Source organism: the organism of the source record quoted next, unplaced genomic scaffold, assembly GCF_019419815.1.
Source record: "Pyrus x bretschneideri cultivar Hongxiangsu unplaced genomic scaffold, Pyrus_bretschneideri_v1 Contig7, whole genome shotgun sequence".
Classification (NCBI taxonomy): domain Eukaryota; kingdom Viridiplantae; phylum Streptophyta; class Magnoliopsida; order Rosales; family Rosaceae; genus Pyrus; species Pyrus x bretschneideri.
In genome coordinates this window covers 2,740,509-2,870,395 of record NW_025999809.1, presented here as the reverse complement: position 1 = coordinate 2,870,395, position 129,887 = coordinate 2,740,509, and the positions used below count along the sequence as shown (strand labels likewise).

At 37.9% G+C, this 129,887-nt stretch overlaps 19 protein-coding genes across 28 annotated transcripts; 12 read left to right on the top strand and 7 right to left on the bottom strand.

Moving 5' to 3' along the window:
• Positions 1-1,504: 1,504 nt before the first annotated feature.
• On the bottom strand, positions 1,505-5,208 carry LOC103932872 (CMP-sialic acid transporter 2). Its single transcript, XM_009342519.3, has 14 exons — positions 5,043-5,208; positions 4,878-4,957; positions 4,666-4,777; positions 4,478-4,557; positions 4,232-4,307; positions 4,035-4,135; positions 3,856-3,927; positions 3,426-3,474; positions 3,290-3,331; positions 3,000-3,121; positions 2,826-2,885; positions 2,670-2,718; positions 2,249-2,343; positions 1,505-1,937 (listed from the first exon to the last, which is right to left on the bottom strand). The coding sequence occupies exons 1-14, from the start codon at positions 5,067-5,069 to the stop codon at positions 1,889-1,891; spliced, it is 1,014 nt and encodes a 337-aa protein (XP_009340794.2). The 5' UTR covers positions 5,070-5,208; the 3' UTR covers positions 1,505-1,888.
• Positions 5,209-8,175: 2,967 nt separating this feature from the next.
• Positions 8,176-9,272, top strand: LOC103932873. Its single transcript, XM_048573591.1, has one exon. The coding sequence runs from the start codon at positions 8,305-8,307 to the stop codon at positions 8,731-8,733; it is 429 nt and encodes a 142-aa protein (XP_048429548.1). The 5' UTR covers positions 8,176-8,304; the 3' UTR covers positions 8,734-9,272.
• A 6,212-nt stretch (positions 9,273-15,484) lies between these two features.
• Positions 15,485-18,282, top strand: LOC103932875. The gene is made up of 4 exons (XM_009342522.3): positions 15,485-15,873; positions 16,385-17,025; positions 17,402-17,602; positions 17,992-18,282. Exons 1-4 carry the CDS (start codon positions 15,630-15,632, stop codon positions 18,022-18,024), a joined length of 1,119 nt encoding a protein of 372 aa, XP_009340797.2. The 5' UTR covers positions 15,485-15,629; the 3' UTR covers positions 18,025-18,282.
• A 222-nt stretch (positions 18,283-18,504) lies between these two features.
• Positions 18,505-22,895, bottom strand: LOC103932874 (calcium-dependent protein kinase 26). Its single transcript, XM_009342521.3, has 9 exons — positions 22,615-22,895; positions 21,336-22,180; positions 20,891-21,034; positions 20,647-20,799; positions 19,988-20,103; positions 19,661-19,828; positions 19,305-19,529; positions 18,940-19,107; positions 18,505-18,805 (listed from the first exon to the last, which is right to left on the bottom strand). The coding sequence occupies exons 2-8, from the start codon at positions 22,105-22,107 to the stop codon at positions 18,973-18,975; spliced, it is 1,713 nt and encodes a 570-aa protein (XP_009340796.2). The 5' UTR covers positions 22,108-22,180; positions 22,615-22,895; the 3' UTR covers positions 18,505-18,805; positions 18,940-18,972.
• An 11,268-nt stretch (positions 22,896-34,163) lies between these two features.
• On the top strand, positions 34,164-37,646 carry LOC108865995. 9 transcript variants are annotated; one of them, XR_007254248.1, is made up of 6 exons: positions 34,164-34,301; positions 34,401-34,971; positions 35,062-35,175; positions 35,269-35,320; positions 35,445-35,548; positions 36,903-37,646. XR_007254248.1 is itself a non-coding variant. In XM_048573626.1 (5 exons), exons 2-5 carry the CDS (start codon positions 34,968-34,970, stop codon positions 37,539-37,541), a joined length of 498 nt encoding a protein of 165 aa, XP_048429583.1. In that variant the 5' UTR covers positions 34,164-34,301; positions 34,401-34,967; the 3' UTR covers positions 37,542-37,646. The 9 variants fall into 9 exon arrangements, 1 of the variants encoding a protein (XP_048429583.1); XR_007254247.1 differs by having other exon boundaries at positions 35,269-35,548; positions 36,903-37,002; positions 37,219-37,646; XR_007254249.1 differs by lacking the exon at positions 35,445-35,548.
• A 741-nt stretch (positions 37,647-38,387) lies between these two features.
• On the bottom strand, positions 38,388-42,213 carry LOC103932877 (mitochondrial phosphate carrier protein 1, mitochondrial). The gene is made up of 6 exons (XM_009342523.3): positions 41,734-42,213; positions 40,235-40,584; positions 40,117-40,160; positions 39,060-39,274; positions 38,841-38,965; positions 38,388-38,754 (listed from the first exon to the last, which is right to left on the bottom strand). Exons 1-6 carry the CDS (start codon positions 41,869-41,871, stop codon positions 38,697-38,699), a joined length of 930 nt encoding a protein of 309 aa, XP_009340798.2. The 5' UTR covers positions 41,872-42,213; the 3' UTR covers positions 38,388-38,696.
• Positions 42,214-48,241: 6,028 nt separating this feature from the next.
• LOC103932878 (monosaccharide-sensing protein 2) lies at positions 48,242-52,471 on the top strand. The gene is made up of 6 exons (XM_009342525.3): positions 48,242-48,701; positions 48,810-49,027; positions 49,307-49,873; positions 50,312-51,243; positions 51,337-51,524; positions 51,735-52,471. Exons 2-6 carry the CDS (start codon positions 48,949-48,951, stop codon positions 52,177-52,179), a joined length of 2,211 nt encoding a protein of 736 aa, XP_009340800.2. The 5' UTR covers positions 48,242-48,701; positions 48,810-48,948; the 3' UTR covers positions 52,180-52,471.
• A 427-nt stretch (positions 52,472-52,898) lies between these two features.
• On the bottom strand, positions 52,899-54,321 carry LOC103932880 (homoserine kinase-like). The gene has a single exon (XM_009342526.3). It carries the CDS (start codon positions 54,248-54,250, stop codon positions 53,141-53,143), a length of 1,110 nt encoding a protein of 369 aa, XP_009340801.2. The 5' UTR covers positions 54,251-54,321; the 3' UTR covers positions 52,899-53,140.
• Positions 54,322-60,211: 5,890 nt separating this feature from the next.
• LOC103932890 (glutamate receptor 3.2-like) lies at positions 60,212-64,730 on the bottom strand. The gene is given in 10 exon segments (XM_048573918.1): positions 60,212-60,459; positions 60,461-60,826; positions 61,085-61,236; positions 61,239-61,463; positions 61,544-61,575; positions 61,702-61,938; positions 61,940-61,968; positions 62,150-63,489; positions 63,607-63,886; positions 64,701-64,730. Coding segments are annotated over 10 exon segments (2,853 nt in total). The 3' UTR covers positions 60,212-60,297.
• A 5,169-nt stretch (positions 64,731-69,899) lies between these two features.
• Positions 69,900-72,362, top strand: LOC103932881 (probable protein phosphatase 2C 27). The gene is made up of 4 exons (XM_048573757.1): positions 69,900-70,316; positions 70,415-70,609; positions 70,741-70,946; positions 71,591-72,362. Exons 1-4 carry the CDS (start codon positions 70,101-70,103, stop codon positions 72,147-72,149), a joined length of 1,176 nt encoding a protein of 391 aa, XP_048429714.1. The 5' UTR covers positions 69,900-70,100; the 3' UTR covers positions 72,150-72,362.
• A 589-nt stretch (positions 72,363-72,951) lies between these two features.
• LOC125472450 lies at positions 72,952-73,801 on the top strand. Its single transcript, XM_048573917.1, has 2 exons — positions 72,952-73,251; positions 73,412-73,801. The coding sequence occupies exons 1-2, from the start codon at positions 72,952-72,954 to the stop codon at positions 73,799-73,801; spliced, it is 690 nt and encodes a 229-aa protein (XP_048429874.1).
• A 78-nt stretch (positions 73,802-73,879) lies between these two features.
• On the bottom strand, positions 73,880-79,131 carry LOC103932882 (protein NUCLEOLAR COMPLEX ASSOCIATED 4). Its single transcript, XM_048573758.1, is given in 16 exon segments — positions 73,880-74,287; positions 74,493-74,598; positions 74,686-74,743; positions 74,829-74,991; positions 75,118-75,294; positions 75,414-75,585; positions 75,718-75,776; positions 76,492-76,577; positions 76,580-76,592; positions 76,715-76,788; positions 77,414-77,514; positions 77,977-78,028; positions 78,143-78,204; positions 78,303-78,376; positions 78,480-78,572; positions 78,682-79,131. Coding segments are annotated over 16 exon segments (1,860 nt in total). The 5' UTR covers positions 79,048-79,131; the 3' UTR covers positions 73,880-74,083.
• A 2,339-nt stretch (positions 79,132-81,470) lies between these two features.
• On the bottom strand, positions 81,471-87,198 carry LOC103932883 (alpha-1,3-mannosyl-glycoprotein 2-beta-N-acetylglucosaminyltransferase). Of its 2 annotated transcripts, none has more exons than XM_009342531.2 (18): positions 86,910-87,198; positions 86,727-86,777; positions 86,258-86,345; positions 85,662-85,724; positions 85,094-85,205; positions 84,941-84,986; positions 84,764-84,826; positions 84,608-84,674; positions 84,466-84,534; positions 84,297-84,366; positions 84,101-84,162; positions 83,525-83,615; positions 83,330-83,423; positions 82,746-82,808; positions 82,600-82,638; positions 82,350-82,520; positions 82,003-82,131; positions 81,471-81,904 (listed from the first exon to the last, which is right to left on the bottom strand). In XM_009342531.2, exons 1-17 carry the CDS (start codon positions 86,976-86,978, stop codon positions 82,015-82,017), a joined length of 1,335 nt encoding a protein of 444 aa, XP_009340806.2. In that variant the 5' UTR covers positions 86,979-87,198; the 3' UTR covers positions 81,471-81,904; positions 82,003-82,014. The 2 variants fall into 2 exon arrangements, with proteins under 2 accessions (XP_009340806.2, XP_009340807.2); XM_009342532.2 differs by having other exon boundaries at positions 81,471-81,908; positions 86,910-87,196.
• Positions 87,199-89,675: 2,477 nt separating this feature from the next.
• On the top strand, positions 89,676-91,315 carry LOC103932888 (amino acid transporter AVT3B). Its single transcript, XM_009342538.3, has one exon. The coding sequence runs from the start codon at positions 89,851-89,853 to the stop codon at positions 91,132-91,134; it is 1,284 nt and encodes a 427-aa protein (XP_009340813.2). The 5' UTR covers positions 89,676-89,850; the 3' UTR covers positions 91,135-91,315.
• A 2,118-nt stretch (positions 91,316-93,433) lies between these two features.
• LOC103932886 (disease resistance protein RPV1) lies at positions 93,434-98,946 on the top strand. The gene is made up of 5 exons (XM_048573916.1): positions 93,434-94,524; positions 94,644-95,855; positions 96,006-96,296; positions 96,394-97,884; positions 98,052-98,946. Exons 1-5 carry the CDS (start codon positions 94,039-94,041, stop codon positions 98,259-98,261), a joined length of 3,690 nt encoding a protein of 1,229 aa, XP_048429873.1. The 5' UTR covers positions 93,434-94,038; the 3' UTR covers positions 98,262-98,946.
• A 956-nt stretch (positions 98,947-99,902) lies between these two features.
• On the top strand, positions 99,903-100,797 carry LOC125472467 (amino acid transporter AVT3B-like). The gene has a single exon (XM_048573971.1). The coding sequence runs from the start codon at positions 100,036-100,038 to the stop codon at positions 100,771-100,773; it is 738 nt and encodes a 245-aa protein (XP_048429928.1). The 5' UTR covers positions 99,903-100,035; the 3' UTR covers positions 100,774-100,797.
• Positions 100,798-114,690: 13,893 nt separating this feature from the next.
• On the top strand, positions 114,691-116,728 carry LOC103937879 (disease resistance protein RUN1-like). The gene is made up of 2 exons (XM_048573969.1): positions 114,691-115,438; positions 115,568-116,728. Exon 2 carries the CDS (start codon positions 115,740-115,742, stop codon positions 116,679-116,681), a length of 942 nt encoding a protein of 313 aa, XP_048429926.1. The 5' UTR covers positions 114,691-115,438; positions 115,568-115,739; the 3' UTR covers positions 116,682-116,728.
• Positions 114,863-115,442, top strand: LOC125472449 (disease resistance protein Roq1-like). Its single transcript, XM_048573915.1, has 2 exons — positions 114,863-114,956; positions 115,015-115,442. Exons 1-2 carry the CDS (start codon positions 114,863-114,865, stop codon positions 115,440-115,442), a joined length of 522 nt encoding a protein of 173 aa, XP_048429872.1.
• A 206-nt stretch (positions 116,729-116,934) lies between the features above and the next one.
• Positions 116,935-119,321, top strand: LOC103937873 (protein SUPPRESSOR OF npr1-1, CONSTITUTIVE 1-like). Its single transcript, XM_018645132.2, has 2 exons — positions 116,935-117,147; positions 117,237-119,321. The coding sequence occupies exons 1-2, from the start codon at positions 116,935-116,937 to the stop codon at positions 119,319-119,321; spliced, it is 2,298 nt and encodes a 765-aa protein (XP_018500648.2).
• Positions 119,322-129,887: the final 10,566 nt, after the last annotated feature.

The following is a 129,887-nucleotide window of genomic DNA, read 5'->3' as shown; positions in this document are numbered from 1 at the left end:
AAAATTAATTTGTTTTCCTATAAATACCTAAGACATTCCTATACCATTTCTCACATACTTTTCACCTTTCCATACTATCCGAAAAATTATTGAGATTATATAAAGATAAGAAATTTGAAGGCTTATTCATTTAGCAACTAGTGGCACTCAAAATATGTCCGAAAACCTTATTTTAATATGGTAGTTTAATTTAATTAACCATATTAATTCAATTAAAATAATAAATTATTGAGGGGGTTATGTTTAGCCTATGGTCCTTTGGCCCCCTGGGTTGGAGATAAGTTTTTCATCAAGGGGCTATGTTTGGCCTATAACCCTTTGGCCCCCTCAGTTGGAGATGGTATAAAATATGGTTTGGCACTTTTTATTAAAATATAATTTCTTGCAAGAATATAGGGTTGAACATGGCCCTTTGCCCCTCCTTCGGTTAAAAATGATACTGATGAAAATTTGAGGCAAAGTCACGGTTTTAATAATCGCGGTAGAATGTAGATACAAACCTTCTGTCAAGTTTGTTAGTTAATGTGCTTCCCTTCATTCAATTTCAAATCTTATCTATATGGTTTAGATGTGTTCGGTGTATATTATTTTATCGTTTGTATAGAAGTAAAATCATAACAGATTGACATAAATTTGAGTTTTGTGATACTTTTCGGTTCGTCTTACGGTAAAAGTTCACATTGTATAAAATCATGTCCCGAAGCTTGTTACAAATGCTCCCTTTTTTGTGTAGTGTCATAGAGTCGCATTGAAAATTCAAAGCAGTCTACCTTACTGTACGAGACTTGATTTTGGTGGGTAACTTCCAAACTAGGAAAATTCGAAGCAGAATCCTACCACTGTACAATTTGATTTTCTTTTTTCGACAAAATAAATTCATCGCCAACACAGCAAATTTATACAAAAAGAGCGCAACTACAAGATAAACACAAAAGTGAAGGAAACGAAAACTACAAACGCATGAGATCGGTCCAACCAAAGCCCCAAAAGTGAAGGAAAAGAAAACTCCAACATCCTCCACAGAGTACCACAAAGATTGCATCTAGATGGATGTGGGACCGAGGAAGAACGGAGCCAAGTGGGTTGATGGACAGCAGGGAGTGGAAGAAATGGGAGATCGGAATTGAGGGCTGAGGATTGTGAAATCTAAGGCAAGAAGGGGTGGAGGACAGGGAAGATCGGGATGGACAGCAGGGGGAAATGCAAGCTAAGGGAAAACGAAAGAGGAAAAGCAGGGGATTGCCACCTGACCCTGGCCGCAGGTAGGGTCATTGGCGTCAAGGTTGAAGAAACGGTAAACACTCCACGACGGCAAGAAGAACTCTCACAGAGAGAGAGAGAGAGAGAGAGAGAGAGAGAGAGAGAGAGAGAGCAAACGGGACAGAACTGTAATCCATACAATTTGGTTGTTTTGATGGTAAGTTCCAACCTAGTGGCTGTCGAAAGTAATTAGAACAAGTGATTTCACAGATATTTACACCAGAACATGAGTAGATTGAAGATCTCTTATAACCTTATTTTTGTTGAAATATTAATTTAAATGTCGATCGATGAAACTCTACAAGAAATTCAATAGATGAAATGTCAATTGGTTATGTTTTACAAATGGAACTCATCAACAATCACAACTAAGGCAAATGTCGGTCGATGAAATTCTACAAGAAATTTGAAGTATCTATGGAAAACTAACCTTGAACCCACTAATATTGAATGAATTGAACACAAATTACAGGAGACAAGTATGTTACTTGTCAATCTAATCTGAATTTTGAATAAGTATTCATGACATATATGGAGAATTTGAATGGAGCAAGACAAAAATATCTGAGTAACCTAATCCTTTACACTGACTGTAGAACTAGGCGGAGAAGGCGAAATGAAGTCGTCATTACCTAACCTTCCCAATTGAATGCAGATAAACCGCCACTGAGACAACGCTGGAAACAAGAAAGAAACATAGATCAGCTATTGTATTTCTCATGATGGCTAAACAGATGTTTCCCTTACTTTTATTGTGAAAAATGGTAACTATTTGCGATCAGTGACGGTTTCAAGAATATAAATCAAAATACAAACACCTACTACCAAATTGTCAAAAATATATTTTGACAAGTTGATTATGGCCAAGCCACTCCCAACCCAATACATATGGCATGGCACATGACAGAATTGAATGGGTCTGTAGGACTCAACTATCTGACGATAAAGTATAGAACATAGATGTTTCATGTGAGCAGAGGAAACTTACGTCGAGCCAAGGAAAAAGGCGAGCGATAGATGAAAGCCAAATAGAAACACAGAAACAACTGCTGTAAGAAGCATTGCAACTGAAGTAGAATACACCTGCAGAAAGTAGCTAAATTAAGATCGAATTTTCGTAGAAGGCCAGGAAATATTCAAGGTGTGATTCCAACAAATGTCTCATAATTTTAAAACCCACAATATATGAAATGCATATTGTTAACACAAGTAGGCCATTTACAATGATTTAAAAGACAGCAGCCCCGTAAACCCCTCCACTTTCCATAATTTCACGTATGTAAATCAAATTAAATGTAAGACTTTTGTAATAGGATGCCTAAGCATAATTATAGGCCATTATAAAGAAGCATGTAAAAGTACTTCAGTGAATGCTTCCCTAAAATTAAAGTTGTAATTCCGTGTCTTACCTTCACAATATTATCAGCATACTTCATAACCATAGACACAGCGATACCACTGCAAAGGAAACAAATATAAGTAATCAAATAGAACACGATAGGGAATATGCATAACAAGCAAACAGCATTGATAATTTAATAAGAAAAAGAGGATACATAATCGACCTGAGTGCATGGTTGAAAATCATGAGAACTGTAATAAAAGAGTATCCGTGGAAGAATCCCCTGAAAACGCATTTTCAAAGGCAGGATATTTTAGCAATGAAGACAAAAATAACCGGTAAAGCAATAGACCCAACAAAGAGAATAATCAGAAATGGAAAACAGAGATTAAATTACTTGTTCATCACTGCATCAAAATCTTGAACCAGTATAGCAACAGCATTGAAGGCCATGCCAAACACGTACATCCAGAAGTTCTGCACATTTATATTCCTTGCAGGACGCTTTTTCATTATGGCCTGCCAATATTATATAGAATATTTAGTCAACCATAATGTTTTAAAAGCCATTAGTGACAAATCTAAACCCAAATTTTGATAAAATTGAGTAGGCTGGGTAAGCTATTTGCACATTTTGTGATGCTTTAAACATGAAGCAGAGAACAAGCTGTTTACTTAAAAAGTCACCTCGGTGTATACTCCAGCAAAACCACTTAAAAGTGCCATCACCTGTTACAAAAACAAACATGGCAAGCTATAAAAGGGGGGAAATAACAAAAATAAACAAATCAGATTAAGACTTTCAAAATGTTTGAGAACTCACAATGGCCATCACCCAGCCTTGGAATGGAGTTTGGAGAACACTGTCAGATCTGCAAACAGAATGCCATTTTAACAAACTTATTGAACTAACTCAAGCAGAAACTTTTATAAAATAACAATTAAAAAGCGGTGAACAGTGTTCTCTACGCTCTGATTTTCATATATAACTAAGGAATCACAATATCGGCAGACGAGTTTAACTTTTTAACCTAGAGAAAATATGAAGGATATTTATGACTTGAGTTCCTCCATGAATTCAATAAAATTAACTCCCTATCATCCACATGAGATGCACCATGGATCAATCACATGATAGGATTTATTGAGATTGAAAAGCCAACTAACCAGTAACAGCAGTCTGCTGAGAGACAAACTCATCATAAATTAAATCAGATTACTGCATGGAAAAATATGGCAGTTAAGACACTTACTTTGGGTTCAGTTGTGCAGTAGTGCACCCTGCACATAGTATAATGAAAGCGGCCCATTGAATCTCACTTAACCTGCAGTAAATACAGGTAGAAACAAAAGCTCATAAGAACTGTATCTTCAGCCAACAGTATATAGCAGCACACAAACTAGGCAGCTTAGCTTAGTCATATTTACTTACTTTCTCTTGAGTATGATTCTGTATAAAATTCCAGTACTGATAATGTTGAAGTTCTTCAGTATTTGATAACCCGGAGCATCCACGTATGCAAAGATATAATACTGCCACATACAAATGAGCGCTGGATGAAATCACACTTCAGAAAGTAAAAAGACCTAACACACTGATGCAAAAGAAAACATACTACCGCAACCAACCTGAAGCAAATTCTTGATTAGGTAAAGAAATGCCGGAATGGGGTATACAATAACTTCATCCAGCTTTGCACTCAACCTAATTCAAAGACAGAATACAATCATGTAACTTTGGGTTTAAATCCCTTTACGCCGCCTATTACAGTCATTCATCAATACCCAAAACATTATACAATGAACAGAATCGAGTTCTCCCGTAACATCACTATAACTCAGCAACAATGCACAAGTTATACAAAAAGAAAAAACCTGTTATCTTCAGTAACACCTTCATTGCTCCAGATTCGTGCCAAAGCAGCAAGCGATATTGCACACTTCAAAGCCTCCACCTAATTCCCAAAACACAACCCATTTCAAGTCAAGCGAAAAGCCACATTACAAAGCATAAATTCCTAAACTTTAATGTAAATTGTAGCTTCATCTGCCTCAGTACTCACCGAGAAATTTGCAGTGGTGACACTGTATTCATACTTCCCAGCCCGCTTCGACCACACAATCAATATTGCTTGTGAACTCGTGAAAACGGTCAGAGCTATCGTAACAGCCGACCTATTCCAATCAACCCAATACCACTTATCAAATTAAATTAAATTAAATTAAAATACCAAAGATTTGAGTTAATTGGAAGAAATAGAAAGATTGGGCACACTTGAGCTTCCACTTGGTGAGATCCACTGGCTTGACCCGCAAGCTTTCGAGGTCTTGGGGGGCTGAAGATCCATCTTGATCCTGCAATTAGATCAAATTGGTAATGAAAAAAGGTTGAAAATTTGAGGATTATAGGAAGATATCTGGTCATTTATATGGAAATTACCTGATCTTTGAGCTTCCTGTACTCCATTGCTACGCTCTGTTTGGTTTTCTTTGTGTAAATTTTGGTGGTTTTCAGATCCCCACAGCCATTGGAGGACACTACAGACTGAGCCACAAGGAAGAAGAAAATCGACCGAGACGACGTCGTTTGAAGCTGTTCTTTCCTTTTTGGTCTGAACTCGCTAATGGACCACTTTTTCCTCTGGCCTGTTATTACTAGGTTATGCTAAAATCCATAATCTGAAAGAGCAAATGAAATGACCCAAGCCCAATAAGAAACAGAAATCGGTTATTTGGTTTCCGCGCACTCCTGTTAATTTATGAATTTTGATAATTCATAAATAAAGAAGAGTGCGTGAAGTGAAAATATGGGTGCGGAAATCGCTTACCTTTATCTAAGGAGGCTTCTATATGCATTCAGAACATGCTTGATGTTTTTAGAGTACATTTACCACATATTTGTACCATCATTTGTATCATTTCTTTAATAAAGATAGGGTCCACCGACATGTGCGGGTCTCATCTCTATTAGAGAGATGGTACTAATATGTGGTAAGAGTTGCACTTTTTATGTTATAATTGACTTGAATATGATAACTTAATATAGTCTCGTCTGGTAGAGGGTTGGACTGGAATGAATAATCTTCCAAATGAAGGATAACTATATTTGGATGAACTCTAAGTACTCATGAATCTTACAATAGGAAAAAGATTGATGCTAGTGAATCTTCTCCTAGGGGCCGGCCTACATAGAGAGAAAGATAAATGTTAATAACCTTAAAGTTTACCTTTTCGGTTCTTATTTTCATCTTACAATGCTGAATGATGATCTAAATCATCTATTTTGTAAAATTAAACAATTTCAATCATCGCGCAATTGTATAACGAAAATGAGAGTCGAAAAGGTAGAGCAGAAGGTAAGTAGCATCCCCTTTGAAAGTCCCATTTATTAAAGTATACTAAACAAATGTCAAATTGCACGCTAATTAGAAAATAGCAATTCGGTGTGAACATAAAGATTTCTTTTGGGGACCCGAAAGAGAGAGGTGAGAGATACTCAGAGACATAGGACATAGCAGAAATTAGGGAGGAAGAAGAAAACTTATAGCTCATTGTTTAATTTTCACATAGTTTTCAGTAGTTTAAAGGGCTCTTTTAAAATGTGTTAATGTTTGTTGAAATTTACTTGTCACTTATCAAGAAACCAAAATGTGCATAAAACACGTGTTTTGTATCCTTTTCAATTTCTACAATTTGTGATCACAAAACAAAATCTTATATGTTACATCTTTTAATTTCTTCATTTACATTTCACTCTCATCCAACAATTAACAACACAAATTCTACACTTTCATTATTCTTTGTCTCATATGTATGTATTAAATTTTTCAATCGACTTTCATGTTACCAAAATGTTAATGTAATAGTATATCAGGTTTATTATATATTGGTAACAATACGTGATTGACTTGAAATACTGATACAATGAAATTCTCAATGTACGTAAATGCATGTAACTATATGAAATTTGACTATGTAAATAGAAGGTCAGACTAAGAACTAAAGGAAAGACATTTAACATTATAAATTTATAAGTTTTCATTTACTTGACACAATGATTAATTTGAAAATCAAACGATTACAAAAGGGTTTACTTGAACACAACACGATTATAAATGAGTCAGTCAACTACAAAACCTATTAACACAAACTATCAACCGTAATTTAGATATAAACTTTGAATACATGCAATCTTTCTTAAATCACAATGTCAACCTTTGTCATGTTTTTATACCATGTGTCGTGTTAGTAAGACGCGTTACTACTTATTAAATAAATAGGTTTAAGTTCATGTGGTCCAATGTCTTAGTGGATATGATGTTGAGTTTTTATTCATATATCCCGGGTTTGAAACATTCCTCATTATTGTAATAGTTTTGAATCGTACCCCTCCCCTTAATAATAATAAAATTAAAAAAAAATTAAATAAACATGTTTAAATCAGTAACTAAACAACATTGCAAGCAATGTTAAAATACAGAGGGAATTAATGGGAGAATGACTCATGTAATTTGCAAGCAGCAGATCCAGACTTTACAACCGACAACTCAAAGGTGGTCCCTCCTCCTCCTCCCCACGTTTTAGGGACGAAAGTAATAAATTGCTAAAAACTGTGCCTTTTGCTACTGTAACTCCTAAGTTATTGTTTTATTCTCCTTTTTTTATTCTTTTTTTTTTTTTTTCTGTTTGTTTTTATGTCAACCAACCATTGCATGCCAAAATATTGGGTTATATTCTTTGTTCTAGTAACTTAAGATGTCGATGTATATTATGATATTTACAATGATGACTGCATCCTCATCACAATGATTGGGTAAGCAACAACCCATCCATCCTTTTTAACCCTAAAGCAACAAGAATTTTGACCTATAAAAAAAAAATCAAGAAATTGAAAGATGAAAAATGGTTGCTTAGTCATGCATGGTAAGAATGTGAGGATGGAAATTTAAGTAGAGTTGTTTGATAAAGACAATTCATGAGGTAGGATGAGATTAAAATACAAGAATCTGATCATTTTGTAACAGTTGTTGTAGAGATGATGTGATCCATTCTCGAACACAAAACATGTGACATGGCAAAACTTGGTATTACGAATTCACTTGAATTATATCACACGTTGGACTTATTGTGACTTAAGTAGACTTATGTAGTGGATTCTCACTTTTAATAGTGTGATCAAAAGATACAGATACTTTAATTAGGAATCGAATATAAATACGAGTAGTTGGTTGCTCCTAATTCTTGACAACCTGTAAACAAAATGTTTACTATATTTGCCAAAAACAAGTCTAAATTAAAGGAACAAGGCATGATTTCACCCTATTTAAGAACATTATTTTGGACTTAAACCCTAAATTAAGTCCTTAAATTATCAAGAAAAAAATATTAATAAATCTCCCAACAATGCTGAGAAACTCCCCCACACACCCTGTCCCCCATCACAGGGGGAGAAAGAAAAGGCTGTAAAATGCAGAGAGAAGAGAAGAAATCCAAATTGAAAAGAAACTCCATGGACCCACCACCCCCACCGTGGCCCCACACATCACGAATAAGAACAGCCTGTGAGATGGAGCTGTGAACGCTATATTTCACCACCCCACACACACCACCTTCAAAATAACACACAAACAAAACCCCCCACAGACCACATTTCCTCCTCCTCTGGTTTTCTCCATTTTCTCAGAGCTCGAATTCTCAGAAAAATGCCCCCAAATCATTCACTTCCAGTTTCTCAGGAACAATTAACAGAGCAGCCCGGGCTGCGCAGGCGGCTGTCGTCTCTGTCCCTGAAGCTCCAGCCCATCTCTTCTCCTGCAACCTCATGGGCACTAAGCCGGTCGAAATCTGTTTCAGCCATGGGAGAGTACGCCGGAGGATCCATTAGAAAATGGTGGGTCCAGAGCTGGACATGGATCATGTCTAGAAAACCCATTTTTGCCCAGGATCTGGAGATGAACGAGGAAGAAACCAAAGTGCTTGGATCCGACAACAGAGGAAGCTGGAGGCATGTGTTCTACAAAGTCCGGTCGGAGCTCAAGAAACTCGTGGGCTCTGATGTCGGAAGCCTGCCACAAACTTACAGGTACAATTTTGACGATGGGAGGACCAAAACCAAGAAAGTTTACGGCTGAGATTTCATGGGTAAGTGTTGGTTTTTGAAATTAATCAAGAAAGTTGGGTCCTTTGTGGAATTAATAAGAGATTCGACGGTGCAAAAATTCGATAGCAGATCATCAAAAAGTACTACTTGCTAATGTTAATCTTTGTTGTTGTTCCAAACACGAAGATCATTTGTACCAATGTAATTAGACTATGTTGTTGTTTTTTGATGTTCTTATCTTTGTGTCATGTGGGATTGTTGTTATAGAGGGGTCGGGTTGAAAAATTAATGGTGGTCTGAGGGTTCTCTGCAATTTGTGGAAAGTTGAAGGAGTGGTTGGCAAAGGCAGAAGTGGTTTGATCCAACAATGGAGATTGCAGAGGTTGCTGCTTATCATCATAAAATTAGAGAGCATTTTATTGATTAGTAAATGCTAAATATCATGTTATTATTTTATTTATTTTTATTTACGAAGCAATTATTTTTGCGGATTCTCTCCTATTATTTGTAAGTGTTAATTTATGTGCTAGTTAATTTATAGTAAATGAATTATTCATAAATTAGCTGTTCCTTCTTCTTCTTCCTCCTTGAGATCTTGCTTAATTCAATCATTATCTCTTAATCTTGTGTATTAAGAAAGTTAGGATCTTGTGTGATGAAAAGTCAATTCCAATATTGGTAGATCTAAGACGTGGGATGCGTGCCTTTGGACTCAAGTTTGCTCTTTTTTTTTTTTTTTTTTTTTTTTAATGTAGAGAATCTCTACAGTCCAGTCCTTCATAGGATACAATATCTTAAAATAAATTCGAAACCACTCATATTACAGATGTCTCTGCATTTGTAATGATCGAAATTTAAAACGTCTAAGTTTACACCTTGTTTCTGTTTCTTTTATCAATGGACCACCTTTTTTAAGATTCTCTTTTGTTTCTTTGGTAACTGGTCAGAATAAATTCCGAAAACAAAGCAATATGGCCAGGATGGGCACTGCCAATGGACGATTAGGTAATGAAACAAACGTACGCGTTTTATAAAAGAACCAAATGTCGTTATATGCTCATATAATTGTTGCTAGCAGAACGTACTGACAAATTATAAAGCATTCTTAAAATGTTGAACCGACGCGGTGCATTATTTGGTATGAATGCAAGCGAGCGTGATGGAAACCAAGTTTTCCAGACAAAGATTACCCCATGAAGACTCGCCTCCTGTCCTGGAATTCGTATCTGATTTTGCATGGTGGGGTTCGCATGTTTTGTAAGAATTAAATTCCTTTGGATTTTTGAGAAAAATAACAATAATTGAAGACAAGCCAGTTCCCACAACCGAGTAGGAAAGTGTCGGTGTATGTTCTGTTGCTTATTCTTTTTTTATAACACGTAAAAAAAGTAAGAAACTACTGATTAGTTATTAGTGTAAATAAACTTATTAATTATTTAATTTTGGAATTTTGAGTTTGTGACCAAATCCTGGATCACCGACTAAATAGTTGACAATTATTGGAGGGTCAATTGGTAATGGCTGAGCTGCCAAATGCTAATTAATCATCAATTTTCAACCCTTTTACTACCAACTTTATTCTGACAATTAAGTTAATATTAGAAGCAAACCACAATTTCACCCACCCCTTTGGACACCCCCCCCCTCTCTCTCTCTCTCTCTCTCTCTCTCTCTCTCTCTCTCCCCGTTCAACTGCAATTTCATGCTCCTCTCTCTCAAGTTCCTTCAAATATATCCATGGCCGGCCTTAAAGCATCTACAAATTGAAAAGAGAACCGGTGGGAGAAGTTGGGAAGGAGGACGCCAAGCCGCCCAAGCGAAAGGGTGGTCATGGTGTTAACCCTAAAAATTACCAAGCATATGTAGCACGCAGACTGAGTAACTAAGAGCTAATTACGTTCTTTTTGCAGTTGGTGCGGAAGTGTCAACTCGTCACCGAGTTGAAATAGGCAAGTAATATGTATATAGTGATGATGTCGAATCGTGCTATTGACTTTTGGGTTGAGGGACTACGACTAAAGAAGGAACATTCCCGGCCTAGGGTTCTTAGAACTTAAAGATAAGGTTGCTAGTCTCACTATGAAGTTCAAAATCCTTTGCACCCGGTTTGTTGGCTTCAACTATATTCATGAAAATATAAGTGTGTCAAACCGAATTAGATTGTAGGACAAAGGTACCCAAAAAAATGAGTGACTTTAAGATGAAAGTCGTTTAGCCTAATGAATGCCGAATCTTGAAATACCTCGGAGTAACCAATCATAGAACAACTCACTTCACTGGGAAGTTGATAAGGTGACCTCTTTTGGTGAGAAAAATTAGAAATTCTTCGCTAGCTGAGACTTGGATAGATAACAAACGAAGATAAGATAGTGTTGTTTAACCAAACTAAAGGTCTCCTATGCTAGGCAAGTTCTACAGTTCCATTGTTGTTTAAGCCAAACTAAAGGTGTCGCTGGGTGTTGAGTATAGTGATGTTTAACCAAACTGAATATATGTTAACGGGAAGAGGTTAGTGAGCAGTTAGTGTTTTCTCAAGGTGCAAGAGGGTTTTAATCATAAGGATCCCTTCGAAGTCCCTCGATCATAAGGACTAGATTTGGGCTGCCCCTGAACACCATATGCTTATGGAACTAACGTTGAATCGAGAATCAAAATTTCTCCAGTTCAGATTACCCATTCCCAGGCCTAACTTATATTTTGGGCCCAAATGCATGGTTTGTGGTTGTTAGGTTTATTTTCACTATTTGCTTCTTTTTTTTCTTTTCTTTTTTTTTTGGTGGGTGCACCGGATTTGTACGAGGCTAAAATAAAAACTTTATTTATAGGGTAAGCTTAGATGTGTAGTGGAGTTTAAGTAGAAAAATTCCAATTAATATTAGAAAAATTCAACTAATCTTAATTAAAATTAACTTAATTGCCAGGATAATTTTGACTTGAACCTTATATAATATATACCAGAAATACCAATAAACCATGGTAATAGAGTCACAAGATAAGTAAGGGTATGCTTGTAACAAATTTTAGAATGAATAATTTGTTACAATAAAACGCTTCTTATTACACCATAAAATTGCCAATGAGTTTTAAAAACACTTGTTATGTAGAAAGCAAAGCACTTCCAACTGCAACTCTCATAAAAATTTTACTAAAAGTTTCTACTTAATTATTGTAAAGACACATCTTAGTAGAAGCATCTTTCTCTTATTGGAATGACCGAATGAGGTGAGCACTTCTATTAGAAGGTGCGAATAATGGAAAAGAAGAACTTGAGAAAAACAAAATTACTAAATCAGCGGAGACAAAAAGATGGTTGATAGGCAAACAGCTCGTTAAATTTTGCAGTGCGTACGTACGGTGGCATTTGATGTGTCTCACGAGGAGACGAGTTTTTCCACGTTAGGCATGTACACCATCGAGATCAGATCTTCTGCACCTAAATGGGTGTGACTTCTCATTATCTTGAATTATTGTTTGACATATATTAAGTTTATGATAATAAAATTAAGAAAAATTAAGTTTAAGTTTATAAATACGTATTAGTCAATGATTAAGGCTACAGAGAGGTCACATTTATTTTAAGTGCAAAAGATTTGATCTATCACCCCCTCAACAAAACAAACAAAGCATGCACTTCAGTATGCACTACATAATCCAAGTAGCAAATTAAAATAATAATTATTAGCACTCTATAGATTTAGTTAGTACGCTTTTTATAAAAATATTTTTCCTTCTAAATAGAAAAAATTTGAAGAACACGATTAAATTTTTAGAATGTTTATAAAAATTTCCTACGTTAATTTGCGCATTTTTTTTTATCATTTAGAAAGGAAATTGTTATAAGTTATAACACTTTAAAAATCTTATTGGACACTCCTTACAAGTGCATTTTTTTTAAATATATAATTTTTAGAGTGCCAATAATAAATTTATTTTAAGAAAATTCTGTTAAATCATATGACACATCCCGACCGGAATCAAGGCATGATGGCCGTCATGTGAAGGTGACATAACCACAAGTGCAAGTGATGAAAGAAAATTGTGGATAAATTAAAACCGAAACTAGAATTTAATTAACAAATAAAGTAAATGCATAGTAGTGGTTACAATCCATAACTACAAAGATTCAGAGCATAGATAACATAAGGGTAAAGCAGTCGAATGAGAGAAGTACTTATAACACAACTAGAGATAAGTTCCTATGTTAAGATAGAGATATGTCAAAATTACCAGTTATTCATCGTACGCCACAGAGATAAATCAGCTAACTAGAACTTGAAGGGGCGAAAAACAGAAGCATAAGTGGGTACAAAAATAAAGGTTTATAAAATCCATTTAGTTGTCAATCATACTAACCCCTCACTGTAAAACAAGTATAGTTTTCAGAAAATCATACTACGTATAAGTATGAAATCAAATGCATGCCAACAATAAATTCAGAAAGATGCCACAGTAGGATATCTCAACGACAATATGAATATAATCATGTACTCAACAAGTTATACTAGCACGCAAGTTGGAGTCACCTAATGTGACTTGTACGACTGCACCTATTGCTCATCCATCTAGGCTAACACACAAGTCGAAGTCACCTACATGACCTGTAAGACAAGACTAGGTGTAATAATATACGCTCTGGTGCTACAATCACGTGAAGACTAGCGCTATGCATGTCACCTACAAGTTGAAGTTGCCTAATGCGACATGTACAACAGGACTAGCACCTACTTGGATCTAAGGTAAGCGTGGGGTGTGAGGCGAACATCATGTGAAGGACTAGCCCTGGCCCGAGGCGAGCACTAACACCTGTGCAGCAATGATGAGCGAACTATATGAATATGAGCATGCCATAACTCAAACATTCTAAACAACATAACAAATTCACATGTACTTACCTGTGCGTCCCATAGAATTACATAGCATTATACAATAGCATAATATTTACCAGTATGTAAAATGCATATGAATATGCCATGATCAAATATATAAATCTCAACCACATAACAGCATTTTTTAAAATTATATAACTCATGACATAATATGCATAAAACAATTTAAAAGCAATTGTGGAAACTTTTAAGTTTATACACACACACACACACACACACGAAAACAAAATGCCCACTCATTGGTATGTCGTAGGATTGTAGCCCACTAGTCTTGCTTGTCCACTTACGTCCTCAGGGTATGTTTCCCCTATATGCGAAACAACTACTTATAATTAATTGATATGACATATATGGAAAAACTAGGAAAAACATCCCATAACTTGCTCAAACGGAAGGTTGAATATATGAAAATGTTCTACTCGAAGTCATGGACATGCACGTAAAAACCACTCGTCGGTCGGAGGCCGAAAGCGACCTCACGAGCTGTCCAACCCACGGCCATACACGCGACTATGTGCAGGCACGCGTCTGATAACGACAATTAGGAATATTCCGCTAAACTGACGGAATATTCCATTAAAATTTAACGGCATTACCTGATGCCGTTAGAATATTTCATCAACTTTGACGGAATATTCCTTGTCTTCTCGGGTGAGCCTCACTGTCTGGTTTCGCTGGAAACTAGAAAAACTCCCCGTTTTCTGAAAAATTTTCAAAACTTCATATCGTCTTCATTTCTCAACCTATTTTTTACGCACTTTATATGGAAATGAAGGGAATGTAGAGGAGAACAAGTTTGTACCTTCAAAAGGTCTAAAAAGTGGACGGAAATTGTCTGAAATTAGCTCGAAGCTCTCGAACCTTATTTCAACTCCTTGAAACTATGTGTTCTCGCCTTAACTTCACTCCAAACTTAGTCTAGGGTCTCCCTGGAGTTATGTGGAAGTTTCCCCGACCTTCAAAACCTTGGAACGCAGTTGAGATCACGTTGATGTAGAACTCACCAAGTCGGAGCTTCCGAGTTGCTCCACGTTGACCACTCAAAACTAAACTAACTCGTGATCTGAGGGTTGGTTGAGTTCGTCGTGACGAGAGGAGTGTGATGGTATGGTTTTTAGAGTCGATCTACAAGGTTTTGACGTTGGTCTTCCTTGTTGCAAAGAAAGAGAGCTTCGGTGTGGGAGAGAAAAGAGAGAGAGAGAGAGAGAGAGAGAGAGACTTTTCTGATTGGATGACAGGAAATGGGAGTGGGTTTTTGATTGGGGGAGAGGTGTGAGGGACATATTTGATTGGTGTGTGAAAAAGGAAGGCACGGTTCCAATTTAAAAAGAACAAAGGATAGGCTTTTACAAATTTCCTATTGTAAAAGCAAACCAGAAAATCTAATCGAAACAGTGTTTCTATCACTGATAAATTAACACACGCTCGTGTACAATTTTACCCGTCAATTACGTACTTTAACGTAACAAAACTTTTTCTGTACGAATCCAATTCGGGTCCAACTCGCGCTCACGCGATTGTATCAACGAATACTAATTAATTACAATAGCGAGAAAAATAATTTAAGAGCAAATCAACATGTCCACGTCACATGCCAACAAGGGCAAAAATGCTAATTCATATACTCAGGGAGAAATTACATAGAAAATTAGGGATGGTTCATCACATCATATCTCTTTTTTTTTATGGAATTAAATCACTTCTCTAGTAAACTAAACCAATCGTTGACATGGTTGTTGATGAAACTTGTTGTACGAGGCCGTATTTCCAGCACACCGAAAACTATAACCCTAAATAGGAGAAACACATTAAACCACTACGACATCGTTTTTCTGAAGGCCTGTGTAAGTAATTATCCCCATGGGCTCACTTCCTGCCAAGCGATTCGAAAGAATATTCCATCATGTTGTTGATGCAACCACGAACAAGGCCACAACGGCACCTGTGTGCTTTCCCACCTCATGCCCGCTGCTGAGGAATAAAAGCAGAGAAACGGAAGGCCACCACAACCCACCCCATATATCCGAAAGAAACAACTCACATGGCACTGGCTCTAAACAGCATAATCCCCCACGCCACAGCTTTACGCCTTAGCACTTCTCTGCCCTCTTCCAGAAAGCCCTCGAGCCCTCAATTCCAACTGCCTCACAACCGCCGCCAGAGAGGTCAGATTGTCCAGAGCGCTGCCTCTTCCTCCGCCAACACCACTGTGTCAGATGTTAAGCTGCAGCTCCAGGAGGAGGATCCCAGCAATGGCTTCAATCCCATTTCCACTTTTGCTTCTGGTGAGTGTATTTTAAGCGCTTTTGCCAAAAATCTGCTTATTTACTTGGTTTTTGTGGGTTTTATTAAAATCGTATGATTGTTGTTGTAGCGTCAAAAAGTTTACATCTTTGCATTGATATTTGGAGCAACAGACGGTATTTGGATTTGGGGCTGTATAGAAATTGAGTAATTGAAATTTACTAGATATCCAATGGAAAATTTCCAGTTATTCGATATCCAGTTTGATATTTGGCGGGTAAATTTCCAATCTTTGGATTAGGGTACACAACAGTTGATAAGAGGATAAGTCAGAAATTAACTTTTATGACTAATTTCCAAAGAAATGGCAATCTGCAAATCTAAAAGGGTCAGTTATTTAATATCCGGTTTCATTTATAGTAGAAAAGGCAATGGATAAGAGAGATGATGGTTAAATTTGTATTTGTTATGTTAACTATTTGAAGTCTAGAATCTATAAGTTAATATATTTAACGTGCTGCTATAATTCAATTTCTATTTTATGTGTTCGAGCGTGGTCCGAATTTGCCAGTAATGTGTCCGGTGAATGGGATGGCTATGGAGCAGACTTCACAAGGGAAGGGTGCCCAATAGAACTTCCCGAGAATGTTGTACCTGCAGCTTACAGGGAGTGGGAGGTTAAGGTTTTCGATTGGCAAACTCAATGCCCCACTCTTGCTAACCCAGATGAGCACATTCTTTTATACAAGAATATAGAGCTACTTCCTACTGTTGGATGTGAAGCTGATGCCGCCACTCGATATAGAATCATTGAGAAGAATATTGGTGGTCAGAGTAACGAAGTTTCTGCCTTTGCATATCAGTCTAGTGGATGTTATGTGTCTGTCTTGCCAATTCAGGATAAGGGTACGTATAAGTTACTGGAGTTAGAGTATTGCTTGATCAATCCTCAAGATAAAGAGTCTCGGGTGAGAATAATTCAGGTCATCCGCATAGAGAATAAGAAGATGCTGCTGGAGAATATTAGAGTTTACTGTGAGAATTGGTATGGGCCATTCAGAGATGGGGATCAGTTAGGTGGATGTGCTATCCGTGATTCTGCCTTTGCTTCTACGGCTGCATTGGAAGCTTCAGAAGTTATTGGAACTTGGCGAGGTCCCAGAGCTGTTGCCAGTTTCAGTGGTACTCAAATTGTGAGTTATGGTCCTCCTCTTTTTGGTTTGGTGTGTATATTTTGTATGATATGCTTAACCGAAGCTCATGTCCTTGAATATCATTAAGTCTGCTTCATATGTTCAAATAATTCTTTTGTTTGGTTAAAAGTTAGGCAATTTGGTCGCTCCAGAGGTTCACTTCATTCTTTGTTTTTATCACCGTGGGAATCACAAAACATCTACATATTCTCTCATTCAATCTTGATTGATCTTTTTGTGTCACTTTTTATATCTTTCTTCAATATCTTCTGAAGTTATGGCCTCCTATCCATCCATTCGGTAAAGAATTATTTATTTGTTGGATTTCTTGTAATTCCATGGTCTAATTAGTATATAATGTGAACTTGATAAACAGAATGCTCTTCAAGAACTCTTAGACAACAGCGAGCAGAGCTCCGTAAGAGATGAAAGTGGTCTCGTATTGCTTCCCAAGCAGCTGTGGTGTTCAGTGAAAGAAACTAAAGATGGTGATACATACAGCGAGGTAGGATGGCTGTTAGATCATGGACGTGCCATCACATCAAAATGCACCTTCTCAAGCACAGCAACGCCAAAGGCAAGTTAGCATGTATAGACTAGTTTACTATTGGTTTTGAATTTTTAGTGTAGCATGTTAGCAAGCATCCAATGACGAGGACAAACCAGCTAAGGATTCAGTACCGACATATAAATTGATCATCGTATATAGGTTTTGAAAGATGGTTTCGTCTATTCATCTTTGGTTACTTACTGCTCCCATATTCATAGCTTCTCTGGTGAAAGTTGAAATTCATCTGTGTCAATCGAATTATTTTGCTCCAAATAAGTTTCAGTCTGCATAATCCCTTTTGTTTTTAGTCTAGTCAGTTAAATCAATTTGCAATTCAGATCACTCAGTGTCTCATGGACATTAATAAAGCAGTGTATACGCTTAATTTGACATCATTTTTCATCTCCTTTTCACAGGAAATCTCGGTAGCAAATGAAACTGCAGTTTGAAGGGTACATAGACATTTCGGATTAACTCCGACGCGCAATACGCAAGCTGACGCAAACACAAATCTAGGACTCATATGAAATGCATCTCAAGTTTTTCTCTCCTTTTTTTTTTTTTTTTTTTTTTTTTTTTTTTTTGGTGATATATTTGATTAAATGTATAGCAATAAGCCATCCACATGAAGCGGCCAATAATGTATGTATAAAAATTGTGTCATTTTCTTCAAATTCAGTAGTATTATTATACCACATGCCCTGGAATCTGAAATCTGTCCACTTGTCTTTATAAATCTTGAAAGCTTCACCAAAACGAGACAATTTGCACGTGGTGCCATTGACTAAAACAAGCGTCCTACTCCGCCTGTTAATTTTCTCGAAGGATCATTATCTAGATACCAAATCCACTGACCAAAAGAAAATCATCTAGATATAATCACTGTAAAAGATTAGCAACTTTAAAAAACTGATACGTCACACTCGAGATCAATCAATCAGAGGAACAATATCCTTGCTCCAAATTTCTTCATCTTTCTTTTCAATGTTGCAATCTGGTAGCCTGTAGTGACTTACCTTCTTCGCTATAATTATATGAGAGCAAGAAATTAATATTTAAAGGAAAACACCCACACACAAAAGCAATACAAAAGGCATCACTAGACAAAAACAAGAACAACAGAAATCTCCCACAACAGAAATCTCCTATTCAAATCTCTTCTATTTAGAGTTGCGGAATTAAGATTTGCTTCTCAAACTTCCACCACCACAAGCGACCTTGCTGTACAACCTGCCAATAGGATCGCACGATTAATCACAGATGCTAGCATTAAGGGTAATGGAGGGAGGCATAGCATCTGTTTCGAATAATATTCCGTGTAAAAATGGAGTTATCTGGATATATTGAAACGCGGAGAAGGATACCTTTACATGACGCTGGCATGCTTTAGTTGGAAGCTAATGAGCTCCCGGTGCATCTCTCATGCTTACATTTAGACTATTCCTCATAGTCCGTCTTCCAACCGGCATGTTTCCCTTCACATTGCCCTTTTGCATCATGGCGACAAACTCACCATAGTCAATCCTTCCATCCTACATGCAGGGCAGAATTGAGTTTTTGAGTAAAACTAATAACAAGCGTAAATCTACAAAGACGATAGTACAATATATGATTCTCCACCAAACTATTTCCGGTGAGATATTCAGATGCAAATCAAACCCTCTTTATCTAATGCATGGCCATAAGAGTCATAAATATATTTGGCTGCTCATGAATTTTATTGACTTACATTATCCTGATCAACTTCTTTTATAATATCATCAAGAAGAACGTCAGTCATGTTATGTTCTGTACAAGCTTGCTGGAGCTCATCAACTGTAATATAACCACTTCCATCCTTATCAAAGTATTGGAAGGCTGCAACCAGATGTTCTTCACGTTCTAGTTTGTTAAGATGAACTGTTGCAGCTATAAATTCACCATAATCAATTGTTCCACTGTTGTCCACATCAGCCTGGGAAAGAACGAAAAATGCTTAGCTTTGTGAAACATAAACAAAGTTGAAGATAAATAACCACAATATTGAGAATTAGACGAGTAAACAAGCCAACTACAAATGATTCTGTTTGGAAACAAGCATCTTACCGCATCCATAAGATCACGTATCTCTGTATCCTTCATGGTAGAGCCGTATCTCCGCAAACCAGCTTTAAGTTCGTCAAATGTGATTGCACCACTATTATCAGTATCCATTGCCTGGAACATCTCTCTGAGCCCAGCAATCTCCTCCTCAGATAGGCTTTCAGCTATTACCTGGTAAAATGTAAAGCCAAAAAAACCTTCAGAACAAGTTCTAGCATTCTAGTAAAGTGTCATGCCAAAAGTCAACATCAAGTATAAATTCTCTTTATAAGAAATACTAAGATTGACAGAAAATTCTAAACAAAGTGTTCCAGTCTCCCATGCACTTACCCGTAAAGCCATCTTCTTTAACTTGTTCATAGCAGAAAACGTTTTGAGACGAGAAAGTACGGCTGGATCTAGGGCTCTGTCAGGAGCAACCCCATTCTCGCAAATCCAAGGGTGGCCTAAAATTGGAAATCCATCAGTTAAAACCTTGAGTAGCAAAATTATGCAATATGTAACAGACAATCATGATTAATTCCACTTCAACAGAATCTTTCTGGTTGTCCATTTCCTAAAATTTGAAAACCCTCACATTAAAAAGGAAAGCTAAGCAATTGGTGTGAGTTGAAATGGAAGCAAAATTTCCCACGTCATATGCTTCAAGTTGATAATTCAAAGCAGACTTTGAAAGTTTATTCCTTTTTGGCATGAAAATTAGCCGTTTCTCTTTAAAAAAAAAGAGAAATGGTGGTTTGGAGCTTAGAAAACTAAACTTAAAAGGCCCGGAGCTTAGAAAACCGTGGTTTGGAGTCTAAGCCACTAAAAAAGTTTCCGCATGACCTCTCATAACATGCTTGTGCATGTGGTAATAATGACATGATCCATCCATAGAAAAGAAATGGAGTACAACCATTAACTAAAAACTACCTAATTTTTTGTTGCATTAATTCATGTGCATTATTTCACTAAAATAACTTAAAATGCTAAGAAAAGGTTAAACATACATAGCACTTCATGAGCAGTCAAACGATCTGAAGGCCTAGAACATAACATCTTCCGGATTAGGTCTTTTGCACTGTCAGATATTAAGGGCCATGGCTCTGATTCGAAGTCAATATATCCCTTCAAGACCGCATCAAAGATCCCCTGCTGGGTTTCTGTGTAACAAACACAAAACAGGTAAACTTTTCAATAAAAGAAAACATGGAGTAATCGCTGTTTCTTGAAAATATGAAGCCACCATTTTACCTGCCCAAAATGGTGGCACGCCACTGAGCAGAATATACAGTATAACTCCAGCAGTCCACACATCTGCTTCAGGTCCATAATGCTTGAGGAGTACCTCCGGAGCAACATAATATGGGCTTCCGACCACATCAGTGAAAACTTGACCTGGAAAGGACTTAATAGAGTTAAACAGGCTTACAATTAAAGATAACATTGGTTTCTAAATGACAAAGGACACTGCATGCATTCCAGTTCTTCAATAATTATCTAGAGGCAGTGCCAATAAATGCAGAACAGGAATTATTCAAATTTATTACTATATACGCGAAACGCAAGTCTAGCTACTCAAATCCACGTGAACACGATATAAGATATTCCATACTACTATTTGATCAATATTAAGTGAAGTAAACTCACATCATAGCTATTATTAACAAACAAAATGATATTATTTTTGTTTGTTTACCTGGTTTGAAGAAAACTGAGAGTCCAAAATCAATGGCCTTGAGAGAGAAATCATCATCCTTGTTGACCAACAAGAAGTTTTCAGGTTTTAGATCCCTATGCATGACACCAAGTGAATGGCAAGCTTCAACAACCCCAACAATAATCCTTGTTAGCTCAGCTGCCTTTCTCTCACTGTAATGTCCTCTCTGGATGATGCGGTCAAACAACTCACCCCCAGAACAAAGCTCCATTACAATATGAACATACAGTGAATCCTCGTAAGCACCCTTGATTGTCACAATATTCTTGTGACCAGCCAAATGGTGCATTATCTGAATCTCCCTCCTAACATCGTCCACATCCTCCTTTGAGATCAACTTCCTTTTGGAGATAGACTTGCATGCATACTGGCCGCCAGTAGCAATCTCAGTGCATAAATACGTAGTCCCAAATTGTCCCTGTCCTAATTTATGACCCAACGTGTAGAGATCACGAATGTTGGCGGTCTTGTGACCCAAAACATAATAACTTTGGTTATCAGCACTTCTCCTCATGGTGTTATCTTTCCTGGGACTAATGAGGGGTGGATGACTATTGTTGGTTTTGGTGTTGGGGCTGTCTTTGGATTCTTGGTGACCGTGGTGCTGCGATTTCAAGCTGGACTGGGAGTGGTCAGAATTCGAATGGTCAGACGCGGTGTGGCACTTGGAACTGGAAGCAGATTGCACTTCGGGCTGGTTGTAGCCCTGAAAATATTTCCCCCTGAAAGATCCACGGCATGTGTTGCCCATGAAACAATTACAAATCCCCTCAGGACTTTTTCACAGACTTTCCCTCACCGAATTGATTTCTCATCAATTCACACTGCCACCATACAAGAAGTGCATAAAACATTCAGCCAAAGCTAAAACAATGAACAATCATGGCTGAACCAAAAGAAAATCACATCTTCATAATACAGATCAGAAACATAGGCCCCACAGGTTCATACGAATCTATAATCACAAACCAAGAAAGCCAGCAAAAGTACAGAAACTGATATTTTCATGCACCCAAAATAAAAATAAAAAAAACCTTTCAATTTTCTTCACTTTTTCTATCATACAAATCAATAACACAAGATTATGCAAATCAATCAACAAGATATTACAAACTAACCACACAGATCAAATCTTTAAGCACAAACAAAACAACCCATTAACCAGAAAAGAAAAAAAACCAAGATTCAGAAACAAAAAGTCTGATTAAAGCAAGCAGATACATTTTTAGAGAGAGAAAGAGAAAGATGGGGACTTTACCAGTTGAAAAGACGAAAGGAATGGAGGGTTGAATGAATCAAAGCACAAGGGGAGGAGAAGAGGAAGAAAATGAAGTAAACAACTCTCCAAAACGATAGAATACGGTGATTAGGAAGATTGGGATTTGATGATCTAAAAAAATCAATCAAAAAGCCAAAAGCTTTTGGGAATAATAATCTTTACAGCTAATGATTTTGATAAAATAAATATGTGGTTTTCCAAAATTGTATATATTTTCGGTTATTTTAGGATGGTGCTGCTGGGAAACATCGGATCGGCGGTCAGTACTGACCAGCTATTTAAGTTTCTAACCTCCCCTCTCATTCTTCGCTCTCTATCTTCTCTTTTTTTTTTTTTTTTTGTAATTAATTAATTAAATAAAAAAATAAACAGCATTTTAAGAAAATTTTTGCTACAAGCACTAAATAATCTGAATTGAGTTAGACTATTACATTCTAATTCGAGAGACATTTTGGCATTTAAGATGTTGACTTTTATATATAAATTATCTCTTATTAATTCAGATTATTTAATGCTCATAATGTTTATTGAGATCTCTTTAATAGTTTCTTTTTATTTGCTAATGGTAAGCAGATTAAATTTTAAATTATATTTGCAAATCAAATTATATGTTATAAATGCTATGTTTGGATGAAGAAATTTAAGATCACTAAGGAATTTTAAAATGAAAAAAATGAATTGACGAGATTTTATTTTCTATAATTTATAAATTTTCTTGTTTGATTAGCCTAAAAGAAAAATGGAATTGAATACGAAATTTGTTATTTTTAATCTCTCAATCATATAAATTGGGAAATGACACATATTTACATAGAATTTAAATTTAGGAATTAGAGATCCAAAATTTCAAGTTTTTTCCACACGAAAATTCTAAATTCATATGTTTATGAATTCAAATAAAGAAATTTGTGCATATCAATTTACAAATTTTGACTTTTATCCAAATTCAAAGCTTATTTTCCTCATCAAATATAGTGAAATAGAAAGTAAACTCGTTAATCAACGCTTAAATAATAATTTAATTATTAACAATCATATTATTTAATTTAAAAATTTTAATCTTCTTAGTATTATCCTTTTGATTTCAAAAATCTATTTATTCATTTATTTTTGTCTGAATAGTAAGTAAGCGGTTTCCAGGAACAGGGAGAGGGAGGGTTAAAAAAGGAAAAGTAGCCATGTTGACTTGCCGGTGGAAATGGTGAGTTCTCAGGTGATGCGTGGGCATTGGTTCCGAGAAAGCGAGTCTGATTGGTGAGTGCGGAACACGCGGTTGGTGTGAGGAGAGGTTTTTGTGTTGGTCAAAATGTCCGAGCTGGTTTTTTTGGGTAAATACACACTTGAATGAGGATCCACTCCGGATTTTATTTTGGAATTCTGAGAATTTTTCAATTACATATGTTCATGAACTCTCTGTCTACTAAAATTAAAAAATTGTTATTGACATTTCAAAATTTTCATTATTTAAAGAAAAAATAGAATTATAACCCAAAAAAAATGCTAACAAGACTCTGTCAAAGCGGAACTCTTCCTGAACTCTCTGTCTACTCATATATTAATACTAATTTTCGTGCCAAAATTTTTAAACTGTGCTAAACCACAAACTCTCTTCATGATTTATGGAAAACTCACTCAGGCACAAGCCTTTGCAATTGTTGAAGAGGCTGCCTCCAACCCAATTGTCTCCCATGTTGTGAACCAGTAGAAGAATCTTTTGGGGTGAAAAGCAACTCAACCCAATTGCCCTTGCAATCGAGTGATGAGTAGAGATGATCTAATCTAATGGTCATATGATTTTAGATTTGGATGTTTTTCGGTAGACATAATATTGAGAGAAGACTTAAAAGATAGACGGTTCAAATTGTTAAAATACATTACAGAGTAAATCCATAAAAATATGTTTCTAAAATTAAGTAAGAAAGTGATGTCACGGATCCATACATACACACACATTGAAAATAGGATGAAGTTCTATATATGAAAGGGTGGTTAGCTAAATATGATAAGAAACAATAAAAATTTAAATGGATTATTTTTTTGGTGTGATGGGGACCAAAGTCCCTTTCACTATAAATGAAGAGCATTCTTTTCTTTTTTCAAACACGTGAAATTATTTTATTAAAGTTAGATTAAAAAGCTTCTATATTGATAGATAAAAAAATATAGAAAATATTGCCATACAAACGAAACTGGTGAAACCATTCATCAATGGTCAATTTTCTAACCCTAAAAAGGCAAACTTGCATATAACCAAGTCAATTTTATAAATGGAATAATTTTATTATTTTCTAATAATTTTTATTTATTTTCTATTGGCTCGCTCGTAAGCGAGGAAATCTAAAATCAGTGAGTAAGGCCCACAATAATCCAGCCAAATGGTTAAATAGTGCAAAGCTTATCATTTAGTATTCTAATATAATAGTATTCTTCTTCACTTTTAAGTGATAGTTTTTAGGTTTAATTTTTGCTGAATGCGAAGTTGAATCACATTATTATAGCAAGCTTATTGTAAAGCTTAACGTACTTCTAAACTTCCTTCATTTAGATTCTATCGTTTGTTTAATAATAATAATAAAAAAGAGAAGGAAAAAAAGTTGTGCAAAGCTGAAATACTTGACCTAAAATTCTAGAAGTTTGCAGTCAACTCACTACATCCTAAAACTAAAAAGATTTTTTTTTTATGAAAATCGATATATATATATATATATATATATATTTCACAAGAGCCAGGAATAGGCTAAGAAGTACAAGGAGTGGAGTTGTCCTTCTCAATTAAATCACTATTCAAAGAGAAAGTTTCTTCATCCCATGTACTATCTCCTCCAGAATGGAGGGCAAAACGTGCTAGCCTATGGGCTACGGAATTGACTTGGCGACGAATGTGGGACGAAAAAGATGAAAAGGGCAAATGGGGACACTGTGCCGATTAAAGCTTAGCAGCCATATAACCCTATGACTTGACTTAATAGATGCATAGGTCCAATGACATAAAATCTTAAGTTCTTCTGAGACGTAAGGACTTTATGGCTTGAATATACTGTTGTCATTTATGTGTTAATAATATATAACAATGTAGGAAATTTTTTTTTTTTACATAAGCGTTATATATTCATGCGAATTGTTACAATTATAATATATGTACCGTATAAGTTGTTCTTAATGTGAGGAGAGGTTTTTGTGTTGGTCAAAATGTTCGAGCTGGTTTTTCTGGGTCTATACACTTGAATGAGGATCATTTCCGATCCTTTTTAAGGATTTTGAGAATCTTTCAATCACGTTTGTTCATCGTATATCATACGGTTAGAAATGTCAAAACTAGAAAATTATTATTGACATTTCAAAAACTTCATTATTTAAAGAAAAAATAGAATTATAACCCCCAAAAAATGCTAACAAGACTCTGTTAAAGCGAAACTCTTCCTAAACTCGCTGTCACCTTATATTTTAATACTAATTTTTGTGCCAAAATTTTTACATTGTGCTAAACCACAAACTCTCTTCATGATTTATGGAAAACTCACTCAGGAACAAGCCCTTGCAATTGTTGAAGGGGCTGCCTCCAACCCAATTGCCTCCCATTTTGTGAACCGGTGGAGGAGTTTTTTGGGGTGAAGAGCAACTCAACCCAATTGCCCTTGCAATCAGGTGATGAGTAGAGATGATCTAATTTAACAGTCATATGATTTCAGATTTTGGTGTTTTTCGTTAAACATAATCTTGATGGAAGACTTAAAAGATAGACAGTTTGAATCGTTAAAATACATTACAGAGTAAATCCACAAAAATGTGTGTCTAAAATTAAGTAAAAAAATGGTGTCACATATTCATATATATATATATATGAGTTAAACTCTGTTTACTACCCTCATGTTTCGTGGTTTTCAACATTTGGTACATCAAGTTTTTTTCGTCCTAAAATGTTAATTTTGGGACAGTCTCATACATTCGTTTGTCAAACTGTTAAGTCTCCCGTTAAATGATGACCTGACGCCTATGTGGACAATGATTGGACGCCACGTGTCATTAAGGGGTCCACGTGGATTTTTTTTCCCTCTTTTCTTCTTCTTCTTCTTCCTCATCCCCTAATCCTCCCTTCTTCTCTACAACCCGCACCCTCCCCCAGCTTTTTTTTTTTTCCTCTCTTTCTTCTTCTTCTTCTTCTTCTTCTTCCTCCTTTCTTCCTCCCCTAACCCTCCCTTCCTTCTTCCCTGCAACCCGCACCCTCCCCCAGCTTCTTATTTTTTTATTTTCCTCTCTTCTCCTTCTTCTTCCTTTCTTCCTCCCCCAACCCTCCCTTCCTTCTTCCCTGCAACCCGCTCCCTCCCCCAACTTTTTTTTTTCCTCTCTTTCTTCTTTTTCTTCTTCCTCCTTTCTTCCTCCCCCAACCCTCCCTTCCTTCCTTCTTCCCTGCAACCTGCATCCTCCCCTAGCTTTTTTTTTTCCCTCTCTCTTCTTCTTCTTCTTCTTCTTCCCTTCTTCCTCCCCCAACCCTCCCTTCTTTCTTCCCTGCAAACCGCACCCTCCCCCAGCTTTTTTTATTTTTTATTCCTCTCTTTCTTCTTCTTCTTCCTCTTCTTCTTCTTCTTCTTTTCTTCCTCCCCCAACCCTCCCTTTCTTCTTCCCTGCAACCAGCACATTCCCCCAGCTTTTTTTTTTCCTCTCTCTCTTCTCCTTCCTCCGCCAACCTCCCTTCCTTCTTCCCTACAACCTGCACCCTCCCCCAACTTTTTGTTTTCCTCTCTCTTCTTCTTCTTCCTTTCTTCCTTCCCCAACCCTCCCTTCCTTCTTCCCTGCAACTTGTACCCTCCCCCAACCTTCCTTCACCACCAATCTCCCCCAACCTTCCCCCACCTTCCTTCTTCCCTTTGTAATTTCTTCCCCATCCCTTTCTCTCTCTAAAATCACTATAAGCCTAACCCATATGGATATTTCTCTTCCTACCACAATTTCTTCCTTATTCCCCTCTTTAAAATCCCTTTCTGCAACCTGCAACTTGCAATCTTCCATCTCCGCTGCGACAATGACAATGACCAGCCAGGGTTTTTCGGGTCCGAATCCACTGTGTACCGATTGGAGAAGGTTTTTCCAGTTTATGCATTGGGGATTTCGAAGAGTGGGGGATGTGGAAGAAATTATAGAGGGAAGAAGGAAGGTGGGGGAAGGTTGGGGAGACTGGTGGTGAAGGAAGGCTGGGGGGAGGGTGCGGATTGCAGGGAAGAAGGAATGGAGGGTTGGGGGAGGAAGAAAGGAAGAAGAAGAAGAGAGTGGGAAAAAAAAATCCACGTGGACCCCTTAATAACACGTGACGTCCAGTTATTGTCCACATGGGTGCCACATCATCATTTAACGGGAGACTTAACAGTTTGACTAACGGATGTATGAGACTGTCCCAAAATTAACACTTTAGGTATGACTCTGGGACGAAAAAAACTTGATGTACCAAATGTTGAAAACTACGAAACATGAAAATAGTAAACATAGTTTAACCCTATATATATATATATATATATATATATATATATATATATATATTGAAAATTGGATGAAGTTCTATGTATATGAAAGGGTGGTTAGCTAAATATGCTAAGAAACAATAAAAATTTAAATGGATCATTCTTTTTGGTGTGATGGGGACCAAAGTCCCTTTCACTAGTTTTCAAAATAAATAAATAAATAAAAGAGTCTCTTTCACTATAAATGAAGAGCTTCTAGATTAAAGAGATAAAAAAAAAATATAGAAAATATTGCCATACAAACGAAACTGGTGAAACCATTCATCAATGGTCAATTTTCTAACCCTAAAAAGGCAAACATGCATATAACCAAGTCAATTTTATAAATGGAATAATTTTATTATTTTCTAATAATTTTTATTTATTTTCTGTTGGCTAGCCCGTAAGTGAGGAAATCTAAAGCCAATAAGTAAGGCAATTTCCAACCGAATGAGGGTCAAATGACTTGTTTTAGCCCTATAGCCCTCTAAGAAATTAATATTTTAATGAACAGTACAATATCATATTTCTTACCATCTCCAACCGAGGGGCCAGAGGGCCATGAGCCAAACATAGCATTGTGACAAAAAACCATCTCCAACCGAGGGCCAGAGGGCCATGAGCCAAACATAGCAGTGTGACAAAAAACCATCTCCAACAGAGGGGGCCAAAAGGCCATAGGGCCAAACATAATTTATTATTTAAATTTAAAAACTACAACTACAACAAATTAAATGTAATATAATTAAATATTTAAAATAAATTGTGAAAACACTTATTTCGTCGTAGTAATTGACGCCACACTCATGTCTATTTGCGGTGGTTAATAGTTGTATGTTAAATTAATTTATTAATTTAAGTGTCAAATTACTAGTACAACTTAGTTTGAGATAGTCCCACATCAACCATGGGAGAGAATTGAGCAAGAAAACAGACCTATAAAAGGATCATCCCAACATTGAACTAATCATACCTTTCTCGGCCTATAAATATATATATATATTTTTTAATTTTGGCCCCAAAAAAAAAAAATCAAATCCAATAGTAATTGATGTCAGCTAACCGTTGCTAACTGGTGTTACGCTAATGTCAGCTAGCCGTTGGTTTCAAATTTATGGTCTGGCCCGGGGCTAGCTGGCTGGCCCATTTTATAGCCAGCCAGTTGGCCCTTTTCTTCTTTTTGGCCCGGTGGGGCCTACGAGCCCTTTGGACTGGCCCTCGGTTGAAGGCTGTTTTCGTGTCATTTCGAATTATTTTTGACCCTCTGGCTGGATCAGTTGGAGATGGCCTAAGATCCACAATAATCCAGCCAAATGGTTAAGTAGTGCAAAGCTGGTCATTTAGTACTCCGATCTAGTAATATTTCTCTTTATTTATAATTAAGAGGTTTTATCGAATGTGAAGTTGAATAATTTTATTATAACAAGTTTATTATAAGACTTAGCCTACTTTTTTATTTTTTATTTAAATATTATTGTTTGTTTAAAAATAATAATAATAATAAAGAAAAGGAAAAAAATGTAGTGCAAAGCTGAAATACCTGACCCAAAATTCTGGTAGAAGTTTGCAGGTCAACTCACTGCAGCCTAAAACTGAAAATTGAAAAGGGCAAATGGGACACTGTCTATTAAAGCATAGCAGCCACCTATAGATGCATAGGTCCAATGACATAAAATCTAAGTTTCTGAGACGCATGGACTTTATGGCCTGAATATACTGTTGTGTTTTATGTTCAATAATATGACATGGGTAATTTTTTTTCATACATAAACAGCGTCATATGTTAACATGAAATGTTACGATTATAGTATATGTACCATATAAGTTGTTTTTAATGTGACGAGTTTAAATACAACTAAGGCAAATGAAGTGGTTAATTTGTTTACGTGCAGCGAATCACACATCAAAATAAATTAGCATCAAATTAAACCAAATTGAACAAGAAAATTAACGTCATAAAACACCAAGGCCAAATTGATTAGATTAATATTTTCCTAAGTACAACACAAGGATCCTAATCAATCAATTAGTGGCAGCCCAATGGTGACATTGACGAACTTTTCAAGGATTAGAACAACTTCCATAACATTAACACCCATTATGTTTCTTTTTCATATGCATTCAACAAAAAAAATATATTAGTAAAAGTTGTATAAACAGTCTCAGTTATAGATTTCTATATCCATATATTGATTAAAAAAATGAAGTTGATATTAAAGGGGGGCCTAACTAAATAAGATCACCATTTTATTCTTGCTTAGAGCATTCTGAGACTCTATATGGAACTGTGGAAGCCTACTTTAGAGCTCAAACAAATTTTTGGGCCTCTAGAATAGAATCTCTTCCGATGGGATCCCGGGCACTATATAAGTCATAAGGTTATATATTTATTTATGTAGTAATTCGATTACACGATTATTTCATTTTTTGTGTTAGCTTTTCTTAAGTTACATTTTTTTCAACAAACGATATTATCTACACTAAAGGGGTAGAGAAGTGGACTAAGTCTCATAATGGGCTATTAATAAATGTGGTTTAAATTTGTATTTGACGAAAATTGAACCTAAGACCTCTTATGCTATTTTAATGTTTTTTTATAAACATTTCAACAATGTTAGATTTGCTTATAAGAATAGGGAAATAATATGTTGCAAAACATGCGTTATGGCCTAAAAATGTCACTACAAGCCCAATCATTTCTCAAAACCCAATTGTTGTCGAAGCGGAGCTTAAATCCATGCATAAAGTACGAAACAAGAATATGCCAATTTACGATCATGCCATGCTAATAGAATAATAATTTATTAGATGTCAAACCCATACAATCACGCATATCTACCATGCCAAGCTATATTATGATATTAATACATTAATATTATAGTTCAAGTCACACAAAGCATGCGACACGCTTAAATGAGCTCAAGCCACTTAACAGGGCTTGCTGAGCTGTTCGTAGTGTGTATGATTACATAGATTCATTGGCCTATGTGGAATTAGAATTGTGGATGACTTTTGGGTTGCCTGAGAGCACTAAAAGTCCAAGCATATGATTTTGGCTTCACATGAGAATGTTTAGAGTTAACAGCTTTCCTTTTCAAGCTCACATAGGAAAAAGATGAGAGAAAGCAGGAAGGAGCGTTACCAAAGATAGAGTCATGCAGTGGGACTTAGTCCAGTAAAAGTGTTGTGGGGCTTAGTTCGGGAAAGGAGAAATTTTGGGCAGTGTGCTCAAACAAGCTTCACAGAGTTTCTAGCCTCTACAACATTATACCAAAAGAGAAACATGTAGCTGCAGCCATGGAAAGACGAAAAGAAGACTCATCTAATTTGGAAGAGGAGAAAGGACCAAGAGATCCCTTAGTTGAAGCCTACAAAAGTCTTTGCTTCTATAAATACAAGGCATCAGTACCTTATAAAGGGGAAGACACACAAACACACAAGGGGAAGAAGAACGACAAAGGCAAGAATGCACCACGCAGAGCAAACTTAATCTAAGTGTAGGAAGCCCTAGTTTCTAAAGGATAAGTTTTTCTTTCATCCTGAGTCTTTCAATAAGTCTCCTTAACCCCTGCAAAACCATTAAAAACTCTAGATTAGCTACTTCAATACCATACAGCCAAGAACAACCTCTCTCTTATGCCAAAGTAGTGGGCTTTTAGCTTTCACACCATACATCATTCGTGTAAGTCATAACTTATTGTGGTACTAAGTCGTTTTCAATGTTTGTTAGTTTAACAAATACTCCTCAAAGCTGTTGCAATCAATGAGAGAAACATTCTATCAGCGCCTAGGGAATCCACCATCAATGCTTAGGGAAACGCTCTGTCAACTCCTAGAGAAACATTCCATCAGTGCCAAGGGAAAGGTCCTATCAGCATTGGAAGCACTTCAGTGCCTAAGCACTCAACATAATACCAAACCAAGCATCCAAAAATTGCTTGTAAGAAGAACAAAGCATTCCCTAGGACTTGTTTTTCCTCTGGGATGCTTTGAGCCTAGTCATCACTAACTCAAAAACGGGGGACATGAAGGTTTTGGCTTGTTTCTTTACAATATAAGCCCTTAGGAAAACTAATGAAAATGACATGAAAACTTTGAGTTTTAACGATAAGGACAAATTAAAGGGTAAAATGAATAGTACTAGGTGTTGAGGAAAAATTGTACACAATATGTAAACAAATAATTCACTCGACACAATTTCACCCTCATTCATTTTTTGAAGAGGGGTTTATTAATTTGAGTTCGACCCATTCTAGGCTACACGCCTATTAATTACAACCTTTCTTTTGGGAAAGGAATACCCTTTGATTCTAATATGAATAAATTGTAACTTTGGGGATTTAGGTGTTTATTTGATTTTGTGACTGCATCTAGGTAGAGCCTTAGATTGCCTACGTACCCTCGTTGAGGGATCAAGTCACTCGTAGTTCCTTAGTATTTGTTACTTGTTTAGATTTGATGCCTTGTGCAGTTTTAGCTCGTGCAGATGAGGATTTTGAACCATTAGAGCTTTTGATGCCTTGTGCAATTTTAGCTCTTGCAGGTAGCGATTGATGCCTTGTGCAGTTTTAGCTCGTGCGGGCGAGGACAAGTCATTGGAGTGATTTATACCTTGTGCAGTTTTAGCTTGTGCGAGCAAGGACTTAAGTCATTAGAGCGATTTTGCCATGTGTAGTTTTAACTCATGCGGGCGTACGTGCGGGCAAGGACTTTAAGCCGTTGAAGCGATTGATGCCTTGTGCAGTTTTAGCTCGTGCAGGCGAGGATTTAAACCATTGGAGCGATTGATGCCTTCTGCAGTTTTAGCTTGTGCGGGCGAGGACTTTAAGCCATTGGAGCGTTTAACGTAGCTTCGTGATATTTGAGCTCGTGCGGGCGAGGACTTTAAGCCGTTGGAGCGTTTAACGTAGCTTCGCGAGGACTTTAAGCCGTTAAAGTGTTTAACGTAGCTTCATGATTTTTGAGCTCGTGCGGGTGAGGACTTTAAGCCGTTGGAGCGTTTAACGTAGCTTTGCAAGGACTTTAAGCCGTTGGAGCATTTAATGTAGCTTCAGTGATTTTTGAGCTCGTGCGGGCGAGGACTTTAAGCCATTTGAGCGTTTAACGTAACTTCGTGATTTTTGAGACTCGTTGCGGTTTTGTACCATTTGATATTTGATACGGCTTCATGCCATTTGAGATTTTCTTTCGGCTTCGTGCCATTTGGGATTTGATACAGCTTCGTGCCATTTGAAACTTGACGTGACTTCGTGCCACTTGAATTTGGAGGGCGGCTTTGTGCCATTTGAGATTTTTCTTCGACTTCGTGCCATTTGATATTTAATTTTTCATTTGACATTTGTCGTGGCTTCGCGCCATTTAAGTCTTGTTATGGCTTTGTGCTTTTTGATACTTGATATGGCTTCATGCCATTTGAGATTTTGTCACAGAGTACCATCGATCTTTGTGTTACAAGATGGTTAGCATCACGATATTTGAAGTGATGCGTGTCTACCAACTTGATGCCGACATTATCTTTATAAGAGCAATTCCATTCCTAAAGACTTTGCGCTAGCACCCAGCGCATTTATCCACTCAGTGAACAGTGATAGACTCCAATGAACAGTAATAGACCAAGAGCATCTCCATTCCTAAAAAAAAATAGCCTAGTCAATTTTATTAAAATATTATTATTATTTATTATAAAATAATAATTGTATTATAAAAAAAAAAAAGAAGATAAAGTCATCTTTCCACTAACCCTCTATACTCTTCCTATAATGCCCAACCGGTTCTCTCCCTCTCTCTCTTTATTTTCTCTCCCTCTCTCTGTTTTGTAGCTCACTCCCGTGAGCTCTTCTTCTCATTCCTCTTCAAAACCTTCAACAAATCAAACACAAAATATTATTTTTGTAATCCCTGGAGCTCAAGAAACCCAACCATGGCCTTGCATGTGGCATCGGTGCATGGTGCAAGATCCCACCATTGAAGCCGAGAGCTTGAGCTACTCAATCTCTAACCCAGGTGATGTTTCTATCATTGTATCGTGTTCTTGAGCTTTAAATCCTGTTATGTTGCAATTTTTGTGGTTAATTTGAGGGCTTAATTCCCTGCATGTGATTCCGACAAAGGAAAACGGACAACTCCGACGAGTTCAAGGTCCAATCTCGGTGAAATCTCTTGCATTTCACCTGGGTAAGTTATCAATCCTATTCTTATGGTTTCTAACATATAAATCGTGTTGGAAACCTTTGTGTTGATGCAAACTTGCTGTCAATGCATTTTTTTTTTCAGATTTTCCGTCGAACTCGGGCCATCATTTTCAGGCTATTTGCCTTCTCCCTCTGTCGCTCCATCCATCGCAGACATCACCATGGCATCATATGAGCCTGTCCCAAGGTCTGTCAATTTTGGGTTGGCCTGGAGACTAGCTTGGGCTGGGTGCCAGGCAATCCTGTGGGCTGGAGAGACTTCCATAGGTGCCGGGCCATTTTTTTGGCTGTGTGCCGGCCTATCCCACCCCCGGTGGAAGTGCTCTAATGTTGATATTGTCTTTATATTTCTTTTCGTCTTGGAATGCACCATCCTCTCGCCATTTAATACTTGGTCAGAATTCAAATTCATGGGGTTACTCACATACAGAGCCCATATAAATTTAGATGGGGAGCTATGACTTCGTGCCACTTGAATTTGGAGATTTTTCCCCCCCCGCGAAATGGGTTCAGAGATTTTTCCCCCTTTTTCTTGGCTCTTATACCAGTGGTCTTCCTCCAGAAATAATTCCGATATTCTGGGCTTCCACGGATTTCGTATATTTCGAACTTCTATTTGGATTGGGTAACTGTTGATTTCCAAGTGAGGATGGGTAAGGTTTGTTAGAGCTCAGATCGTTTTCAAATTTCTTCAATTTACCGTCATTTCCCCCCTTAAATCATAAAGGCTTCCTCTTGTGCAGGTCATAAACTCTTTCATTTTTCTACTGCATTGTTCTCTTGCTCTTACTACCCGGCTTGTGATTCTTTTGTGGAGCAAAAATTCAAAGCAAAAAGGAGGAGAAAATAACCAGCAGGTCACTCCATTTTCGTTTTTTTAATGTTCTGGGTTTGATTTGGAGTGGGTTGAAACTCTGAACTGTAACGAACTTATCAATTATTTCGTGCAGGTGTCTCGGGCAATGACATCTCTTCGATTTGGTTTGTTGCTGTGTCCTTCAGGTAATGAACTTGATTGGGTTGACAAAACAAAAACCCTTCTTTTTTGTAATGGTAGATGATAAGCCTAATTTGATGTTGGTAACTTATGTAGTCTAAATTTATATAACTTTTCCTTTATCATCAGTAGCTTTCAGTACCATTTTGACTTGGTTTTTGACATGGTCGTTGGACAAACCATTTTGCATTACCGAATTTATTGAAGACAATTGTTGATTCATGGCTCCAAAGGTGAGAATTACACCCTGAAATTTGTAGTGACGTACTCATAGTATCTGTCGTATTTTGAATGGGTTTTAATGTTTCAGTGTGTAATAATCGCTCTCTGGCATTTCTGTTGCATTGAGAATTATTTGGCTGGTCTTGATAGTGGGCATTTGGACACCCTTTTTGTGCTCCCATCCATGTGTTGTCTTTGATACGTGCCATCTTTTCTCATTAACACTTGTACAAAGTGATGCTTTTCCCAAAATCTTTTGTAATTTTGATTTGTCTTCTAGTTCTTTGGGTGTTAATACAAAGGTTGCCATGTGAACGAGTTTCCCAATTAATTTGGGAAGTTTGATAGTAAGCTTTTCCTTCTTTGTAAACTTGGGACAGCTTTGAACTCTTTCAAATCCAACTTCACGTGGCAGAGAAGCAAATCCCCTTTAGCTGTTTATTTAGAGATTGGCAAGTTTCCTTTCTTTCCCTTTGTTTTGTAGCATCTGTCAGTCTTACTTCAATGCTTTTGGTCAATATTTTTGACCCATACTTTAACTTTCTTCTTTGGTAAAGTCCCATGCTTTGACTTTGGTCCATCTTTGAAATATGCAAACATCATCCCAATATATTTTGCTGGAACTTTATGAAGGGAGACATCATCTTTTCCAATTTCTCCTTTTCCTTGGACTCTTATCCCAAGTCAGTTTTCATAGGATTTTATGCAAAAGCCTTCTCCTCGTCTTGTACTCGTGAGTAGCAAAGAAAACAGAACAATTTCTTTCCTTTTGAGTTGCATTTTGTTATATGTTGATCCCTTGTTGTTTTTCTTCATAGAGACCAAGCATGGGTCGGTTTAAGGGGAACAAAAGTTGCATTTGACTTCTTTTCCTTTGTTCATTTGTCCATAAGTGCACCTATTTTCTCATTGGACCGTAAAGAATGACCTTGCATATAAGACTTGACTTTCTATATCTGCTTCCTTGGCTTGATTTTTGACCGATAGCAATTGGAATGATCCTTTGTTGTCTTTCAAGTCTCCTTAACTTTGCCCAACATGATAACCATAAGAATGGCATTCATGTTACCTAGAAGACTCGCCGTCAATGTTGAGAGTCGAATGAAACTTTGCTCTTTCTTTATCCAAAACCTTTGCTTGCCGTAACACCAATTGCTCCTTTCCTTCTTGGCACGGACGGCAAGCATAGGTTACTTAGACTTGACTGGAACTTCACGGGATGGTCTAGGCCACCCCGAAGAAATTCATGGGAATGACGGCAGTGGCGAGGAGCGAAACTCTTGTGTACTTTTGCTCTCTTCAGATTTAGGCAGAAAGAAAACATGTGGCTGCTTTTCTTTGGATCGCTTTGTGTTGTTGTTGCAGGTATAGAAGAGTAGTCGGGCTACCATTTAAGAAACCCTCCTTGCACAGAAACCTTTTATGGTGGCTTGTTGGCAATTTTCTTGATGATTACAGGTTCAAGGTAGTTGATTATGCCCCATTTTTTCACTTTTGTCTGCAACACAACATTAAACAAGAGAGATAAATAAATTAACAGAACTTGTTTCATACCTGGTGATGAATGTTCTTCTTTGGATCTTGATTCGAAAGCACGAATGGTTGAACTCCTTGTTCACTTTTCTAGCAGCACTTCATTGTTTTTGATATTTTCTCTCAAAGTTTTTCTTATTTTCTGCAGAGTATCCCCTCTCTTTTTCTGTCTCCTTCTTGCTGCAGCTGATGCCTATTCATAGGCACCCTGGGAAGGCTCTAGAGTTTTTTACGTGGGGGAGATGGAGGCCATGTTTTCTACCACTTTCTTTTAACCTCTTCCACATTCTTTTGTTGCAGAAAAGTGGGGAGCCCCCGTCTTGCACGTTTCTTTCTTTTGTTGCAGAAATGTGGGGAGCCCCCTTGTCTTGCACGTTTCTTCCTTTTGTAGGAAGGGATTCACATCCTGTTTACTTTTATTATTATATTTATTTTTTAAAATTTATTTATGGATGTTTGACTTGTATGTAAAGCCCATCCTCGTCTTTTGGGCTAAATTACATTTTTGTTTTGCCTTGTAGTTTGACCCAATTTGTATGGACTCAATATTTTTTTTATATGTTATATATTTTTAAATGTGATTTTTCGTTAAAATGAACAATACCGGAAGCTTTTCGTTAAAGTTCTTTACAATCTTTGACACGAAAACTCCCCAACATGATGTCCCACAAGGGCATTTTTGATATTTTACTGTTTAGGTGAGGAGCATTAAACATGGGCAAAACCGTCAAAACACAATTGAATGAACAATATTTTTAGCGCTCATAATACAATTTGGGCATTTTAGTATAAATGGTCTTTGAGATTGACATAACTCCTTACTTTGGTCCTTGATATTTAAAATCGATAAAAATGGCCATTGTGTTTTTCCACCATCAATCATTCTGGTCATTCTGTGAAAAAATCTTTGTTAAATAAAGACCAAAACGACAAAAATACCCCCAATTTACTAAACAATATGCCAAAATGATTTGACAAAATTTTTGTTATTTTTTCCTTATTGAACGAAGGTTTTTCATTAAATAACTAAAATGATTGACAATGTACAAACTAAAGGGCCAGTTCTATTGATTTTAAATCTCAGAGACCAAAGTAAGGAGTTATGACAATCTTAAGAACCATTCAAGGTAAAAAAAAAAGGTACAATTTTTAATAAAGGATATCTAACCATGAGTGACATGCCACTTGCACCACGATGTAGTGATATTTTTATTTGCATGTAAGTTATCTCAAGTTCAAAATCGATCCCATTGTACAGAGCGCGTGCCCTGCACTGAAAAGGCTCCTCAAAGTGTATAGCTTAGCTTTCCATAGGACTCATGAAACCCCTACTAACATAACATTTGAAGTATACAAAATGTCTTCCAAGGCAAAGCTCATACTTTATAATTGCTGCTGCACGTTAACATAAAAGCATGCAGCACAATCTATTTACATCTTATATACCCAAAATCATAACGTTCCACGAAGCTAGACTGCCGATCAACGACTATATTTACCGTAGCCTAACGAAGGATCAAAGCCGAAAAGCCAGAGACAAACGATAGTATTTTCTGGCCCTAAGGGTGACTTCCCCTCATCCTCAAAGAAATTGATCCGATTCAACTGTTCTTTATCTAATCTATGTTATTCAGATGATATGTTAGCTTCTTCAAGACGCCTGGAAAGCCCTCCACTAGATGGCCTGAAATTTTCAAACTGGAACTTGTCATTAGATGAAACAAGAGAGAATATGTCGGGTTGTGTGTGAATCAAGTAACAGGCGCTTACAGTCCACAAAGAACTTTGATGCTGTCATAGAAAAACCACTGCAAGGTAACAACAGGGCCGACAAGTGTAATTCGCACAGGAAGACTTCGAGTAAATAGATTAACAAGGCCAATGTTCTTCACAGCCTGAAGATAAGATATAAAACCAATGCATTAATTGATGCCTTAACCTTGAAATGCAAAAAAAAGAACCAATGAAAAGCTTAATTTGAAGGGCTACCTGCATCACATTGGCAGCCTTTTTATTGTAAAGAGTGGAAACAATGTTATCTGCGGGGTTGGAGACCACAGTACCAACAGCTCCTGCTGCATAGGCCGCTAAACATGTCACACCAAGCTGTTGGGCTCTTGAACAATCCTCTTTTCTCCTTTGCATAATGTTGCGATAAATCAGATCCACTGAGTGCTCAAACGTCGTGAACATTATCACCGTGACTGAAGAAAATGAATACAACAGGAAATTTAATAAAAATAGTTACTGCAATGTGACATTGCATAATCTCTAGTCACTACTGAATGCTTGATCACAATAAATAAGAAAAGATAGTAACTTTGTCATGCTAAATGCCAGAAAGAAAGCTAGCCGATTGCTTGGGTCAGGCTGACATAAGCCAACAGGCTACGATTTAGTCTCGAAGGTTTAATGTAATATTTCCTGTCAGAATAGATTTAAGACTATTTTCTTGTTTAAAATTTTCAATAAAACTTCTCAACCAAAAGCATTACTGGAGAAGTAGAACGGCTTTGTCAGAAATCATGTATAGGACTGTGTACATAAAAATTTGAACGATAACTAGCAGACGCAGACAGCCAAAAGAAGTTTATTTCTACTTGAAAACAACCACACTAGCAACAACGCAGCTCTTGTAATGACATATAGCCGACTACCATCATGATTTCATACTGCTATTTAACAGAAATCATGTATGCTATTCTGTACTGAATACTAATATATTATTTAAAAGGGAATTGTTATTGGCACTCGAAAAATCTCTTTCTACACTCCAGACTTTCTATATTTGGAAAGAAAAATACACTCGTGAGGAGTGTAGAATGAGATTTTTGGAGCGCCAATAACACTTCCCATTTAAAATTGCAAGATGGCATGAACTTCAAAACTGCATTAGCTGCCCATTATACTGGATAAATCAGGACAACACACACCCTTGAAATTTCTACTGTGACAAACCCTCCAAAAAGTATATTTTTAATTCAAAAGCAGGAATCCCACTAAACAAGCAAATGAAACTTTTACAATGCAGAGATAGAGATATTACATGGAAGATTTCGACCCCAAAGTGGTAAAATTCCTCTGTAAAAGCTGCAGTGTAGATAAGCTGATAAGGATAACTGAGAAACTATGAGAAGGAAAAGGACTAGTTTTTGGTAACTTACCCAGATATCCCTTCCGTTGAGTATAGCTTTGGAAACCCATCAACTAAGCCCTTTGCAAAGTAGGGCTGTGTTTGAACTCGGACTTTGACGGCTTCAAAAGGACAGAGAGCCACATCAGCAAATACTTGAGCAGATGCACTGCTGAGGAAGAAGATGGTACTCTTGTTTTGATCTATCAATGCATCCGAGTAAAGCTTCTTAAAGTATTCGTAGAGACCAAATCTGCAGCCACCCTGAAAACCATATCCAAAAAGCTTTCCAGACCAACCTCTCCAAAGAGAAGAAGGGCCTTGTTCTTTCCAAAGAGTGGAAAACCCTGTACCCATCCTGTTATATTTAATTGGATTTACCTGAATTGGACAAGTTAAATTATCAGCATCCGTTTTAGAGAATAATAATGTTCTCGACTGTCAAAAGAGTAACGAATTTAAAGACAAATAAAAATAAGGGAGATCAATCCTTGAAACATTAATTTGCATCCCCCAGAAATGGAAATGGAAACTGAAATGAATATATGGTAACCAATGGAACCACATGAAATTTCACTACTGGAAAGAACAGAGATGTACATCTGGTAAGTCACTTGAAGATACAAGCTAAAGCACCAGAAGAATTATGTGCAAGGGAAGCGATGTAGTTGGTTATACTGACCTGAGACCCATGCCATTCAATGTATTAAATTTGTCAAGAAAAACCATCAGCACCAAGATCAATTTGCGAGGTTTTGGTCAAGGAGAAACATACCAACATACCTACATACCAACCGCACATAACCCCTATTCCTTATTTGGGAACTTCTATTCTTTAGAGAAGGAACAACTTTTTCTATAAGGGCAAGGACTAGCCTACTATGTTTAAACTCACCAAATGAAAACTTCAAACTTGGTATCTTATTATCCCACAGTTTCCTGATTTCTCATGCCAAATCCTTGCACATTATATTAATTCATCTCTAACAACAACTAAAATCATCAGTAAGTAAACAAAGGATACAGCCACCTCTGCAGCCAGTCTATTTACTAATAAAAATTGGTAAGACATACAGTGGCACTCAACTGTACTAATCGGTAACATAAACACGCAAATGCAAAACTATAAAATCAGATTTGAGGGAACACGAAAAACCAGTATCGAACTATTGCAAAGTAAACTAAGCATGGATCTTTTATTCAAAAGTAAAACTTGAATGATCACAGTGACGAACATGAAAACAACTACAATTCCCTATAAAACAAATCCATGAAACACAATACTCGAAAATAGCTCGAAATATTGTCACACAGAGCTGAAGATTAACTGTTTAATTGCTTAAGATTCTTCAGCTTCCAAGAACAAAAACACCAATGCCAGACAATACAAAGCAACAAAAACCCACCAAACATTTTGTCACCAAAAGGCAAAGTTCTCAACTTCAACACACAAAACATCCAAGAAAATTGGAGAGGAAGCTAAAAAGGTTGATTAAAAACAAAACGCAGAAAAAATAATGGAAAACTGACCTGCATATTAACTTTCAAGACATCGAGAGGCGTGATTGCGAGATGGGTAGCGCCAGCACTGAGCATTCCCCCAACAGTGCAGAGCCCATAATATGCAGGTGAAAATTCCTCACACAACCTTCCTTCAACCCCTGCCATGATCTCGACAATCTCAACACTCTCTCACTTCCAATCTCACATCCCTTAAGTTCCAACCCCAAGAGGAGCAAAACCCATCTGATAGATTCTTGGGTTGGAGGGCCGGAGCTCCGCCAAATGTCGAACAGCGGCGGTGCAAACAGATGCAGGGAAAATGAAGAGAGAGAGAGAGAGAGAGAGAGAGAAGAGGAGCTTACTTGGTAGTAGTTGCAAACTCGCTACAAACTAGCTTTAGGGCGGTTGGGGGAATAAAAAAAAGGGTAAAAGGAGGTTCCAGGATCACGTGGCAGCGGGGATTTGTGCAAAAAATTTCGATGCCATGGACGACTTCTCTAGCTACGTATACGTCCACGTTTACGATCCAAATACATGGCTTTGCCATTCTCAACTAAACCAAACTGTATTGCTCTTTATGCGTGGGCCATAAGCTGGCCGTGAACGTATTCAATTTGAGTTTAGTTGTTGGACTTTTTAGAGTGACTATTCGTGACTATTCTTTTATGCATAGTAGAGAGAAATTTCGGCATCATGGTTTATAACTAGAACAATTCTCGTATCAAGTGAATTTAGTGTAAAGTCTAATGAAATTGAAAAGTAAGAGGCCCTTCCTTGGCCATGACGGTTTAACTAGAAATTTTGACACTGCTCTTATCTTGCTAGATCTGTTGCCGTTTCGTTTTTGTTGGATTCTAGCAACAGTGGATTTTACATAAACGGTATCATCTCAGATAGAGAGGACCCGACCCGTGGAGATGAGTTGACAGTGGACTTCGTTCTTGTATTAGTTATGTTTTGTACGTGCCGTGTCTAGCGGGTAATGTCTCGCCTGGCGAGTGATGTGGTCTCGCTTGTTAGTGATAATTTTTGTGGTCTCGTTTGCTAGTGACAACATTGTGTGTGCCTTGATATAGGTTCGCAGCGTATGTTGTATTTGTGGTGAATTTATACCGGGGCACTTGTGTTGGTACAAAGGTGCTTACTTATGGTAGCGGCTAGTAGTTTACTTTTATGCATATTTGTGCAAATTATCTCTAGACCAATGCATTGGTCATGGAAATATTTATTCATACGTCAACCTTTATATTTGTGTACTAATGTGTTAATGAAAGAGGCCCATTTTTTGTGAAAGGGCCCACATTTAAGGAATTTTTTTTTAGCTCGGTAAAGAGACTACGCAAAATAAGTCACGAAATGAAGCGAAATATTAAGATGAGGCTAAGCCAACTTGACCTTGTCGTATTTGTGTGTTTGAATAGCAAAAAGAAAAACTTTTTCACATGATGTTGGGTGAGCATTTCTCAACGCACAGAAAATATGTGTTGAGTTCGAATTTCTTATCCAATAGATCCAAAAAAACATTTCTTCACATGCTAGTTACATGACTATTCATTGATTATGTGATCATCTCCTCCTCATATGTTGGTCACATGACCAAAATGGCGGGATTACATGTGGGTTGCAGTGCATGGAGTTCTTTGTCGCAGCCAATTTTGAACAATGCATAGCTTTAATTAGGGTTTTACCGCAACTTACTATCGGATTCTGGAAAGTTTTTATTCAAGTAAAATACCAAACAAGCATCATCTTCATCCATGTCCGATTGAGCCAATTATCTCAGTCTATCCAACTCTAAACCACATCGCTTCTTGTTTATGTGTCAATTCCTTTTGTTCTACATGTGTTAGTAACACATAGAGGAAATAAAAAATAAAACATGAATTTAAGATTTAAATAAATTCAATAGACATTTTAGAGTCTCGTACACCATCTAGTAAAAGGTATCAAATCCTTGATTACCAGGTGACAAAGTGAACATTTCTGAGTCATTTCGTGCACGCAAAGATGTCATTGTAGTATGCAAGAACTTTTTGTTCGTTTCCATGTTAGGGTTATCAGACCATAAAACAAATTTGGAAGAATTTATCTACAATGTTATTTGGGCTTAGCCCAATGGGCTTAACATTATATCTTCTAATTTACAAAGGAAGGTCCAAGTTTTATCTCAGGCCTGCATCATAACCCTATAATTCGACAGATTTGAATAGAAAGGAACAGAATCAAGATCAGTCACAAGGCGCTAGTTTGCTAGTTTCCAAGTTTCAAGTTTTCTACCAAAATCAACGGTTCTTAATTATTTGCTAATTACACAAATGATATATTGAGAAGTATAGATTTCCCTTCGTTCTCTCCATTCAATTAGGTAGCTAGCTGTAAGGCATTGATAAATGGTGATAGATGTCAAATTCAACGTACTTGTTTGGAAGAGAAATTTCGTAAATGATAAATTTGTTGGAACTGGTTTGAATTTGAGTTTTGACGATTATTTGTTTGAGATTCCTCCTGCTATTGTGGGACGTCTAGTTCAAGAAGATATTATGGGGGTATTTTATTTAGACTCGTGCTTGTTATTGTTTATGGTCTTTCTTGGGCTGTAACTTGTCTATTGAAATATTTTATTTTATTTTATTTTATTAACAAGATCACTTTTGTTCACTTTGATATTTATTAACCATCTATGATGCTAAGATAAAGATTTATAGTTAAAATAATATAGAGAATTAGTAATCACATATTTACATGTTCAATTTATTAAAGAAAATTTATGATGTGAAGGGTGACTTACATGACAAGCAAAAGCTTATAGAATCTCTTTTTTTTTTTTCTTTTTTTTTCAACAAACGATATACCTAGACTAAGGGGTGAGGAACTGGACTTAGTCTCATTATATGCTAGTAATAATATAATTCAAATTCATCTTCCAAATTCACCTTTCAAATTAAATAATTGAAACCCACAAGTACCATATCGCATGGAATTACTTGACCCACACAAAGCTGGCTTTCAAATTGTTGGTAACTTTGACATGCCAACCATGGAATAGACCCTATACTTGTTGGCTTCAATTATGCAAATCCCTAACTTGTTGAATTGATGCCCCCAACCATTGATATAATTGTAAATAATACTAACCAAATACAAATAAAAAAATCAACCCAATTAAAAAAATAAAAAATAAAAGAAAAAAAGCTCATTTCTTACAAATTACGAGTCATTATAATGACTTGCAAATTATAGTCTCATTCGTGCACAAATCACTTACAAAAACACACACAAAAAAGAAAAGAATATATGCACTTGCTAAACTGTAATTTGTAGCACAAATTATAGTCTCATTCGTGCACAAATCACTTATAAAAACACACACAAAAAAGAAAAGAATATATGCACTTGCTAAACTATAATTTGTAGCCATTTAGTACTGCAGTATAATGGTATACCTCTTCACTTGTAAGTGAGAGGTCTTAAGTTCAATTCTCGCCAAAGGTGAATTGGAACCTCATTATTGCTAGCCCATTATGTGACTTAGCCCACTTCCACAACCTTTTAGTATAGATAATATCGTTTGTTAAAAAAAAAAAAAAAACTGTAGTTTGTATAACCAATGCTAATTTTGGTCAAGCCTGTCTCTGGGAATTTGGGGCCCTAGGCAAGCATTTGAAGTGGGGCATTAGAGCTATCTGACCCGCATCCTTTGTACATTGATATCTATAAAAAGTATTCGCTAAACACATGAAATGTCTATTTCTACATCAATATCAAATAAATTAACGTAAAAAAAAAAAGAAAAAAAAGGAAGTGTTATTGGGCACTTCAAAAATCTCATTTTACACTCCTCACAAGTGTATTTTTCTTTCTAAAGATAGAAAGTTTGGAGTGTAGAATGAGAATTTTGAAGTGTCAATAACAATTCCCAAAAAAAAAAAGAGAAAGATATACAAACATTACTTAAATATTATACATCTCGCCTTTTTAAATGCAAATGTGCTAATTTTGAGTACATAATCTAAGTTTTCAACCAATTCTTTCAATTGATAAAATAGCTAACACATCCAATCTTTCTTGTAACATAGTTGATCGAAGCTAAGATTTCATCAACTTCAATTTTTGAAAAACTTCTTTTTGCAGAAGCAACTATAACTTGTATGGCTAACAAAATTCTACACACAAGACTCAATGACTCAAAAGTTTGTAAACTTCTTATTTGAACAAACACAAAGTTTGTAATATTAATTTTTATATAAACACTTATACAATAAAAAAATGAAGCCCCTCAAAAGTGGAGGCCTTAAGTGACCCGTCTACCTTGGCTACCCTAAAAGGGGAATCCTATCAACTTATTCCGACCTAGGATAATAAGCTCATGAGCTTAGTCTTACTTCACCGTCAAGAAACAAAAGAAGATTTTCATCTCCAAATTTAACTCAGATGTAGCTCGTTTCTTTTTGAATGTAAGTAGAATCAAACCAAAATACCTAACAAACATTAGCTTTTCCTAAAAAATAGGTGATCCAGCTGCACTTTCTATTACGACTACTTTGATGATGGTGGGCCCTGATTTTGATATTTATAACAGGTAGAAGGTAAGAGTAAAATATTTTCTGTTTAGAAAAGCAAAAATATAAAACAAAATTAAAATAAAGGAGCTCAAAGAAAGGGAAGAAAAAAGGCAAGCTGAAAGCCCTACCGTTGGATTGTGGATTGAGAAATTTTATTTGAATCCTTGTAACTTCTTTCTACACCTAACTTATTCTTTACATTCATGTTATTTTTAATTAAAGAATTAATATCTTTTTAAACTCAAATTTATTACCTAGACTAACCTCCCAAACCCATTTCAAATGTGAATTTATCTTTGCACCCATTTAAAAAACAAAATCCCAAACTGAAATTTTATTGAAGTTTGTATTTGTGCACCAGGGGAGACAGATCTCCAATGTGTTCATGAGAAGTTTGAATCTGTTGAGGAGTATGTTAGAATATTTGAACCGCTTTTGTTTAAAGAATGTCGGCACAACTTTACAGCACCTAGAAGAAATTAACATAGGGTGTGTTCTAAAGATGCTCATATAATTGTTCGTGTAAGAAGCATTGAAAGGAGAAGGAGAGAGAGAGAGAGAGAGAGAGATGTTCCACGTCCAATTTGTTTCCTCCTACTTTAGTCTAGTGTTACATCTGGGTACAGATTTTAGAAATAATGAAAATAAAAAAGGCTAACCATGTATTTAGGGTTGGTCGATGGCCAGTATAGCTTATAGTACCTGTGTTTTTTTCGTGGCTCTATGATTATGTGAATTGACTAAAGTGTAACTTTTGGTGGTTAGGGTGGTATGATGTAATAGTCCTTCAAGTTGGTGAATGCAAGTAGGACATTGAAAGAGGGGATGTGGCGACTCTCTCAACTCCACAACCTAGATCAGGTCTGATAGTCTCTGAGAATCATTTTCTATATATCCATGTCAAGGGTCAATAAATTCAAGAAGCTTATAATTACCATCATGATAATCCATGTCATTGAAGGATTAAAACTTCAAAATCATCATCCATCGATAAAAAAAAAACTTGTCTTTCTCTACAAGCGTTATTAGGATTTTAGCTAGAACGAACGTATGATAAAAAGGAGTGATAGTAGAGTTTAATTTTAGTATGTGGGTTTATTGAGAAATTTTTAGTTTTATTATTAATTTCATTTTATACTGGATTGTAATTGTACAAAAAGATAAAAAAGACAATTAACATTTAAAATACAAGTTAGATGTGAAAAAAAAGGTACATAAGTTCAAATACAACTTCTCTTGTGGATTTCCTTGTCCTCTACTTGTGTTCCGTTACCAGACAATCCAATTCGATTCGATTCACATCATCTCTCAAATCAATCATTGCTTTAGTGTTGTCATTTATTTTTGTTACAAATAATATTTTTTTAACAAATAATATTATTTATATTAAGAGAGTGAAAAAGTAAACAAAGACTGATAATGACTAATAATAATGTGATTCAAATTTATCTTTAACGAAAATTAAATTTAAGACCACTCGAACTTACAAGTAAAGATAAATACCATAAGATCGTAGTAATAATTTGCCTATCATTGCTTTAGTTTAAGGCTTCTTCTTTTCTTAATACAAGATTGATTTGAGCTAATACACGTCCTACACGCTTACAGGGACAGGGACTCTGATATTTACACAAACAAATCCCAGTTAAATTATTAAAAAATTCTGCTAAACATGCTTTTGATTTGATTTACCTTTTTATTGGTCTTGTCCATTACGTAATAATGGCATTAATTGAAGATTTGAAAGTGGGAAATATTCAAGAGCTGAGCTGGGTTGGTGCTGTTGTGCTGTCCTCTGCTGAGACTGCAGGCCAATCGTTATGAAGTTCTTTTAATTTTTTACCAAATCTTTATTTTTAGCAAATTCTTTAAGTTTTTTTCTTTATATTTCTTTTGGTTTGTTAAACTTAAACCTACACGGCCTTGGTTCAGCTGGTTCTCTCCCCTCAAAACCCCACTGGTTCTTCTCACATGCTCTTCTCTAAGAAAACAGAGCATCGTGCTCATTGGCTTTCTTTCATTTTCATTCGAACGATATTCCAATCTAATCAGTATTATAAATTGATAGTTCATACATGAGGAATATTGTTCTAATCAACTTAGTTACGTAAAACACGCGTTTAGAGGATGATGGAACATGTAGCAGAAAGCTGAGCAGGGAGGGGGTGACGTGCAGGGCGAGGAGAGAGGGAAGGGGGCAGGTGTCCAACAGCCACCGCTCTGTCCCGAAGGCTGCTTTACGAATTAGAATTGCTTTATTTTTTATTTTTGCAATAACCCTGCGTTTCGTTTTCGTGGAAATTATAAAAAAAAAAAAGTGAAAATATCATCTGCAAAGAGTCAAAGTCTCGAACTCCTGACGGTGTCGTGTCATTCGAAGACGGACGCACACAACAGTACAGACCCACTATCAATCAAACGCCTATATTTCAGGTAAAAACCTTAATCACCTATTGTTGTTGTCTTTTGGTTTTTGCTCATGTTCTTCCTTTGTGTCTGATTTTTGTCTTGTTTTCTGCAATGGGATCACTTTGTCGCTAGGATTGCTGAACTGGGTGATCAAAAACTGGTTCGATTCGTTGATATTTGATCTGGTTTTTTGTTTTTTGATTGGATTGGTTGGTTTTTCCTGAGATTTTGTGAAAAGGGTTGCAATTGGTTTTTATTTTTGAGTGGAAAAATGAGTGGAGCTGTTCTTGTTGCCGTTGCTGCTGCAATTGGTAACCTGTTGCAGGGATGGGACAACGCTACTATCGCAGGTAAATCTCTCTTTGAGTATCTACAACTTATGCCTGTCTTTTTTCAACATTTGAAAGTTGATGCTTTTAAGATTGGGAGAAATAGTCGCTTAGATGCTTCAAAGATTGGCCTTTTTAGCTTTGTTTTGATTGCTAATCGAGTTCAGTTCATCGGTCTATCCCCGAAATTTACTTCAACGGCAGTCCTTGATTCGTTTTTTCTTCCAGTAGTATTGGTTTTAAGTTAAGCTTATGCGATTTCGGAGCTTGATTGAGTGAACGTTTTGGTTTTTCTTGCAGGTTCTGTTTTGTACATAAAGAGGGAATTCAACTTGGAAAGCGAACCAGCTATGGAAGGGCTGATCGTGGCCATGTCGCTTATAGGGGCAACTGTGGTTACATTTTGTTCTGGAGCTGTAGCAGACTGGCTAGGCCGCCGTCCTACGCTGATAGTCTCTTCTGTCCTTTACTTTCTTAGTGGTCTTGTAATGCTGTGGTCTCCCAATGTTTATATCCTTCTCTTGGCACGGCTTTTAGATGGATTTGGAATCGGTTTGGCGGTTACCTTGGTTCCGCTTTATATATCTGAGACAGCCCCGCCTGAAATAAGGGGATCGTTGAATACCCTTCCGCAGTTTCTTGGCTCGGGTGGGATGTTCTTGTCATATTGCATGGTTTTTGGGATGTCGTTGACAGAGTCCGCAAGTTGGAGGTTGATGCTTGGGATTCTCTCTTTTCCTTCTCTTGTTTATTTTATATTGACTGTGTTCTTCTTGCCCGAGTCTCCACGATGGCTTGTGAGTAAGGGACGGATGCTTGAGGCTAAGCAAGTTTTGCTGAGGCTACGTGGCAGAGAAGATGTCGCTGGTTAGTCATTTTGTTCTGATTATCTTCGATTATTTGTTGTGATACTTTGTTTCTAATTAATTTGCATTGATAGTAAGTTTTCAGCAATTCATTTCTAGATCAACATAGAAAGATAGCTTTCTGAAACTAAATTGGAGAACCGGTTTCAAAGGCAAGTTTTGGGTAATTGGAGCCGTCATACTTAAAACCCTACCTTGTCACTTTGTGTATTTTTGTGAAGCAGAAGTCCTTTCTGCTTTCTTTTTTAGCTCTTAACACTGTGAAACCCTTTTCGAGTTGGCATAAAGGTGGTACTTTTTCTTTCTTACTTCAGATTGCACAATCTGGTGTGGTAGCCATTACAGTAGGAAAGTACATGCTATTTGCTTCTGCTATATAACTATTCCATATGCAATGCTGCATTGTTTGAATGGTATTTGATCCTTCTTTGGCCAACAGGTGAGATGGCTTTACTTGTTGAGGGTCTTGGAGTTGGGGGTGAAACGTATTTTGAGGAGTACATAATTGGCCCAGCAGACGACTCCGCTGATGACCACGATTTATCTCCTGAAAAGGATGAAATCAGATTGTATGGGCCTGAACAAGGACAATCCTGGGTTGCCAAACCTGTCACCAGGCAAAGCACTCTTGGACTTGTGTCTCGACATGCAAGCATGGTAAATCAAAGTGGGCTTGTTGATCCTCTGGTCTCGCTCTTTGGCAGTATACATGAGAAGCTCCCCGACACAGGAAGCAAGGGAAGTATGCTTTTTCCGCACTTTGGCAGCATGTTCAGCGTGGGAGGGAATCAGCCTAGACATGAAGAGTGGGACGAGGAGAGTGTTGCCAGAGAAGGAGAGGGTTATGCATCTGATGCAGCCGGTGGTGATTCTGATGACAATTTGCACAGTCCATTGATCTCGCGTCAGACAACAAGCATTGAAAAGAACGTGGGCCCACCTCCCCAGGGAAGCCTTGCTGGCATGAGAAACGGCAGTCTCACTGGTGGAGAGGGAGCTAGTAGCACCGATATTGGTGGCGGTTGGCAGCTGGCGTGGAAATGGTCTGAGAGAGAAGGCCAAGATGGACACAAGGAAGGAGGGTTTAAAAGAATTTATTTGCACCAGGAGGGTGTCCCTGCATCTCGCCATGGATCTATTGTTTCGATACCTGGTGGCGATGTACCGAATGACAGTGAGTTCATCCAGGCTGCTGCTTTGGTGAGCAAATCGGCTCTGTACTCACGTGAACTTATGAATCAGCATCCAGTTGGACCGGCAATGGTTAACCCAGCTGCAACTTCTGCAAAAGGGCCAAGTTGGAGTGATCTTTTTGAACCCGGAGTGAAGCATGCCTTGGCTGTTGGGGTGGGAATGCAGATACTTCAGCAGGTATTGAAAATTCGTTTACTGAGAAGTCTCTAATAATTTGCTCGTGTAACCTCAACTGGACCAGTGATGTTTGTTTTTTTCTTTTCCATGCAGTTTTCCGGTATAAGTGGGGTTCTCTACTACACGCCTCAAATTCTTGAGCAGGCGGGCGTTGGCATCCTTCTTTCGAACTTGGGCATTAGTTCAGCTTCTTCGTCTCTGCTTATCAGTGCAGTGACAACCTTGCTGATGCTTCCTAGTATAGCAATTGCCATGAGGCTCATGGATATAGCTGGCAGAAGGTAAATATATATTTTTTGGTTATATCTTGACATCTTTCTTGAATGGCTAACTGAACACGTACTGGTTTGTATTTGTTGTTTGAAGGATACGATTTCGTGATCCTCAAAATAAGATGTTGAACATCAGTTATGTTTCAGTTTTGTTATGTCAATGTTAAATTTATGTATCACGTTTTCTCATGTAACAATTTGGAACCATTCTTAATTCAGGAGCTTGCTGCTCGGCACAATCCCTGTCTTGATAGTGTCTCTTGTCATCCTAGTCCTCGGAAGCCTTGTGAATATGGGCAGTGTTGTAAATGCATCAGTTTCGACTGTCAGCGTTGTGCTCTACTTCTGTTTCTTTGTTATGGGGTTTGGTCCAATCCCCAACATACTCTGTGCAGAAATCTTCCCCACCAGAGTTCGAGGCCTCTGCATTGCCATCTGCGCCCTCACGTTTTGGATTGGCGACATCATTGTCACCTACTCACTTCCAGTGATGCTCAAATCTGTTGGCCTTGCTGGTGTCTTTGGCATGTATGCAGTTGTGTCCGTCATAGCGTTTATCTTCATTTTCTTGAAAGTTCCGGAGACCAAAGGTATGCCCCTTGAAGTGATTACCGAGTTTTTCTCTGTTGGTGCGAAGCAGGCTTCAGCTGCCAAGAACAATTAACTTGATCCATGTTGGGTTAAAAGTTTTGACGGCTGTTTTATCTTGCTACTTTTGCGTCGAATCTACATTTTCTTTACTTGTTTCGGAATTGGTACGGTTGATCCTTGTAGAAAGGATCATTGTATAATTATCCCTCATTTGTTATACTAGATAAAAATGATAGGAGTTGTGTTTACAATTTGTTCCGAACGAAAATTGTGCTTTAACCTTCATATGAAAGGTGATTGCTTTACTATTTTACTTGTCGAAATTTTACGTGTGCTTCGAATTGAATGAAAATTGTGCTTTTCTACATCTTCCTCTCCCTATTGGAGCTCCAAAATCTGGAATCCATGAGTTCGAAACCAACTTCATTTGCGACGCCTCTCTTCCACAACCACAATGCACGACTAGACGGGCACGAAGAGTTGCACTGCAGCGACCTATCAACACAACTCACATGGAATCCGTGACAACAATATGGCAACACCCCTGTGACATCTCCGTCCACAAATTCCATCAAGCAGATCGCACATTCTGCGAGTCTTGCATCAACTGCCGCTTCGAGTGGAGACGATCGGAGGTTTTCCGGTGAAAAGCATTTAACAACCAGCTAGAACCTTTAATCACCAACTGTGAGTTCAAACATCCAAATCCAACTCTGTAGTATCCAACTTTAGAGCATTACTCAAGAAACGGTGTTTTCCATGCTCGTTTATTTTAGAGCAAAAAAAGAAAAGTGCGGAAATCACTTCGCTTCTGAAGCCATGCATTAAAGATGTCACAAGAGAGGCTAACTACACTGATATATGTAGGGCAGGCAACACATGTGCTGAAAACACGTCGTTACGCAGTTCTCAATTTTTATGTGAATACAAAATGCAACACAAACACAACAAACACCTCCTTCCTCCTACTACATTTGTATACAAAACCACCTAATCTTTTTGGTACCGGGCCGCTCTTAGTCTAGAGATATTTCTTATCTTGGAATGGTGCTGACAAGTCTGGCACCAACCCGGTCGAGTCTACTCACACTCGCTGCGGCCTTCAACTTTCCCTCCTTTAGAAAGGCCGCCACCATTTTTTCTCCGATCACCTTTCCCTTCTCGGGATCATCCGTGACCGCCACGGCAGTGGGACCTGCCCCGCTAATGGTACACCCGAATGCCCCGGCCTCGATTGCTGCCTTTTTTACAGCGTCCATACCGGGAATCAGCGGGGCTCGCCGCGGCTCCACGATCTTATCGCTCGACAAAGCCCTGCCGAGCCCGGGCAAGTCCCCCTGCAACACTGCCGCAACAAGGGCCCCGGCCTGGCTCGAATTCCAGACATGATGGGCCATCCCCACCTCCGCAGGCAGCGCCGCCCTCATCTTCTTCGTCGGAGCTTCAAACTCCGGCGTAGCCAACACAAAAAACAATTCTTTACCATCTGGAAAGATCAGCGGAATCAAATCCAACGGTTCATAGCTCCGAATCAATACGAACCCGCCCATAATAGCCGGAGCTATGTTATCAGCGTGGTAACCGGAAACCTTCTCCTCCGATTTCAGCCCCGCGATCACCAATTCCTCTATACCCAATTTCCCGCCAAAAATCTCGTTGACCGCAACAGCCGCGGCGGCCGCGCTCGCCGCACTGGATCCGAGCCCCGAGCCTAAAGGCAAGCCCTTTTCCAGAGTGAGCGAAAGACCCACCGATCGGACTCCGAGCATCTTCATGACTTCGATGGCGGCGATTCCGGCGCAGTTCCAGAGAGGGTTCTTGCTGAGCTTCTTGGAGTTGTGGTCACCGGAGATCTCGGAAATGGAGATCTCGCCCGGCGATACCTGGGGGTCGAGGGTGAGAGAGACGAAGTCGCCGAGGCCGTCGACTGCGCAGCCCAAGAAGTCGAATCCGGGGCCGAGATTGGCGACGGTGGCGGGAGCGAAGGCCTTGACGGAGGTGAAGACGGGTTCGGGCTCGGTGGAGGTGAGGGGGGGTCTGGAGGGGAGGGAGAGGTTGCAGCGGAGGTGGAGGGGTTTGGGCTTCGATGATGGTGATGGGATTGCGGCGAAGAGCTTGAACGGAGATTGGTGGCAGATCGCCATTGGTGGACGGACTGAGCAGCTGAGGCCTGAGGGTCTGTGAGGGGTTTTAGGATGGAGAAAAATGCTTGTTTGGCAATGGTGGGGACTTTTGGGGTTTTTGAAGAAATGTTAGAGCAACTCCACCCCTATCTACTTTGCGCCAGCACCCAGCCTATTTATCCACTTAATTGAACAGTAATAGACCCAATGAACAGTAATAGGCCAAAGCATCTCCATCCAAAAAAAAAATGTGCTGGCACCCAGTCTAAAAGTGCGCTGGCACAAACGATCTCCACCCTTACAAAATGCGCTGGCACCCAGTACATTTAAAATATTAAATAATTTTTTTATAAAATAATAAAAAAAAATAGTTTTAATTTCGGATAGGATTTTTAACCAATCTCGTCACGCCACGTGTCATTATCCGAACGTACTATTTTTTGAATAGATTTCCGCTAAGATTTTCAACCAATCCCGACAACCCACGTGTCACTTCCTGTTTACAATAATTTAAGCAAGATTTCGATAAGATTTTTAACCAATCTCGTCACGCCACGTGTCATTATCCGAACATACTATTTTTTGAATAGATTTCTGCTAAGATTTTCAACCAATCACGTAGTGCCACGTGGCATTGTCCAGAACCTCATCTTTTCTTTTTTTTTGTCCGTATAAACCCTACATCCCTACATCCATCCTCACACTAAACTCAATCCTTTTTTTTAGCTCAGAATTCTTCTTTATCGTTTTCAAATCTTGAGTTCTTACACTGTCTTCTTCAAGGAGAGCGTATAAACAGTTGCAAGAGCAGCAAAAAAGGTTGTTGGCACAACAGGAAGAATTGGTCAATCTTGACCAAGGTGGAGGTGGAGATGAGGCCTTCGCAATGGAGGAGGATAAGGATGATCACCATACAAGGCGGAGGGCCTCACATTCCCGCTGTATCGTGGAAGCTATGGGTCAGATAGCCAAACCCGAACGTGCGGCAAACATCGATAGAAGAAGGGAAAGACGAGGTAAAGATCTCTTCGAAGATTATTTTATTCCCAACAACGTTTTCCCTGATCATGTTTTTAGACGTCGTTTTAGAATGCAACGAAGTTTGTTCGCTAAAATCATGAGTGATGTTTGCAACCATGATCCATATTTTGTGCAAAAAGAGGATATTTTTCATGTTCTAGGTCTTCTTCCTGAGCAAAAAATTACGGCTGCCTTGCGAATGCTTGCATATGGAGCATCTGCAGATCAAGTGGATGAGATCGCAAGGGTGGGAAAAACAACAGTTCTGGAGTCCCTGATGCAGTTTTGCTCTGCAATTGAAGCCCTCTACACCAATGAGTACCTTTGGCAACCCACAACAAGGGACATGCGAAGGCTTCTGAGGAAGGGTGAGATGCGAGGCTTCCCTGACATGATTGGAAGCATCGACTGCATGCACTGGACATGGAAAAACTGTCCAAGTGCATGACAATGAGCTTATGGCGACAGAAAAAGAGCCAAAAGTATCATTCTGGAAGCGGTGGCTTCTTTTGATACATGGATTTGACATGCTTTTTTTGGTGTTCCAGGAGCTCAGAATGACCTAAATGTCCTTACCCAATCTCCAGTGTTTGACGAACTGCTACAAGGGCGTGGGCCGAGATGCACATATTGGGTTAATGGTAATAAATACGAGGGACCATACTACCTTGCAGATGGTATTTACCCAAGATGGTCAACATTTGTCAAAACAGTGCCACACCCGCAGAGTGAAAAAGAGAAACACTTCGCAAAGTGTCAAGAAGGGTGTAGGAAGGATGTCGAGCGTTGTTTTGGTATCCTGCAAGCTCGTTGGGCCATTGTCAGGGCTGCAGCTAGAATGTTTGATGTCGAGGCTCTTCGATCCATCATGATGACGTGTATTATTCTCCACAACATGATTGTTGAAGACGAGTATGATTATGATGCCGTCGATGAATACGAACCGGATTTGATGAACAACTCAAGAACACAAATCTACTATGCTCGTGATCGGACCGAAGATCCCGTGCAACACGAGCCGTTGGAACGGGATGGACATTACAATGAATTGATCGTTCAACGATACACTTCATTGCAAGAGCCATACTGGCACATAGCCCGCCAGAATGACTTGATTGACCATCAGTGGAGATTGCACGAAGGCGAAGATAATTAAAATAAGGCTTGTGGTTGAAGAATAAAGTGTATTGTTTTTTAAGTAATCTTATTTAGTGTGTTTGTTTTTTTTTTTTTAAGTTTAAATGGTGAGGTTATGTAATTTTATTTGGTGTTTTAAGTTTAAATGGTGAGGTTATGTAATTTTAAGTTTAAATGGTGTTTTATGTAATTTTATTTGGTGTTTTAAGTTTAAATGGTTTTTTTTTTTTAAGTTTAAAAGGTGAGGTTATGTAATTTTAAGTTTAAATTAAATAAAGTTTTAAAAGTAAATAAGAAATTACATAAGAAATTAAATAAAGTTCTAAAAGTAAATAAGAAATTACATATGAAATTAAATAAAGTTTTAAAAGTAAATAAGAAATTACATAAGAAATTAAATAAAGTAGTACAAATAAATGCGAAATTATACAAAGTCTGTGGAGTTAGGATATGTGGTGCTAGGATCTTGGTTGCTAGGATTTCTGTAGCTGGAACCCCCTTGACTTGTTTCGGCATCTCTTGCACGCCTCCTTCGCACGACATCTCTTTTTTCTGATGTCCAAAAATATTTTGAATTCAGAGACAGTCCTACTAGAGACTTGTTCATAGTGTCACGATCTGTTTGAGCCATCCTTTCTTCTCTAAGCATCTCATTCTCTCGATGAAGTGCTTCTCTAATCATCTCGTTCTTTCGATTAACTATTTCTCTTTGTCTCTCAGCCGCCGCATCACGAGCCTCAGTAGCTGCAATAATTGCTACCATAGCAGCAGCTTTTTCCTCATCTCTAGTCTTTTCCCATGCCATGTTCAGTTCACATTGACGAGTAAGTTCCTCCATATATTTAGTGTAGTCATTTTTGGAAGAACTACTTTTTTTCTTTGATGCCTTTTTACCTTAAGGCCTGAGGGATTGACGAGTCGGTTGGGTCTCTGGCACTTGTTCAGGCGTCCCTTCCGTGTCTTCAAATGTGTTGGCTTCTTGTTCGGCTATGTCTACTTCTGGCGAACTGTGTAGACCCATACCGTGCATGACAACTTCTGGACCGGTTGCCACAATTTTGTATCTAGGGCAATCTTTGACAATTTGCCAACATTCCCATTTGTTGAATGATTTGTTATGGTTCTTTGCATTGTAGAATGCTTGTGCTTGTAGTGTCTATAAAAATGTGGGATAAGATAGTATTAAAAAATACGGGTATAACACAAATAAATAAATTAAAATATTGATGGACGTGGAATGCATATAAATTACATAAGAAATTACATAAAATATTGATGGGCGTGGAATGCATATTACATAAAAATTACATAAGAAATTAAATAAATTAAAATATTGATGTGGGTGGAATGCATATAAATAAATAAAAATATTGTTACCTCATCCGCTAAACTTGTCCCACTACGCAGATTACCAGAAGCATGAGAGAGAGCGTTTTTCCAACAAGTAAAGGATGCGTTGAGTTTTTTCCAACGACCTTGAAGACCTTGACTAGATCTGGCATTTTTTCCATGTACATCTTTTCCATGTACATCGCAAAACGATTTCGTAATTTTACTCCACATTTCTCGCTTATCCATCTCATTACCCGTAATCGGGTCATGAGTAGTGCGAACCCAACATTCACACAACGTAACATCTTCACTGAGCTTCCACAAAGTCATTTTTTTCTCTCAAAGTGTACAAAATATTCAAATGTAGAAAGTGTAGAAAGTGTAGAAAATATTGAAATGTGGTGTAAGGTGGAAGATGAGGGTTAATAATTTATAGAAAAAAAATTAATTTTTTAAAATTTTTCTGTATTTTTAAAAATTTTTTTGGCAATTTTTAATTAATTTTTAATAAATTTTAATGTTGTAATTAATCTGGACTGTTGGATTTGAAAAATAATCAAATCCAACAGCCAACACGCTGCCACGTGGCCAACGGTCAAATTTCTGACCGTTGGGCCTTTTTTTTTTAAATTTTTGGTAAAAAAACGTGGACCGTTGATCTGTGATCGGACGGTCCAATTTAAAATTTAAATTTAAAATTTTTTTACCGTTGGAAATCCAACGGCCTACAAAAACTAGCCGTTGGAAATCCAACGGCTCTGAGGAGGGCCACGTAGCCCTCAGCCGGATGAATGCAAGTTGCCCTGCACGCGTGCCCCACCGCCTGCAAAGCCTATCGGCTACTCGCCTGGACTCCCGCGTGTTGTGCACGCGCCAGCAAATGGACTGGCTTCTGGGTCCGTCCGAAATAGGCTGGGCTGCTGCCTGGCTTGGGCTGGGTGCCAGCCTGTTTCTTGGGCTGGAGGTGATGGACAGAGTCCCGGTCCATTTGCTTCACTTGGTGCCGGTCATTTTCCTTGGGCTGGAACTGCTCTTAATGGGCTGGGCCGGGGGTTTTTGGTATTGGCATAACCACTGTCAAGAGAAATTGAAAAGGTAACTTCATTTATTAATTTTTTTTCGTACTTAAACATTAATCATTTTACCACTTTTATATTTTGGAAATATTTTTATTCACGATCATAATTATGATGTATATTCACCATATATCTAATTATTTTTTAATGTGTTCTTTTAATTAACTCTAGTTAACTTTTACATTAAATATTACTTTTTTAATTTTGAAAAAAATTAACCAAGATAAAGTGAAAAGAGACGTAACAGATAATTGACACATACTATGACTGTTCACTTTTATTTTAATTGATGACGTGGTAGGGTGTCTAGTAAAGAAAAACTGTACAAATATTATCGTAAATGCATTAATGTCACGTATGTACATTGTTTGTGACAATATAATATCGAGGTAGGCTTATTAATTGATTTGCCCTTTAAAACTATCATTTAGTCTCACTTTAACCTTTAAAGTTGGTTTTTTATCTTACTTTGTCCTATGAAACTGTAATTCTCGTCTTATTTAATCTCAGTTTACCCTACTTTTGTTCATTTTGTCAAATAAATGTTGAATTAAAGGGTAGTTCAGAAATTTTATTTTTGACACAACTCTTTGCCTAAAATTTGCCAGCTAAAACAATCCCAATTCCATCTCTGATAACTCTAATTCAGCCTCTGTCTGTCTCTCTTACAGATTGATTCAGAGCTGTTGCAATCATTAGATTCAATGAGGGGCTTGAATTAGATTTTGAAACACAACTCATTATTTGTTTTTGAAACACAACCCATTATTTGTTTTTGCAACAGCTGTAGCTACAGTTCCACACCAATTCACAAGAAAGACAGACAAGGCTTTGAATTAGGGTTCGACAATGGAATTGGGATTGTTAGCAACCAAGTTGGAGGCAAAGAGTTGTATTAAAAACAAAATGTCCATACTACCCCTTAATTTAACGTTGATTTGACGGAATGGACGGAAATGAGATAAACTGAGACTAAATGAGACGATTATCACTTTCATGGGGCAAAATGAGACAAAAACTGTTTCAGGAGGTAAAGTGAGACTAAATGATAAATTTAGGAGGTAAATCAATTAATAAACCTATCAATATATACATTTTTTTCAATAATGAACATCGATATGTATATGGCATGTTGTTTAATATCTTAGTGGATCAGGTGTTTGGTTCATGATATATAACTATCCATGCATCCTGGGTTCAAAACTTCCCCTTCCCTAAATTATTGTAATAATTTCGAACCCCTCCCCTCCCCCTTCCCATGATAATAAGAAAAAAAAAATATGTATATGTAAATTAACAATAGCATATCGACTATCCATTTCATAACCAGATACACCAAATAAATGATAGCAATATATATAACTCTCGAAAAATTGAAATGACAGTTCATTACCAAACAAAATGAGATGACATATTAATACAAGGGATTAAAAGACAAAGCATGAATATGATTCTTTTTTGGTCAGAAAAATATGAAATGATTCACTTCTTAATCATGTTTAATTAACGAATTAGCCAAGTGTCATTGTCAATCCTACGCATCTCTTGAGAGTTGTTGATTTGTATTCTCTTGGAAGCACTCCTTACCGATCGATCACCTTCCTTTTCAATCACATTTGGTACCACGCTTTCGTTGCGTTTCCTTTTCGATTTACTTCTCTTTGATTTCGTGTCTCTTTTCGTCGATGAAAGACAAGAACGTGAGGAGATGTGTTAAGGTAGAACGAGAGTTGATGTTTCCGTGGCTCGAAGGCTCAGACTGATCTTCAGCTTTCGGGGTATGGCGTTTGAACTGGCGTAACATGGAGAACAAGTGAATGAGTAGAGCAATAAAACATACAGCGCCGGCGATAAGGAATAGCCCCCAAAAGCTTTGTAGTTGAAGCTGGTCGGATACAATGTCGGAGGTCTCTGAAGCACAAATCTTTCTGGAGAGCCATTTGTTATAAATTCTCTGGAGATCACCATTCTCAGAGAGAGTGAGTATGGCAGTTGACATGTCAATTGCCAAAGGAGAGTATCTTGGAAATGCCTACAAAAAAAAACATGTAGGATGTAGTCGAAACAGTTAAATGATGGTTCTCAGATATTTGACATGTTATCTTGTCACACTGCAAATATGAACTAAACACGCAAACAAGATTTCACTTCGTTGAGTGGTCTAGATCGAAGTTTGATAACGTAAAGCATGTCAGACTGCTCGGCAAGAGAAAAATTTGAAACGGAAAGTATTGGTCTCCGGGCGGATTAAGCAATTTAAGACCAAAAGTAGTTAAGTTGAGGTACTCACAAATCCCCATCCACTTTTGGTGAACTCCGACCCCCTAATTGAGAAATTGCAATTTTCTGAGAGGAAGAGTTCTATGTATGCTCCTTCATCAACCACAGCAGCAACAGTTTTGTCCTTAAGCGCGGTTGCATAAGCTTCTGGTGAGCCGAGTTTGGGATGTTGAGCTGTTCAACCAAATAGCTCTGAGCAAAAGATCCGATTTGGAATCCTATAGGTTCTGTGCTAGTTATCAAGGTATCGATGCCGGTGATGGGGGATGATAATTGTTGTACTGTGAGCATTGATGTCAGGCTAGCTGTGTAGCTTGAGTTGATCACTAGAACTACAAAAAGCCAGATGATCAGCACCGTGCGGCCTAGCGTGCTCACGATGTTTTCTCCTGAAAGTTCGAAATAGATCTTTTAAACTTGCATCGAGTTCTTGGTAAGGACACAACATTTGGGGCAAAATTGAACTTACTATGAGCAAAAAACATGGTAGAGAAGCTAAACCTGAAAAACAAGTGAATGAAGGCGGATGAGTCAACAATTTTTCGTGCCACCACGGATCCCAGTCTCTGTAAATTAGTATCTATATGCAAAATCTGTGTCGGAATGTTAAATGTACAAAGTACTTACCATAAAATTGTGACAACCTGTTTCCTAGGAGGGCCTCGGAACTCATCGTTTTTTCTATGTTCAAGAATCCATATTACCAATCCAATGACTAGGAAGAAAAATACTGTGACACCCCACATAAATGAAGAAAATGGCTTTAAGAATGTCCAAGCGGAATTTGAACCCCTAACTGGAGCCACCACAACTAGCCCTGACTCTATATACGGCTGAGTGAAATCCAGAGTCTTTGTTCGATTTCGCAATGTCACCTACAGCAGCATCAAACTTCTGAAAAAACAAAGGTCTAAATCAGATGAAAATTTGGAAACTTTGTGCTTCCCAATTTTATTGTGACAAAATAAGTTCCGGATACCCCTGTTTGTTTGCCTTTATTCTCTCTTGATTTATTCAAACAAGGGTGTTCAGGAAGATAAAAATAGTGTGAAAAAATTGGTGAATTTTTACTTACGCCTGAAGCAACCATGTTTACAAGCTCATTGTAACTAGGGTTCTTGAGGCCATCACCAAACAGAACAAACTTATATGGAACTGCATAAGGAAGCAACTTTATGGCTGCAACGAATATCTCAATGCAGTATCCTTCAACTACATCAGTACCACTTGTTCGTGACACAAAGTCTCGAAGGCTGACACGATTTGGTACTCCAATTCTCAATCTCTCTCCATTGTTTGGAAAAACCCACCCCTGAGGCTTAACTGTTGTCCCTCCGGGCCATAAAACTGTGTCCAAACTATGGTTCGCCTTAGACAGGTTGAATAATTTCTCAGGGGGCACAAGAGATGTACCAGAGTAGTTAGACCAGTATCCTGTTCTTTGATATCCATTTTCGTTTGTGTTAATGATTTCATAAGAAGGATTCAACAGCGACCTATCTGGATGAAATGCCACCGGACCAGTCAGACCAGTTGTATTTGTGCGCAAAATATTGTCCAGCAACTGCTTCCCACCTCGAAAAATGCTCAATGCACCCAGATTCAAAGTCCCTCCTTTAAGACCACCAATAGGTCCTATACCAGTAATGTTGGAAAAGGCAATGCTGCCCCCTTGTTCCAAAAGCAAATCTATAGCATGAGCAAGCATCCAAACTGTGTCATAGGCATATAGACCGTAAGGATTCAACCCGATAGAGCCATTACTCAACTCGTTCCACCTTGATATGAAATCTCTTTTTCGCTTAGAATCCGGCGTGTGTGGACGAAGAGTCAGAGCGCCTTGGATGGAGCTAGCGGTTTTCGAAGAAAGAGGTGAAGTTGAATCCAAAACAATGGACAGCCAAGTTGTGGCTATCCAAACATATCCACTCTCCATCATCCCAAGTTCTTTAGCCACATCAAAAACCAGGAGACCAGATTTGGAGAATGTGTGTAGAATAATCACTCGAGACTCCATCATTCGAACCTTTATCAACAATTTTTTTACATCCTCTCGAGTTGGTGTCGGGTCAGGTGGAAGCACTGCCTTGTATGAAATCTTGTGACGTTTTTCGGCAAGTTTGTCACCGAGTGCAGCAACACCATTTCGGCTGTTATCATCATCGGTGAAAATCGCAACCGCCTCTGACCAACCGAAATAGCTAACAATATCTGCAATAGCAGCCATCTGGAATTGACCATTGGGTGCGGTTTGAACAAAGTAAGGGTACTGCAGACTTGCTTGGGTGGGGTCCAGCGCTGTGACTGACAGTAAAGGGACACGTAGCTCATTGGCAAGATGTGCAAGTATGTGAGCCATCACAGAATTTTGTGGACCAAGTATAGCGAAGGTATCAGACTCCATGTACCTTAATGTATGATCAACAAAGAAACAAGAAGTACAAATTCAAGTACATGTTATTGATGCATTTTCGACAATATTAGAATTTCTGTTGTAAAAAGAGGCGTACACAAAGCGAAAAAGAATATTACCTCCAATGAGTCCAAGAAATCCGCTGTAGTTGGAATCATGAAAAGATATGGACAATTTAGTTTTACCAAGAATGCTTGGATCAGCATTCACATCATTCCCTGCAGCCTCAATGGCAATCTTCAAGACTTTTCCGTTGATGCTGCCAGCTGCGAACATTGCACCAACATTCATGACAGGAGGTCTTGAGGCTGCTTCTGCGGAGCCTTGTATGCAGACAACTAGTATCGACAAAGTTTCGTATATCGAAACAAGGTGGACAAATGAAACAATCGAATTCAGCTTCGAAATCACATTCAATGTAAGAGTTAATTACAAGAAGCTTGGCATTCAAGGACCTTTTCATTCAGAAAGCATAATGAAGAAGATAAAACAATTGGAAATCAGACAGACAGACAATTAGGGTATACCAAAAGCAGAAATATGTCTCCCTAAAGCAATATTTTTAGATATATAAGGAATGCCCACCAAACTCGAAGCATGAATAAAAGTGAAAAGTTCAGGTGGGAGGCAGGCAGAGAGGAATATTACCAGAGGCAGAGTAATACCCACCAAGTTTCACACTCCCGTTTTCTCCTTCCGCACTTCTCTCTTTCTTCTAGCTTTTGGATTGCTGATGGAAAAGCAGTGAAAGAAAAAACAAAGAGTATGGTAGTCACTACTGATGGATTAATTAAAAGAAACATTAGTTGAAAGAACAGTTCCATAGAGAAAAGGAAAATTATATATATATATAAAGGAAAAAAGAAAAATGAGCACCCAGTAAAGTAAAGCTAGCAAGAAATTCAAAACTCAAAAGAAAGAATGGAGCCGAGGCAAGTTCCATTAATTAATTAATTAATTCTTATGATGAGATGACTTCAAACAACGTAAAGAGGGCAATTTGGCACGAGTATGCTTCTCTTTTGTATCAGTGACACTTTAGAAAAATGGCATGATTGAATTGTTTAAAGCGAGTGGGAGGGAGTGGTAAGTGAGGTACAACGTTAGTCTATAGGCCAGAAGGTGTAAGACAATCACTAGCCCTAAAAGCTTAAGATCGCGTGGAGAGGTAGACCAATAGGGGACACAGACAAACATATAGATGTCGCTGCACCTGCCTACACTCGGAATTCTCTGATACCATGTTAGACAACCACTAGCCTCAAAAGCTTAAGTTACCAGAGAAGGGCTTAACGATGTATATCAACTTTGAGTGGGGAAAATAACCAAAGGAGATTTTCTTCTCCTTTTGTTGGAAAAAAAGCAAGAAGTTGAAGAAGAACAAGGTTTAAGCTCGGTACTTGTCCCATTGATCATACCATGACATGGTGAAGAGATCATTTGAAGATATGATGTCTCTCTGAGTTACTTTGCCAAAAGTGCTGTGGGTTTTCAACTTTCACTTGGAGTGAAGGATCTTGCTGCGACTGCAACCCGGAAACGCTTTTAGGCCACGGCAACAATATTCTTCATCTCAAACTTAAGTTTGTAGAACTTACGTGAACTTACGTTGGGGTAGTGATTTGTTCTTTTAACTGTTACCCTTGCTCCATGTTATGCAGGGATTGTGATGGGAGGGTCTAACACGCCGGCCGGCATAACGATCTCAAAATTAAGCTTCTTGAAGCTGCTAAATCTGCTTACATTCGGATCTTTCAAATCCAAAGAGTTGGAACGGGGTTCACGATGATTTTCTGCTCCCTAGGGTTTTTAGTCCTCTCCACTGGGGAGATGATATTTATGAGTTTTTGCTTAAGATTTCTGATGGAGAATTGGATTTGGAAGAATTCGCATTCCATGTGATGATATGTAAATGAAATGGACATATAAAAGTTAAACCTCATTGACTCATTAATCTTTAACATTAATTTTTAAGCACATTTACATACTGCAAATAAAATTGGATTACCGTTTTTCTTATACAAACGGGGTAAATGCTGTGTGTCTTGTCAGAGTTTATGCATCTACTCGCGGATACTCTTCTATATTTTGCATCCTTGTGTTCTGCGCAACTCTCATTTCTCTTCGCTTCTCATATGCCGTTGAAGCATACAGATAAATAATAATGATGCCAGAATAAAGGGTTGGCCTTAGAGGATTTACAACATGCCGAATGTAGCAAACATAAGGAACCGTCGAGCAAATGAGCGTGCAGGTGCAACTAAGTACCGGAAAATATATGTCAATTTCAGTAACAAAAGGCATGCGAGAGGGGCGTGAATAATACAACCAGTGAACCACCACATCCTAAATTCAACTCTCTCCATTCTACCTTTGCAAATGAGCGCGAAAATGTAGGCGAGTAGAGCCAGAAAAGCCAACAACATACTAAACAGTGCATGCTGGGGCTTTACTGGGGATGGAGCCTGAACACAAGCCACTGAAAAGATATCTAGGAAGGCGGTCATGGCTAAAAAAAGTCCATAGGGAAGTTAAGATTTGGAATTTATTTATTTATTTTAAATTTATTGGTTTTATATATTTTTATGTAAACTTCATGAGACAAAACAGAAAAAATAAAGGATCATAAATAGATTCTGGAACTTACAACAATTGGAGATGGAGTTAGTGGTCATGTGTTGGGATGAAAAAAAAACTTAGAGTACACAACTCTAGCACAAATGTTGGAGAGACAATACAAGTAAACAAATTACTTGTATTACACAAACAAAATATTACAACACAAACTATCAAAGACACTCTTGAGAAGCTATGACACTCACTTTCTAGAGACAAACTCTAGAACACTCACACTCTTACATGACTATTCTTTCTTCTCACTCTCGCTTGCTTGCTTACAAGCTTGCTTGTTGATTTGTTGATTTGTTGATATAAATGGTGTGGATGCCTTCTCCTTTTATAGGCATGGATGAAACATTGGAGAAGCATGGACACACAACGCTAGAGATATCTAGATAATTCCACTAACTTCCTAAGCTAGAATTATCTACACTAATCTTGCATGTTGGTGGAAACCTCACCATTCTTCTAGACTCTTCCACCAACTTAAGAGACAACATTCTAGCCATTTCTACAAAGTACTACTTTAACTTGGATAATCTAGCTAACCAACCTTAGTGAATGTTCTAGAATTCTTTATTCTAGATTTGTGTAAGTCCTTTAATGAGATGGGGTTGATTTCTTTAACATCATGCACTAGCGAGAAGAAGTTAAAGAAGAAGCGTGCTCGCGAGAAGAAGCTCGAGAAGCAGTCGTGTGCTAGCAAGAGGAGGGCCTTTTGCGGTACATTGCTGGGAACGCCTCCGAGCGACCTTCAGCCGCCATCCTACCAGCCACCTCAATAGCCAAACCAATAGTTGTAGTTAGTTGAGTATTTTTTACATATAATTGTACAAAGATTTTATTGTACATATACTTAAATAAATTTATTTAATGTTGTGATTTAACATAGCTTTTTAGATTAATATAATTAGAATTAATTAATTTATTTAAATGAAATATTGTTTAAATTATGAATTTTCAAAAAATATATACGCTTTGCTTGAGGAATATATTCGTTGAGCACGTATTTCTTATTTGAATATTTTTTCTTTAAATTAACTGCCCGACGAATATTTATTTAGGCTAATTATTTTTGTTTTTAAAATCTTGACAAAATGGCATTAGGCAAGTTTCATTCGTCGTTATTTTTTTTCTTTGATTGCATGGAACATTCACAATGATGCATGAACTCAACTTTTATGTATTCCGAACTATAGTTTCTGCTTAAATTGTGTTCAGATTATTTTATATGCATACTATTTTGTGAATTGATGATTGTGAAAGGAAAATAGTAGAAAAAAAGCAAGAAAAATTAGGGGTTTTCTATCCTAAACTTGCATGAGCCACAACTTCTTGCCATTTGAGATGTGTCGTCAACAAGCCACGGCTTGCAGTCCGCGCCGTTCTACTGAGCTGTCGAGTCTCTAAAGCCAACCTGTTGCACTTTGCCTGACGAATTTTATTATTCGTCGGCCAAACGTTTGAGCGACGGATTTTGTGTGACAAATTTTGTCCGACAGAATCTTATTGGGCAAAATTATAGGTGACGAAAATGTATTTGGTCTGACAAAATTATTTCGCGTGAAAAGGGTCTTTTTTTTTTTCTTTGGTTGTAGTGTCATTATTCATTTCAACCTGCAAGTTGTAAATACATATGAATCAAAACCCATGTTTTACTTACTAAAAAGAAGTTGAGAAAAGGTATGGAGACATAACTCTATCGTGAATGCAATTGAAGTGATCAAGTTTGAGTAAATGACATATATTACCCATACATAATTTTTAGACAATTTCAAATGTAGAGATGCAATCATAACGAGCTGGAATCGCGTAGGGTAGCCAGACCTAAATCTCCTTCATCAAATCAAACACACGACATGTTGTGAAAATGCATTTTAATTTTTTGGGCTGATTAATGTGAAAATAAAATTGTGAAAGGTCTTTCTCTTTAATGTTTCTACCGTGTTTGATAACTTATGTGAGAATTCGATATTTTGTATAATTTTTTGCCTGCTCCTCCTATATGTTAAATAATATTATCAATTTATAAACTTTTTTTTATTTCTTTACAGAGTCAAATTATTGAGACAACAAATCAAATACTTGAAGCACACAACAACGTTTATTATATATTGCATCTCATATATTGAAACGTCATTAAATGATTTTGACAGCAAAATGCCTTGTCTTTAAATGATTCAACGCCATGTAAAAAATTGAAGACTCGGTTGGAAAGAGTTTGTTGCTATTTTTTTATTATTGTTTTATGTTTATGTGACAATTTTTGTCACTTCCCGAATCCCCGTCTGGGACGGATCACTTTCCGAGCCTGCTCCACTACCGTAGCACGATATTGTTGGCTTTGGGCTTACCATTCTCTCACGGTTTTGTTTTTGGGAACTCATGAGCAACTTCCTAGTGGGTCATCCTATCATAGGATTGCTCTAGCCCCCTTCTCGCTTAACTTCGGAGTTCCAAAGGAACCCGAAGCCAGTGAGCTCCCAAAAGGTCTCGTGCTAGGTAGGGATGAGAATATATCACTATCTTGAGCGATGTGGGATGTTACAATTTTGACAACTCAGACTTTATGGTATCGATGAAAAAATAAATTTAAAATAATGTGATGTGTGTGAATGGATGGCATTGGTTTGGAATAATAATATATTTAGGATTTAGAATCTCCACTTTTTGCAAAAACCTATTTCCAATTTTACCGCTTTGAAAACATGAACTAAAGATCGGCGCCGTCAACGACCGTCAACTACCGGTTTCCCCACTTTTGGTGAGAACCGTCCACAACTGTTATAATCCAACGGCTGCAAAAATACCCCAGCCGCAATTGTTGATCTCCCACACCTGAACTCCCACAGCCTCCTTTCCCATCATCCGGTTACCAACCCAAAAATATCAAACACCATCCCCGCCACGTGTCAATCTCCCATCTGTCCGTATTTACGACTCCAACCGGGCGACCCGCGATGACCGGTTGAAAATACACACGTAGCCGGTTGCCCTCTGTTTTCTTCATCCATCAGAACTCTTTTTCAACGTCAAATCGTGCACACATCAAACCAAAAGAATTCAATTAAAATAGAAAATAAAAGCAATTTTCCTAGTTTTTGAGTTGAAAGCCTTGTGGGTTTTGTGGGCTTATTTGTTCCCATCAATTTCCAATTTCTCTTTCAGGGATCTTTGAAGGTTTCGTTTAGCTAACCAAAACAGTAAGGCAAGTATTTTCCATCTCATAATCTCATCGCCCACCTACTATTTTCTTCAAATCTTATCTTTTTTATGTGTAAAGTTTGAATCTTTATGGCGGAGGAGTTGCCATCTTTTGTGTGTGATCTTATTAGGGTTTTTAAGTAATTAATTTTGTGAATTTGGGTTTTCTCTGCTTAAGTTTTTTGCTTGGTCTGTGATGGTTTCTGTATTTGGATTTGGTTTCTGTAGTTCTAAATCTGTGAATTATATGATTTGTATTCTACAAATAATAGCTATGGACTTTATGCTTTACCAAAAATAGAATAGAGTCGTGATTATTATGGGTTTTTCTGTTTTGTTCCCTGAAATTTGATATGGTTGTGGCTGATTTGATGGTTTGGATTGTGATATGGATTTGTGGGTAGTCCTGGAAATTTCAAAGTTCTTTGCTTTTTAGGGAGTTTATATTTTCAGTACAGTTTAGGCTTGTAGCTTGTGGTTCAATAGGTTAACTGCGCTGTTTGATCTTTAACTTTTAGTTTAACAAGTTATTGAGAAGTGAGTTGAGAATTTTCGGGTACTTTTCTGCTCAGATATCTGAAGGAACAACACAAAAGGTAGACGCGTAACTGGAGCTGTTGTGTGGTATCTGCTCCTGATATCGAAATTTGTTTGCTTGAGAATAGTACGAAGCTCTTGAAGTTTGAACTACCTGTATGTGGAAAGAGTCCTTGTCCTTGAAAGGGTATACTTGAAGTCCAGTTGGAAAGGGTATACTTGAAGTCCAGTTTTTTTAATCCAGGAGTGGATTATGTTTTGGAAAAAAATGGCTGCAGGCACTGATTATCCACATCCACTTTCCATGTTGGATGGCAGTTTGAGAAAGGAGAATGTTATTGTTACAAGAGACGAGAAATCAAGTACTTTTGAGAACTTAAAGCAACCGAGCGTTGGCAAACCTCCTCGGCACCTCGCAGCTATTAGGTATTGTGTTAGCACTGCCCAGTTGGCTCCTGCACCTGAAGTGGTGAGATTGATTTCTATCAGCTATAACAATTGCATTTTATTATTCATTTCATATTAAATGGCATGAAATTTGATGTTGCCTTGTCACTCCTTGCTTAGGAGTTGGATATTGAGATTGTTAATTCAAAGTCCCCATCAAATGGTAACTCAGCTTTTGTACCTGTTTTTCGCTCTGGAAGCTGCGCTGAGATTGGATCAAAACCATTTATGGAGGATGAGCATGTCCGTATAGACAATATACTTGATCATCTAGGTGCAACTGAGAACTTCACTTCTCCAGGAGCATTCTACGGGGTCTGTATTTCAATCATCGAACTATGTGTAAAATTGTAATCAGAAAGATTAATGCTACTTTCATGTGATTTTTCTGAGTATAGAACAACCCTGACATGCCATTATGTGTCAATCATTTTGTTCTATTGCAGGTTTTTGATGGCCATGGTGGTACTGATGCAGCTTCTTTTGTTAGAGAGAACATTTTAAGGTTTATAGTTGAGGACCCGGATTTTCCCTTCTGTACTAAGAAGGCTATTAAGAGCGCTTTCCTAAACGCTGACCTTGCTTTTGCTGATACCGGTAGTCTTGATAGTTCTTCTGGTACCACTGTACTTACTGCCCTCATTTCTGGAAGGTGAGAGTTATTATTATTCTATTGTGTCTTTTCTCATCTTTTGTTCATAAAGTGATTTTAAATTGTATCGGTTCTGCTAGCAGCTGTATGTTAGTTTTCATATTTGCAATGTGCTTTATCTGCTCCCTCGATGAAAACTTTCTGTTTTGGGGTTGTTAGAAACAATTTTTGAACAATTGCCAACAGATCAATTTTGAAGCTTATGGAGGAGCTATATGCTGGAGAATTGTTAGTAGGAAAATTTGAATTCTATTGAGATCATTGTACATTATAAGCTATCTTATTGCGCCACGTCCACAAGTAATATTTCATCTTTGCCAACCACATTTCTTGCTGTTACAATGTCATCCATGGTGCTTTCGTCCAGGAATGCTCTCATGGCTTTATATCTCATGGCATCAATATAGAGCTTGTAACATGGTAATAAACGTTTTAGTGGAAGGCAGGGGGTCACATTTTAAACACTTCCATTGTGCGATAGATGTCCGGCTATAAAATATAAAGTCATACCGAGGTAAACTTGATAAGTTTTTTTCTGTATGAAGAATGTACTGGAGGCTTGTAGGATTTTGACCACAAAGTTCAATTACTTGTGTCTTTATAATTGGTATGATTGTGATGTGCATATGATTTCTCCTTTTCAGGACGATGTTAATTGCGAATGCTGGGGATTGCCGAGCTGTGCTGGGAAGAAGAGGTAGGGCAGTGGAGCTTTCCAAAGACCATAAACCCAATTGCGCCTCAGAAAGAATAAGAATTGAGAAACTGGGAGGTGTGGTGTACGATGGCTACCTCAATGGTCAATTATCGGTTGCACGAGCTCTTGGGGACTGGCACATGAAAGGCTCTAAAGGATCCTTGTGTCCCTTGAGCGCAGAGCCGGAGCTTGAGGAGACGATTCTAAGCGAGGAAGACGAATTCTTGATCCTAGGCTGTGACGGGCTGTGGGATGTGATGAGCAGCCAGTGTGCAGTCACAATCGCAAGGAAAGAACTAATGATTCACAATGATCCCGAGAGATGCTCAAGAGAGCTGGTTCGGGAGGCACTCAAGCGCAACACGTGCGATAACCTGACGGTGGTTGTGGTATGCTTCTCGCCAGATCCACCCCCGTTGCTTGAGATCCCAAAGTTAAAATTCAAGAGGAGTATATCGACGGAAGGCCTGAACCTTCTGCAGGAGGAACTAGATGGTAAATCATGATTAGATTAGATGTTCGATCAATCACAGTTTGAGGATGATATTGAATGATCAGTTTTCTTTTTTCTCTTTTATTTATTTATCCAGAATTGCCATCAAACAGCCAACCATTTCTTGTTTTGATCCGTCTTACGATCCAAACATTTCTGTTGGCTTTTGATTGAAATTTGTTGTACATAATAATATAGCAATAAATCAGGTTTTTTTTTTTTTTTTTTTTTTTTTTCCTGGTAACTAATCCAACCCATCTTCTCAAATCATAAAAACCTAAATTCAATTGCATTAGTTTTAATTTAGAAGGGGAAAAAAGGGAAACAAAGGCATCATAAAACAAGCAATATCTGTTTGGAGGAATTTGGATGCGGTTGTGGGAACAACCGGATTTATTGTTTAATAAATAAATTAATTTTCTTCAGTGCTAATTATTTCAAGATAAATTGGATTAATTTTGTTAGGAAAATCCTATGACGCGGATTCCAATTCCTATTAGGATTAAGAAATTCCTAAAACATATGAATAGAGACTTTCCCATTCCATTACGACCTACATCACTCTGTGGACTACTAGTTGCTTTTCATACAAGTTAGGGTTTCGACTTCGGGATCGGAAAATATGGCTCCTCTACTAAGGCAGAGCAACTGGACTTCCTTTACCTGAGGCAGCAACTGAAAGATCGCATTCGCATGAAGAAATCAGGAGGCTCTGCTGCCGCTCACTTCTGCTCGGTTAGTAGTACTACAGATGATAACAAGAAGAAATTGCCTTCGACAACTTCGGATCCTTCTTCGGCCCATCGGAACGTGTTATGACGAAGAGAGTGTGCGAGGAGAAGAAGGATTTCATGCCGGAGTTGAAGAAGTTGGCTTCTAGGGTTTTGAATTCCGGCGACAAGGCTAAAGCCAGCGGAAAGAGTCCCGCCCCCTTGAGCACGGCATTGAAGTGTAAAATCATCGAGTCCCGGGTTACTCCTTTTTGCAATCGGACGGTGCAGAAATTCCAAAGCCTTCAAAAGGAGGAGAGCCTGAAGAAGTTGGCAAAACCAAACCCTCCTCGGCGAAGTCTGAATCTTCTTCAACAATGCAAGGCTTGGAGCAAACAAAGCAATGTAGCCTAAAGCCAAAGCCGGAACAGAAAAAAATCCGTCTCAAAAAATCCGATCAAATATCGCGTGGAGGAGCGTTCAGAGGATGTGATCGGCAAATCCAAACCCTCCTCGGCAAAGCCAGAATCTTGTGCAATAAAGCAAGGCTCGAAGCAACACAAAGCAATCTGTTGAGCCGAAAAGCACAGCGAAACCGAAGAAATCCGTCTCAAAGAACCAGGCCAAAGACCGTGTGAAGGGGGAGCAATCAGTTGATGTTTCTTCTGTGATCCAGGAGATATTCGGACGCATTCGCAAGCTCCCTAGGCCAGATGATGACGGTGATGACCTTGCGATGGTGTCCACATTTGACGACATTCTGAAGGAAGAGAGGAAGAGTGCAAGAATCGTGAGGGGCGAAGACGAAAGAGAGCGATTGCCGCTCGAACAAGAGGAGAAGCAAGAAGAAAGGTTCAGAGCAGCAAAGAAGCTCAAGATTAAGATCAAAGTTTCCAAAATTGATGTTGCATTTCTTATTGGAGATTTAATTAGGTTTAAGATACTTGGATTCTAATTAATGAAAGTACTAGTTTCTTACGACGAAATTCCCATATATATTCGACTGTTTGAAATTAACAGGAAGAACTTCAAATACTAAAAAAATGTCTAAAATTTACTAATTATGCCAAACTTGTAGACCACGTCATTACGGGGTATTTTAAGGTATCAAGGATACACAAAGAAAAATACACGTACAATGATAAATTGTCATAGACCTATAACTCTATCGTTGTTGCTCAAAATCTTATGATTCACGAGCATATTCCAGCCCCCTTGAGTGAGTACATTTCGGTTATCAGCACTTGACGCGTTGTCGTTTGACCGGACTATGGTCACGTTCTTTATCTATTTTCCCGTTCTCATCAGCGCTGTCGTTCCTTCGCTTACTGTCTTCACACGTGAAAGTCCAACCGGGAAACTGAGACTCGGAGTCTGAGAACAAAGAGGTCGGAGCTGCTTTGTAGTATGCTAGTGGAGCCGACTTTATCCTTCGTCTCACCTGCAATATAGTCAGTGCAGTGAACTAAGATGCCTGGAGATGAAACCATCAAATTAATTGCACAAGGCATATACTAACAGTAGCTTTCTACAATTTATGTTCTTGGGCTACAAGTACCGGTTTCCACTACTTTTTCCTTGTGAGTATAAATTCCCAGAATGCATAAAGTCTAATATACTCGAGGAATTCCGAGACAAGACAATACCTGCTCTCCAAATATTGTCGCATATGAACCTGAGCTAAAATCTTCAACAGATATTTCAGTAGTTTTGGCTCTGACTGTCAAATCATTCTCGAGTGACAAAACAAACCTAAGAGCAAAGGAAAATATATAAGGAAAAGTTGAAAGATATAAAGGACTGTACAGTAATCGCGCGATCAGGACTCGAGCATGAAACCTTGAAACAGCAGGGCAGTAGTGGTGACGGAGGGTATCAATCTCCCAAAGTGAGCTTCCTGTTTAAAAAGATATCTCATGAATACGTAAAAGCTACATGAAACGCAAAAGATTTGGAGATTAGTGGGGAAGTAAAGTACTTACTCATGGCATTTGATTTCATAGGATCACTTTGTTCATTATCAAAAGGATCCATGCCTGATTTTTTGATTGACTTATCTGCTGAACCAGTTCCAGTGCCATCGGCGCCATCAGCAGCCCTCTGTTCTGCTTCTGGATCATCTTTCACAGTTTCACCACCACCTCCCTGCACAAACATTAACTCCTCATATGCATCATGTATGAAAAGAAATAACAAAGAAACACCCACGAATTCAGGCCAAGAGGATAGTAAATTCATTGACAAAGAAACAATTAAAGATTGTCTTCATACCCGATTCACCAAGCAATTGATTGAAGGATGTCTCCGTAGAAGATTATGAACCAGCACAATAATAACTAATGCTCCAGACGGAGGAACTGAGATTGACAGCCTACTCAATTTCTTGGCAAAAGCAGCAGCCAAATATGCAGGAAGAAGTGGTGATTTTAAGCAAGCATCTACAAGCTTCAAATAAAATAGCACGATCATAAATTAACCAATTAGTTCAATCTAAATATTACCAATTAGTCCTATATGGCTTGTGTATGGAAGTATAAACTGTTACTGCAGTAAGATTAGTATTACCTGAAAAACTTTGATCGATGCTTTGCCATAAAAATAGAGGGAACCAGTAATGCATAAAGTTTCTCATAAAAGTTGGGGTACTCTAAACCATGTTGTGTCATGAGGATAAAGAGACTGCTAAGAGCCATGACACTAATAACACCACCAATGTCATATGATCGAGTTAAGAAGTCACTGCACATTGTCAATATATGTCATATGAGCTTATAGAAAAGGATACTGCATGTTTTGTTAAGAAATTAAATACACTCAAAGTCACAAAGAACAAACTGAAAACCATAAATAAAATATGTTCAGTAATTTTACCATAACAAGACGGGGTTAGCTAAGAAAGGAATGACTGCCTGATGGAGAGTGGCAAGAACCTGAGAATTAAACCATAGCCCAGTCAGAGAATTATAAAGTAGAAAACTATATATAAATGCAAGGTAAACAGAATGAACAGACAGGCACTAGATGAAAATAACATTTAGTCTTTTTTCCTGTTATAAAAAACTGAAATTTCATAATAAAGAGAGTACAAAACAAGATGGATAAAAGATCAATCATACAAAACGAAAATCAAGAACAGCGAGGGGAACCAACTAGAACCCCGAAGCCAAACAAGACCAAACTAAACCCACCCTTGAGACAAAGAAAGGGGGGTGAATCCAATAGAATCAAGCCAAGGTGAACATCCTTAAATGATTAGATATGGAGCCTAAATAAAGCAAAAAAAGCTGACTTTATCTCAACTCGTAAATTGCAATTTTGAAGGATTCTACCTTTGTTGGCCCTTTCTAATCATCTTAGTTATCAAAATAGCACTAAAAGAAACAAAAATTCTGTGTTTATATGATAAGATTTTGTCAAAGAGACTAAAGGGGACGAAAATCACAAAACCAAAGCACATGAAGTACAGTACCACACATCAGGCACTGCTTCTACATATTTACTAGCACAGCATTCCATATAAAGGAAACAAGTATGGTCCAAATAAAGTGTATGGCTAGTAAAAGACATTCAAATTAGGACATGGTGTTGAGCTATGAAGAAAGGGAGAGAATTAATCACGTTTTGGGTAGTGGCTATGAGTCTTACCTCCTTGTACACATCAATTGGAAGTGGTAACCTTAGAAATGATAACCATGCTTTAGTAAATTTCAATTTCATCTTTTTGGCAATATGTCTGCAGACAAGACCTGAAGACATTGTGAATCCATAAGGAATGTGGAACTTTAATCTCATACGCAAAATAGAGAGGGAAATCTAGTGAATGAATACACAAACAATTTTGATAGTTGCATTGACACATCTAGATTACCTTATCCTTCTGCTTCTCAGTCTTGTGCTGTTTACCATCTGCCTTCATCTTCCCAGCAAGCCCTTCATATTCACCTTTAGACAAAAAAAAAAAAAAAAAATCAATAAACAAAGAAACTTAAAAGCTCAAATGATCACAAAATTAAAAGATGTTATACAATAGGAAATAGGGACGAAAGTTCTTATAGTCTGAAATTGAGACATGAGGCATGAGGATACTCACAGCCCTCGGTTTATGTAGAAAATACTTAAACATACAGGAAAACCACACACACACATTCACATAGATTACCGTGAACTTGGGTAGGTGAAACTATGAGAATTGTATATTAGAGCAACCAATTTGAAGCAGAATTGGCAGTGTAAATTGCCATAACTTAAAGAGACTCTTGTCTCATGCCATGGTTAGATCACAGAAGCATACAAAAAATAGAAAAGAAAGATAACACTTCCTTCTAATGTTTATGGAATTATCCATGTATTACTCACTCTTTCGACTAATTATAATACTGTCCAATGAACTGGAAAAGAGGATTATTTTTCAGCATCTTTACATTTCATTAAGTTAAAACAAAAGGTTGGGCCATAATCATGTTTGAGGCCATAGCAGGGATTGACTAACTGATGCATACTCTATTTTCCCTTTTGGTAGGTGACTAACTTATCCATTATAATATTAATAATAATATCTTCCACTAACCTGATCCACTCCACATCTCATGATCAGTTTTTTCAACTGAGCTTTCCAGAGAGGGGATGTGTGATATCAAATAATGAATCTTGTGAATTACTTGATCCATGCTGCAAGTAAATGATTTTAGCAGTCAAAAGCTAACCAGTTAAAGCATCAACATACTAAAGAATCTAACACCTATGCATTATAAACTAGAATTCATTGACTTGATCACAAAATTAAAGAATAGGACAGATGAAAATGGACTTTGAGTCAAAGAAGAATCCAATATTACGTAGAGGCTACAAGGATCTCAATAACTTAAAAGTAAAATGTTTAATTCCAAGAAATCTTGATGTGAAACCAAAACATCTGTAGTGTCAACAATCTGCATATGGCGAATGTAACACTAAAAATCTACGGTTATTATTACCCAAAAACTTCACCACTTGGCATTACCTCCGACTTAATCAGAGCACAGAAGGAAATGTTCCATATTAGGGTTATGTACATCTCTTAACAAGAGAAATTCAATGAGAGAATAAAAGAATCGAAATTTCCTATGTGATAACATTGTGGACAATACTAACCTTTTGCTGGGATGCTCCCCATCACTGCCGTCTTTCTTCACGTTTTTGTCCTCTAAGAGAGAGATAGAAACAACAAACCAACCAAGTTAATACTAATACCACCACCACTCGAAACGATGAAAAAATGAAAAGTCAAACTTTTTGCAAGAACCACAGCACAATGTACCAGAAATGCCGTTTGCATCCAGAATTTTAGCAAGCTTTTCAAAGCTAATGTAGGTAAAATAACTGCAAAAAATAGATGCAACAATTACAATACTTTTTAAGTGGTCAGTACCACAACTTTCCTCAATAAAATTACTAAAATTAATGGAATGTGACCTTACCGGACATCGATATACTTGAAATACTTGGATGAGAGCAAGTCTAACAACAAATTAACCGGTTCCGTAGTGTAAACCTATGGATGACAACAGAAAATTATAACTTACTCTTCAAATTACAACAGAGAAACATGAAAAATAAAACTCAAATTAAGCTTTTGGAGAATAAATAAAACTTACAATACTACGAAGCAGCCTATGGTACATTGCAGAGTGAAACTTTCCGCCATTTCCGAACTTCACAAACTCCATTATCGTGTCCAACACCACCTCCTAATCACATCACCAGCAAACCGAATTAAAAAATTGAATTCAAAATTACATAAAAACAAGAGAAAGAGAAAAGAGAAAAGAACTGAAATTCAACAAATGGAAAAGCGACCTTGAGAGTTTCGTCAGATTGCGGCGAAAGCAGGACTTCGACGAGGGCCTCAACGAGCTCGTCGAACTTGGAGCGGAGCCAGGTGCGGTATATGAAGTCGGGGTCGTCATGGGAGCCATCGGCGGCGGAAGGCTTGGAGGAGGAGGGAGGTAGGTCGAGAAGGAGAGGGGTAAAGAAGGACTGGAGAGAGAGGAGGGACTCGAGGAAGAACTGGGGCGGCGAGGCCGGGGAGACGAATGAGAGGAGCTTAGGGAGGTTGTTGATGTGGGCCCGGGACGAGAGGAGCTGGTTCCCTAGTGTTTTTAGGTCGGAAAGCTTGGTGCTTTTTTGCTTCTGCTTCTGCTTCTTGGAGAGGATGGAGGCCATGGCTGCTTCTGGTAAAAGCTCGGCGGGAACGGAAAGGGAACGGGAACTGAAAGGGAGAGTGAGCAGAAGGGTTTAGGTTTTTAGGTGCGAGACGACTTCAATTCAACGAGAACGACATGTCGTGTTAGGTTGGTATAAATATAAACTTTTTCTTCTTCTGAAAAAACATAAATAATTAACAAGTCCTCTAAAGTTCATTTTTTTTTTATTTTAAAAAAAGAGACATTCTGATTGCTTCATCACGGCAGTCCATCATTTTGAGGTCAGGAGTATTTCAGCCTTTTCTGGGTACTATCGTGTGATTTACTAGAGTCAATAATTGAACTTAGAATATGCCGTATAGAATACGGGCCTGAAATTCGTCTCCAACTACTGAGCCATCCAGTGTGGTTAACAAAGTCCTCTAAAGTTAGTACCTTCCAATTTGCAGTAGCTTTCATGAGGCGTTGTTTCGAAAGGGAATTTCACACAGAGGTGCCTCGAACGCGGATAATCTCTACAAGCAATCTGCCTCTCTCACCAACAGCAGCAATATCATCGGACGTCATGGATAATTTGGATAACTGAGTCACCGGCTCAGATGCGTCCAAGTCTGAGGCGAAACAGTCCTCCGCATTTTCCAATTGTTTAACATCGACATTGCTTGCGGCACAAGGAATGTTGGAACACGACGAAGATGGAGTTTTCTTGATAGTTGCCACTTTTTTTTCTTTCTTATTTCTGTCATCATCCTCCCAAGTCGCTTATGATTGCATCCTAATGTTTCCTTAATCACACTGCTTTTAACCTGATTATGTTCAAGAATGGTTTTTCATCCAGTACTTTTAGCAAGGAGGAATACCAAGTCTCCGAAACTGAAGGGATAGATGCCTGCCTCTTTATATCCGGCCTGAAAGCTTTCATCTCTTTGTTCAACCTTTACAACATGACAGGCTTCCAGGGGCCAAAGTGGGATCCAAAGTTGTTGAAAGGAAAATTCTTGTTATCGTTACCGTCTGAGTAAGCCTTGAGCAGCAGCAGAGCCTCCTAATTTCTTCATGTCAGGTTCTCAGTCTCTTTTATTTGCTGCCTCAGCTGGAGAAAAAATTGCTCCACGTCGGCAGGATGCAAAACTTCAGCAGTTTGAAACCCTAACTTGTTCTAAAAGCAACTAGTTCACTTCACAAAAGACAGTGACCAAAAAAAGTGGTAAAGTGCAAAGACTGTAAATTGGAAATTATCAGGCAACTTGCATCAATAATTTCCTTAAAAATAAAATTTTACAGTAAGATCAATTTCTTTAAAATGAACTTGATATTAAGGAAATGAAATCCAATTTTCTGAATAAATAAAATCTCCAAAATCTAAATGGAACAACATCAGTTTTTCGAAACTTTGATCTTAATCTTCAGCTTCTTTGTTGCTCTTAACCCTTCTTCTTGTTCTCTCTTTTTTGAGCAGCAACCGTTCTCTTTCATCTTCCTCATTCGCGATTTTTGCACTCTTCCTCTCTTCCTTCAGAATGTCATCAAATGTGGACACCATCGACACGATCATCTCCGTCATCATTCTCCCTAGGGCGCTTGAGGTTACGCCCAAATATCTTCTGGATCACAGAAGAAACATCAACTGATTGCTCCTCCTTCACAGTCTTTGACCTGATTCTCGAGATAGACTTTTTCAGTTTTGGCATCGGCTTTGCTGTGCATTTCGGCACAATAGATTGCTTCGTGTGCTTCAAGCCTTGCTTTATTGAACAAGATTCTGACTTTGCCAAGGAGGGTTTGGATTTGCCAATCACAACCTCCAGATGCTCCTCCTTCACGCGATGTTTGATTGGATGTTTTGGGACAGATTTGTTCTGTTTCGGCATTGGTTTTGTGCTGCATTGTTTTGTTGAAGAGGATTCAGACTTTGCCGAGGAGGATTTGCTTTTGCCAACTTCTTCATGCTCTCCTTTAGAAGGCATTGGAATTCTCTGCACCGTCAGATTGCAAAAAGGAATAGTCCCGGGACTCCTTGATGATTTTACACTTCAATGTCTTGCTCAAGGGGGCAGCGCTCTTTTCAGAATTCAAAACCCTACACGTCAACTTCTTCAACTCAGGCACGAAATCCTTCATCTCTTCGTGCAATCTATGTGCCATAACACGTTCCAATGGGCGAAGAAGGATCCAAAGTTATCAAAAGGCAATTTCTTCTTGTTATCATCAGTAGTACTACCAACGGAGCAGCCGTGAGCAGCATCAGAGCCTCTTGATTTCTTCATGCGAATGCGATCTTTCAGTTGCTTAAAATATTGTTTGTGCTGACAAATATTGAGTATGAACACGGTCAATTTTGTTTTCTTTTTCTTTTTCAAATTTAGTAAATTAACAGAAAAAAGGTCATGACACTTTTTCCAATGGTACACAAGTTTGCTAAAATTAAATAAAGAATAATTATAACAAAGAAATAAAAAGTGATATTTTGGAATTCTGCATGCTACGTACATTCTGTCAAAATATCATACATGAAGGATTAGGATCACAATCTTCTTTCAGAAGGGAACGGTATCTGTTAAGGAAACAAAAATGTTCAAAACTTTCAACACTTAAACAGGATTGGACACTACCACCTAAAGACTAACTGAATATGGAGATTGCTACTCGTTGAATGTGGTAACCTGGTAAAGTTTCCGAACAACTCAAATTACAGGAGAGTGAAGACATAGCCGACTGTAGAGCTCGAATCACGAAAAACGCACCTGGCTCTCATCTAGGTTTAGTTAGCATTGGTTATTGATTTTGGTGTGAGTTGCGCTTGTGATTCAAGAACATACGTTTAGCATGAACTCAAGATCTTGAACTTCGGAAGCAATGTTTTCTCCTTATGAACAGTGTCTGGCAAAGAAGAGAAGAAACATCTCAGATCCTATTAATTTGTGAAACTTCAAAACTTTGAGCAGAAAATGGTGGCAATTTGAACCATACTAACCTCAACTTTGCATCAAGAATCATTAACTCCGAGCTGCTTGAGAGAATCTGGACCAACAAGGAATATACGTTGTGGGATATGGTACCGGAAAACAACTATTCCTTTATATGCTGTCCGTGGTACACCATCCTGAAAACAAAGGAAACACAAACAATCAACTCCAGATTGATAACTTAACAACTGGGGTTTAAAGAGGCATTTAGCGCATTTTATTTCTAGAGCTACTTGCATCCTTAATGGAGACAGGACTTATTGAATCGAAGATTCTCCAGTCATAAAATCAAATGCATTATTCCTAATTTCAATGATGATTGACAGGAAAGTTGCACAATAAAAAGGAAAATGACCTTCCACTCTTCAAAAATACCAAACTGGCCAGCAATGTATTCGAAGTCTGGCTGGTCGTTGTACTGTATGCGAACATCACCACCAATGTTGCGTGCCTTTAGTACAAGATCAGATCCACGGATAGGTTTAGCTTTTTTCACAATGTCAGCAAAGTGTTTTATATACTTGTCCTGCAAACAGGTTGAAAAATGTATTGATTATAGATGTAAAGAAAGAGCATTCCAGCCAATGTATTAAAGCATCCATTACCTCCATCAGGTAGCTCAAATCCATTGATTTCCAGTCAACCTTTAGAAGCAAAAGGTAGAAAAGAGTAATTCAATATGAAAATGTTGAATAATGATAAGGACAAACTTAGAGTAGAGGAATGATATAGAAGAGAGATTGGTAATTACCGGGACATCATTCAGCTTGATTGGCTCAAGATATTGTTTGAAAAACTGTCCCAGACTAGAACCCTGCATTACAAGAAATGAGAAATGAGGCTTAAGAAATTTGACAATCCTACGAGGAAAGGGGAGGGGGTTGGGGGGGGGGGGGGACTATTTTAAAGACATTGTACTTGACAATATCACTTAGGTTAAGTTAATCACAATGCAAAACTACTACATAGGGATTAAATAAAGAAGTTATATACGGCAATAAAAAGATGGGAGAAGAAACAAAGAACCATTTTAACTCAGAATATGAAAGTTGTTCCTCTAACATTGTTTGCATTTTCAAAGAACAAAGGACCACTTAAAGATAACTCCGAACTTTATGAAATCTGTTCCTCTAACAATGTTTGCAGTTTCAAGGAACAAAGAACCACTTTAAGATAAGACTTCCTGACTTCCAGGATAGATATTAAATAAAGTCGGTGCAGAAATCAATACACTAAATCACTGAATTGTTCGGAAAGTAAAGGTGTGACTGCTTGCACTATATAACGCTTAAGGTGGTTGGGAGGCAATGAACATGAAAAAGTACGAATACATACATGTTCTCCAAAATTATATGTTCTGCACACTTCTGGCCGAATAAATTGTCGACCTTTATGATTCTCTTGTAACCTCAACCAGTCATCCCAGTAAGTGAAGCATTGTGAAAGCAAACATTTAGAGGATATGGATCTAAATTTAAAAGCATAGAGAAGTATAAATTAAAATAAAAGTCATTTCAGCAACAAGGATATGCCTTTGGCCATTTCGGTGATAGCTCATCCCATGTAGATCTAGCCAGCATCCACCCGAGACCAGGAAAGAAATCCGATCTATAAAGTATTTCTGCACAGTGAATCAGACAGCAGATCAGAAAGCATAATGGCTCTGACAGTTCTATTTCAGATAGCTGTCGCTCTGACAGTTCTATTTCAGATAGCTGTCAATGTCTCGTGCCCAAACATCCGTGGAAAATACTGAGGATGCATGCACTTGTTGGTAAGATGATAATAATGTAATGTGTTAACTGATAAGGTTAGGTAATGTAGCAGAAGGCCTAGATGCAAACATAATTGTCAAACCTTAAAAATACGAGCAAAATGTTACAAACCTACATGAGCCAGTAACCTGAACAAACATGCCCAAATAAGCATTGGTTCTCCCACAAAAACAAAAACATTTTCTCACTCCAGTCACAAAGGACAACAAAAAGGGGTGTCGGATAGGGACATTAATATTACATTATGCAATTGGTCCTGAAAAAATAAAAGTTGTATTATGCTTTATTCCAATCTTAGGAAGATTAACTTGAAAAATTAATGAGAACTCACTAGGATCATGCACAAACTGCTTTTGCCCATTGTCATTCCACGAGGAAACGGCCATGATAGACCTACCACAGTTTAATATACAACACAAAAAAAAGTGAGGAAAAGTCAGAATTTCTGGAGTCCAGAACATTTATATAATACGTATTCAAGCCATAAGACCTTGGATTCATCTAGAAGACATATCTAGAAGACATACTTATCCTTGTCAAGAAGAGCTGCTGCAGCCTCAAAATAATCAAAAAAATCAGGAGCAATTTCCATATCATCTGTGTTCAAGGATGATGGATTGTATCATACTTCGAGTGGAAACATAATAAAATAAAATAAAAAGATTGACAAGATAATCCGAGGAACACTGTTTTCACCTTCAAGTATGATTACGCGGCTGAACTTATGCTTGTAGAACAATCCATCCAATGCCCATTTGTAATGACCTAAAAATATAGGGATGTAATAGTAAGATGTAATAGTGAGGCTAATATACCTGAAGAAGCAAAGAATCCTTACGTGCAATTTTGTAGTATGCAATCAACTCCCCAGGTCTTTCAGCATGAACTGGTTCATAATCCAAATGCTGCAATTTATTGAAGTCAGAGTTGATGGCTATCCTGGTGCATTTCCAGCACCAAGGATATACAGTTTGATTATAAATGTACAACTTACTTGCATATAGGTAAGCTGATCGTAGCTCAAAGCCTTTTGTTTGACAGCTGGATGTGATCCATCCTATAAAAAATGAAGTTACCATGTTGAGCTATTGATTCTCTACAAGATAACTTCTAAAGAACAAGAAGTGTCAATGACATCCGTAATGTTTTACCAAAAATAAGCACATGATACCTGGGAGACAAATAGAGGAAACTTTGAGGCAACAGAACTCTGATATCTGGATAATTGGATAATTAGGCCAGTGAGTCGGTACAAATTTAAAAACTGTGCTGGGCGGTGTATGTATGATACTTACTTTTTATGTGACAAGAACATGAAACTTACTTTAAAACAGACTTCACAGTCCTTTCCAGATAATCAGCACGATTGCATGCCATAATTACAACTGCTGCCACTGGCACCTGGTTTTTGTCAATCAGCCGACCTAGGCCTTTCCCTGAAAATAAAAGGTGACAAAATAATAATCCTAAGTTAGTTGGAGTGTGTTATGGCAAAAAAATAAGTACTGAAAAGAGAAAGGGGATTCAATCTAAAAGTTTAATTAATATAACTAGTTAAATTGGTTGAAGGGACTATTATAATAAATAACTATTTGTATTTATATTTGAAGAAGAAAACACATGGGCTTCAAATGATTTGTTGTCTATAGTTATATGAAATCCATTTCAAATACATTCATCTAGCCTAATTCTGGTTTACAAAAAGGATTTTATATTACTATATAGTATCTGCCGTGAATCACCGAAACCCACATATTTTCTTCTTCTAATTGACTAATACTATATACATGGCATGAAAGCACACACAATATCTTACAAGACTAGAAAATAAGTAAATAGAGGTGCTTCTTTATACCACTATTAGAAAAGGATTTTTTCTAATAACCACATACTTTCAAGTTCTTGAACTAGGACCTTCAGTTGTCCACACTCTTGCTCTAGCCGTTGCTTTTCTTCTACAATTGCAGCAGTCTAATGTCAGAATTGAAAAAAAAAAAAAAAAAAAAAACAAAACAGAAAAAAGTATGTCATCACTTTTTTTTATTTTTTATTTTTTTATTTTTTATATAGAAAACCAGAATCTTACAGAAAAAAAAAAATATACGGGCAAGAATTTCATCAAAACCAACTGACTACCAAAGAGTAACAAAAGTAATATACAATCAACACAATAACCAGATCTGATCCAGATATATTACAGTAGAATGGGTATCCATAGTATGCTTTGGCAAAGAAGCTACAAAAGGAATAAGCACCTCCAGAAACCATGTTGCTACCTTAAGATATATGACAGTAAAGCCAAATCAAAACTAAATTTCGGAAAATGACGGAGACACTAGACTAGCAAAAATTACGATAATGTGCACAGCATAGTTGATAAGTTTAAAGCATACTCATTAGTACAGGACTAAAGAAAGGATAATCGTCGTGCACCATATGGTGTAAAAACAAACATCTAAAAGAGTCATGTGCTAGAAATATATCACACCGTCTAGGGAAACAATTTGTCCTTGTTGCAAGCTTATTTGATCAATAAATGTCCTCAACTGAGATGTACAATGGTTCTCTGACTCTATCTGCAAAATGAAAACAGATGTCATTCAAGATAAAGTAACCAACTTTTTACTGTAGAAGCTTCAAACGCATAAATACGCCTTATGGTTCCCGAAATACAAGCATGACCCATCTTGCTGGTCTCAAAGTAACAATAACAAAGAGACATAAAGAATATTAACATCGAAAATTAATCAATACAGATGTGAAATTATGTAAAAATTGCTTCTTTTGTTCGATTTCTTAAAGTAGGCAACAAACCAATAACATTAATTGATCCTACTAAACAATGTGCACCTAAATTCACATTTCTCATCAAATGAATAAATAAAAAGAGTTCAAACTGCAGACGAATTTCCCATGAACTACTCTGATACTATAACAGACTCATAATTTCTACATACCGCATCCGCGAGGCGATCAGCGTACTGCGATTGCGTAGCGAAAAGCCGCATCTGCAACCAAACAGATACACACACAAACAGAAGAAAATTTAGCAGTCATTTCTTTCAGCTACTGCAGCAACAACTCCACATACATTTAAATACCATATATTCGTGTGAGAATTAGGGTTTTGGGGTGCCTACCTGAATATAGATGAACGCCGCCGCTGCAAGAAACAGGAGGAACCGAAAATCGCAGAGAATGTTCTTCATTTTGTTTAAATTTGGTGCGAAAACAAATTACGGGAGCTTCCGATCTCATATGAATTTGAATCGGATGGAATTATAAAGATCAAGGATTGCAGAGAATTTTCTTCATTGTTTTGGTGTTTGGTGAATTTTGATCTCGTTTAATTTACTGGCAGTTAAGTTTCATGACTTGCTAACCTGCGCCGGCTGATTCTTGCTCGAAGCACAGTGATGACAGTGTCCCATTTTCCTTTGTTGGGACCAGAAATGTGAAATGGGCTTTCTGGGCTGAAAGGAAGAAATGAAATGGGCTTTGGGTTTAATATAGGCCCGATAGGTTCCATTTTTCATTTGCTTTTCTTAAGAGATCATGAACAAAAGCTGCAATTGCACACAGAGGACAAGAATTCCAACATTATCTACACCAAAGTTGACTAAACAATCAACCACCTGATTACCTTCAGGATATATATGAGAAACTTGAATCCTCATGTAAGAGAGATCGGTACAACAGTTGGACCAGTCAACTTATAAACGCCAAAGCACCTAAATAAATGTATTTGAAAGAAAATGCATCGCCAAAGTAGAATCATACTCAATCCAAAGAGAATGTCAACTCTTTTCCGCATCCATATTGACAACATGAATAGTATCCTTAAGCTCCGACTCCAATCCAGTAACAATATTGAAAGAACCCACAAAGCACCCTAGACAATGACCCAAATGATCTCGAGAAATAGCACCAAATTTAGCATTGCAAGAACCACAAACCTAAGCATTGGTATTTTCTTTGACTTCAAATGCACAAGGAGAACGCCAAAGAACCTCATGGATTTGGGTCACCCTTGTAAGGCCTATCATGCACTCCAAGCGCTCGGAGAGTGCAATGCTCGTCAACGGAGATTCAAAAACCTGCAACACAAAGAACACATTGACGCAAATGAGAACCTGTGACGAAGCAATAAGTCATCAGTTAAAAGCTTTCTCTCAAGAAATCGCCATAAAATAATAGAGTTACACAGATGAAAATTTTGACTCCAAATCCATCTATCCCAAGTAACAACTAATTGTTTACTTGGCTTAAAATCATAAGCCATGGATAAAGTGCACTATCAAAAGAAGCCAACTAAATTAATTTAGGGAATTGTTATTAGCACTCTAAAAATCTCATTATACACTTCAAACTTTCTGTATTATGAAAGAAAAATACACTTGTGAGGAGTGTAATGAGATTTTTAGAAGTGCTAATAACACTTCTCTTAATTTATCATCCATTCATGACAAAAGAGGCTTAATTTCTGAAATTTCTGACCAGATAGCAACAAGAGTAACAGTTAAATCAACAGGGCAGCACCTTGCACGAAAAAAAAAGAGAGGAAATACAATACATAAGAAAGAACTTTGAAATGCCCCAATTGTATTACTCAAATCAAATGTTTGAGATCATAATTGCACTATAGTGCATTGCTAATATTTGACGTTCTTTTGTAATTGAATTTTATTTTGTAGATCATAATCGCAAAGACTTAGTAGATAATACAAAAAAAAAAAAATATTAGGTGACGATTTTTCTTCATATCTTAATCTAAGAAGAACATTATATCTCTAGTTAATATGTAATATCTGTTTCATGCGCATTATTCTTTAACAGTAAAAAGATAAGTGATATCGTGACAAATTTGAGGCAAACATAATGTCATATGGGTAGGGGGATTTCTATTTCTAAAATCCCCGAATTATAAGTTGTGTTTGTTAATGATTGGTTGGTTGGTTATTATTCATTTTCTTGCTTAACCAAGTTAAATGAAAAATAAGTAATTTCCATGTATATCCATCAAACTCTCTAAAACAGCAATCAGGTGAAAATATAAACAAAAGCAAACTAGGCAGTTAAATCGACACATGCTCCACAATTGTCCACATGCCAAACCCATCTAACCCAAGTAACAACTGATTGTTAACTTGGCTTAAAATCATAAGTCATAGATAAAGAAAGTGCACCATCAGAAGAAGGCAACCAAATTAATTTATCATCCATTCCTGACAAAAAAAGCTTAATTCCTGAAATTTCCATCCAAATAGCAGCAAGAGTGGGCAGTTAAATCGACATGGCAACACCAATTCACAACATGATCACCAATCCAATTAGCATGCCAAAAACTAATAGAAGCACTAGTGCCCACCAACCATTTAGAGTTTTGACAAATATCCACAAACAAAGGTCGCAAACCATGCCAGATAGAAGATCTTGTAAGAAGAGTGCATTGGACCTTCACCAAAAATACAATACCTAAGAAAGAACTTTGAAATGCCTCAATTGTATACTCAAATCAAAGGTTTGTGATCATAATTGCACTATAGTGCATTGCTAATATTTGACTCAAATGACTCCTAATGAGTCCTTTTGTAATCGAATGTTATTTTGTAGATCATAATCGCAAAGACTTAGTAGATACAAAAAAGAAATATCAGATGACGATGTTAACTCGTATCTTAATCTATGAAGAACAATTTATCTCTAGTCAATATGTAATCTCTGTTTCATGCAAATTATTCTCCAACAGTAAAAAGAAGCCTTTCTATTTCTAAAATCCCCTAATTAGAAGTTGTGTTTGTTAAGGATTCATTTTCTTGCTTGATCAAGTTAAATGAAAAATAAACAATTTCCTTGTATTTCCATCCAATACAGCAATCAGGTGAAAATTTAAACAAAAACAAACCAAGCGCATTACCGTCATCCGCAACTCCCTCCCATATCTTCCCCAATCTTTTGGCAACTTACAATCGTATAAATCTCTCAAAACTCTCCACCCTGGACCCCACCACACCGTCTCCCTCGACTTTTGTTATTGGTCTTTGTTAATTCAGGGTCTAGAATCAAAACAGAGATCAAAATATGGGTGGCGACAAGGAGGCAACCTCCTCGTCCCAGCGTCTCAGGCAGCCGCCCCCGACGGAGAACACGCCGCTGATCGGCGACCCCAAGCCGCTGTCGTCCCAATCCAAGACCTTCGCCAACGTCTTCATCGCCGTCGTCGGAGCCGGCGTTCTTGGCCTCCCGTATTCCTTCAAGCGCACCGGGTGGCTCATGAGCCTCCTCACGCTCCTCCTCGTTGCGTTCCTCACCCACCATTGCATGATGCTGATCGTTTATACCAGAAGAAAGCTCGAGTCTTCCAATGGGTTCACAAGGATCCCGTCTTTTGGGGATTTGGGTTTCGCCGTCTGCGGCGTTTGGGGGCGCTTGCTGGTGGATGTTCTGATCATTCTTGCTCAGGCCGGGTTCTGCGTCGGGTATCTCATTTTCATCGGTAATACTTTAGCACATTTGCTCAATGCACCCACAGCATCCGATTTGACACCCCAGATTTTGGGATTGGCACCCAAAAGCTTCTACATTTGGGGGTGTTTTCCCTTCCAATTGGGGTTGAACTCGATTGCAACACTGACCCATTTGGCCCCGTTGAGTATTTTTGCTGATGTGATTGATCTCGGAGCAATGGGGGTTGTGATGGTGGAGGATGTGGTGGTTATGTTGAAAAAAATGCCGGAAGTGAAGGCATTTGGAGACCTTTCTCTGTTCTTTTACGGGCTAGGCGTGGCAGTGTACTCCTTCGAAGGGGTTGGGATGGTTCTGCCATTGGAGTCGGAGGCAAAAGACAAGGACAAGTTTGGGAAGGTTCTGGCTTGGACAATGACATTCATTTCTCTGATGTATGGAAGCTTTGGAGCTCTTGGTTATTTTGCATTTGGGGACCAAACCAAGGATATGATCACGGCTAATTACCGTGCAGGATTGATTAGTACCCTGGTGAAGCTTGGCCTTGTGGTGAATCTGTTCTTCACATTGCCTATAATGATGAACCCGGTGTATGAGATTGTCGAAAGGCGGTTTTGGGGAGGGAGGTATTGCTTGTGGATGAGATGGATGCTGGTTTTGGCAGTGATCTTGGTGGCATTGTTGGTCCCCAATTTCGCGGATTTCATGTCGTTGGTGGGGAGTGGTGTGTGCTGTGCATTAGGGTTTGTGGTGCCGACTCTGTTTCATCTGATCGTGTTCAAGAGTGAGATGGGGTGGGGGCAATGGTGCTCTGATGTGAGCATTTTGGTGTTAGGAATTGTTCTTGCGGTTTCAGGAACTTGGTCTGCTCTCCAGGAGATATTTGCTGCCAAAGTATAGGAGGGTTATACGAGTTGATGTGTATTTTGATTAGCATAGATTGAATGATTTTATCTGTATGACTAGAAGATTTGTCATCACAGTTTGATTGCATCATTATTCAAAACCTGTAAAGGTCTGATGTTTAAAGAAATCTACCACAATCTAATGAAGGGCTTGCATTGTCATTTGTCACGGAAAATGTTTGAGTTTTTGATTTGGGAGCTTTTTCTGGTTTTGGAATGGTTTGTTTCATTTGCTGTTTATGAATCCTCATTATTCTTCTGTTGTGTGCTGGTAAAGTACGTTGAACATAGAATGCATCTTGCACAAAGAAAAATTGAAGTGACTTGTTTGAGAACGAACGGGATAGAAACTAGAAAGAGAGAATTAAAATGCCAACTCCGCCGAGGTTTGTTGTGCTGAAATCAAACCACAACAACAAATATTTGCGCCACATACATGAAGAAAACAAGAAGGTGAGGCCCTGATACCCTCATTTGCTTAACCTCATTACGAGATTAAGAGTTGAGTGGAACCATGATTAAGAGCATACCTGCAAGCATCAAATAAGCTTCTCAGCTGTCTCGCCTTTTCTTAGTGAATTGCAAGAGGCTTCGATCTCTACCAGAGCTTCCAGTGTTGATACTCCTTGAAGCGGATGGCTGCACATCACTGAAGGACTACAATCATAGAAGGTTGGGATAAATATGAACATTTTCGAGGGGAATTTAATTTTTATAATTGTCGAGCATTGGATTGGAATGAAAGGAGCAACATAATGGCCAATGCACAGCTTAGACTTATGCAAGTGGCAACTGCGTCATTGGATTGGAGTCTCCCTCTGTCTCTCCCTCTCTCTTGTGCGTGCACACACACATACACATACACATGCACTTCTGTTGAAGTACACAGCTGCTATGTTATTACGAGTAGGAATATTATGATGTTCATCAGTGTGACAGGAAAAGTACTCTTATGGGCCTCTAGTTACCATCATATGTCGGGGGTATGAAATTCCAAATTGGTTCAGCTATCAGAATGAGGGATCTTCCATAAAAGTCAAGCTTCATCGCTATTGGTTTTGAACAGGTTTCAAAACCTCTCTTTGTCATTGTTGTTGCATTCCACCGACATATGCATTCCAGCTTAGGAGTCAAGTTCAATTTCACAACGAATAATGGCAAAATGCGTGAAATCAGTTGTTCTTACAAATTTCCATGTGATGAAGGTTAGTATAATATTAATCCACATCATGTACATGTGTGGTATAATGGCTTTGAACTTGAAGAGGGAGCGAAATGCTCCACTGATTTTTATAAACTTGTCACTGCTGCGTCCGTTCACTTCTTACCTCTCGATAATTCCAGCCAACCTGTTTCTTGTGATGGAGGAAAAGTGTGGTGTCTGCCTGTTGCACGGCGAAGATGCTGCGAAATTTAAATTTGATGTTTTATGAAGGGAATTAGAAGCTGAAGAATACATGGGAACACATGAGTCAGAAGCGTTATGAGCCTAAAGCCAGTAGAAGTGATGAGCGTGAAGAATCAAGTGACGAGTCCGACGTCAGTGAAATTGCCGAAATGCTGTGAAATTAAAAATGATCTCAAGTTCTGGAAAGAACAAGTAGAAGAAGATATGGAACAGAAGATGTACCCACTTTTTAATCTAAAATGTACCAGTTTTTTTTGTATAAAAAGTACCCAATTTTCTTTTATGGTAAATGTACACATTTGTTATGCTCTGTTGTTGCATACGACCTATATCTTCTGATTCCACTTTTGAGTTTGAAAGTTCATTTCAATGTCAAAAGTAATTGTGGTGAATGCTGTGGAATCAGTAATCTTTTCATTTTTCCGTCTGAATATGAAGAAGGGTGAACGCATTCATTTTCAATCACTTCATTTGCCCACTGAATACTTTTGATGAACTCCTTTCGTACGTGAAGGTCAAAAAGTGTGGCATACACCTGTTGAATGCCGAAGATGCTGAGAAATTATAATTCAGTGTCATTTCGCAGAAGCAGTAATAATAGGAGATCATGAAGGAGAAAGAGAGTGGCCGTGATGAGTATGAACTTATGAAGCCATGTAAAATTGTCAATTGAATTCGACCTTGATACAACCAATGTAAGGTATGTTTCTTTTCTTTTCGAGAAATGCTCTAACTTGGCTATCACTATACCGCTTAAGCAACCAACTCCAACTTATCTCTTTCTATTCGATAATACTGCTATTCCATTCACTTTGAACAATAATAACCTGTCCGTAGTTCAACGGAAAAGTTTAATCTCTCTCTCTCTCTCTCTCTCTCTCTCTCTCTCTCAAAGGGGCAATTTTGCAGAAGTGAGGACCTTTTACTTCTCCGACTTTGATGAAGACTAGGAGGAGAGGAGGTGCGAGACTTCTGCAAGCAGTTGAACTGGTCATGGTCCATGTATGAGGGGTTCTGGGTACACCTGATAGGAGGAGGAGGAGATGTAGGGTTGGCTGGTTGCTGACTTTATTACTTGCTGTAAAAGTTAAACCCTGGAGTATACAACACCATAAGTCTGGTTGCTGACTTGACTATTGATATTAATCAGACAACTTGATAAGGATTCCATTTGAATGGCGTGAATGCTTTCAAAGTTTGAATGTATATTTTCTTCAGAGGAAGGGTTCGGGCAACTTCCGTTCTACTTCTCTATATTTTCATGTCTACCGTTGAATTTTCTGGTGTACGTGTTTGTAAATTGTAACTAATTTGTGCAAATAGTCAAGTCAGCTCAAGTCAACCACTACCATTGGTGAAGTAAAATCTGCTCTAGTGCTGTTCTATCCCGTTCATCTCAAATATCCGATGTTCTTTCTTCTATCTATAACCAATTAGGCAATTACTCAGTTCGCTTCATTTGCTTGATTTTCAGTGTTAGATACAGTAGAGATGGAGTTCATCGGATTCTGTCAAGTTTTCATCACCATCATGACTCTGCTGTACATTTGGTGCAGATCATTAACATTTTCTTCTCGGGATTCTTCTGCTGCTACCGAGCATGATGATGATGGTGGTGATATCCCCCTTTCTCGTGAAAAGTACGATGTCTTTGTTAGTTTCAGAGGTGAGGACACCCGCCTTGGTGTCACCAGCCATCTTCATGAGGCCTTACGTCAGAAGAAAATCGAAACATACATAGATTACAGACTTAATAGAGGAGCCGACATCAGACCTGCCCTTCTAGAAGCAATCGAGAAATCTACGGTTTCAGTAGTCATTTTCTCACGAAACTATGCTTCTTCCTCGTGGTGTTTGGATGAACTGGTACATATGCTGAAGCGCAAGGAAAAATACGGGCAGATGGTTATACCTATTTTTTACGACAGTCAACCCATCAGATGTGGGAAAACAACAGGGGAGTTATGCAGATGCATTTTCTCAACTTGAGAAACGTTTCAAGAGCAGAATTGACAAGGTGCACAACTGGAGGGCCGCTTTGAAAGAAGCATCCGGTATATCTGGATTTGATCATTCCAGCAAAACAGGGTAACTAACTCCCTAACTTAATTATACAAATTTCTGTATCTACTCAAGTTTTTCTATTCATACCAGATTTATTAAGGAAGTTTATACTTACAAACAATTGTTTGTCCTTCATAATTCTATATGCCAGGACAGAGGCCGACTTAGTTAAGAAAGTTGTCGACACTATTTGGAACATATTGACTCGCGAATCGTCATGTGATTTAAAAGGCCTGGTTGGAATTAAAACCCACATTGAACAAATTGAATTGTTATTATGCATGAATGATACAGTAGATGTTTGCACTGTAGGCATTTGGGGCATGGGTGGTATTGGCAAGACCACTGTTGCGGAGGCTGTATTTCGCAGGCTCTATTCTAAGTTTGAAGCTTGTTGTTTTCTTAAAAATGTTAGAGAGATATCAGGACAAACAAATGGACTAGACTGCTTGCAAAATAAACTTCTTAGCGAGATATTAAAGGAAAAAGATCTACCCATAGGATCAACTTTTGTTCGAGAAAGACTCAGCCGTACAAAGGTCCTTGTTGTTCTTGATGATGTGAGTGATCCAATGCAAATGGAGCATCTAGCTAGCGATCATCTTCGGTATGGCACTGGAAGTAGAATCATTATAACAAGTAGAGATAGGAACACACTTAAGCGAACTGTTGAAGATGACAAGATATATGAGATTGAGGGATTGAAACCGGATGAAGCTCTGCAGCTCTTTCATTTGAATGCTTTCAAGAATAGCACTCCTACAACAGATTATACAAAGTTGTCACTGATGGTGGTGGATTATGCTGGAGGCAATCCGTTAGCTCTTAAAACGATGGGGTCCTCATTTCATTGCAAGAGCAAAGAAGAGTGGGAAGACGAATTGAAAAAATTGAAACAATTTCCAAGTGAAAAACTCCAGAAAGTGTTGAGACGAAGTTATGATGAATTAGAAAAAAATGAGAAGGAGATATTTCTGGATATAGCATGTTTTCATAAAGGAAAGCGTATGGATGATGTAAAAAAAATGTTTGATATTCGTGGGTTCTCTGCAGCAGCCGGAACTAGGGTTCTCATTGACATGTCTCTCATATCAGTTGTTTCAACATGGAGAAAAATAGAGATGCATGATTTACTTCAAGAAATGGGCAGGAAAATTGTTTTGGAGCAATGTATTGAAGAGCCTGGAAAACGCAGTAGGTTGTTCACTGCTGAGGATGTGTATCATGTATTGAGAAATAACACGGTAAGAGTCAAATGCATTCACTTTCCTAAGAAGAAAAATAAAAACTAGCAAACTTGTGATGAACAAGTCGGATTCCTATGAATGCAGTTTCAATTAAGTTTTGTTGTATATATGTTGTATTCACATTTATACTTTGTTCTTGATTGTCAGGGAACAACATCGGTTCAAGCCATATTCTTTAACAGATCTGAGTTTGAAGAGCTTGAATTGAACGATGCAGATTTCAGATCGATGTCTAAGCTAATATTGCTCAGTGTGGATTTTTCTAAGACTGGCGACTACTGCAAATTAAAGGTTTCTCTACATCTTCCAAATTCTCTTCGTTATCTTTACTGGCGTGGATATCCTTTGAAATCTTTGCCGTTAAAGTTTTCACCGGAAAGTCTTGTTGAGCTTCATATGCCCAACAGCCATGTTCAACAGCTTTGGAAAGACGACAAGGTATTTATTCTTATTTTAGTTCATGTATAAATGTCATGTAGAAAGTCACGATAAGTAGTTATTAATTCTTGCTATTTCTCTTCAACTTTTTCTACAGAATCTGATGAACTTAAAAGTGATCAATCTTTGTTATTCCGAAGATCTAACTGAAGTGCCAAATCTCTCTCGGAGTCCAAAACTTGAGCATATAAATCTTCTTGACTGTGAAAGTTTGGTTAAAATACCTTCGTATTTTGAATACCTTGACAAGCTTACTTATCTTAATCTTGGATGTTGCATGCGTCTCAAACATCTTCCTGAGATGCCAGGCAATATTGAATTCTTAAGTTTAACAGGCACTGGTATAAAGGAATTGCCTTCATCAGTTTGGTCTAATGAAAAAATATCTAGGCTTAACATTGGATATTGCAGAAACCTTAAGAAACTTCCAAGCGGCAGATGTAAGCTGAAAGTCTCCGGTACTTTTAATCTAAAACACTGTTACTCTCTTGGCGAGTTTTCGGAGCTTCCCAGGGATATAAGTGTATTAGATTTGACTGGAACAACAATAGAAGTATTGCCTGTATCATCACTGGAGCGCCTCTGTAGTCTCACCACAATTCAACTGAAAGATTGCAAAATGCTCGTGACTCTCCCAACCGGCATTTGTAAGCTGAAATCTCTTAAGGAACTTGATCTCACTGGTTGCTCTAAATTCAATAACTTCCCAGAAATCTTGGAGCCTATGAAACAACTGGAGTTTCTCAGTTTAGAAGGAACATCGATTAAAGAACTACACTCATCAATCGAGTTTCTCTATGTTCTAAAAAAACTTCGACTGAAAGGTTGTGAAAAGCTTAAATGCCTTCCAACAAGCATTTGTAAGTTGAAATCTCTTGAGGGAGTTGATCTCACTGGCTGCTCTGCATTTTACGAATTTCCTCAAATATTGGAGCCAATGAAGGATCTGGAGTTTCTTTGTTTAGAAGGGACATTGGTTAAAGAGCTTCCGTCATCAATCAAATATCTAATTGGACTTGAAACACTAGATCTTCGTCTGTGCAAGAACTTTGAGTTTTTCCCGAACAGCATCTACAGTTTAACCAAACTCAGAACTCTCAGCTTCTTTTCCTGTTGGAAACTTGAAACTTTGCTTCCTGCTACTGTCTTAGTCAGTTTGCTTTCTTTGGAAGTACTAGACCTCAGTTACAGCGGTATATCCGAAATCCCTCCTGGCCTCATTTGCTTAACCTCATTACGTGATTTAGATTTAAGTGGAACCAAAATTAAGAACATACCTGCAAGCATAAAACAAGCTTCTCAGCTGTCTCGCCTGTGCTTAATCATGTGCAATAGGCTTGAATCATTACCAGAGCTCCCGGTGCTATGTTGTCTTGAAGCAGATGGCTGCACATCCCTGAAGACAGTGTCAAGTTCAAGGACTGCACTCGTACAATGTTGGGACAAATTTGAACTTTTTCCAGGGGTGCATAAATTTTCTAATTGCCGAGCATTGGATCAGAATGCAAAGAGCAACATAATGGCTGATGCACAGCTCAGAATTTTGCGAGTGGCAACTGCATCATCCATGTTTATAGAAGAGGATAATGTATGTCTCTCTCTCTCTCTCTCTCTCTCTCTCTCTCTCTCTCCCTGTTTTTCTCACTCTTGTGATTGAATTGAATACAAATGTATCTTTGCTCTCTAACAAATTAGACCTGGAGCAGCTTCTATTTTCTTATCATTTAAATAATACGATGTCCACCAATGTTATAGGAAAAGTACCCTTATCGGCGGCCTTTGGTTACCATTGTATGCCCGGGAAGGCAAATTCCAATTTGGTTCAGCTATCAAAATGGGGGATCTTCGGTAAACATCGAGCTTCCACCAGATTGGTTTCGTGCAGGGTTCTTGGGTTTTGCTTTCTCTGTTGTTGTTGCATATGGCCAATATCCGCTTTTGAGGTTGGGAGTTAATTCACTTTAAAAAATAATGACGGTGAAAGCCAGGATATCAGTCGTCATTTCATTTTTCCGTGTGGATATGGAGAACGGCATGACTACGTTTTCAATCCATATCACATGTATGTGTGGTATAACGCCTTCGAACTTGATAAGGAAGCAAAACTCTCCAATGACTTTTGCAAACGCGTCACCGAGGCCTCTGTTCACTTCTTTTGCCCACGGAATTGTGACCAACTCGTGTCCTATGTGAAAGTGGAAAAATGTGGGATCTGCCTGTTGTATGCCGACGATGCTGAGAAGTTAAAATGAGAAGTTATTTCGAAGGAGCCTGAAGTAGTAGCTGATATGCGACAAGATGAGTCTGAGGCGAGTGGAAGTGATGGGGGCGAAGCCATTCGAAGTGATGAGAATGAAGCGAGTGGAAGTGGATGATGACATTGGCAATCGTGGATTGTTCTGTACTACAACCAACCCATGTGTAAGGTATTCTTCTTTTCTTTTTACTGAAGTTTATTTTACAAAGTGGCACTGGCTGTAAAGAGATGGGTTTCAGCTTGAAGTTGAACGTACGGCTTCATTCAAAAGATCAATATCTGTTCCATAATCTTGTTGCAGCCTCCACATTTGCATGCTGCTAATTAATATTACCAACTGTTTAGATTTGAGGCCAACGTCAAGCACTAAATTAATTTGAACTCACAAATTATTGTTGTAAAATTGAAATCACACGAATAACATGAAATGACCACGGTTGCTGTGATACTTTGGAGCCCCCCATGGCCAAGAACTTTCTTCTCCTTGATGACTTTTCGCCTTGTCAACATTTCTTTTAGATCCACCACCGACATGAAGCTGTTTTTACATTTTTTTTTTTTTTTTTTTGGTGTAGAGCGCTTCCTCCTCACCTTTAGACGAAACCCATCCCATTTGTTTAGTCATAGCTTCTTGATTGGCAAGCAAATTTTCAAATTTAACTAGTGATGGTTGAGTTAGCCATTCTTGTACAACAGCAAAATACTGTTACATCCCCTTCCTTAAAATATTGTATTTTATTTCCGAGATGTGAAATGACTATTTTGCCCCTTAGGAACCCATCCCATTTGTTTAGTCATAGCTTCTTGATTGGCAAGCAAATTTTCAAATTCAACAAGTGATGGTTGAGTTAGCCATCCTTGTACAACGGCAACATACTATTACATCCCCTTCCTTAAAATATTGTATTTTATTTCCAAGATGTGAAATGACTATTTTGCCCCTAAGTGGGTGTCCTAATTAATTTTCGAGCCTCAAAATTCAATTTCTTATACTTTTTTTGTGTTTCCCTAATCATATTCATGTACGTGTACATAATGTTGAAAACTAAATTTGAATCGAAACCTCGAGGGCTTATGGTATGACCTTTTCAAGAAAATTAAGCTTGAAGTAAGTGCAATAAGGAAATCAAAGATAGAAGTGCTGTCATATTTCTCATAGCCATCAAAGAGGCGCAACCTTACATATATATGGTAGAATGAAATGGAAACTCTAATGATTTGGTGCTCTGCACCCTACTGTAACTATTGGGAAAAGGTAAGCTAGATAATAAATATATCATAGAAGGGTCTAAATGTAATTGTCCGCATCAGCTTAATTATAAAATTACAATTTTTGTTGTTGGGGGGGGGTATTTTGGTAATTTAAGGGGTTTAATCCGATTTGACACCCCAGATTTTGGGATTGGCACCCAAAAGCTTCTGCATTTGGGGGTGTTTTCCCTTCCAATTGGGGTTGAATTTGATTGCAACACTGACCCATATATGGCCCCGTTGAGTATTTTTGCTGATGTGATTGATCTCGGAGCAATGGGGGTTGTGATGGTGGAGGATGTGGTGGTTATGTTGAAAAAAATGGCGGAAGTGAAGGCATTTGGAGACCTTTCTCTGTTCTTTTACGGGCTAGGCGTGGCAGTGTACTCCTTCGAAGGGGTTAGGATGGTTCTGCCATTGGAGTCGGAGGCGAAAGATAAGGACAAGTTTGGGAAGGTTCTGGCTTGGACAATGACATTCATTTCACTGATGTATGGAAGCTTTGGAGCTCTTGGTTATTTTGCATTTGGGGACCATACCAAGGATATGATCACGGCTAATTACGGTGCAGGATTGATTAGTACCCTGGTGAAGCTTGGCCTTATGGTGAATCTGTTCTTCACATTGCCTATAATGATGAACCCGGTGTATGAGATTGTCGAAAGGCGGTTTTGGGGAGGGAGGTATTGCTTGTGGATGAGATGGATGCTGGTTTTGGCAGTGATCTTTGTGGCATTGTTGGTCCCCAATTTCGCGGATTTCATGTCGTTGGTGGGGAGTGGTGTGTGCTGTGCATTAGGGTTTGTGGTGCCGACTCTGTATCATCTGATCGTGTTCAAGAGTGAGATGGGGTGGGGGCAATGGTGCTCTGATGTGAGCATTTTGGTGTTGGGAGTTGTTTCTTGGGGTTTCAGGAACTTGGTCTGCTCTCCAGGAGATATTTGCTGCCAAAGTATAGGAGGGTTATAAGAGTTGATGTGTACTTTGATTCGCATAGATTGAATGATTTTATCTGTATGACTAAAAGATTTGCCGCACCCCTCGTAAGTTCGTATATTGGCATGGGGATTTTTGCTGGGGCTGACGAATCAAAGGAAGACAAATCCAAAACCTCATGTACCTTATTCGAGCCTGTCGACCAATTAGATGACTATGCTAAAAGTATTAAAGTATATTACTCCAATTCTGCCGTGTCCAATTCGGAAACTATGCAAGTATTTTCACGAGTAACTTAGCATTCAGGGGTATCATATTCGTGTCACCACCCCCAATGCTTATCTCAAAAGATGTGGCTAGTGTGTTTGCAGTCCTCGATTGGGAATCACTGGTCGTGACACTTCCCAAACAAGTGGCGTTCAAAGGCCACAATGGTAACTACCTCAGCGCCGCTTGAACAACGGACACTTGTATCTGCAGTTTCAACCACCAAAATTGGAGATCCAATGGTGAGGAACCAGGTTTTCACCAATGCGGACGGGAGCATCCGCATAAAGTCGAATTCCTCGGGCAAATTGTGGAGGCTTAGTAAGGATGATTGGATCGTCACTGACTCCGATGACTCTACCAGCAACGACTGACACACCTTGTGTTGGCACATCAAGGTCGGCAACAATCTCAACATGAGCAATAATAATTTCTGCACAAGGTATACCGTCACCCAAACAATCACAAGTAGTGAAAAGGATACTGTTTGTAAGGTTGTGCTGCTGGCAATGACTAGGGTGATGGTGAGGCAACTAGCAACGGTGACCTGATGTGATGTTCCATTCTAGACCCAGCGTGATAGTCTTACTAGTGGGGAATTAATTACCAGCAACATGGATAATGGCATCTACAATGGTGTCAATACCTTCGACTTCAAGTTCGAGACCACAGAAGAAAAGCTTTGTGACGCAGCACGAAGCTAAGAAGGATTACCAGTGTAAATCCTTGTAGAACAAAGTCTGGAGTCCACCAGTTAGATAGAAATCCCAAAAGGATAGTTTGATTAATTGATTGAAAGATTGAAAAGATGATTACAAACAAGAAGACAAATGGCTTAAGTAAACAAATAGACTATTGTTTTGACGAATTTTTGCAAAAGATGGCTCAAGCTACTTTTGTGGGAGAATTGAACCCCTCTTCTACGACTGCATCAGAAATGAAGGTAGCGGTCATCTAAGCTACTTTGCTTTATTGCTCCTATTTTCCTTCTTTTAATTTTATTGCAAGCGTAATAATCAAATTTTTGTCCTACATTAGACTCCTTCACTTGAAAAGAACTTGACCTCGAGTTCTCCTTGAAACGATCTTGATAGCTAGCAGATAACTTCCTTGTTAAGCACAAATTCTTCAACTCGAGAAGCCGAACCTTCAATGTTCTTAGGTGGAATAATCATGAAGTTAATTCCATAAACAAGATTAAAATATGGCAAACGATAATCAAAATATTTTTCCTCCTCTAATTTTCTTGTTTGATCCACAATGAAATTTAACTCCAATTTATTAGATTGATGATTCTCCAAAGTCATAACTGACATGCCCTGATCCTGATTTTCTCCATACATCAGGGTAGGCACGTGCTGGCTGATACTCGAAGGTGACGCAAGCCATTTAGAATGCATGGGAATTAAAATACGAATAAGATAATAGAAATTTAATTATAAATATTATGCAAATGAGGAACATGTTCAGAACATATAACTAACTAGAACACTAAAGGAAATAATATAAAATTGAATGAATAAAAGAATGGGTCCCATGCTGAGAGGACTCGAAGATGCCGATGCGAAAGTGCCTTGACGTCGGGATTGTACGCCTCGTTTCTAAGTCCTGAAGGGAGCACAAAACAAACATGAGTGGACCAAATTGATATACATATATAATAAAACTGTTATCAACATACTAACCCCCAAAGTTTTATGAAAACAATAACATAATATGTAATAGGTTTTTCCGAAAACCTTAGCATGCCGTAAAACATATCTCGTATATAGTGTGCTAACTAGTGGTATCTAATATTAGTAACAGTATCAGAACCCTTCATTTGCCAAACAGGCATATCTATCACTTGCCAAACAGGCATAACAATATCATTTGCCAAGCAGGCATATCAGTGTCATTTGCCAAATAGGCATATAATGACCACTAGGTATGCATAAAACGTTGAACATAATCTTTCTAAAACATAGGTACATATATCTCAAAATCATCTTCATAGTATAAAGTCATCCATCATCTTTACTATAAAGAAGTGTATGAAAACAAGTTCTAATTAGTATATCGTCATCCATCAGATATTCTATAAAGAACACGAGTTATAGGAAAAATAGTAATAATTCAAACTCTTATACCATTCTATCACATCCCAGACCAGCTCCGTCGTAGCACAATACTATCCGCTTTAGGCCACGCCCTCACGGTTTTATTTTTGAGAACTCTGACGAGAACCTTCTAGTGGGTCACCCATTTTAGGATTGCTCTCACCCGAACTCGCTTAACTTCGGAGTTCCGATGGAATCCGAAGCCAATGAGTTTCCAAAAGGCCTTGTGCTATATGGAGGTGGGCATATACATATAAGGCACATCACCCCCTCTTCATTGATCGATGTGGGATGTAACAATAACAATTTCAGAATCACCCATACCTTGAATTTCTTGAGTCTCCACTTGTGAGTTCTCATGTTCCAGGAGGTAGTCTTCAACATGATTCTTAACAAGCAAAATTTCTTGTTCTTTTTCTTCCACCTTGACCTCCATCGTTTCTTGGCAAAATGAAAGTTCAGTCTTCATCATTGTAGCTTCTTTTCTAATGATTGCTTGACCCATTCTTACCAAATACAATTTGTAAAGATCAGGAAAGAATTGCTTAACAATTAGGCGCTTCAACCAACTGTCAAGTTTGGATATGATTTTTACCTTGTTGTCGCGTAGACTCTTGCATTTGATCCCACCATAAACACACGTCACCATCTAATCTAGAATTGGTTGTGTCTTGAAAAGTTTCTCTACATCCTCAATCCACAAGAGAAAACCTTCAATGTAATCACTTCCCAAGAAAATAGGAATATCTTCAACATCAACTAGAAGAGGTTGGCTCAGGGCAATTCCCCCTGCGCACACCGCATTTATTGTAACAACCTTGCGATCAACGTTGCTTAAGGTATATCTTCCCCCACGATTGATTGCATTTATAATAGGGCAAATCCCTGCTCTGATACTAATTGACGTGTGAAATCCTGTTCCTGGATTTCACTATTGCAAACTATGTATTTATATCAAGGAGATTCTATATTATTTTTGGAAATTTAAATTATTTTTAGATTTTAATTACTTAATTACAAAGTTTAAATTTTTGAAAATAATTATTTAAATCCGTAGACCTTCAGGGGTCACTCTTAATGTTTTTGAATTGAGCTCAACCCCACGAGCACATAGGCGAAGGCCATTTCTGAATCGGGACGAGAAAAGAGAAGTTATGCACGTTAGAAGTTTCTTAAATAAATAAGGGATTTAATATTTTTAGGGGTTCCTATTAATTTGGGAAGGGACCAATAAGAGGGGGGAAATCTCAAAAGAAAAAAAAAAAAAAAGGCTAAAAGCCTGATGACAGCAAGTGAGAGAGGAAGAAGAGGAGGTGCGGGAAAGAAAGGAGGGAGTGCATTGGCTGCCCAATCAAAGAAAAAGGGGGATAGACCAATGAGAGGCAAGAGAAAGGAGAGAAACGAGAAAGAGGGGAACTCTGCCAGATCCCCTTGACCCGGTTTCCTCTATGACCAGGACACAGTCGCTGCAAGGTAATCACGACACCTTTTACGGAAATTTTCCTAGTAAATTGAAGCCACCCACCCCCTAGAATCAACCTAGCTACCTCTCCTATTCCAATTCCACTAAAAAACCAACGGAAATTGGATTCAATTTTGTGAAAAACCTACAGTGGGTGCGACGAGTTTGTGGTGGTAATTCCTAAAATCCTGAAGCTAAATCCTTCAATTACCACCACCAAAACACTCCTCCAGAGGCTAGGAACAAAACCCAAACAGGTTTGGGGGCAGCGGAGCACCGGATGTGATATATCAAGGCACACCCTTTTTAGGGTTTCTAGTGAGTTCGAGGGAAATTGGAGCTTTTCCGGGCCAAATTGGCCTTAGCCACAGGTATGAAAATTAGTCCCCTTATTAAGATCTACATGCCTGTAAAATTTGGTAATTTTTTGAAATAGTTGAATTTTCTGGCGAATCAGAGCGGCACGTGGCGGTGTCATGTGGGTTGAGACCCCCTCCTGACCATCCTAGGAAAATTTTGATGCCTCAATTTCATATTTGACATTTTTTTAGTGAAATTCTAAGGTTTTAATATAGTTTCGTAGTTGACCATCTAGCTGGCCGTCACGGGGTCATTATATGAATTGACGATCTGACCTGTTGGATCGGCACCAAACTTAAATATGTAATAGTACATAATATTTGAGTACATTAGGAACTTACATATTGGGAATTTGACATAAGGATCTTCCTGAATTGGATTTCTAAGTTCGTAAAATCAAACGTTGATCGCTACTTGAATTTGCGATTGGCGGAGATCCAACTGATGTATTATAATGAAATTTTAGTATGTTGTTCTAAAAGAGTAATGAGACTCTTGGGTAGTTACGGATCATAAATTTGATAGGCGAATCTTTGGTTTAGATTACTAGGATTATGGACCCTACCGTTGACAGAGACTTGACTTCTGGTTAATATGTTACGAATTGATCTTAAATATTAAAATCAGCATTACTAGAGACTATGTGGGGCTTAGTGGGCCTATATTGGTTAGTAAGTTATATACCTCGGTTCACGTATATGGGATGTCTTGTTGTTATATATATGTGTAGTTATTTTCTTGATAACAAGAATGATATGTATGATAGCTGTTTTGACAATGTGAGATAGAAGTATCATGTAGAACTTATATGCTTGTGTGACAAGTTAGTTAATGACCATGAAAAGTTGATAGTGTAGGTGCCTATGTTGTAACTTATAGGGGTTGCGGTATGAGTAGGTTGTGTGTTGAATTTACTGCACCATGTAGCAGTGGTCCTGCTTGGTATATCCGCAATGGGGGACCATGCGTATTTCAAGGGTGATCATGCTTGGTACATCCGCGATAGGTGATCATCGCCTGCACGATTAGACTATGCTTATGGTTCTGCTTGGTATATCCACGATGAGGGACTATACGCATTCTTGGAGTGATCATGCTTGGTATATCCGATCGGTGATCACTACATAGAGCTATAAGATACAGTCCTGCTTGGTACATCCGCGATGAGGGACTGTTAGGGGTGATCATACTTGGTACATCCGCGATGGGTGATCACTGCCTACATTATTAGACTATGCATGTGGTTCTGCTTGGTATATCCGCGGTGGGGGACCATACATATTCTAGGAGTGATCATGATTGGTATATCCGCGATGGGTGATCACTACCTAGAGCTAGGATATGGTCTTGCTTGGTACATCTATGATGGAGGACCATACTTATTTCAGGGGTGATCATGCTTGGTATATCTATGATGGGTGATCACGGCATGCACGATGAGATTATGCCTATGGTTCTGCTTGGTATATCCGCAATGGGGGACCATACACAGTCTAGGGGTGATGAGGATTAGTTGTACTTGGTACATTTTGATAAGTGATCATATTTTGGTTGGATTCTGTTGAGTGCTCCAAAATCCTTACTCATACTCATTTCCATAAGGTTAGCCCGACCCTAGATTTGAGTGAGTAGGAATTGTTCACAGTAGATGTTATGTTTATAAATTAGAATTATCATGTTATTACTTGGAATCTAGGTAGGGAATTATGTAGAATTCATTTATTAAATTTTGTGTGTTGAAATGCGATCTTATTGATGGATTAATGTAGTTAAATGTTAATATGGTGCATCTCTGATTCTTAGGATTGATTAATTGGAGTGATTGTGGAATGATGTTGGATATGATTGTTATTATTATAATTAGACTCGTTGACCAATGTGGCTAGAGAATAACATTGTGCTTCGTTGACTGTTCTTTGAGATGTTGCATACTATGAATTGTGGAATGAAGTTGGATATGATTGTTATTATTATAATTAGACTCGTTGACCAATGTGGCTAGAGAATAACTTTGTGCTTCGTTGACTGTTCTTTGAGATGTTGCATACTATGAATTGCGGTATTATGTGAAACATAGTGATTTATATGATGGGTGAATTTGAAATCTTGATGCTCATGTGGGTTTGTTATGTAGCCCTGAGTCTAGTAATTTCATGCTTGTCAAGTTCTAATGATTGATTGAGAAATGTTATGCCTTTTGGCTTGAACGGACTGTGATATATGTCGAATTGTAGTGAATGGTGAACTATGAATGGCTTGATCCCTTTTAGGGTATGTAGGCAGTCTAACGAGGTGGATAGATGTAGCCATAAAGTATACGAAAATTACTACACAATTCGAATCTTTAATTATGCTTTGTACATATCCCGGAGGCGAGATCTGTTGGATATACGGATATTTGGTGACATCACGTGTCGATCTTGGATGTATGTTGGGATCAAGGCGTGACATGACATAGCACGAAGCTAAGAAGGATTATCGGCGTAAATCCTTGTAGAACAAAGTCTAGAGTCCACCAATTAGATAGAAATCCCAAAAGGATAATTTGATTAATTGATTTAAAGATTGAAAAGATGATTACAAATTAGAAGCCAAATGGCTTAAGTAAACAGATTACAATCCATTGGGGCATCTCAAAGGACTTAGGTAACTAAGACGAAAATGAAAAGACAAATAAAATCCCTTGAATTACCAATTCTCCAATCACTTTTCTTTATTGTTTCCCGCTTCTTTCTTTTAATTTTATTGCAAGCAAATAATCAAATTATTGTCCTACTTTGACATCAATTCCAGACTAGCTACTACATTGCAGAGTCTGCACCTGCAAACTGTCTCTAATAATTAATAGTATTGAGTGAGCATTTATCGAAAAGAATCTCCAATTTTTGGTAAAAATTGGTACTAGTTATGGGACCTATTATACATCAAACTTCAAATGTTCGAAGTGTCTATTTTTTTAAGTCTTCATTCATAGATCATTCTTGCTAAAAATCAATTCAATTTGAAACTATTTACTTATTTGATTGTCATGATGAAATTTCAATGTTTTTAAGAACATAGTGTTGGTCAATTTCTTTGTGTTCAATTAGATATCTCAAATATTTTTTATTTGACTAATATTTTGGAAGGATGACGTATAAAGTGAAACTTGAAAAATAGAAGTTCAGATCATTGAAATTCAATGTGGAGTGAGCCCCACAACTAATCTCAATTTTTGCCAAAAAAAGGGGATCCCTTTAGATAAAAGGCATGCTTGAAATATATGTTTAATTACTACTGCACACGTCGTCTATGTTTTAAGTTATTGTGGTTTAAATGTTCTTGTGATCCATGACCGGTGCATTCTTATGCCTGTCAGGCAATTGTGCCAACACGATGGAGTTGATGGGCAATCCAATTGACTCCCTCCCCACCCCACCCCACCTCCCCCAACCCCACCCCAAACAAAGTCGTCTAGCCCAGTCAGGTAATTGGGCTCCAGGCAAGCCCTATGGAAAAGTCAGACAATAATCCACTGGCTCAACGCCTTGTCTATGTGACGCAAAGGTGCTGTCATTGTGACGCCAGCCACAATATAAATTATAAAAAAAATATTATAAATAATTAATTAAAAATATAAAAACTTATAATTTTTTTTTCCTGTATATACCTAATCATGTTCTTCCACCTTATACTATATTTCAATATTTTCAAATACTTTCAATCAATCTTTTATTATTATCCAAAATTAAAAATAAATTTTTATTATTTTATAAAATAAAAATATTAATATATTAATACGAATTGTCTAAGCTATTCAGTTTAGCAGTGGAGATGCACTTAGACATTTACTGATCCTTTAAAGGAATTGAGTTGCCTATTGCCAAAGAGCTTAGCAACGCTGAAGCCACTTTAAGAGTGCTACAAAGACAGTTGAAAGATGGGAGTTCGTTTCTTATTTAGCCCTAGAACTTAACCTAATTAAAGACTACAGCTGCATTCAAGTTTTCTTAACTATCATTATTCTTTTTTGATCCTGGGATCTTAATTAGTCAACAACTTTAACTCATAAAACATCAAACACTAGCTAAATTAACAAAATACTATATAGATCGCTAGTTGTTAAATGTTGGTGTTAATATTTGATATAAAACTTTTGTAAACTTTGAATCAACGTCTGCAAGAAAATAATGTTGTTGAAATTATTAACCCAAACAATATCTGTATTTTACTTCGTGGGATGGTAGATTGCAAACGTGTCCGGACAAGGAATATATAGAGAGGGTGGGGATTGTTACTCAACGAGTAGTTTTAGATTATAATATTACCTTATATTACTAGGGTGTGTTTGTTGCACAGAACCATCTTGAACTGGACTAGCTTAAGGACTAAGCTGAACTAACTTCATGAAGCGTTTGGTGCAGTGTCGGACTAAGAAACTGGATAATAACAGATTCTAATATAATTATTTAATCCAATATATATTAATATTTTATTATTTAATCTATTTTTCTTTGTTCTAAATTCTCTTCTTCCCTCTCGGAAATTCATTCCACACCTGTAGATCATTTAAACAATTGCATGGCAAATCAAATATCAATTCCAAATCACATCAAAAGCAGTTCGAAATCAAAACCAAATGAAAACAAGAATCCTAAGCCGTTGCCATTGGCGGAGAACACACCACTGTCGTCCCTAATCCAGCCAATGTCTTTATTGTCGTCGTAGGCTCCGGCATTTTTGGCGTTCCATATTCCTTCAAGCGCACTGGGTGGCTCACCCACAACTGGATTCACAAGATCCCGTCAATCGTGTAAAGCCGACAAGTCCGAGGTTGAATTCGAAGCACAGCAAAGCAGACGACTAGAGTTGGACGAACGACGGTAAGAGCGAGATCTTCCTCAGTTCGAAATTATGGGTTCAGGGTGAGGAGAGAGGGAGAGAGTGGTGGTGTGATCTCACTAGAGTTGGCGAGTTATGGTGTGATGGTGGTTGTTAGTTCTCAAGAGAACAAAGAGGAGAGAGAGGATGAGAGGGAGCATACGAAGACGAAGCAGACGAGGTCTTAGCAATCCCATGGATATTGGGAGGTCTCGCTAAGAACTCCTAATGAAGGAGTTTGTCCATGCCAGTCTCCTTTAATCTCATTAACCACAAAACCACTACGGAACAAACATAGGACTAGACTAATAGTTAGTCTAGTCTAGTCTAGTCCAGTGACACTTAGTGAGGGCAAACAAACGTCCCCCTAAAGCCTAGCAGTATTCAAATAATCCATTTAATTTGTTTCTAAGTATTTATTGATTTAGTTCATAAAATTAGTTGCTTACATGCATGCGAAGTTGTGTACAACAGTGAATTGAACTCGTACTCTGTAGTGATAAATTGAGAAATGGGAGACTTTGGATTCGGTCCCTAGTCATTAACACTCTCTAACTAAAACCTTAATGGTATTCAATTTTGATCAAAGTCACTTGATTTTGAAAACCTCATTATATTAATATTAATATGTATATTTCTATATGTTTGACATTTATGAAATTTATAATCCCATATTGTGTGTGTGTATATGACACACCCTGACCGAAATCAAGGCATGTTGGCCGTCACGTGACAGTGATGTAACCATGTGCACAGTGTGGAAGCGATAAAGAAATAGAGAAATATGAGATGATAAAAACCAACTACCAAAGTACTAGCATGAAAATAAGTGTGAAATACACAACCAGAGCATAAGTAGCCTAATGTCAATCCAGCTAGATAAGTACTAATTAAATAACACTCAAAGATAATCCTACATTGGTAGTCTGTCAGAACTGCCTTGAAGCCCTCGCAAGCCAGCAACGAGAAATCCTACCTAGAACCTGGAGGGGCGCAAAACAGAAAGTGTGAGTGGGCAAAAACAAAGCTTTTCCAAATCATTTCATTTCTCAAAATTTCTAACCCCTTGTCGTAAAACCTGTATAATTTTCCTAGAAAATAGAATATATAAACATATATCAAACCTGGCTCTAATACCAAATTGTCACATCCCGGCCCGGGCCCCCATCACATCCTGGGCTCGACTCCACCGTAGCACGATATTGTCCGCTTTGGGCCCCGTCCATGCCCTCACGGTTTTGTTTCTGGGAACTCACACGAGAACTTCCTAGTGGGTCACCCATCCTGAGAATGCTCTCGCGCGCTACTCGCTTAACGTCGGAGTTCCTACAGAACCCGAAGCCAATGAGCTCCCAAAAGGCTTCATGGTAGGTAGAGATGATAATATAAATATAATGATCACTCCCCTAGATGATGGCATGCTTATGCAAGAAGGGAGAATGTATGTGCCGAATAATATGGAATTAAAGAAAGAAATTTTGGATGAAGCACATATTTCGGCATATGCAATGCATCCTAGAGGTACTAAAATGTATCATACCATTCGACTATTTTATTATTGGCCGGGTATGAAGAGAGAGATCGCTGAGTATGTGAGTAGGTGTGCCGACGAGGACGTCGGGCCCCTAAGGGGGGTGGATTGTAACATCTCACATTGCCCAGGGGAGTGATCCTTATATGTATATTCCCATCTTTACCTAGCATGAGGCATTTTGGGAGTTCATTGGCTTCGGGTTCCATAGGAACTTCGAAGGTAAACAAGTAGCGTGCGAGAGCATTTCCAGGATGGGTGACCCACTGGGAAGTTCTCGTGTGAGTTCCCAGAAACAAAACTGTGAGGGCATGGTCGGGGCCCAAAGCGGACAATATCGTGCTACGGTAGAGTCGAGCCCGGGATATGGTGGGGACCTAGGCCGGGATATGACAATATATATGTGGCATATAAATTCTAGATTTAAAGTCCCTCGTTATATTACAATGTAATAATATGAAACGGCTATAGGAAAAAGTTTTCAAATTTTTTAATTGAATAAATGAATAAAAACAATGTACTAATATGAAATCATAAATAGCAAAAGAATGTATCCATAGTGTTAAAAAATTGTAAATAAGCTATATAGTAATATACCCAAAATATTCATATGGATACATTATTTTGATTGAAATTTTATTATACCAAAATCTTAGAATAAATTTATTCATTTGAATATTTTACTTAAAAGACAAAATATTAAATTTTAGTATTAATTCCTCCCTATAATCTTTCAAAGAGTGATAATTCTTCTTACACTTTTCAGATTTTTTAGTTTTTCACAAAATAAAATGTTTTATTTTATATTTTTAAATAAGAGTACATTTGAAATTAAAAAAGGGGTACATTTATAGATTTTACATTTTAAAAATGGTATATTTACAAGAAAAAAAAAAAAGAAGGTACATTTTACATATAAAGAAGTGGTACATTTATAAAGTAGAATGGGTACATTATAGATAAATTATGGGAACAAATATTTTATTTAAAAAAAAAAAAAAAAAAAACTAGACCACAAATAAATCTTTTAAAGAAAAGGGCAAAAAAAGAAATTAATATATGGGTACAATTTAAAACTAAATAGAAATTTAGTACAAATTTAAAAAAAGGTTGCAAATTAAAATTGGGTACAAACTAAAAATAAAAATATATGATACAAAGTTTTGCCATAAATATAAATATACCAAATGTAACATTTATAATACTAAATTAATGTATTTTAGAAAATTATTTAATTATGCTAATATGTAAATATTTTATTATTGAAATAATGACATTCATTAAAACCTAAGGATCTTGATAAAAAATTGCAAATAAATAAGGTTTTAATCAATAGAATAGAAGAAAGAGGGATGAGAACCTAATTTTTCCTTAGGAAATCTAACACCACCAAGACATTGCGCTTGTTGAGAGCTTTCCATAGACACCAAGATCACTCAAAACAGAGATCTGACGGAGGAGAAATGACCAGGTCAACCAACCGGGTTGGTGACCCGATCACCCCCTAAAACGGGTCAGCAATCAGACTTCCCTTTTTTGAAGCTTTTGGAACTTTCCTGAAGTTTCCCTCAATTTATAGCACTCTTACCAAAATGCCCTCCAATTTAAAACGCTTCTAGCTTTTTCGTTCTAACTCAGAATTAGGATCTGTTTGCGCTTGCGTGCTCGTGGGATCAAGATCTAATAACAAACTCAAGAGTTGACACAAAAGGTTGAGTAAAATTCGAAATACCCCTCAATTCACTTTTTCTCAAAATCTAAGAATTTAACGAACTAACTTTAATTAAATCTCCAAAATACTTTAAATACAAAATAAAAGTTGGGATGGGATATCACATCAAGTGAGGGTTTGCTTTATGCAAGTTGGCAACTTAACTTTACAGATGATGTGTAGTTTGAAGGGTCAAAATATGTATGTTTCGCGCAAAAAGTTTGGCAAATTACACTGGGGCCTCAAAAGAGCTGGCTTTTACAATCTTTCCTCCTTAAAACAGAAACTTGTCCTCTAAACACGTATCTTCAACCAACTAAAGCAAGCCAACTGCAAAACCAACAAATCTGAACTTATAAGTCATCCAAAGTAACCAGTGGTGAACAAATAGATATTTCTTTTTAAGGCCACTAGAAAGGGTAACCGATTGTTTTGATACCATATTGTCACACCTCGAATTTGACATTATATATGTAATTATATATTATTATCATTATATATGTACTTATATATTTTTTTCCCAGTTATTTCTCCAACACCATCCTCTCACCCTCTAACCTCTACTTTTCCAATAAAAAAAACCTAAGCCCTCTTTGTTGCAACTTCATATTTTCACTCATCTTGCCATGGGCTTCATCTCTGTTGCTCTCGTTCTGGCGACTATCTCTCTTCGTAGTCCATCTCATCTTCTCCTTCATCAAATTGGGTTGTCTTTCTCCTTAGCTTCATATATCAAGTTAATTTTTGTACAATTTTAAAGAATGTAGAGATAGAACTTAGGAATCTTTGTACTTCCTTTTTAGGGATGCTGAGTTCTTTCAGCAATTCTTCCATTTATTTACTTCTTCTTCTTAAATGAATCTCTATAAAATTCTCATAATTAATTAAAAAAGTTTTAAAAACCCAAAGAGAGTGGCCAAAACACATTTGGGCCTTGAATTGGGTTGGAAAAAAACCAAATTTTGGGCCAAAAGAGTGATCCAAAACAAAGTGGTAAATACCATTATCATATCATGCTGACCGAACTATTTGGCATGCCGAAATTTGATATACCAAAAGTTTGGTACGGTAACGGTAATAGATTTTGCTATACTAAAAATTTGGTAAGGTAAGTGGTACGTGAGTATTGGTACGGTAATCGTACCAATACAACCCCCATATATATAGGAAAGGTCATTTTGGGACCACTATGTTGCCATTGATAGATGATATTGATTGATATATTTCCTGTTTACTTGAGATTCTCTATGATGTCTGATTTTTTTGTATAATTAAATCATTCATTTTATGTATTTCTTATATAGCAATTATACTTGTAAATCAAGCTATTATACTCATGTAATTCAATGATAATTCACCCTCAAGACCATCGAGGTATTTAGCCACTTACCTACCAAAGCATGTTGTCTTGCATGTGAGGTCCAATGACTACAAGTGCTCTACGTCATCCGATTTGTGTCGTACACGTGTTAGGCTTGTAAATTCATCACATGTTAGGGGGCGTATTGAAAGTATCAATCCCACGTCGGGAAAACAAAAGACCTTGCATGCACTTATAAGTCATTTAGCTACTCCTCATATTGCCATAGGTTTTATTGTGAAATCTCAACTTTCTTCGTCCACAAGCTAGTGATAAGTCAGACCATGACATTGTTTCCATTTGAATGGCTTGGGTTGAATGCTTTAAAGGTTTCAACGTTTTGCGACTTTCTTGTTTGATTGGTTACATTCATCCATAATCAACCACTCGTTCCACTTCATTCTCTTTTTTAATTATACTCACAAACCGTATCAGGTTATTAGCTTGTGCGTTGGGAGGAACATCGAAAGACATGGAGTGTATCATGACTTTGTTGTCTATGTGCCGCAGATCATTAACATTTACTTCTTCTTCATCTTCTGCCACTGCTGCTGATGCTGACGCTGGTGGTGATGTTGATATCCCTCCTTATCGGGAAAAGTATGATGTGTTTATAAGTTTCAGAGGCGAGGACACCCGACTTGGAATTACCAGCCATCTTCACTGAAGCCTTACTTCGGAAGAAAATCGAAACCTACATAGACTACTGGCTTGTGAGGGGAGAAGAAATTGGACCTTCCCTGCGAAAAGCGATCGAGAAATCTAAGATTTCGGTGATCATATTCTCACAAAACTATGCTTCTTCCACATGGTGTCTGGATGAACTTGTACATATACTAAGATGCAAGGAAGCATATGGCCAGCTGGTTATACCCGTCTTCTATGACATCAGTCCATCAGATGTACAAAAACAAGAGGGAAGCTATGCAGTTGCATTTGCTCAACTTGAAAAACGTTTCAAGAACAGTATCGACAAGGTGCACAAGTGGAGGGCTGCTTTGACAACTATAGCCAATCTATCTGGGTTTGATAATTCAAACAAAACTGGGTAATTAAGTAACTCCATAATTTGTATAAATTTTTTTCTACTTGTTATCATTTAATTCATACAAAATTAGTTTAGGCATACTTATTACTAACTATTGTTTGTCCTTCATAATCATATTATACTTGCCAGGACGGAAGCCGATTTAGTCAAGAAAGTGGTTGACAATATTTGGAACAAATTGATTCGTGAATCATCATGTGATTTAAAGGGCCTGGTTGGAATTGAAAGACGCATCGAGCAAATAGAATCTTTGTTATGCATTCATTCACTAGACACTTGCATCACTGTAGGAATTTGGGGGATGGGTGGTATTAGGAAGACCACCCTTTCTGAAACTGTATTTCACAGACTTTCTTCCAAATTCGAAGCTAGTTGTTTTCTTAGAAATGTTAGGGAGAACTCAGAACAAACAGATGGACTATATCGCTTGCAAAATAAACTTCTAAAAGAGATATTGAAGGAAGAAGGTCTATCCATAGGGTCAACTTTTGTTAGGGAAAGCCTCAGTCGTACAAAGGTCCTCATTGTTCTTGATGATGTGAGTGATTCAATGCAAATTGAACATTTAGCTGGCATTCGTCTTCAGTATGGCACTGGAAGTAGAATCATTATCACTAGTAGAGATAGGAGCACACTTAGGCAAATTGTTGAAGAGGATAAGATCTACAAGGTTGAGGGATTAAAACCGGATGATGCTCTTCAACTTTTCTGTTCGCGTGCTTTCAAGAATAACAGTACTCGTAGAACAGATTATAAGGAGTTGGCAGAAAAGGCGGTGGATTGTGTTGGAGGCATTCCTTTAGCTCTTGTACTTTTGGGGTCCTCATTCCTAAATTGTAAGAGCAAAGAAGAATGGGAAGATGAATTGAACAAATTGAAACAATTTCCCAATGAAAATATCCAGAGAGTGTTGAGACTAAGTTATGATGGATTGGGAAGAAATGAGAAGGAGATATTTTTGGACATAGCTTGTTTTCATAAAGGGAAGCATGTGGATTATGTAAAAAAAATGTTAGCTATTCGTGGATTCTTTGCAGGGGCTGGAATTAGAGTTCTCGTTGATATGTCTCTTATATCAATTCATTCAACAAAGAAAACCATAGAGATGCATGATTTGCTTCAAGAAATTGGAAGCACAATTGTTCATGAACAATGTATTGAAGATCCCGCTAAACGTAATAGGTTGTTCAATGATGTCGATATCTATCGTCTACTAAAAAGTAACACGGTAAGGGCCAAATGAATTCAATTTCCTGTTCTTTTTATTTCCTTTTTTAAGTAAAAGCAAATAGAGAAACTTTAGATGAAAACACACCAAAGAAAAGCTCATTTATATAAAGACGTCAGATTACTACAAATTTAATTATTAATTGAATTTTGTTGTACATGCATTTAAACTTCACTCTTATTGTCAGGGAACTCCGATTGTTCAAGCCATACTGGTTAACTGGTTTAAGATTGAAGAGCAAACATTGAAACGTGCAAACTTCAAAGTGATGTCTAACCTAATGATGCTAATTGTGCTTAACTCTGAAAAGTTTGGCACTTACTGGAAATTAACCGCTTCTCTTGATCTTCCCAATTCTCTTCGTTATCTTTACTGGCGTGGATATCCTTTGAAATCTTTGCCGTCAAATTTTTCTCCTGAAAATCTAGTTGAGCTTCATATGCCTGAAAGCCAAGTTAAAGAGCTTTGGAATGAACCCCAGGTATATATATGTATTTTTGTTCTTGAAAGAATGCAGTGTAGGAAGTCTTGCTTATTAATTCTCTGTAGTTTTCTTTACTTTTGTTGCAGAGACTTGTGAACTTAGAAGTGATCAATCTACAACACTCTAAATATCTAACAGAAGTTCCAAATCTCTCTTGGAGTCTAAAAATTGTGGACATAAATCTTTGTGGCTGTGAAAGTTTGGTTGAAATTCCCTGGTGCTTTCAACGTCTCCACAAACTTACTCATCTTGATCTTGCAAGATGCACGAGTCTTAAGTATCTTCCAGAGATGCCAGAGAATATTGAAATCTTAGATTTATATCGTAGTGGTATACAGGAATTGCCTGAATCAGTTTGGTCTCACGAGAAAATTACTTACATGGATATAACAGATTGTAGAGACCTCAAGAAACTTCCAAGCAACAGGTGTAAGCTGAAAGTCTCTGGTTGTTTTAATCTACAGGGCTGCACATCTCTTGGCCAGGTTTCTGAGCTTCCCAGGGATATAAGTAAATTATCATTGGTTGGTTGCAAGAGCCTTGTGAGTCTCCCAACCAACATTTGTAAGTTGAAATATCTCAGGGAACTCGATCTCTCTAGCTGCTCTAAACTTGAAAACTTCCCAGAGATCTTGGAGCCGATGGAATATTTGGAATATCTTTGTTTAAGTCGAACAGCTGTTCTAGAGCTACACTCATCAATCGAATTTCTCCCTGCTCTCAAAAACATTCAACTAAGAGACTGCAAAAGGCTTTCAAGTATCCCGAGGAGCATTTGTAACTTGAAATCTCTTGAGAGACTTGATCTCACAGGTTGCTCTGCTTTTTACGAATTCCCTCCAATCTTGGAGCCAATGGAACATCTGAACTTTCTTAGTTTGAAAGGGACAGCGCTCGAAAAACTTCCTTCGTCTATTGCAAGTCTGTTTGGGCTTGAAACATTAGATCTTGATATGTGCAAGAACCTTAACGTTGTCCCAAGAAGCATCTACAGTTTAACCAACCTTAAAACTCTCAGCTTTCGTGACTGTCGGGGACTCAAAGAGTTGCCATCCGGTTCTGTTGGTTTGCTCTCTTTGGAAGTTCTTGACCTCCGTCGCACCCGCATATCAGAAATCCCTGATGGTTTCGTTGGCTCAATCTCATTGCAAGATTTAATTTTGAGTGAAACCAGGATTAGGAGCATACCTGCAGGCATCAGAAAAGCTTCTCGGTTGCATAGACTAAGCGTAATTGGGTGCAAGCGGCTTCAATCATTACCAGAGCTCCCAGTCGTATGTGACCTTGAAGCACATGGATGCACGTCGCTGAGTACAGTGTCAAGTTCATGGACAGCACTCATACAAGGTTGGGATAAATACGACTCTTTTGGAAAACTTGATTTTTCTGATTGCCGAAAATTGGATCATAATGCAAGGAGCAACATAATGGATGAAGCACATATTAGAATTATGCGAGTAGCAACTGAGCCATTAAAGAACCCTTATGGGAACCCTTGTGTTAGCATTGTATGTCCTGGAAAAGAAATTCCAAATTGGTTCAGCTTCGGCTATCAAAGTGAGGGATCTTCAGTTCATATCAAGCTTCCTCCAGATTGGTTTCGAACAGGTTTATCAGGTTTCGCTCTCTCTGTCGTTGTCTCTTGTGTTTCCAACTGCCAGGGAGACTTAAGGGTAAGAGCTAGTTTCAATGTTAAATTACTGGGTGAAAGCCATGAACTGTTCACTTCTTTATTCTACATCCCAATTCGGAGATTGAATGGCTACTGTTACGACCGACATCACGTGTATGTGTGGAATAAGGCCTTTATAAGTGAAGAGGTAGCAAAAAAATGCTCCCCTGATGTTTACAAACTTGCCAATGAGGCCTCTGTTGAGTTCTACCTGCCAAAGTTTTACGAACAACACACTCCCGGTGCGAAGGTGGAAAAGTGTGGTATATGCCCGTTTTATGTTGAAGATGCTGAGAAATTCAAAGTTGATCATGTCTTCGTACCAGGGGAACCAAAAATACGAGAAGAAACAAGACAGGATGAAAATTTGGAAGCTTGTGGATCAAGTTACGTGAACAAAGCAAATGAAAGTGATGACGAGTCATTAGCCAGTGAATCAAGTTATGATCAGTTGGAAGCAAATGAAAGTGATGATGGTCAGAGGCCTGGTCTTTTTTGACGACTGGTGTTGCTGGAGATCACTTGGACATTAGTTCTGTCCTACACGGATTACTTTTAGCTCTGTACTATTATAAATATCAATGAACGGTAGGCTCGCTCAGTCATTGAGTTGAGATCACAAACTTTTTTATTATCTTTCACTTTTTTAGGTTTTTGTTTTCTTCTCTATTTTTGGTTTTTTTTTTTTTTTTTTTTTTTTTCTGGCCTGAATGGCGCATCAAATTATTGAATTTGTCTATACCTTTGGGAGATGTAGGCTTTTTTGCCTAAGCCTTAGAGTAGAGGTTTATGCCTAGGCATGCACCTGAAGCAAATGCAAGTTAAGAGTACTATGAAGCCATCATGTTAGTGGAAGTGAACATTCGACAAAAGAGAAATACTCATGGTTTTATAGCTCAACTGCCATGAGCAAAATATATATGAATGACCTTGACACGTCCCGATTCCAGTATCTGGAAGACACTGGATTGGCCATGTGATGGTTGACACCCGATGATGACTCAAGCCATCCCATCTAGTGACGGATCCAAAAATTCATCCGAGGATGGGCCTTTAAGCCAAATGAAAGAAATTAGAAAAAAAAAAAAATTATAACAATACAATTAACTGGAGAACAATTAAAGGTTTTTATTTTATTTTTTGTCTTTTCATGGAATATTTTAATCAAACAAGAGTGATGGAGCTTTAAAAATTGAACGAAAAATTTGGTAATGAGATGATTACATCATAAAAACAAAGCTTGTTTACGAGCCTTTATAAAAAAAGGATTAACAAAGTAGATTCGAACAAAATTTCAGGTCATAACTCAAAACTATATATTACAATGAGATTTTTCTTTCAACTTAATTGAATCTTCTTCTAAATTGTATAGAACTGGTTTATATGAACTAACCCCCCCCCCCAAAAAAAAAAAAAAAAAAAAAGGAATTGGTTTAAAATAATAAAAGGTTGTTGACATCAGAAGGCTTATATTATAAGATAGAAGACTTTTATGATAAAATAGGAGGCTAGTTATAACTTGTATGGTAAAAAAAATTAGAAGATTGTTGGGAAAAGCAAGTAGGGGTGGGCACGGGCCAAGAACAACATATTCTAATATAGGAACCGGACCTAACCCGGTCCAGTTCGGGCCGGGTCCACGGATTCTTTGTTTTTGTTTTTTTTTTTTTTTTCTCGAAACCTCTACCTTCCTCGATGTCTCCGCCTCCCTCCGCCAAGGCCACACCATCCATCAGAGTTGAAACGGCCACGCTATGCCCAAAAGACCTCGTTTTGTGAGCTCCAGTCTACAATGGCGTAGAGAGCTTCCTCTACAACTCTCGATCTTACATAGCACAGATTGCACAGTTGCCATCCATCCTTCCACTTCTACCTTCGAAACCCTAAGGTCGCAGCTCTCTCTCTCTTAAACACTTTCAACTCTTGGCCCCTATTTCTCTACACACTCGTCACTCTGCAAGCTCAAATTAGAAACCTAGAACCCACCTCCATCAAACCTACAACCCCCACACCTTGGAGCTAGGAAATTAAAACCCAGATAGTGAGACTGGTGTGAGCACTGTGAGGTGAGGGGAAGACGATTGAGAGTTGGAGTCAAGGGAGTCAAGGGAGAGGCGATGGAGCGGAGGGAGTCCAGGGAGTCGAGGAGAGGCGATGGAGTGAAGGGAGTCCAGGGAGAGGCAATGGGGTTGAGGGAGAGGCAAGGGAGTGATTCTGGAACCTCGAGGAAGCTAGGTTTGATTTTGAAACTAACGGTTGAGATTGGACGATAACTTATCATCCAATCTGGGTCATTCATTATAATTAGAAATGGGTGGGTCTGGGTACCCGTGTTTCTACACTTATGGAACTGGCCTGAACCTAAAGTTTCAAAGGCCTGGCCCAGCTCGCCCTGTTTCTCTTTTAAAAAATTAGGAACCGACTTGTACTCGCCCCGTACCCGCATTACCTGCCCAGGCTCGTGGTTCCTATACCCATTTGCCCACCCCTAAAAGCAAGTCTTGAATTTGTTACCTACTAAAATCTTTAAATTGTATCCATCAATAAACCATATACTCTTTATTGTAAAAATTAGCACACAATACACATAAATGGGTGAAATTACAGGATGGGTCATGGCCTATTGTGGCCTCCACGGCTTCGCGCCCTGATCATGTCATATTTATGCTAAGAACATGTAAACAAGCATGCAAATTTGGGCCAAATAAAATATGTATCTTTAATATTCAAAACATGGGAATACATGAACATGACATGCCCGACCCTGAAAATCCTTCGATCACCAGGGTAGGCACGTTCTGGCCACACCCAAAAGTGACGAAGCCATAATTACATGCATGAGACTAACGAATATAAATTAAATACTTATAAATTTATATATAATTAATATACAAATAAGAAACCTATTTAGAGCATACAACTGAACAGAGACACTAAAAAGAAATAATATAAAATTAAATGAGCAAAGGAATGGGTCCTACACCGAGATGACTCGAAGATGCCGATGCGGGAGTGCCTTGACGCCGGGATATTATGCCTTGATTCTAAGTCCTGAGGGGGTGCAAAATAAAACATGAGTGGACCAAGTTGATATACACATATACACACACACACAATACTGAAACAGTTATCAACATACTAACCCTCAAAATTTTATGAAAACTAATAGCATAATAGGTGATAGGTTTTCCGAAAACCCTAGTATGCCAAAAAACCTTTCCAAAACATATATCGCATAATGTGCTAAATAGTGGTATCCTAGTCATCCGTGGTAGCCGATAACTATCTCTCCCGGCCCGAAGCCAACAACTACATCTCTTGGCCTGAAGCCAATAACTAATCTATCGGCCCGAAGCCAACAACTATATCTTTCGGCCCAAAGCCAATATCTATATCTCCCAACCCGAAGCCAACAACTATCTTCGTCCGTAAGCAGAACAGTGACCACTAGATAAGCACAAAAACATTGAATATACCATTTCCAAACATAGGTACATATATCTCAAAAACATCTTCATAGCATATAGTCATCCATCAGATATACCATAAAGAAGTGTAAAAACATGTTCATAAATAGTATATAGTCATCCGTCATATATACTACAAAAAATATAAGTTCGATAAAATATGGTATTCCAAAATATTCTCAGTAAAACATGATATTCATATAATGTAAATTCAATTTGCTTATAAAATGTAACTATTAAATCATGTTTTTCATATATGCAGTTCTAATAGTAAAATATGCATTTTAAAAGAGGTCCACTCACAAATACTTTACCGTCGAAAAGCCACGCAATCTAGCAAAGAAGGGAACTCCACAATAAATGCACATAAGTACATAAAAGGTCTAATTAATAAAAAAAACTACTATAACGATTGAATTTCAGAAATTAGACGTCATAAACAGATTCAGGACGTCAGAAAACATAAAAGAGGACCTCGGGTACTCCCGTGCGCTGTCGTACGCGCCCTCACGTGTTGCTGCGGGGGAATCGTCAATTTAATTTTTGTTTGGTGGTTTGTCCAGCTCACTTCTTCCCCAGGTTAAAAATAAAGGATTTGGATCCTCTCCGAATGGAGAGATCCTCCTGGTCCATCATCGTGAACCGTTGAATTTTTATCAACGGTTACAATTATTATAACTTTAAAAGAATTATCTGTGTGTAGTCGTTGGATAAAAACTCAACGGTTCATGATGATGAGTTAGGAATATCCTCTCCATTAGCTCAAGAGATGATCCAAATCCAAATATAAAGAACAAAACCAAATTTAGAAAAGCTTTTACCTAAATAGAAGTGAAAAATGGGAACAACAGCAGAGTTAATTGGGTCAGCGCCAAATCAACCCTGCCATGCAAACCCATCAAGCTTATGCCATATTTTCAGAGTCCATGAGGCAGACAAAATCATAATAGCCACAGTAGACAACACCAGAAGATGGAGACCAAACTCGGCAAATGAGTTGGGAGATTGGGAGGTGAGGCGAGGAGGGAGACGGGGAGAGCAGGAGGCAGGAGAGAAAAGGTGAGCCCAGTCTGAAACGGTGGGGAAGCATCAGAGAAAAGGTGGGTCAAGATAATAAAACGGTGTGGGAAGAAGGAATTCAGAAATGAAGTAAAAGACTAAAGCAGGGGTAAAAAGAAAATCACACTGTAGAATGAACATTGACCACAGAAATAAGAAAGGGACAAAAATGAAAAAAGACTGTAGAATAAACACTATTTCAAACGTTTTTCTCTTTCCGTGTATACCAAAGGAAAATTCCAGAGATCCAGCTGGAGGGCACAACAATGAAGAAAAAGGGTTAAGTGAATTAGTGTGGGTGTAATAAGGGTTGAGTGAATTAGTGGAGGTGTAATGGTGAGTTAGATGGATTAGATGAGTGATAGAAATCAATGGAAAATTTCAGATGGAGACAATAAGTATTATTGTTAATGAAGACCATGTAGACAAATATTTGCATAAAATAATTGAACATAAAATTATTGACAAAGACATCGTTGTCTCAATGGCTTAAGACCATCTCCAACTGAAGGATCTAGAGGGTTAAAAATAGTTCGAAAATCGTCTTCAACCGAGGGCTAGGCCAAATGACTAGTGGAATCTAAGAGGGTCCCACGGAATCTAAAAGAGCCAAAGGGCTAGCTGAAAAAACCATTAATCATGTCAGTTATAATCGACAGGAATGCTTAAGCTAAAATTCAAACGCAACGGCTAGCTGACGTCGGCTAGCAGTTGCATTTTTTTTTTTTTACAGTTTTGTTATTATTTTTTATTTACAAAATTTTTCTATAACTTCTATTTTTCATATATATATATATTTTTTAAATTCTATCTTTTTCCTATAACTTTTATTTTACAAAATTTGTTTCATATTTTTTTTTAAATTCCATTTTTTCCTATAATTTCTATTTCACAAAATTCGTTTCATTTTATTTTAAATTCTATTTTTTTCCTATAACTTCTATTTCATAAATTTTTTTCAGATTTTTTTAAAATTATATATATATTTTTTCCTATAACTTCTATTTCACAAAATTTGTTTCATATTTTTTTTTCTATAACTTCCTAAGCCATTAAACAATATTAAATTAAATTAAGTAACATGAAATAACATTAAACAATTTGCATTTAAGTTGTAGTTTTTAAATAATAAATTATGTTTGGCCCATTGGTCCTCAGTTGGAGACGGTTTTTTGTGATAGGTCTAAAACGAGCCATATGGTCCTTTGACACTCGGTTAGAGACGGAGGCAAATGTGACTCTGTATTGATCATTAAAATATTAATATCTTGAAAGATCAAAAAACTAAAACAAACTTTCTGACTAACCATCGGTTGGAAATGACCTTAACGTTGTTCAAATCTTTCGTTGGATATCAGTCATGGACCATGGTGAATTGGTGATAGTGGTGGATTTTGGTGGTGGGGTGGTATGATAAGTAAAGCCTGGACCCCAGTCGTCACCTTCCCCGACAAAACTTCTCTGTTTAACCTCGACCTTCGGACATGGCTCGGCACCTCTTTGGTGGTGGTAGACGGATGTCCATTTGCTTTCGATTTCCTATTTTTATCCATCACTTTCTCCTTCTTTTTATTTTTCATATTTTGTCCTGCTTAAAAAAAAAAAGAAAAACTAATAAAAACAATTTAAAAACTTTAAGTTTTAATGATAAGGACAAAATAAAGAGTAAAGTGAATAATATCAAGATTAACCTTTTAGTGTAAAAATATAATTTTTCGTTAAAGTGAACAGTACCGTGAAACTTTTCGTTAAAACTCTTAAAAAAAAATCAGAACACTAAGGGTGCCAGAATATTTCTTCATCACAATTGGAAAGCTACACTTGTTTTGTCTACGTGCAGAAAAAGTAGATGGTAAAAAAAGGCACAGGGTGGCGTTTTCTTCCTTCTTCCAACCCACAAACCATTATTTCTTCTAGCCACATCTGCCTTTTTAGAATGAAAACAAAATACTCCAGCCACCATCCCTCTTCTCTTTCCTTTCCCCACCTTCCAGACAAGATAATTTCTTTATTAAAGGTAAAGTTAAAACGATGCGGTGGAAGCAGAGGAAGAAAGAAACGATGAAAGACGCGTGGCCGGGAAGGGCAAAATTGACGTTTACCTGTAGAAAATATGAAACAGTCGTTATACAAAGAAGAAACCCGATGGTATGTCCGTCCTTTCACTATTAATGAACAGTGTTTTTTTAATTTATGTTTTAATATATATAAATATAATTTGGTAACATAACCAAGAAACTGTGAAAATCAAATACAATTATTATATTCAAATATCGCTTGTATGGTCACTAACATGAATTATATCTATGAACATGTCTAATTTCCTTCTCCTCCAATATTGCTTATATCAAAAAACAAAAATCATTTCGACCAAAAAACAAAAACAGCTTGGAAGACCAGCAGCCGTGGCCCATGACCCAGCCAACTCATCTCCTCACACTGACAGCCTCCCCCTGATCTCTCTCTTTCTTCACTTTATCCTTCCTTTATTGGGTCGATGACTCCTGAAAACATGTCTATTGAATGGAGGGGACCTTGCTTTTCAAAATCAGACTCGACCAAAACCGATTTGGAGGTGGGCGTTCTCTATTTCAAGCTATTGCGCTCGTTGATTTAAAAATTCAAATGCATTAGATTGGTTTTATCTTCAATTGAAGACTTACTTACACCTAGTATTGCCACCATGAAATCCTAGACTAATAATGCATTAGTAAGTATGTCACTTAGATGTTACGGTCACGACATGACGTGACGTGCTGGTGTGGGTTGTTGGAAAATTACTTTTAGTATTATTGTTATTTTAACAGGGTTTTCTTGTGGGCCAAGGATTAGGTTTTTTTGCCTGTTAAGTTTATTATTACTTGTCCGTTAAAGATTAGGGTTTGAATTCGTTTTCTCTATAAATAGGTTGCTTTGTAACTCATTGAATAACAAGTCAGTCAAGATGTAGTCCTTTAATGTATATAGCCTTCTTGGCAATTATGTAGTTTCGATTAATAAAGTTTTATATCTCAATTCTTCATCGTGTACATTTTCAACTTAGTTTAGTCCTTGTAGAAATTAAATTGCATTTGCTGATGAAATATGAAATCAGTGGACGCAGCATCAAAGTTAAATTTGTACACAAAGCGCGTAAGGCCATGAAGGGGGGCCTATTGGCTACTGTGTGTTTGCCGCTACCATGCACTAGTGACTGGTGAGTTGTGTCTCTTGTGAGTAATTAGCTATATTAATAAAAGGTGTGAACTGATGATGCCATTGCCATGTGATGATGTGCCCTTCATCCGTCCTTTTCAATGTGTCTGAACGCTTTAAATTTTTGGGAAGAGATCCTTTCCCTCTCTTCCATCAAAACCACTAAATTAAGTAATCCGTTGTATCAAATTTCAAAAATTCAAATCAATCCAAATCACTTAATTTATGGTTTTAGTTGAAGAGATCCGTAACAAATTTTTGTTCTTGGAAGGTAAGGTGAATGAGCTGGGTAAGTAGTCAACTCAGTCAAGTCAACGAGTACAATTGCTGAACTAAAATCTGATTTAGTCTCTGCGGGCTACTGCTCTCTCTTCTCTTGCTTGCTTCCCACTTTCAAGCTCTCTCTGTCTTGATTGGCTTAATTGGATTCTCTTCTCAATTGCAACTTAGCAAATCTCATTCATTCTGATATATCCATTCTCTTTCTTCGATATAGTATCAAGCACTCGCTTCATTCTCTTTCTTTGATATATTATTATCTTGCACTCAGATGGAGTGCATCATTACTCTCTTGCAGATGTGCTGCAGATCGTTAACATTTTCATCTTCGTCGTCGTCTACTGCTGTTGATCCTGCAGCTGGTGATGCTGAAGATGTTGATATCCCCCCTCATCAGGAAAAGTATGATGTGTTCATCAGTTTCAGAGGTGAGGACTCCCGCCTTGGTATTACCAGCCATCTTCATACTGCTTGAATACTTCCCAGAGATCTTGGAGCCAATGGAACATTTGAAGGCTTTAAATTTAAATGGAACAGAGGTTAAGGAGCTACACTCATCAATCGAGTTTCTCCCTGCTCTAACAAGCATTCAACTACATGTTTGCAAAAGGCTATCAAGTATCCCAAAGGGCACTTGTAAGTTGAAATCTCTAAAGGAACTCAATCTCTCTGGGTGCTCTAACCTTGAATACTTCCCAGAGATCTTGGAGCCAATGGAACATTTGAAGTCTTTAAATTTATGTGGAATAGAGGTTAAAGAGCTACACTCATCAATCGAGTTTCTCCCTGCTCTAACAAGCATTCAACTACAACTTTGCACAAGGCTTTCAAGTATCCCAGAGAGCATCTATAAGTTGAAACCTCTTGGCATACTTAATCTCGAAGGTTGCTCTGCATTTTAGGAATTCCCTCAAATCTTGGAGCCAATGGAACATCTGAACTTTCTTAGTTTGAAAAAGACAGCGGTCAAAGAGCTCCCTTCGTCTATTGGAAATCTAATTGGGCTTAATTGGGTGCAAGCGGCTTCAATCATTACCAAAGCTCCCAGTGGATCAAGTTATAAGAATAAAGCAAATGAAAGTGATGATGATTCAGAAGCCAGTGAATAAAGTTATGATCAGTTTGAGTTAAATGAAAGTGATGATGAGTCAGAAGCCGAAGGATCCTTTTGGCTGAATGGGTCTTTTTGCCTGAGTGCCATATCATTTTGAATTTGTCTATTCCCTTTGGATATGTAGGCTTTGTTGCCTAAGCCCAGTACGGGTTTGGGATTGCGTTAACTTTTTGTAAAAACAGCTATGAAAAAATCTCCAGTGTTAAATGTTTGGTAAATGCAAAAATAAGTGCTTCTTTTCAAAGTTCCAGCCATAATAATCAGAAAAGAAGAAGTCAAAACCTGCTTTTTCTCCACCTCACCTGTTCGAGATCTTCGACCTGCTTAATCCGTCCACCAAATTAAGTTCATCTGCATGCCCAGTTCCATAATCAAGTAAATAAAATTAAGAAACACACAATTAAACCCACAAAATCAGCTCAATTAACTCTGAAAGTACCTAATAAAATAGCTCAAAAATCAGAAAATCCACCAAACCACGTAGAGCAAACAAGTCCCCAGCTCGAAGGGGTTCGCGACAAAGGTGAGACCCTGCTTCAAGTGTGCTGAGAAAGCACTGACTCCGATATCGGTGACCTTCAAGTTGCCGTCCTCATCGAGGTGGAGGTTCTTAAGCTTCAGTTCTTGGTGGTAGACCCCGCGGCTGTGTCACGTAGTTGAATTGACGTCGTGAAAGTGGAAGTGACGAGTCACGTAGTTGACATTGAACATTCGACAAAAGAATAAAAATTCAAATAGCTCCATAGCTCAACTGCAATGAGCAAAAGATATGAATGACCTAGTTGGACTAAAAACGCCAAATCTTGTGTTCTCGTTTGAACTGAACACAAAATCAACAAACACAAAATTTATTTGCGATGGAAATGGAAATTACAACAAAATAAGTCCTTAAGTTTAATAATACGATCATCAATTTGTAACAAACAAAAAAACTATGGGGGTCTTCGCTTCAATAGGACTAGGAAAATTCCAAAATTCAGGAGGAAATATATGTTGCGCAACAAGCTAAAGGGAAAAATAATGAAGAAATGGCAACCTGCATACACAAAAAGGGATGAAATACAAAAGATACATTACAGGCTCAGTGATTTCAAAGCGTAAAACACAAGGCCCGTCCCACCACGCCACAATAGAAAGGCTTTGAACAGCGATTGAATAGCAGACACAAAATGAAGCACAACTAACCGGCTAAAATGCACTCCAATGATCAGAGTCCTTTCTCAGAGTCTCCATTGACGTCCGGAAAGGCCCTGAAGACCCAAATGGGTCCGAGTCTCGTCTCGGAGTTTGACTGTTGAATAATGTCCTCAATGGAGAAGACCCAAATGCGTCCAAGTCTCCTTTTGGAGTTTGACTGTCGAATGATGTCCTGAATGCCCAAAAAAAATTTGATTCTTTTCTTGGGGCTTGACTGTCCAGCGACATCCAAAATGACCCTGAAGATCCAAAGGGGTCCGAGTCTCTTCTTGGAGTTTGACCGTCCAGTGATGGCCTAAATGGCACTGAAGAGCCAAAAGGGTCTGGGATGTCATCAAATGTTGGAAATCATTGACCCTGATCAAAATCTCTATTGATGTGCATAGAATCAAATCTGCCAAGAGTTTCTGATTGAGGGAAGTATCCAGTATCTTGGGTGCTTCTAAACGAATCAAACCTGGAGAAGGTGTCGAATGAAGGTTCTAAACTATCCTTGTACCTTGGTGGTGAATATCTTGAATTGAAGCAGACATTGGTGTGCTGGGAACAGAATCGTCGAAAGTAAAAGGGCGGCTCTTCTGGGAAAAACTACCTCCTTGTGATGACCCATTCCTGATAGGGTTGAGGCTGAACTCCCCAGGGCCATAAAAGTAGTGATCTTTATTACTCTCCTGATCCATATCCTACATCACACATGATTAAGAGTAGTTACCGCACAATCCAGCATGCCAGTAATAACAACAAATATAAAACT

Bases quoted from the DNA above. Each gene is read 5' to 3' on its own strand.
- LOC103932872 (XM_009342519.3), bottom strand. From the start codon at position 5,069: ATGGAGTACAGGAAGCTCAAAGATCAG. The intron at 4,136-4,231 runs GTTGGTTGCGGT...TGTATGTGGCAG, and splicing joins TAATCAAGAATTTGCTTCAG to TATTATATCTTTGCATACGT. The intron at 1,938-2,248 runs GTAAGTTTCCTC...TCTTGTTTCCAG, and splicing joins GCCTTTTTCCTTGGCTCGAC to CGTTGTCTCAGTGGCGGTTT.
- LOC103932873 (XM_048573591.1), top strand. From the start codon at position 8,305: ATGCCCCCAAATCATTCACTTCCAGTTTCTCAGGAACAATTAACAGAG.
- LOC103932875 (XM_009342522.3), top strand. From the start codon at position 15,630: ATGGCACTGGCTCTAAACAGCATAATCCCCCACGCCACAGCTTTACGC. The intron at 15,874-16,384 runs GTGAGTGTATTT...TATGTGTTCGAG, and splicing joins CATTTCCACTTTTGCTTCTG to CGTGGTCCGAATTTGCCAGT. The intron at 17,603-17,991 runs GCAAGTTAGCAT...TCCTTTTCACAG, and splicing joins CAAGCACAGCAACGCCAAAG to GAAATCTCGGTAGCAAATGA.
- LOC103932874 (XM_009342521.3), bottom strand. From the start codon at position 22,107: ATGGGCAACACATGCCGTGGATCTTTCAGGGGGAAATATTTTCAGGGC. The intron at 19,829-19,987 runs GTAAGTGCATGG...ACATTTTACCAG, and splicing joins TAAAGAAGATGGCTTTACGG to GTAATAGCTGAAAGCCTATC. The intron at 19,530-19,660 runs GTAAGATGCTTG...GTTCTTTCCCAG, and splicing joins TACGTGATCTTATGGATGCG to GCTGATGTGGACAACAGTGG.
- LOC108865995 (XM_048573626.1), top strand. The intron at 35,176-35,268 runs GTCACTCCATTT...TATTTCGTGCAG, and splicing joins GAGGAGAAAATAACCAGCAG to GTGTCTCGGGCAATGACATC. The intron at 35,321-37,218 runs GTAATGAACTTG...TATTTTCTGCAG, and splicing joins TTTGTTGCTGTGTCCTTCAG to AGTATCCCCTCTCTTTTTCT.
- LOC103932877 (XM_009342523.3), bottom strand. From the start codon at position 41,871: ATGGCAGGGGTTGAAGGAAGGTTGTGTGAGGAATTTTCACCTGCATAT. The intron at 38,966-39,059 runs GTAGCCCTTCAA...TCTTATCTTCAG, and splicing joins AGGCTGCCAATGTGATGCAG to GCTGTGAAGAACATTGGCCT. The intron at 38,755-38,840 runs GTAAGCGCCTGT...TGAAAATTTCAG, and splicing joins ATCAAAGTTCTTTGTGGACT to GCCATCTAGTGGAGGGCTTT.
- LOC103932878 (XM_009342525.3), top strand. From the start codon at position 48,949: ATGAGTGGAGCTGTTCTTGTTGCCGTTGCTGCTGCAATTGGTAACCTG. The intron at 49,874-50,311 runs GTTAGTCATTTT...TTTGGCCAACAG, and splicing joins TGGCAGAGAAGATGTCGCTG to GTGAGATGGCTTTACTTGTT. The intron at 51,244-51,336 runs GTATTGAAAATT...TTTTCCATGCAG, and splicing joins GAATGCAGATACTTCAGCAG to TTTTCCGGTATAAGTGGGGT.
- LOC103932880 (XM_009342526.3), bottom strand. From the start codon at position 54,250: ATGGCGATCTGCCACCAATCTCCGTTCAAGCTCTTCGCCGCAATCCCA.
- LOC103932881 (XM_048573757.1), top strand. From the start codon at position 70,101: ATGTTTTGGAAAAAAATGGCTGCAGGCACTGATTATCCACATCCACTT. The intron at 70,317-70,414 runs GTGAGATTGATT...CTCCTTGCTTAG, and splicing joins TGGCTCCTGCACCTGAAGTG to GAGTTGGATATTGAGATTGT. The intron at 70,947-71,590 runs GTGAGAGTTATT...TCTCCTTTTCAG, and splicing joins ACTGCCCTCATTTCTGGAAG to GACGATGTTAATTGCGAATG.
- LOC125472450 (XM_048573917.1), top strand. From the start codon at position 72,952: ATGACGAAGAGAGTGTGCGAGGAGAAGAAGGATTTCATGCCGGAGTTG. The intron at 73,252-73,411 runs GTAGCCTAAAGC...AGCAACACAAAG, and splicing joins CTTGGAGCAAACAAAGCAAT to CAATCTGTTGAGCCGAAAAG.
- LOC103932883 (XM_009342531.2), bottom strand. From the start codon at position 86,978: ATGAAGAACATTCTCTGCGATTTTCGGTTCCTCCTGTTTCTTGCAGCG. The intron at 86,778-86,909 runs GTAGGCACCCCA...GTTTGGTTGCAG, and splicing joins CGGCGTTCATCTATATTCAG to ATGCGGCTTTTCGCTACGCA. The intron at 83,424-83,524 runs ATATCCTTGTTG...ACAATGCTTCAC, and splicing joins TCACCGAAATGGCCAAAGGC to TTACTGGGATGACTGGTTGA.
- LOC103932888 (XM_009342538.3), top strand. From the start codon at position 89,851: ATGGGTGGCGACAAGGAGGCAACCTCCTCGTCCCAGCGTCTCAGGCAG.
- LOC103932886 (XM_048573916.1), top strand. From the start codon at position 94,039: ATGGAGTTCATCGGATTCTGTCAAGTTTTCATCACCATCATGACTCTG. The intron at 96,297-96,393 runs GTATTTATTCTT...CTTTTTCTACAG, and splicing joins AGCTTTGGAAAGACGACAAG to AATCTGATGAACTTAAAAGT. The intron at 97,885-98,051 runs GTATGTCTCTCT...CCAATGTTATAG, and splicing joins TGTTTATAGAAGAGGATAAT to GAAAAGTACCCTTATCGGCG.
- LOC125472467 (XM_048573971.1), top strand. From the start codon at position 100,036: ATGGCCCCGTTGAGTATTTTTGCTGATGTGATTGATCTCGGAGCAATG.
- LOC125472449 (XM_048573915.1), top strand. From the start codon at position 114,863: ATGGAGTGTATCATGACTTTGTTGTCTATGTGCCGCAGATCATTAACA. The intron at 114,957-115,014 runs GTGGTGATGTTG...TATAAGTTTCAG, and splicing joins TGCTGCTGATGCTGACGCTG to AGGCGAGGACACCCGACTTG.
- LOC103937879 (XM_048573969.1), top strand. From the start codon at position 115,740: ATGGGTGGTATTAGGAAGACCACCCTTTCTGAAACTGTATTTCACAGA.
- LOC103937873 (XM_018645132.2), top strand. From the start codon at position 116,935: ATGTCTAACCTAATGATGCTAATTGTGCTTAACTCTGAAAAGTTTGGC. The intron at 117,148-117,236 runs GTATATATATGT...CTTTTGTTGCAG, and splicing joins AGCTTTGGAATGAACCCCAG to AGACTTGTGAACTTAGAAGT.